The following is a 141154-nucleotide window of genomic DNA, read 5'->3' as shown; positions in this document are numbered from 1 at the left end:
TTTAAAAAGCAGGCAATAGTCAGGTGGTGCAGCCACTACAGAGTCAGGTATTTATTTGAACTAAGCTAGTAAACTATCTTAATAATCTACTAACTTTAAAATTTCAGCTTATAATAGGCTAATAATAAAGAACCATGTCTGGACATGCTATTCAAAATGAACCACAAGCTGTATTTGAATAATGTTTTTGATGGCCAATCCAGATTAATTTCAGTGTTGACTAGTGAATAATGAATGTGTGTAACACATGGAATCACAAGTCATTTTTTCCCCACACGCAAGTAGTACTTCTGCAGAAAACAAGACTGAAATCCCCATGCGTCATCTCCCCATTTAAAACTGGATGCTATGTTTTTTTTCATGTTGAATAGTGGTCAGGTCAGACCGTCTCTTACAAAGTGACGACTATAACTCAGTTTTGCATAGAAGGACTTTTTTAAATAAGCACAAGTGATATTCTGATATTCTGGTGGTGGTCAGAGGGCCCGGTGGTGCCAGTGTCCGGCAGCCTCGCCTCTGTCAGTGCGCCCCAGGGCAGCTGTGGCTACAATGTAGCTTGCCATCGCCAGTGTGTGAATTTGTGTGTGAATGGGTGAATGACTGAATGTAGTGTGAAGCGCTTTGGGGTCCTTAGGGACTAGAAAGGCGCTATATAAATGCAGGCCATTTACCATATGGTTAGTACATGCAGGCACTGGGTTTGGCAGAGACAGGACCAGGTGAGGCAGGACCAGGTGGTGCCCTGACGTCTGGTGGCATGGCAGCCACAGGCGGTGGAACTGGTGATGGTAAAGTAGGAGGTGGCTGAACAAACTCACTAGAGCCATCAGCGGACATGAGGATGTGCTGGAGCGGTTTTCCTGAACCTGAACTGAAACTGAAAGATGTGAACACACACTGGACATGCGCGTAACTACTCTGGGGATGGAAGTCTGTGATCAGACCTTGGAGTGTCCATCCTGAGTGGGTTTTGACCGCTGCAGGAGATCCATATGGACCATGTCTCACTGGAGTAGTAGAAATGATAAGGTGAGTATGATCAGAGCCTATAAGCAGTAGTGGAGCTACTTTATTAACAGATGGTAATGGGATACCTTGGACTGCTTGTATTTCCTTTGGAGCGAGAATATAGGGTAGGTGTGGTCTGAAAGTGCTAACTGACTTGTAGCGAAGGCATTATTAATTGTGAAAGTTTTCTCTGGGTGTGAAATGGGCGAGATCTTGAAACTTAAAGAACCTTGAATGCTTTCAACTTCTTGACAGACAGTTCTGAGTGATATGTTTTCAGCTTTCCCAGTTAGGTGGAGATGCTGCGCAGCTGATGTCAGAAGCATGGTACATTGACAATGTCCTCACTACAGGATTAACTTCAGTTCTAGGTCTCTGATTTACGTCACACAGGCTCTGTAGATGTCGTCCCATGCAGGTGGCAAAGTCTTTTCTCAGATCACACTTTGCAGCCTGATGAGTCCTAGCACAACCCCAACACCATTTGTTCCTCTTTATCCAGTTTATTCTCTCGTCCTTTGTTTTGTGAATAAACTCAGGATACTTGCTGATGTGGTGTTCAGGTGAGCAGCAATATGCGCATGTTGCCTTAGTCGTTATGATGGGCTGTGCTGGCTGTACCGGATCATCAGATGTATTTGATGTAGAATTGTTGTGAGTGGAGATGAATACTTACGGGCACATGGCTGGTTGAAGGATGAAACAGCACGGTCCTTTCTTGGTTGACACCTGCACTCCATTTGCAACCAGGATGAGAACAAAGGTAAGGTATATGTCATTTCTCCTTGTTTCCTATAAACATGCCGTTTAAAGCGACTAGAATGCTCTGCAGGCAGCTTTTCAAGCAGGCGATCAACATGGGACCCACAATGTAGTTCTGTCCTTGATCACCCATGGTGCTAAGCAAACCAACTAGAGCTTGTACACGAAGAGCGAAGTTATCCAGAGTCCGACCATCGCCTGCTCTGATAGGAGGAAGCTCTAGTGTATTCCGTAGTTCTTTCAATGCTAATTGTCTGGGTTGCCCGTAATGCTCATCGAGGGCTTTGATGGCTTGAGTATATGGGTCAGGAGCATAGGAAAAGGCAAGAGCTAATCGTTTAGCTTGGTGTACTTTCAGATGATCGAGAAGGACATGATATTTGAAGTGCTCTGTCTCGTGAGGGTCAAGAAGGTTGGTAAGAGCCATCCGTAACATACTGTATTGCATTTCATCTTCTCTGGTAAGGTCTGGGAAAGAAGGACCCTCAAGCTTATATACATGTGTTCTGGTAGTAACAGGGTGACTAGAACTAGCAGTAATGGGTACTGAAGGTTTCTGTGCATGCAAACCATAGATGTAGCTGGTTGCTGCTTTAAAGGCGGGTGCTGCTTTTATTCTGGAATGCAAATGAAAGGTTCATCTAATGGAACAGCAGGTTGAACACAGGGGATCTGGTAAGGATCCTGCAGCGGTGTGGCTGGGAAGTTAAAGGGAGTGTCATCTTGTGTAGGAAAAACTGGTCTAGGCAAACCACTTGAAGGAACTGCAGCATCTAATATTGATGAATTCTATGAAGGAGGGCTGGCAGCAGGAACTGTACCAGAATGACGACTGATCTGTGGGAGCTGAGAGGGTGATTTACAGGTTGCTGAATCAATCACTGGGAACTGCTCATGTTGCAGATGCGTTTGAGGAATGGAGGATTTGATTTCATCAGATGAGACAGTGCAAATTAAAGATCTGGAGGAACTGCAAGAACGGGGAGGAGATAAATGAATCATGAATTGCCTAATCTTCCTCATCGTAATCAGGAGTTCCTCATCACCTCATCTTGATTGGTGGGTAAAGGAGCAGGGTGTGTCTTGTGGGATTATAATATTATTTTATGCCATGTTAGACCCCTAATTAAAGATTGTGAATTATTATGTAGTTTTAGTTTGCATTATTCTCCTGAATTAGAATGTCACGGTTTGCCCTGTGGAGTTGGAGAAAGGACCCAAAAGGCGGCAGCTCTGGTGCAGGTGAGTATTTATTTACAGGAGTGGGTACAAACAGCAATGGTGGGTGAACATGAAACCGGAAACCTAAACTGGGGAAACTAACAACACAAACCAGAAACGAAGATACAGGGAGGTCCGAGGAAATACATACGGGGAGACGAGGGGAAACAACACAGACGAACCAGCCACTACTATGACAGAAGAGACAACTTAAATACACTCAGAGAACACAGGGAGATTATACACAGGTGGGGAACACAGCTGGGAGTGATTAACGTGACGAGACTAGGGAGGCAACTGAAAACACTCACATAAGACGCAGACCTTCACAATAAAACAGGAACTTACACATGAAAGGACACAACTAAGAAACGCGGACTAGATACAGGAACACACGGGCAGAACAGAATAAACACTAAACAGAGGAAGAACAGAACCAAAATCACAAGAAGAGAAAACACAAAACGCTGGGTCAAAAGGACCCAGGATCATGACATAGAAGAAGGTGATAACTATTACATTTGTTAAACGGATTTGCATTACATTAGACTGCTGATTTATTGTGAATGAATGATATTGTTTTATGACGCATTATACTGCTGAGTTATAAGAAATGCTGTTCGCAGAAAGTCATCGCCTTATTTGTCTGATTGGAAGAGAACAGAACATACTGGAGAGGTTTTCTGCCCTATCTCAGCAGGAGCAGATAAACAGGGAGCCATGGTCGTAGCTTGGGCGCTGTGTGAGAGAAAGAATGTGAATGTTTAGGCTTTTATGACTAAGTGGGGGCCACTAGAGGCTATAAGAGTTTGATCAATGCTCCACCATTTTGAGATCTGATGCTGTCTGCGTACGGTGTCCATCTCCCACGCGTGTGATCATTAAAATCATCGTTTGACTCAACCCTGCCGGACCAGTGTTGTTATTTTGGTTTTTCCTCTTGTATCCATCCCCAATATTTGAATCCGTAACAGTCTCTGTCTGGATATCTGCCTGTCCGTCAGGATCCTGCAGGCCATGTGTGTCTGTGTCAATATGCTGGCGTTCAGTTTGACACCCTGTCTCACATCTAGCACTTCTAGCTCCAGGATACTGAACTTCATACTGTTGTAGGTAGGCAGGGGGTTGCCGTTCACGACCAGAACATCTTAAATCTTCAGTTAATGGAAGCAAGATGCATCTGGTGAAGTGATTGTGTTGAAAGGTGAGTCTTTACAACACTAATAATAAAGAACCATGTCTGGACATGGTATTTAAAATTGACAAGAAACTGTACACGCACTAGTGTACAGTGCGTGTACAATTTTGTTCAGTTTTATTTTTCAAGACTTGGTAAATTGCCCTTTTTATTTTTTTATTTTTTATTTTTGTTTTGGCAATAGTGAGTAATTTTGGGTTCGAAAATATTTGATATAGTATAATTAAGGTAAATGTTGTTATTAATTGTTATGATCTGATAAGGAATATTTTATGTCATTTTTTTGTTGTTTTATTTTTCAGTTTACCCACTGAGAAAAAAATAATTACCAATAAATACCATCTTACTGTTCAGTGCGATTTATTCCAATTTTTTGCAGGACTGTTGCATATTATTATCATCATCATTATTATTATTATTATTATTATTATTATTATTATTATTATTATTATTATTATTATGGGATTGTGTGTGTATGTGTGGAGGGGGGATTAATCACCATTTTATCATCATCAGCCTTTGACGGAAACTCACACGGATCGTTTCATGTTCATGTTTCACGTTTCATGAATTTCGTGATCCGCAAATATTTACTTAACTTAAGGCCACCTACACACTCTAAAGCAGGGAGCCAAGGATAAGCTTGATAAGACGCCTACGAACTGGGATTTTAGGTTTTGTTTAGCAAGTTAATCCAAAGAAAGCTTGGCAGTTTTGAACTTCATTTGCCCCCCAGATAACTGGAACACTCCTGTTATGCTGAACTGACTGTGTACAGCACCTGGAAACAGGCACGTGCAGAGGGGGGGGGGGCTAGAGGGGCTTGAGCACCCGCCCCTTTCCTGATGGGTTCCCAAAGTGCCCCTTTGTTGAGGCAACTTTTTAAAAAACCAATTATTATTATTATTTTTTAATGTGTGTGTGCGTGCGGAGTCCTGTCTGTGCCCCTCAACAATAATATTTAACTATTAATCACAGTTTTGCTAAATAAAAGGATCTGGCTTGCATCAGTCACATGATCACATTTAACCAATGATCGCCCTCGACGGCAGAACGCGCTGGTTACGAGCCGGGAACGAGCTCACAAAGAGCACGCGCATTTTTAGCTGTCCGGAGCTGTAGGAGAAACACAAGTTAACTCAGAGACACAGACTGATGCGACAAAACCAGTAAGTAGGTGTACAGCGTACACTGTAGTGTGTAGCACCCAGGAGTATTAGCTTATTACGTACACGTTGGTAAGCTTTTTTTTTCGAACCTTATTTGAAATTATAAGCGAACAGTCAGACATTCCAGTTCAGTTCTCTTCACTTTAGCTCCTAAGAAGATTCGTGTTGAGTTTTGACGTGAGACGATATGAACGGAAAAATAAGCCTTCTCCTTCTTTTTCTCGTCTTCCTTACATCGACACCAGGTAAGACCTCTTCATGTTTTATGGGTGATTTTTATTTTATTTAGAACATAAATCTACAGTTCATAATCTAAAAAAACATTGCTCTTTTACATTTACAGTGAAACTTATTATTAAACACTGTTGGAAATGTCGAGTTTAAACTGAGTGGTTAACGGTGTTTTGAGCGTGAACAATAAAAAAAAAAAAAAAAAAAAACCCAAAAAGACCAAAATATGTTTATTCAAAAAATGAATTTGCAGTGTTGTTAAAGTATACCAAGCTACTAAAAATACACGCACAATATTAGGCACATGAGCTTGTGTCAATACTCATTCGCCTGGTTCCTTAGAGCCTTGTGAGTAATATAAATGTGATGCTGACAAGTGATGAGATTATTACATTAAAAAGTTATTTTTAAGCAATACTGGTGGAAGATAAGTGACTGACATTCCAAAGCTAACATCTATAAAAAAAATTAATTCAATCAGAACATCTCCTTCCAACTGACTTTTATCAATTACAAACAAAACAGTTTACAAAACTGATGAAAGTCTGTTGGAATGAAATGTGATTCAATAAAATGGTGACAAGCAAGACAGTTCGGGGAAGTTGTGTTTTTCCCTCATAGGCACCTGTTGTTTCTTCAGGTGTGCAGAGATTTTATTTTAAGGCAGTTTAAAGAAAGCTAAATACAGGCAATGTAAGGCATTTTCATCCTCAGTTTCGTTTTTACTTTGTTCCTCTCATTTCTTTCATTATGTGTGATTAAATTATTTTAGTCCCTTTACCCTCCCCTTACAAAACATTGCCCCTGCAGTGCCCCCACTTTATCCAAGCACTGCTCTTTGTGTTATGGTTTCATTATTATTCAAATGCGTATCTGACTTCCAGTAAGTTCAGTCTGTTATTTATTAATTCTGCTTCCTAACACCGTGTTTAACAATGTTATCAGTGACATCACGACCTGACCCAGCAGCAGTGTTGCTGGGTCAGGTCTGTTTGGTTGTTTGGTTGTTATTGATCCCTTTACCCCTAGTCCTAAAGTGTATATTTATTTTCTTACTCTTATATATATTGTTTGTTTACTTGCACTGCTGTAAAAGGAGCCTCGTCGTCTCGTCTCTCTATATACTGGAATGTATATAGAGAGATGACAATAAAGTTTACTTTGACTTCAGCAGCGAGCAGGCGCACACTTTTCGCGTATAGAATTTCGATAAAGCATTGGTGCAGATTATAAGTCTGTATTATAATGTCTGGTGTTTTCGTGTTTGTTGTTTTGTTTTATTTTGCGAGTTGGTTATTAGATGCCGCTCCAGCCACCAGTGAATCCCCCGCCGCCCCGCCCTCTCCTCCCTGTGCCACAAGCAGCAGGTGCACCTCGCATACGGAGGGCGCCCTTACTCCCAGGAAATGGGTGATAGAAAACCGATCGGTGCCTGTACCATTCCCAATATGCGCTGGCTGATGTCGGGGCAGCATGAGTACGAGCAATTTTTTATTTTATTTTGCCGATGCCCGTGATGCCGATGTACTGGCAAAAATTTACCAGGACATTTTCCGTTTTTCTACGGAATTTTTTTTTTTTTTACAGTGTAAGTCTACAGCTGCCTAAAGCATTCATGGTCCTGCAAATGTGTCCATCAGTGTACATGTGTACATTTGTTTTGTTTTGTATTCCAGTTTAGTTCTTTCTGGTGTCCAGCAATAAAGCTGCCCTTTTGAGTTTGTTTCATTTCCGTGTCTGAGTCTGCATTTCGGTCCTTTCCTGTCTGCCTGCACACAGATTATGACAGTTATGCGCCTCATAAGCCTTTTAAAACCCCAGAATGGCAGCCATTGCCTGAAGGAGCGCAGTATTCATCAAATTCCTTTTAGGTAGCAAGAGCAGGCGCCAACTGGAAGAAGCGTGGAGAGAATTCACAGAGCAGAACCTTCAAAATACGACAACACACAATAACCCTTTACATTATCTTTTACATTATTAGGGGAATCTACAACATTTTTACATTAAACATCATACTTATTTCTCTAATTCTGATTCTTTAGGGAGCCCCTCATTAATTCCTCTGTCTGCAACAAGTTATTATAGCCCCTGCACCAACCCCCCCCCCCAATTTTCTTATTACCCAGTTTCTGGAAGCCTGCTAAGGGGCACCAGGGCTGTACTGCCCTTCCTTTGTGGTAATGCTGTGGCATTTAAAGATATCGGTGACATTAGTTCAGGGTAAAAGTAGAATACTGCTAGTGACTGCACTGTGAAGCCCGAGTTTCATTAACCAGACAAATATGATCATTTTAGACTAAAGCAATGCTTTTTTTCACATGTCATTATGAATGTCATTGACAGGTGTGTGCCCACTGAGTTTCCAGGAAGTAAATGTCGAGGCAGGTGAGATGGCGGTACTGCAGTGCCCTTCTTACAGAGAGTACCGTGATGGAGATGCTGAGGTGTTCTGGACCAGTCACACCGTGGATGAAATGAAACTCTTCAACATGTCAACGTCAGCTGAGCAGAGGCAGATGGGTGTGCTGGTTCATGGAAGAATCCTTGTTATTCTCAGAGCTTCAGTAAACCATCAGGGGAATTACTCCTGCTCTTTTCGGTAAAATGAATGGTTTCCTTGTCTAAGACTGACATCAAACAAAAGTCGTGCCCACACACTGACATAAAGTACTATTTCCTATACGACAGGATAGCAGAGCAAGTTTAACTTGTATTATATTTTATTATAACATTTTAAGGTTGTTATTGAACATCACGGCACCAGAAAAGCACTTTTTATATTTGTACTAAACCAGGTTGCTTGTTGGCATTATGGTATGACAGTTTCCCTAAATGCTGGTAACATATATGTGAGGATCCTGTGTTTGCAAATAACAACCCGCCATCTGAAGTTAGCAAATCCTGAAACACAACTGAGGACGGCGGGTTGTTGTTAAGGTACAGAAAAACTGGAACAAAGCCATATTTTATTCAAACTAGAACATAGAAAACATTCATTTTTTTATAAACTTAGATGGTTTAACAACTAATGTACCATTTTAACTAAATTTTAAGAAAACAATCATTGTAATCATTCTTAATAATTTTCAATTAATAATTTTGAATTTGACCGCAGCCGCATGTCTCAAAAGGCAAGGCAAGGCAAGTTTATTTGTATAGCACAATTCAACAACAAGGTGATTCAAAGTGCTTTACAGTGCTTTAAAAGGTGGGACAGGGCCATGTTTAACACTGTGTAGCATCACCTCTTCTTTGAACAACAGTCTGTGAACATCGGGGAACTGGGTAGAGCAGCTGCTGGATATTTGGGAAAGGAATGTTGTCCCATTCTCAACAGTCACTCTTCATTGCCCTATTTTTTTTGTCCAGTGTTTTGATTGGTGAAAGGTCTAAACACCAGGCAGGCCAATTCAGCACCCAGACTCTTCTACTTCAAAGCCATGCTGTTGTAATGACAGCAGTATGCAGTTTAGCATTGTCTTGCTGAAATATGCAAGGCCTTCTCCGAAAGACATAGTCATAGAGTATATGTGGCTTTAAAACATGTATATACCTTTCAGCATCCATTATTACAAGCTGTGTAACACGTTGCCAAATAATCTTTCAAGTTTTGTTTCGCCTGACCTCAGGACAGTTTTTCGCTTTGCCTCAGTGAATCATAGAAGATGATTACGTTGTTCTTTGCATGGTGGTGCATTAGCCTACATTAGTGGATGGCACAAGTGTCCCTGAGCCCATGCTGTGATTTTCATGATAAATTAAATTTAAACCAGTGCTGCCTGCAGGCCTAAAGTTAAAATCATGATTTTCATGTGTAACACAAACACTTCCTTCTCAACCTTTTATTGGTTGAAAAGTGTTTTGTTGAATTTTGTTGAGACATGTCATCAAATTCAAAATGAGTGTTTTCCTGAAATGGTACGTCTCAGTCAAAACATTTGTTTTCTGAGTTCTGTTGTGAGTAAAATAAATAAATCAGGTAAAATAAAATCAGACAAAGGCACACAAGAAGCATGAGTGTATCACAGGTTATTAGGTTTCATCTTCTGTGGGTCAGAGAAGAGCCTCTCAGTAATCCAGCGTTAAAGGAATGGATTACTGAAGGCGAAGCTGAGAGGGATTTTTATACAGAATGCCAGATATGTTAGTTTAATTTCACTGTTTGCAGCACAAAACTTTCTCAGCTAATAATAAATCCTGATGGACAAATAGCCCGCTAAGTAGATGAACACCATTTTAAAACTAATCCTTTAAGTCTTCTCTTACTTTCCCATTTTTTTGTTTCATTTTGCTTGTTGCTCAGAATGAAAGTTAAAACTTCATGTTACTGTTTTCTTTCCTTGGTAGGAATTCCAGCAGACAGTCCTGGGTAAGCCTCAAAGTAAACACAGCTCAGTCCAGAGACTCTGAACAAATGAACCAGATCTCTAAAGAATGTTACACAGAGGAGTACTGCAAGTTGTATTGCCCTGAAATTTTTTTTCCCTTTAACACCCTGAATATCACCAGAAGCGGCGTCACATGGCACAAGGTAAACAGAGCAGATTATGTGAATGAGATCAAACTGTAAAGTACTGTTACAGGGTTTTAATGTTTTTCCAAATTTGACAGCTGACTACTTAAAAATCGAGCTTATATGTTGTAGGAGGGCGGGTCATCACCAAAAGACGGTTACTTCCCAAGTGTGAAAAAAGAGGACAGTGGCAACTATACCTGCACCCGGTCTTACCTGTATGATGGTCAAATATATAACATGACCTCTACGGTGAAACTTGATGTCCAACCAAGCAGTAAGAAAAACACATTTTGCAGATATTTATTTTGAATGATTTTAATATGTGCTTTTCAAAAGGTTTTTTTTATTTCCACAGAAATAACTAAGAAAGCAGTGATAATTTCACCAGAGGACAAGCAGGTATTTGAGGTAGATTTAGGTGAGTTATTGTCTATATTCATACACCTTCACACTCTTGGCTAAAGCTTAAATGTTAATCGTTTATAACAACCTGTGTTAACTCTGCTTTTTCTAGGTTCAACAGTGGTGATTGATTGTAAAGCAGTTATGATGTCAAAAATGGATGACTTGTTTTGGTTAAGTGGAAGTTCATTTGTGGATACAGACACTAGTCTACCAGTTTTCTATAATGATACACGGTAAATATTTCACACACAGGTCCTCTGTGGGTCACACTGATGTTATATGTAGTCACATCAGCTCAGATATGAATTCTGTTTTTAGATCTGCCTCAGTCATTTCCTTCTCTTCTCAGGGTCATCAGCACAGAGGAAATCAGAATGAGAACATCTCTAATCTTCAGAAAAGTGTCAGAGGACGATCTGTCAAAAATTTATACCTGTAAACTGCAATCTGCCTACCAAACAAGCTTTGTCACTATCACTCTAAAACAAAAAGGTATGGCCAGCTGAACATTTTGAGTACTTAATAATACTCTTTAATGTGTTTATTTATTAGATGAGCTAATTTAGAAAATCCCCATCACTCCCTACAGCTGCTCCTTCCTCTTACTTTGTGGCTTTATGGATTGTGGGCTTTGTGCTGATGGTGATGGTACTAACAGCAATTATTTATGCAAAGTTTAAAGTCGACATCACGCTTTTCCTTCGTCGAATTCTTGGCTGCCATCGAACCATCCCAGGTAGTTTTCATACATTTTGCTAATTCAAACATTGTCTGTGTTCACATTTTTGTCAGAGCGGCAAAATCTGCTTTTTTCTATCCACTTTTAAAACAACATTTTTATTTTTTTCCATTTAGATGGAAAAAGCTACAACGCCTGCTTGATGTATTACAAGAGTAGCACAGATCCAGGACTAAATGAAGATGACAGAAAAAGGCTGGAGAGTGAAATGAAGTACAGACTTGGTTATAGTCTCTGTCGCTACAGTCCTGATGTTGTACCAGAGAGAGGTGCTTACATTTTTCATATTTTTACAAAATTGTTATTCTAAATTTTGTCCTTACAAATTCAATCAAGGGGAAAACAACACACTCTGATCTGTGCTTGTCTGCTCCTGTAGGAGAGGCTGTGTTAGACTGCATAAAGCAGAGTCAGACAGTGGTTCTGGTCCCCTGCTCAGAAGATTCTGGTTCAGGAGTCGACCTGCTGAAAAGTATCCAAGCATCCCTCAAGAAGTTGCAGACTCACGTGGTTTTGATTAAAACTGAGACAGCCGGAGTCTTGAGCACAAGTTCATCTTTAGAGGCCTTACAACTCTGCAAAGCTGCAGACTGTGTCACCTGGAAGGGAAAAAGCTCGATGCTGCCCTCTTCTGCCTTCTGGAAGCTGCTACGTTATTACCTACCTGCCCCGCAGAGAGCACCCAGAGCTTTAATATGACTATACAGTATTTAGGATGTAAGACTGTATTTCCTCCACTGAACATACACACATGTAAAGGAAGCTCTTAAAACATGTGGTTATCCTATTTGGTCTTTCATCAAGTCAGCAAAGAGGCACAGAGAAGACGATCAGACAGAAACTAGGGAGGATCAGAAAGACTAACACAACATCCCAGTGTACTTCAGACCCAGCCACACAAAAACTGGTTCATCCGAAAGACAGAACTCCTAAACTCAAACTTAACAATGTGGTGTATGCTGTACAGTGTAGCGAGGAATGCCCAGACCCCTACATTGGAGAGACCAAACACCCACTTCATAAACGCATGGCACAACATAGAAGAGCCACCTCCACAGGACAAGACTCAGCAGTCCATCTGCATCTAGGACAAAGACACTCCTTCGAGGACACCAATGTTCACATTTAGGACAGAGAGCACAGATGGTTTGAAAGAGGAGTGAAGGAAGCCATCTATGTCCACTGTCAATGACAATCTATGAACAGAGGCGGTGGCTTACAACACCAACTGTCTGCCATCTATAACCCAGTTTTGAGATCCCTTCCCAGACGCCTTAACGACCACTCACATCCTGGGCCTTTTGACCTCAGGAAATCGCATGATAGGGTTAGGGCTAGGTTTCACTATGAGTACACCCGAAACCATGCATGATTGCTACCCACACCCGTTTTCACACCTTGGCTCATGTGATTAGGTAGAGGATCAATAGGGGGCCCATGTCCCTCTTGGTGGGTTACTCCCATAGAGCTTAAATCTGGGACTCTCCATCATTTGACCCTAGAACTGAAGAAGCTTTTCGGTTGAGAGGTGAAAAGTCTTCAAGCAACTTTAAGAAGTCCAGACGCTTTTCTTTCCAAGCTCCTTAGACTGCAAGCTGGAGAGGAAGCAGCATCTCACTAATCCAGAAGATCTTCATTTAGTCTGGATAAAAGCATAACATTTTAACTATTAGAGGAAATATTTATTTATAACTATCACACAAATGTATCATTATATACAGACACTTTTATTGCTACTGATATATTTATTTATATATATTTTTTGTCATGTTCTGTATAATATTGTACTTTTCTGTTAATAGTGTTATTTTGTATTTCCTTATGCTGATGGGTTTGTTTATTGTGTTATCTTCTGATATCTGGTATTGGTTCTTTTTTTTCCTTATTTGTGCCTCAAGTTTTTAGTTTGATTATACAGTTATGTTCAAAATAATAGCAGTGTGTTTTAAAATGTGAGTAAAGCTCAAAATCATCATAAACACGTATGCCAGCCAGGATGATTTGACAACCTTTCACAATTCCTCTGAATTTCTTGGTTTTGCCTCAGAAACAGCATTTTTGATGTCACCCAACAAGTTTTCTATTAGATTAAGGTGTGGGGATTGGGCTGGCCACTCCATAAGCTTCATTTTGTTGGCAGCATGACCTTATCAATTATTTTGATATAAGCAAATTGATCCATGATCCCTGGTGTGCGATAAATAGTTCCGACACCATAGTAAGAGAAACATCCCCATATCATGATGCTTGAACTACCATGCTTCACCGTCTTGAGAGTGTACTGTGGCTTGAATTCAGTGTTTGGAGGTCATCTAACAAACTGTCTGCGGTCCTTGGACCCAAAAAGAACAATCTTACTTTCATCAGTCCACAAAATGTTTCTCCATTTCTCTTTAGGCCAGTCGATATGTTCTTTGACAAATTGTATCGTCTTTAGCACGTCTTTTTTTTTTTTTTTTAGTAGCGTGAATTTGCGGGGGCTTCTTCCTGATAGATTAGCCTCACACAAGCATCTTCTAATTGTCACAGTACTCACAGGTAACTTCAGACTGCCTCTGATCTCCCTGGATGTGATTATTGGCTGAGTCTTTGCCATGCTGGCTATTGTTCAATCCATTCGAATGGTAGTCTCTCTGGTTTGGCTTTCCATTTTAAAGCATTGGAGATCATTTTAGCTGAGCAGCCCATGATTTTCTGCACTTCTTGATATGTTTCCCCCTATCCAATCAACGTTTTGATTAAAGCACGCTGTTCTTCTGAATAATGAATGACCTCACTGATTGGACTCCATATTCTCCGCTTGTACTTTGTTGTTGTCTCTCTAAGCCTTCTGGTTCTGTATCCATATGTTTAATGATTTCTGGAGACACGGGATTCCCAGGCTTTCATTTACATATTCTCTGGTTTTCTGGACTTTGTAACTTGACCCAGTATTTCATATTAAACCTTTGCGTTTGCGATGGCAGAAATGAAGCGTTTGAGAGATCAAATCATTTGGAACAGCTGTTTTGGAAAAAGATTTGATCTTTTGGAGAATTTGGAACACATTACTACAGCGACATCTGGTGGCCAAATAAATGTGATTTTAAATTATTGCACTGAATAAATGTGAATGTTTTCATGTGTCTTTTTCTTTTTGTCTGTCACCTTTTCTGTTGGTTTATAGTATTATTTGTATGGAAGGATATTTTGTTTGAATCAGTCAGTAATTGTAGGTTGTACTTCTGCACATAAAGACATCAATCAATATTTATAGGGTGTGTTTTTATGCATGTTTAATTATTTTTATTAAGAAAAACAACGTGTTCAACAGTACTGAGACAATTTTGTCTTTTGCACAAAATCTCCTGCTTTGAATGATATTCTCTCTTGGGAGACTGATGTGGTTGAAGTGGAAAGATTGGCTAGCTGGAATAGATGAGGGAATATGGTGGCATGTTGGTCCAGTAATCTAGAGGGTCATCTCCTCTTGGTACATATAGGGCTTAGAGAGTGTGACATTATCTGTGACACCCTATCCATGGTTGGTTCACCTACCCTGCTGTCAAAAACATCGCAGAGCTTGTACTTTAGTGGCTGATAATTTTAGGATGTGCACATCTTTCTTGAGGGTTGAGATGGATAAGCCCTTTTTGATGTCTTCAAGGCAGGCTGTGGCTTGGGCTACCATTATTTGCCTCCTGACATGATGTCACCCTGTCAATGATCCCACTTTACCTGTCGGTAGACATCACTCCTCGATCACGATTTTGAATTGATTACTCCACAAACACAAGCCACAGCTTTTCTGTCGCTGCAACTTATCATTGATCATGTTCTTCATTTAATTCTTAAATTAAATGTAGAATAGAATAGCCTTTATTGTCATTGTACAGAGTACAACGAAATTGGAGTGCCACTCCCTTGGTGCAAGTTTCAATAATAAATATAAATGTAAAATATAAAAAGTACAAAAAAAACAATCGTAAGTACTCAAACAATAGTATGTACAATATATACAGGATAGCAGCATTACTATAATGACAGTGACGGTATGGAATAGGTTCAATTGTTTTTGTGCTTATTTACTACGGTGATAGCTCTGGGAAAGAAGCTATCCCTGAATCTGTTTGTCCTGGTTTTATGTGACCTGTACCGTCGGCCTGACGGTAATAGTTCAAACAGTTGGTTGCTGGGGTGAGAGTGGTCCTTGATGATATTGCCAGCTCTGCTGAGGTACCGAGAGTTTGCAGTGACCTCCAGGCTGGGCAGAGAGCAGCCAGTGATCTTCTGGGCTGTGTTGATGACCCTCTGCAGTACTTTCCTGTCTGCAGCTGAGCACCCTGCATACCATGTTGTTATGCCGTACGTTAGGATGCTCTCTATGGTGGCTCTGTAAAATGTCACCAGCAGCCTCTCCTCCAGGTTGTTCCTCCTGAGCACTCTCAGAAAGTGGAGACGCTGCTGGGCCTTTTTAACCACCGCTGTAGTATTTGCAGTCCAGGAGAGGTCATCAGATATCTGCACGCCCAGAAACCTCATGGAGTGTACCCTCTCCACACAGCTCCCGTGAATGTAAAGTGGGGCCGGGTCTGCTCTGCCCTTCCTGAAGTCCAAGATAAGTTCTTTAGTTTTCGTGGTGTTCAGTTGGAGGTTGTTAACTGAACACCACTCAGTCAGTCTGTTGACCTCATCTCTGTAGTCCGACTCATCCCCCCTTGAGATGAGTCCAACCACTGTGGTGTCATCCGCGAACTTTATGATGGTGTTTGAGAGATGGGTAGGGGAGCAGTCGGATGTGTAGAGCGTAAACAGGAGGGGACTCAAAACACATCCTTGTGGAGACCCGGTGCTGAGTGTGATGGTGCTGGACCGGTGGGGGCCGAGTCTGACAGACTGTGGTCTATTTGTCAGGAAGTCCTTGATCCAGAGGCAGATGGGGGTGGAGAGTCCCAGGTGAGACAGTTTCTGGACCAGGATCTCCGGGATGATATGATTGAATGCTGAGCTGAAGTCCAGAAAGAGCATTCTCACATAGCTTCCTCGGTGCTCCAGGTGACTCAGCGCAGTGTGGAGCGCTATGGTGATAGCGTCCTCGGTGGAACGATTTGTCCTGTAGGCAAATTGGTGGGGGTCCAGAGTGGGAGGCAGACCGGCCCTGATGTGCTGACAGACCAGTCTCTCAAAGCACTTCATCACTACAGGCGTAAGTGCAACAGGCCTGTAGTCATTTGGGCTGGCCACAGCTGTCTTCTTGGCGATGGGGATGATGGTGGAGGTTTTGAGGCAGGGCGGGACGGTGTTTGATGACAAGGAAAGGTTGAAGATTTTAGTGAAGACTCCGGTCAGTTCGTCAGCACATGCTCTGAGAACCTTTCCATGTATTCCATCAGGACCTGCCGCCTTCCTGGGATTCACTGACCTTAGAACACACCTCACTTGGTGCTCCCTAAGTGTTAGTGTGCCAGTGCTGGGGGCGGGTGGAAGTGGTGTGGCAGCTGAGGGCTTGGTCGTCTCAAAGCGGGCGAAGAAACGGTTTAGATCCTCAGCCAGTGAGGCATCAGTCCTAGATGTTGCCTGGTTATTGCTTCTGTAATTGGTAATGTGATTGATCCCCTGCCACATTTTTCTGGGGTCGTTGTCAGCAAAGTGATCTTCAATCCTCCTCCTATAGGCAGCCTTAGCTTTCCTGATGCCTCTACTCAGGTCTGCCCTGGCCGCCCTATACGCAGCCCTGTCCCCTGACTTGAAGGCAGTGTTGCGGCTTTTTAGGAGGGATTGCACTTCGCTATTCATCCAGGGTTTTTGATTTGGAAACACCCTGACCCTTTTGTTGACGGTGACATTGTCAACACAGTTCCTGATGTACGAGAGTACAGTGTCCGTGTACTCCTGGAGGTTGTGGCTGGAGAATAAATCCCATACAGTTGTTGAGAAGCAGTCCTGCAGTTGAGAAAGGGCTCCTTCAGGCCAGGTTTTTATTGTCTTTGTCTGGGGCTTTGTTTTTCTCAGCAGGGGGGTGTAGGTGGGGGTGAGGGACATGCAGAGGTGGTCAGATCCAGCCAGGTGGGGGAGGGGTGTCGCTCTGAAAGCATGCCTGATGTTTGAATAGACATGGTCCAAAGTGTGTTCTCCTCTCGTAGCAAAGTCCACAAACTGGATAAATTTAGGAAGCACAGTCTTTAGGCACGCTTTGTTAAAGTCGCCGGCGACAATAAAAACCCCATCGGGGTGGGCAAGCTGTTGTTTGTTTATGGTGTTGAGCAAGAGGCTGAGAGCCGTGCTAAAGTTAGCATCCGGCGGTATATAAACAGCTATCACAATAACTACTGTAAACTCCCTCGGGATGTAAAAAGGTCTGCACGAGACTGCCAGAAACTCCAAATCAGGAGAACAGTGTGTGTGAATGATCCTGCTGTTACAACACCACTCGTTATGCACGTAAACACATAGCCCCCCTCCTCTGCTTTTACCTGAGTTGCTGTTTCTGTCATGCCGGTGTAGCGTGCGGCCTGCTAACTCGACTGCAGCGTCGGGAATCAGCGGGTGAAGCCACGTCTCCGTAATAAGAATAATGCTGCAGTTACGTGCAAAGCTTGTGTTGGCTATCTGTAGCTCCAATTCGTCAAGTTTGTGGGTGATGGATCTGGCGTTCGATAGGAAAAGGCTCAGAAGTGCTGGCCGGTGTGGATGTTTGCGTAGCCTAGCGTCTGAGCCCGACCGGCATCCCCTCTTCTGCTTTCTTTCCCTCCGTCGCCTTCTACGCTTGCTGGGCGGGCAGACCATCCACGGTGACCCTGGCGGTCTCGCTATCTCCACCAGGATGTTGTGTGTTCGCTGATAGTCGCCAGAAACAGACAAACTATATTTAAAACCTAGGTCAATTAGGTTCTGGCGACTGTAAGAGATGGCGGCGTTGCAAACATTCAAAAATATCCACATTAAAAGTAAAAACGAGCACCAAACTGGAGAGCTAAGAGCCGCTGCACCCGTGCGCGCCGCCAGTCATTTTAATTCTCCCCAAAGATACTGAGGCTGAGCTTGAGGGCCACCTAGAGGCTGTGGAGGCTCAATGTATCTACAAATTCACCACCCAACAAAATATGGGTCTTAGTAATGTGGAACCGGGTGAGCATAGGCAATGCGTCTGCATCAGAAGACAGAGGAGCTGAGTCACACAAAAGAAGTCAAAGGAACACTGCTTCATACAACATTGGAGAATTTTATTCACATTACTTTTGTAAAGTGGATATTTGATAATATAAATAGCATAAGATACACTATGTTTAATTCAAGGTTCCATTAGTTTTTCCCTAATGAAATGAATTTAAACAAGCACCTGTTTGGAAAAATCTGGATGTGGAAACCATGTTGTAGGTCTGGAATCTGTCCTTCATGACCATTGTCTCTCTCTCATTTAAGAAAAATCCCGCAAACCTGTTAACATCAACTAGGCATGTTTTGTTGTCTTATTGTTAGAAAGTAAATCATGAAAGTGGTTCTCAGAAGAGGAAGGAGAGCAGAGAGAGGATGAGTTTGCTGTCAGGACTTTGGATCTGAGCAATGCTGTCATTGACTTTGCTGTGAGCAAGGCTTGAAAGACGAAGTTCTGATGGGTGAGTTGTTTGCCTTTGTGTCTATGTGAAGGACTGAAACATTGCTACCAATTTATGTTAAAAATAATATGTTGCAATACATGTGTGAGTGCGTGCTACATCTAGAAGCTGGTCCACTGGAAAAGCTCATTGAGCGAGCAATTCTTTAAATGAGTGTGATTATTTGTCATGATGACCTCATCCAGTCTGCGAAGACCTGTTGTTCTCTCTTTTTTTCTGTGCTTGTAGAGATCACAGTTGTCTTTGTGTTACTTCAGCAAAGCTAAATCTCTTTGGGGGATTTTGGTAGTTTAGTTAAAAAATATGATGTGGGATTAGAGCATAAGCTTAGATATGTGTGTCCACTCACCTCACCTCCAGTGTTGGTCAAGTTACTTGAAAAAAGTAATCAGTAACTAATTACTGATAACGTCTCCAAAAAAGTAATCCCGTTACTTTACTGATTACTTATTTTCAAAAGTAATTAATTACTTAGTTACTTAGTTACTTTTTAAAAACACGATTTACAACCTGAAGAGGTGATAAAGCGATAGATCTTTCAGCCCAATTCTACTTTTTCTACATAATCCATCATACAAAATGTAATCAAATGGAAAAGTCTCTTTTTTTTAACTTGTTTTATTAGTTTTAATCTTTTAACTTTATGCATCAAGCAAAAATTTAATTATATGCAACATTCTCTGACTGGAAGATATTTGTTTAACATTTAAAATTATTTTCTGCACATTCTAGCACATAAATATTTTTTGTGTTTACACTCAGTCTTTCAAATAGATGCAAGTAAAACACAGCAGAAAATAAATAAAGTCAAAGACTAGCGGTCCTTTTGCTCTATTTTCACCTGTAAAGCAGGAGTTGGGTAGGCGGAGGTTTACCCTGGTGCAGGTGTGCCGCATCGGTCAGTGGAAGAATCCACGAGTTTCTCTGAGTTTCCCATTACGTTGTAGCACACTTGGTGCTCGCTTGGAAGTTTGGGGGGGGGGGGGGGTTCGCTGTAAAAAGAAGTTTTCTTCCCACGCACAACGGACACTAATGTTTTTGTCACTTTTTATGGAATCAAACTCAAAATAAGGTCAGTACTTCCACGCTTTAAACGCTGCACGCTCATACGCTCTCCCGCACTCGATATATGATCCACCGTTGATCTGCAGAGAGCTGTTGTCACCAACGTCTTATGTCGCTGTCATGAGACATTCTCGCAAAAAAAATCATGGTTTTAGTAATGCAGTAACGCAGCGTTCCTACGGGAAAGTAACGGTAATCTAATTACCGTTTTTGCAATAGTAATCCCTTTACTCGTTACCAGAAAAAAGTAATCAGATTACAGTAACGCGTTACTGCCCCTCTCTGCTCACCTCTGACTGCAGTTGTTGTCCATGATGCTGATCAAAAGCTGAAATTATACTATTGATTTTATTTATTATGCTACTGCTGTGTTTGCTCCAGAACAATATGAGCCCCAAAATATCTTCACTGGGACCTGTCATACAGTTGATATGCCCGTGGAAGTAAAATGAAGCGCAATGAATTCAGAAGCATGCTCACACATTTTGCTAAAAAAAACCAACAAAAACAAACCAAGACAAAAACAAAACAAGCAAGAACATCCCACTATTATCTCATAAAACACATGCTCATGTACTGATTTCTTGTGGTCTCATGCACAATTCTAGTGTATCCAGCATTAACACATCTTTGGACTTCATGCTCAGAATTCCAGGGTAAAGTAAACAAATGAAAGTTGAACTCCAAATCTTTTATCTGCTTGATTCACCGTGGAATAAAGAGGTAACAGGCTTCACCTGCACATGAAAATCAACCTAATTTGTAAGTTCACTAAGGAAGCTCTCATCTGTCTGCTTTCCCGGGTCTTCTTTCTGACAGCCTTCTTCTAGCCAGCCAGCCTCCATTCTTTGTGCAACCCACCTTTACCCAAACTCCATCTCATACAAGGATCTCACAGCTCCATCCAAGCCTCCATCTTTATCTTGACCACCACCAGCATCTAGATTCCAGGGTCTCCTGCCCTAATTCCTGTCACTGCTGGGATTCAGTCTCACTGTGCTGAGCCATATGAGTCCAATCACCAAATAGCTTTGAATTGAACTCTATATATTAGTAAATCGCGCTCAGTTCCTTCTTATGATACCTCCTTATAAACTGCCTTTAAAAATAGTTAGTTAGTTCGGGGACCAGACAAAGAGCGATTCATAAGACCCTTATGAAAAGGACACCGAGGGAACAGTTTACCCTGCCCGGGATAGGGTTACCGGGGCCCCGCCCTGGAGCCAGGCCCGGGGAGGGTGCCCGAGGGCGAGCGTCTGGTGGCCGGGCCTTAGTCCATGGGGCCCGGCCGGGCACAGCCCGAAGAGGAGACATGGGCCCATCCTCCCGCAGGCCCACCACCCGCAGGAGGCGCCATAGGGGTCGGGTGCATTGTGTGCCGGGTGGCGGCCAGGAGCGGAGGCCCTGGCGGACTGACCACCGGCTGCCAAGACTGGCAATAGGGACATGGAATGTCACCTCTCTGGTGGGGAAGGAGCCTGAGTTAGTGCGTGAGGTTGAGAGGTACCGGCTAGATATAGTCGGGCTCACCTCTATGCATGGCTTGGGCTCTGGAACCAGTCTCCTGGAGAGGGGCTGGACTCTGTCTCAGTCTGGAGTTGCCCCTGGTGAGAGGCGGCGGGCTGGGGTGGGTATCCTAATATCCCCTCGGCTTGCTGCCGGTACGTTGGGGTTTTTCCCGGTGGACGAGAGGGTTTGTTCCCTGCGCCTTAGGGTCGGGGAACGGGTCCTGGAGGGTGCTCCACCTGGAGACTCTGTTGTCCTGCTGGGAGACTTCAATGCTCACGTGGGTAACGACAGCGAGACCTGGAGGGGCATGATTGGGAGGAACGGCCTCCCTGATCTGAACCCGAGCGGTGCTCTGTTATTGGACTTCTGTGCTAATCACAGTTTGGCCATAACGAACACCCTGTTCGAACATAAGAGTGTCCATAAGTGCACGTGGCACCAGGACGCTCTAGGCCGTAGGTCGATGATCGATTTTGTAATCGTATCAGCAGACCTGCGACCATATGTTCTGGACACTCGGGTAAAGAGAGGGGCTGAGCTGTCAACTGATCACCACCTGGTGGTGAGTTGGATCAGGTGGCGGGGGAAGACGCTGGACAGACCTGGTGCACCTAAACGCGTAGTGAGGGTGTGCTGGGAACGTCTAGCAGAAGCCCCAGTCCGCGAGATCTTCAACGCACACCTCCGGCAGAGCTTCAACAGCATTCCGAGGGAGACTGGGGACATTGAGTCCGAATGGACCATGTTCAGCGTCTCCATTGCCGAAGCTGCTGCATTGAGCTGCGGCCGCAAGGTGGTTGGTGCCTGCCGTGGTGGTAATCCCCGAACCAAATGGTGGACACCAGAGGTGAAGGGAGCCACCAGGCTGAAGAAGGAGTCCTATCGGGCTTGGTTAGCCTGTGGGACTCCGGAGGCAGCCGACAGGTATCGACAGGCCAAGCAGAATGCGGCTCGGGCAGTGGCTGAAGCAAAAACTCGGGTGTGGGAGGAGTTCGGAGAGGCCATGGAAAAAGACTTTCGGACTGCCTCGAAGAGATTCTGGCAAACCGTCAGACGTCTCAGGAGGGGAAAGCGGTGCTGTACCTGCACTGTGTATAGTGCTGGCGGAGCGCTGCTGACGTCGACTGAGAAAATTGTCAGGCGGTGGAAGGAATACTTCGAGGACCTCCTTAATCCCACTGACACGTCTTCCGAGGAGGAAGCAGAGTCTGGGGATGAGGAGAATGACCCGCCAATTTCCGGGGGCGAGGTCACTGAGGCAGTTAAACAACTCCTTGGTGGCAGAGCCCCTGGTGTTGATGAGGTCCGCCCCGAGTTCCTGAAGGCTCTGGACGTTGTAGGGCTGTCCTGGTTGACACGCCTCTGCAATGTTGCGTGGAGATCAGGGGCAGTACCTGTGGACTGGCAGACCGGGGTGGTGGTCCCCATCTTTAAGAAAGGGGACCGGAGGGTGTGTTCCAACTACAGGGGGATCACACTCCTCAGCCTCCCTGGGAAAGTCTATGCCAGGGTGCTGGAAAGGAGAGTTCGTCCGTTAGTCGAACCTCGGATACAGGAGGAACAATGCGGTTTTCGTCCTGGTCGCGGAACACTGGACCAGCTCTTTATCCTCTCCAGGATACTTGAGGGTGCATGGGAGTTTGCCCAACCAGTCTACATGTGTTTTGTGGACTTGGAGAAGGCCTTCGACTGTGTCCCTCGGGGTGTCCTGTGGGAGGTGTTGCGGGAATATGGGTGTCTGGCCCATTGCTACGGGCCATTCGATCCCTATACAACCGTTGCAAGAGCTTGGTTCGCATTGCCGGCAATAAGTCGGACTCGTTCCCGGTGGGTGATGGGCTCCGCCAGGGCTGCCCTTTGTCTCCGGTTCTGTTCATAATTTTTATGGACAGGATTTCTAGGCGCAGCCAAGTGGCGGAGGGCTTTCGCTTTGGTGGCCTCAGAATCTCATCTCTGATTTTTGCAGATGATGTGGTTCTGTTGGCTTCATCGGGTGAGGGCCTCCAGCTCGCACTGGAACGGTTCGCAGCCGAGTGTGAAGCAGCGGGAATGAGGATCAGCACCTCCAAATCTGAGGCCATGGTTCTCAGCCGGAAAAGGGTGGAGTGCCCACTCCGGGTCGGGGATGAGTTCCTGCCCCAAGTGGAGGAGTTCAAGTATCTCGGGGTCTTGTTCGCGAGTGATGGGAGAAGGGAGCCGGAGATCGACAGACGGATTGGGGCTGCAGCTGCAGTAATGCGGACGCTGCACCGGTCCGTCGTGATGAAGAGGGAGCTGAGTGTAAAAGCGAAGCTCTCAATTTACCGGTCGATCTACGTCCCTACCCTCACCTATGGCCACGAGCTGTGGGTAGTGACCGAAAGAACGAGATCGCGGATACAAGCGGCAGAAATGAGCTTCCTCCGAAGGGTGGCTGGCCTCTCCCTTAGAGATAGGGTGAGAAGTTCGGCCATCCGGGAGGGGCTCAGAGTAGAGCAGCTGCTGCTCCACATCGAAAGGAGCCAGCTGAGGTGGTTCGGGCATCTGACAAGGATGCCCCCTGGGCGCCTCCTGGGTGAGGTGTTCCAGGCATGTCCCACCGGGAGGAGGCCCCGGGGCAGACCCAGGACACGCTGGAGAGATTATATCTCTCGGCTGGCCTGGGAACGCCTTGGTATTCCCCCGGATAAGCTGGAGGAGGTGGCTGGGGAGAGGGAGGTCTGGGCCTCTTTGCTTAGGCTGCTGCCCCCGCGACCCGGCCCCGGACAAAGCGGATGAAGATGGATGGATGGATAGTTAGTTCGTTCCACTTCTCACGTGTACACCACTCTGTATTGGTCTTTCACATAAAATTCCAATAAAATTGATTCATGTTTGTGGCTGTAATGTGACAAAATGTGGGAAGGTTCAAGGGGGCCTAATACTTTTGCAAGCCACTGTATCATGAATTCAACCTGTCCCAAGCTGCAGTTTCCAACTACTAATGGCTTTGACAAAATTACATAAAAAGCACATGCAACAATAAAAACATTATGATCCAGACACATGCTCTGTCAATCTGATCGGGCTGTTCATAGCACTTCCTACATTGGAATAAACAACATCACGTTGTCAGCACAAACAATCACATGTCTGTCATTACCTGCGAAAAAAGGAAGTGACATCATTTTCATGGGAAAGGTATTTTTTTTGTTGTTTGTCTTTTTTTCCTCTCCAGGAAATGAAAGTCATGTTTGACTTTCATTTCATTTGCTAATGAAAGTCATGTTTGACTTTGTGCCTCTTTCTGTATTGTTCCCGGGATGCTTAGGTTTGATTGCACTGTTGGAAATAGTTTATTTTGATGCACATGCTGTTTTTGCAAATTGTGCACAATAATATCCATTTTCATGTTTTGCTGCAGTTAATAAAAATTAGTGCATCTTAAAAATGAAATTTAAAGACACTGTGCATTTTTTTGCATTTGCAATTTTGAGTAGAAGAATGTGTAAAATCAAAAACAATTTTCAATTTCTTTGTAGTTTATTGCACTCTTTAGCAATTTATTTAGTTACTATGGACTTAATGCATACATATTATTAAGATTTAGGATATAACAGTTGTAATGATGCATAGAATCTTGAAATACTCAAAAAAAAAATGGCACTACAGCATGTAAAAATCTAAAGATGAGGTCTGGTGGTTCTATGTTGGGCTTAAAAGGGTTAAATGCCTGTAGTAAGGAGCCTGTTAACAGAGATAAATTGATCAAATTTTTAAAAAGAGTTATACCATTAATTAATGCTATGACTTCTTTGAGCAGTCTTGTAGGGATGGGGTTTAATAGACATGTTGATGGTTTGGAAGAAGTAATTATTGGAGTCAGCTCGGAAAAATCAAGTGCTCTCATTTTAAGCTGTGTTGGTAATTTTGTGGAGCCAGGAGTGTGAGCATAGCACGAGCCACTGGGTCCAAGTCCTCCACCACATCTGACACCAGTTCCACATACAATTCCAGGACAAGTCCCCATCCATCTGGTCTGACCTGTCAATCCTGTTGCTCCTGTTGAAGCTCTGCTGTCTTCATTCTTGTGCCACTTCTGCACATGCTGCCATCACCTCCCATCTTTTACAAAGAGTGAGCACATGTGATGATTTCTTTGATTAAGATGGGGTAGGACATAAAAAACCTTTCAAAATAAAAGCATGCAAAAATATATACAAACATGGTATAAGGAGCTTGGAAAGAAAAGCGTCTGGACTTCTTTAAGTTGTTTAAAGACTTTTCACCTCTCATCTGAGAAGCTTCTTCAGTTCTAAAGTGAAATGGTGGAGAGTCCCAGATTTAAGCTCTGTGGGAGTAACCCACCAAGAGGGACAAAGGTCCACCTAATGAACCTCTACCTAATCACACAAGCCAAGATGTGAGAACGAGTGTAGGTCACAATCAGCCAAGGTTTCGGGTGAACTCATTGTGAAACTTAGCCCCACCCTGTCATGTGATTTATGAGTTTTCCTAAACAGAAACTTAACAGCATAGTGTATGCTGTACAGCAAGCCTATTCAAATGGCGGCCCGCGGGCCAAATGCGGCCCAGAAGCAACTGGCCCTGCCTGTGGTCCTGGCAGAAACACAGAGAAAACGCAAAAAATTAATTCATTAATTAATTTTTTTTTTTAATTAAAAATTCCTACAGCGTAGTGTAGACTGTGAATGCAACACTCCTAGTAGCCTAGCAATATTTAACCCACAATGCACCGTGATGTAAACATATTAAACAATCATCGTAATATATGATGCGACAACAGCATGTCTTTCTCACTCCAAAAGCGCAAAATTGACAATGAAAACTGTCGGTTTAACCCTGCCTGGACTGACAAATACTTATTCATTTTACCGAGTTTAATAATCTTACAACCGGAGTTGTACTACCATGGTGAGGGTCCTGTACAGCCCAAGAGAGAGCTGCAGCATCTTCCCTTCGTGTATATATATATATATATATATATATATATATATAAAACACCTTTATCTACTTTACATAAAAATGTGTGTGTGTTTGTGGTTTTATTTTTATATATCCATCGATCGATCGATCGACAGATATGTATATATATATATATATATATATATATATATATATATATATATATATATATATATATATATACACAAATGTATATATATATACACAAATGTATATATATATATACACAAATGTATATATATATATATATATATATATATCAGAAAAGGTGCTTCTTTGAGAATAGGTGAATGGGGAATGCTGTATAAAGCTCTTTGAGTGCTCAGCTATGAAAGAACTATTCCAGGTTTATCCTGATATGCTGCATTTGGTTATGCCAAGCATCTCTACTATGGTCCTGCCTGTGCAAGGGACATTGCTCCAGACATCTTGTGGTTTGTTCAGATGCAGTTTTTCTAAATCTAAGCCATGTTGCCATGCTCTTCTTAGAGAGAACAGGCTTTCTCTTTGCAAGCCTGCCAAACAAGTCAGTCCTTTTCTAACTGTGCTATCGTGAACTTTAATATTTCACAAGGTAACTGAGCCCTGAGATGTAGCTTTTGTTTGCTTATTGTCCCAATCTCCCACCCAGCTTATTTCTAAGTGTTCCCATCTAAGCATAATTTTTTTTTTGTATCTTTAGTGATTTGTTAATCACAGATGATTTGAAAGGCATCCTTATCTGAATTTATTGCTCTTACTTGTGATGGTATTTTCATATTCTTTTGGTTTTCGAAGGAAAAAACCACCAAAAACCAGTTGGCAGAAGCAGGGATGTTACTGCAGAGGTCACTTTCACATCCTGAAAGTAAAAGGATATGAAAGCTGATGTCTTAGTTCTAAAGCTTATCAAATCACAAACACTGCAAAAAAAAAAGAAAGAAAAAGAATTACCTACAGGACTCTGCACTTCACACATATTAGGTGCTGCACATGTTCTAAAGCCCTTTATGGCCACTTTGTCCCAAGTAAAGCTCTCTCACTCTCTCTCTCTCTCTCTCTCACACACACACACACACACACACACACACACACAAACAACACACAATCCGGGCAAGCTGTGCTTACAAACAAAGAGATATGTGGGTGGAATCATATCTCTGTCTAACGTTTCGAACAAAACGCGCGCGCGCGCGTGCACGCGCACAGACACACAAATCATTCACCATAGGGACAATTGTCGGTATATCCACTGCTACACCGCAAATAATAACTGTTGATAATGAATTCTGCAAATTGTATTTTCATAAAAGGTGCACAAATACGGTTTAAAACAGGTTTTTGTTGCAGCCGGGGTGTGACAGGATTAAAGGAACTGACCTGAAATGGCCACCAAAGTGACCAACCACATTAGGACCTCTTCCTTTAGGCCTCGCCCTCCACACGGCTCAGTTGATTCGCGCGAAGCATTCTGCTCCCAGGCAGACACCTGACAGTGCCAAGCTCACAGTAGGCACTCTCGCGCCTGCGATCTCTTATTTGTGCACGCCCCTGAGTTTTACCCTCGAGGATCTCATTTTCACTCGTGATTATGGGTTTTTTTTTCCTCGGGTGGATATGTTTGTCACTATTTCTTTCTTGGGGAAGTGAAAAGTTTCACTTTCTCTATGTGTCTTCATAGGTGTTCCTCAGACTGACGATATGAAGGGAAAAATACTTCTGGTCCTTTTGTTATTCTGGCCAGGTAAGATTTAGACCTTCACATTTTATAGGTGAAGTGAACTTAAGCAAAGGGTATATAAATCTGTTCCTTTAATAGGCCAGTCATATAGCTAGAATTCCAGCACAGGAGGTCACATACTTGATGGTTTAATAGCTCAGCTAAGGTTTACTGTGTACTTTACCACCTAGCTTTAAAAGGACAATTAATAATTTTGCCTGAATATAAGCACTGGAATCATTTGGAAGACAGTGGTACAGAACTGTACACCAACATACTGAACTGAAGATTAAACTGATTGGTTCAACAGATATCTCTAAAATGCAGTAGACATAACACTCACTGAACACAAAAAAGAATTAAATAAAAAGAAAAACAGGGCAGATATTAAAATGACTTTCTTTATTCCTTCAAAACCTATAATGAATATGTTCCTGCTTCCACTAGAGGGAGACGAGTTCAAATATATCTAGCATAAAATGACTTGGCTTCGTTTGTGGCTAGCTAAGCTCTACCATGTAAAACTAAGCTGCAATGAAGCTGTAGCCTGTGTCTACCTGCTAGTAAGAACCTTCCTTATGTTTCTCCACCAAATCACAGTGATGCTCATATGACATCAAAAGGGGCTTATCCCTCTGGTGATGAACAAAAAAAATGAAAAGAAGAACAGTGAAACAGAAAAGTGCACAGGATAACGGTTAGTTGTACATTCACAAGGATGAGTCTGCAACTGCTTTATGATGTGTTTGTTAGCTGTGCTGCCTGCACTCTGTGGTTATGTGGCATTTAAAGATATCTGTGACATCAGCTCATGCTAAAAGTAGAATACTGGTAGTGACTGCACTGCGAAGCCGGAGTTAAATTAATCGGACAAATTTGATCCTTTTAGTCTACAACGGTGCTTTTTTTCATGTCATTACTAATGTCATTGACAGGTGTGTGCCCACTGAGTTTCCAGAAAGTACATGTCAAGTCAGGTGAGATGGCGGTACTGCAGTGCCCTTCTTACAGAGGGTACAGTGATGGAGATGCTGAGGTGTTCTGGACCAGTCACACCGTGGATGAAATGAAACTCTTCAACATGTCAACATCAGCTGAGCAGAGGCAGATGGGTGTGCTGGTTCATGGAAGAATCCTTGTCATTCTCAGAGCTTCAGTAAATCATCAGGGGAATTACTCCTGCTCTTTTCGGTAAAATTTAATACAATTCCCACATTAACGGTTTAATTATCTAAGACTGACATCAACCAAAGCCACAGGCCTCATTTATGAATAGATGTCGTGCCCACACTGATATAAAGTACTATTTCCTACACTACAGGATACCAGAGCAACTTTTATCTTGTGGTTATTTTTGAAAGCTTGTTATTGAACATCCTTCGGCACCAGAAAAGCGATTTTTATCTTTGTCCTGAACCAGGTTGCATTATGGTGTGAAACATCTATGTGACAATCATCTGAGGTTAGAAGAATCCAAAAGCACACCTGAGGATGCTAGGTTGTCGTCGTAAATGCTAACATCTGCAAAGCAAAGATGCAGGGAGTTGAGGTCATGAACTTGGATGAGTTTAAATAACTGGAGTTAACAATTCAGAGCTATAGACAATGCACAAGAGAGGGAAAGGAGAGAGCACAGGAAGGGTGGAGCGGGTGGAGACTAGTGTCAGGTGATGTGTGACAGAAGGAGAACAGCAAGAGTGAAGGGGAAGGTTTTACAAGATAGGAGTGAGGCCTGCTATGATGCTTGCTTTGGAGACTGTGGAGCTGGCAACAATAGAGCAGGTGGAGAGTCAAAGATGTGTATGTTTTCACTGGACATGACCAGCATGGCGAGGATCACTAAAGAATCGCACAAATCCAACATTGAACTGATGGATTCAAAAAGAGAAAGAAATGAAACACTTTATATATTTTTTATTTTCTCGACAGTAATTCCAGCAGGCGTTCCTGGATCAACCTCAGAGTATACACAGTGGAGTCCAAAGAGTCTGGAAAAATGATCCAGGACTCTAAAACATGTTACACAGATAAGTCCTGCACTTTATATTGCCATGATGAAAATATTCTCTTTGATACCTGGAATATCACCAGAAACAGCACTACATGTCACAAGGTAAACAGAGCAGATTATGTGAATGAGATCAAAGCAGTGTTTTACTGTTTTTCCATATACAACATATGTGCTATGTTGTAGGAGGGCGAGCCATCTCCAAAAGACGGCTACTTCTCGAGTGTGAAAAAAGAGGACAGTGGCATCTATACCTGCACCTGGTCTTACCTGTATGATGGTCAAATATATAACATGACCTCTATGGTGAAACTTGATGTCCAACCAAGCGGTAAGCAAAACACATTCTGTAAATTTTTATTTTCAAAGACTTTAATATGTGTTTTTCAAAATATCAGCCTTTTTTCTCTTCTTTTTTTTTAAAAATTTGTGCAGAAATAACTAAGAAAGCAGTGATAATTTCACCAGAGAACAGCCAAGAATTTGATGTAGATTTAGGTGAGTTATTGTCTATAGTCATACACCTTCACACTCTTGTCTAAAGCTTTAATGTTAATCATTAATAAAATCTGTGTTAACTCTGCTTTTTCTAGATTCAACAGTGGTGATTGATTGTAAAGCAGTAACGTCTTCGGACACTGATGACTTGTTCTGGTTAAGCGGCGATTCATTTGTGGAGACAAATAGCACTCTGCCCGTTTTCTATAATTATACATGGTAAATATCTCACACACATATTATGTAACTGTAGGGGCGACTGTGGGTTGGGAATCACATCTGTAACCGGAAGGTCGCCGGTTCGATCCCCGGGCTCTCTGTCCTGGTCGTTGTGTCCTTGGGCAAGACACTTTACCCTACCGCCTACTGGTGTTGGCCAGAGGGACCGATGGCGCGATATGGCAGCCTCGCTTCTGTCAGTCTGACCCAGGGCAGCTGTGGCTACAACTGTAGCTTACCTCCACCAGTGTATGAATGTGAGAGTGAATGAATAGTGGTATTGTAAAGCGCTTTGGGTGCCTTGAAAAGTGCTATATAAATCCAATCCATTATTATTAACTGATATGCTTTATACAAACGTCACAGCTATCAATTCTGCTTTTAGAGCTGCCTCAATCATGTTGTTCATCTCCGTTTCAGGGTCAACAGCACAGAGGAAATCAGCATGACAGCATCTCTAGTCTTCAGACAAGTGTCAGAGGAGGATCTGTCAAAAAATTATACCTGTAAACTGCAATCTGACTATGAAACAAGCTTTGTCACCATCACCCTAAAACAAAACGGTATGGCCAATTGAACACTTTGAGTCATTTTATAAATAAATATGTCGATGAAACTTTATGTCTAGCCAAGTGGTAATAAAACAAGTTTAGTGACATTTTATTTTCAAAAACTTTAACGTGTGCTTTTCAAAAGGTTTTAGATTTTGGCGTTTTTTTTTTTTTTTTTTGTTTCTTTTTTAATAGAAACTTTTATACCACCAATGATCATTTCACCAAAGAAAAACCAAGAATTTGATGTAGATTTAGGTGAGTTATTGTCTATAGTCATACACCTTCACACTCTTGGCTAAAGCTTTAATGTTAATCATTAATAAAATCTGTGTTAACTCTGCTTTTTCTAGATTCAACAGTGGTGATTGATTGTAAAGCAGTAACGTCTTCGGACACTGATGACTTGTTCTGGTTAAGCGGCGATTCATTTGTGGAGACAAATAGCACTCTGCCCGTTTTCTATAATTATACATGGTAAATATTTCACACACAGATTATATGTAACTGGTATGCTTTATGTATCCGTCACAACTATGAATTCTGCTTTTAGAGCTGCCTCAATCATCTTGTTCATCTCCGTTTCAGGGTCAACAGCACAGAGGAAATCAGCATGACAGCATCTCTAGTCTTCAGACAAGTGTCAGAGGAGGATCTGTCAAACAATTATACCTGTAAACTGCAATCTGACTATGAAACAAGCTTTGTCACCATCACCCTAAAGCAAAACGGTATGGCCAGTTGAACACTTTGAGTCTTTTTATGAATAAATATGTAGATGAAACTTGATGTACAGCCAAGTGGTAATAAAAACAAATTTTGTAACATTTTATTTTCAAACACTTTATTTGTTCTTTTTGAAAGGTTTTAGATTTTTTTTAATGTTTGTTCTTCTTTAATAGAACCGTTTATACCGCCAGTGATCATTTTACCAAAGAACAAACAAGAATTTGAGGTAGATTTAGGTGAGTTATTGTCTACATCCACATACTTTCACACTCTTGGCTAAAGCTTTAATGTTAATCAGTTATAAAATCTGTGTAAACTCTGCTTTTCTAGACTCTACAGTGGTGATTGATTGTAAAGCAGTCACGTCTTCAGACATTGATGACTTGTTCTGGTTAAGCGGCGATTCATTTGTGGAGACAAATAGCACTCTGCCCGTTTTCTATAATTATACATGGTAAATATTTCACACACAGTTTCTATATAACTGATATGTTTTGTATCTGTCACAGCTTTGAATTCTGCTTTTAGAGCTGCCTCGATGATGTTCATCTCATTTTCAGGGTCAACAGCCCAGAGGAAATCAACATGACAGCATCTCTAGTCTTCAGACAAGTGTCAGAGGAGGATCTGTCAAACAATTATACCTGTAAACTGCAATCTGACTACCAAACAAGCTTTGTCACCATCACCCTAAAGCAAAAAGGTATGAATCAGTAAACTCAGAATAATCGGTATTTTTTGTTTGTTTTTCAATAAAGGGTGTCACCGTCATTCTGACCAAATAAAAGTGTCTTAGTGTGTTGTTAATGTTCTGATTACTCTCCATTACTCCCTACAGCTGTTTCACATCTCGCCATGGGTTTATGCATTTTTCTCGCTGTGTTGGTGGTATTACCAGTAGCTATTTATACTATGTTTAACATCATTCTTTGGCTGCAAAAAAATCTTGGCTTCTACCACAGAGCCCCAGGTGGGATACTATTTTAAACATGTGTTACAGATTCATATTTTTTTGTCATTTTAACAATAGCATTTTACTGAAGTGAACTTCAGTGTGATTGTTTGTTTTTCTTTGTCATGCTAAGACAGGGAAACTGCATCGTTTGAAGACTCGCTTCTAAACAGAAACAGCAGGAGGCCTTGAGTACAGGTTCATCACCAGGGACTTACAGCTCTGCGAGGTTGTGTCACCTGAAATGGCTCCATGTTGCACTCCTCCTCCTTCTGAAAGAAGCTTCGTCATTACCTGCCCGTCCCACAGAGAGCACCCAGAGATTTAATATGAGTATACAGGTAGAGGTACATTCAGAGTTTATTTTAGACACCTGAACATTGCCAGGTGCCAGGCATCCGCCTAGCAACAAAAAAAAATTAAACATATGTCTCTCTTTGTGATATATGGGCCTGTACCAGCTCATATAATGTTTATGGACAGCACACATACTCACACATTGCGTGAGTATGTGTGCAATGCATCTGCAGACATCCACTCATGTGACAGCCTCAAAGCTGCATTTCCCTTTACTAAGGAAAATGTCACAATGTTTCCAGAAAATGTTTAATGTGGTATATTAACCCTGGAAGTTGCTCAACTCTAATTCTGTCATGTATTTAACATGACTTACTTGCTTTAATTTATTGCATCGTAAAGAGCAAAAAGGTTGAAGCTTGTATTGCTCTGAAGTCATTTTCATGCATTATTATGCACGAACGCTCCTGGAGGTAAATAACTGGTCAGTTTTGCAACTGTTAATAATGTTCATGTTATGGCGGCTTATCAAACATATTGACTCAGCTTACTTTATGTGCAGTCATTTGTAATTTTTTAATAGTTGATATCATATTTTACTTTATTAGCCTTTCTACTCCTTAGGTTATGACACTGGTATGATTAATTTCCTTATCTAAGAGTAAGGATTAAGCTTGAAACGAAGATTTTTATCATAATCGATTTTTTATTTTATTTTATTTTGTAGTGAATGTTATTACGGGTACATCGTTATTTAAAGGAGAAGTAAAACAAACAAGCAAAAAAAGCAATCATCGAGTCTTAGGAATGATATAAATGTTTCTTTAGCTTATTATATTTGTGTATTTTTATTATTTTCTTTTTTATAAAACATAAAACTGTGATGGTTGTCTTCAGGCTCTGATGACATCAACCACTGTGCCTTAAGACTCAAAATACAACATACATCAGGAGAAGCAATTGTAGAAAAGGGAAAAAAATAGTGGTGGTTTTACAGCAACACTAATATCCATTGATATTCGTTCTTGGGTTTATGGAGTTCATTATACAAGTCCAGGTGTGACTCTTTAATAATGGAAAGATTTACCTATACACTGACCTACCTAGTGTGTTTTTACTGATGAGCACAACTGCAGTAGGAGTAACAAATTAATCAATAAAATCAGATTTTGTAGAGAATAAAGATGTGTTGATTCCCAGCCAATTTGTTTATCCATTTATTATTGTCACAGTAAATGTCTCTCCTCTGTATGTGGAACCCCCAAAAAATAATCTCTGTGTGGCATCTTACTGCACCCTAAAAAATTATTCAGGGGCTTAGTAAATATCATTATAATTCTAAGTTAGATGACCTTGATTAAATCTTTGAAAATCACAAAAGTGTTATCTTGAGTTGAAAATACTGAAAAGAATGCTTAAATTTTCAACACCAGTTTTTGAGTTGAACTGAGCTCTTTCGTTCAAGTTTATTTAAAAGAAAAAATTCTGTATTTGAAACACAGGGTGCATTATTTAAATCTACTCAATATATCTCATAGAAAGTACTCATAATAACTGAGACACTGGTATTAATACTTATCATTGTCTTTAACTTTAATTATTAATGGTTCAAAAATCAATATAATTTTGTCCCCCAATACTAACTTAAAACTTTGAGTAAGACTAATGACCTTTGGCATGTACCGCACGCGAGGAGCATGGCCTCATGGGAGATTTTCTGCACGTTGAACGAGACGGACACACATCCACTGCAGACTTGGTAACGTTTTCAGGTAAGTGACCAATTCTTACATTAGCTGTCTTTATCCACACCGTTCTTTTATAACATGTTCTGAAGAAAGCGTTTGTCATGGTGGCTCACTTTTCGCAGCGTGTTTGTGCACGTTAATTTAAGTTTTCAACCCGTCTTCCAGTCAAGGCGGCGGGAAACCGCGCCCTTTTATCCTTTTACGTTCTGAGTCGCTATCTGCGTTCCGGGTAATTTGACCGGAATGTCCCGGTACCAGCGACCTGACCGTTTAATCGGGGGCATTTTAGGAACCACGTGAAAGCAGGTGTGCTCAGACATTTCTAGAAAATGGCCCTGTTGAGTCGCGGTGCGGGAGCTGCGGTAGTCACGCGGCCTGACTCACTCTGTCAGGTTGTTCAGGAGGAGATGAACAGACGTCATCAATGGCTTTGGTAACTAAGAAGACCTGCCCGCGGAACAGTTCATAGCAGCAACCATGCTGCTTAGCTTTCTTGTTCTATGTGGGGTCTTTCAGAGCATATAAGACGCTGCTTTCAGAATCAACACGATTCTGAATATGTGCGCCACTTCAGCGGTGTGTTCCTCTCGCATCGCTGCCTGGCAGACGATGGTTCAGAGGGCAACCTGGCTCCGCCTCTTCCCTCTAAGATTATACAATCTCACAGGGAAATAGTGCAAGCAATTCATAACATAAAATTTAGAAGCTTAGTGGAAGATAATACTTTATGTTGAGGGTTTAGTCTGCATACTGAACAACTCCACTTATATGGATTTATGTCTGGATGTGTAAATTAATCTTTTGCATGTTAGAAAATAAGGTCCAGGTTGCAAAAAATGGTAGATTTTTTTTTTTTTTTTTTTGATTGAATCAGAATTTTGGCCTTCAGATTTTTTGTCCTCTCCCATCCAGGTCAGTGCAGCGTTTCATAGGATCACGACCCTGAACCTTGAACCAAAGTTCATGTCATCGTTGGACTTGTATTCATCCAAACTCCTGTCCTTGTTTCAAGCCAAGAAAGGTGCTGCTGGACAACGCCACAGGGCACAGTTAAACCTTCTGCTTCAGGTAAGGAAGATTGCATTTTCTAACCACAAAAACGTTCCAACACAGCATTGAAGAGGCCCTTCCACTAAAAACGGCTTTTCTTAGGTTTCTGTTCAATATTTTAGCTCCACAGGTGTTCTTACCTTGATGGTGGGTGTGAAAACAGGTCAACAACAGAAAAAAAATAGTTATGTTTAAGCTAGAAATGGTAAGTCATGTTTTAAATGTGCAAATTTTGCCTCAGTTGAGACTTCCTGTTTTACAGAGTGGAAATTCCATCGAGAAAAAACGAGAAGTCATCATCAGATGTTTCATTGACCATCTGGGAGAGGATCCAAGTGCCTTAATCAAAACCTTTGAGGTTGGTGCAATAAATCTGTTTTAGGAATATTAGTACCGTATTTCCCGGACTACAAAGCGCACCTGAATATTAGCCGCACAAGCTAAAAGCAGGGGAAAATCCTGTTTTGTACATACATTAGCCGCACCTGACCAAAAGCCGCAGGTGTTTCAATGTTGACTTATCATATGTAAGAGAATATGCACAAAGCGAATTGTCAGGAAAGAGATGGCTGTTTGGAGACACACCCCTTTTATTAATATCTTGAAAAACAAGTTATGAGTACATATTTGCATAACTTTTTAGGTATATGTACAAGTAGCGGTAATTACAAGTAGGACACATGTACTGTGCTTCATAAATGAGTAACAAATGTAGTACATAACAATAACCTACAGCACACCAGAAAAATAGATTCAGACTACCTTTTAGGCTCAGGTGCAGCGACACGGCTTTAACAAGAAGAAAAGTCAGTCATTCACCACCATCTTTCTCTTCTTCCTGCGCACTGAAACCACCAAAGTCCTCTTCTCCAGTGTCGGAAACGAACAGGCTCAGGATGGCTTCGTCATCCACTCTCTGCTTCTCTCCTTCGTTGTCACTTTCAAAACCAAAGAAATCCTCATTGTCAGTGTCAGAGTCGAACACCCTCTGAAGGGCCGTGGCGGTGTCCTCCTCTCCATCATGCAACAGTCCAGCCCTTCAAATCCGTTGGTGATCGTGGATGTTTTCACACTTTTCCACGCTGTCAGAATCCACCGGTGGAATTGAGCATAACTTGCTTTTCGCAAGTTTATCACCGCTCGTCATCCACGCCTCCCGCTGAACGCGTAGCGCTACTTTGAAGTTTGTTTTTCGCGCTACTTGTACGGCACTGTGTTGCCTGGCGGATGGACATGTGACCAACATACCACTCTTGAACCCCGATACTGTGTGTCTGATCACATGCCCTTCCGCCAGGCAACAGCGGAACAAACAAAACAAATCTTACGATATGACAAAAATCATGGACAATCCAGAGAAAAGCCGCACCTGACTAAAAGCCGCAGGGTTCAAAGCTGGTGCAAAAAGTAGCGGCTTATAGCCCGACAATTACGGTAGTTTATTTTAGCTTGTGAGATCATAGAAAAGTTTTAAGATACTGTTCTAAAGAAGAAAAAAAAAAACACTTCAAAGCATACAAAAGAATAGCATTTGCATTTGCTATTGCTATAAGATTTTGGAGCACAGTGTCTACATATTATGAGTACCGGTGATGTCATACAAATGAAACCTTTTGTTTCAATGTTTGGAAATATGTGAGCTTAAAACAGTTGTTTCTCTTTTTAAAGGACGGTGCTGATGCTGTCTTTGTTGAAGAGGCTTTGGCTGAGGAGGTGATGAAGATTTACCTGCTGCAGAATCAAGACAGGTCAGGCGAACCTACTGATGTGGGTATTGTTATTGAAGGCGTTACTGTTCTGGGCAAACTTGGGAATCTGAGCAAAGCCTGTTGCTATCTTTTGGGACTGTGCTATGCTCTGGATCTGAAATACCCCAAGAATTTCAAATGCACATTTGAAGCATTTCGAAAAGTGTTCATGGAGCTGGATCCAGGAAACCTTTCTGTCAAGGTTCAAAGACTGAAAAATGACCTCTGTTCATTGTAGACAAAATTTCACAGGGCTGTTCTTAAAGTGTTAGACTTGTTAAGTGACATGTAATGCTCATCAAAAGGTTCAGTTGCGACATTACATTGTTTTGACATTCCTGTTCATAAATAATGTTTGTACCATAAACTGTGTTTTTGTATTAACTTTCCAGATTCACATTAAGGTGTAAATGGGAGAGTATCATTATGGATGTTTTTTGGTCACTCTTTAGTTATAATCTTCCCAATTTTTTGGAATCAAAATAAGATGTTCAAAAACTATGTCACAGTGCAAATGGTTTTTTTTTCAGGATTTATATCTTTTTGGGATCTTAATTTTATTTTTGTCATTTGACCTTTTCTGAAAAGGTAAAGCACTGCGTTCACTTGAGCCACTTTTATTCTTTGTATGGCAGGTACATTTTTCTTGTTGTTAGCATCAATATGCCAGTTTTACAGAGTTTTATCAAGCATGCCAATTTGGATGCAATTTTATTATATAAGGCTGTTGTGACTGAAATTTTATCCAAGTTTTATCCACTGAATGTAGAACAGATTTCAGCTCACTGTGTTCAGAGAAGGAATCTGCTAAATGTGTGATTCACAAAAAAGCTGTTTAAAATAAATCATTGTGAACAATGTTGAATTGACGTGGTTCTTTTTTCCTGTGTGTGTGTGTGTGTGTGTGTGTGTGTGTGTGTGTGTGTGTGTGTGTATAAATAAAATAAACACTTAATTGTAATTAACGTTTTTGCTTAAATTAACTTAAAAATATTAAGTAAATTGCACCATTATTTAAAAACAAATAATTGCAATGGTGTAGGTTAAATGTGCCAAGCATTTCAGCATTTCCTAATTAATATTTTATGTAGTTTGAACTTTTGGTTACTGTTGTTTTAACTTAGATTTTCAATTGTATTTACTCAATTTTGTATGTTACTGTAACATCTTTAATTGTTCATAACAACTTATTCCATTTTAGTTGGATTTACTCAATTAATAAGGTGTATTTAAGAGATGTGATTGTTTTTGCATTTACTCATTATTTTTGAGTGTAAAAGTGTTGCACCAAAATATTTAAGTAATTATCAGTTTTAGTTCTTAGAGTGTGGATGTCTAATTTCATGTTCGTGTTTCTTTGTATTTATACATTTTTGTTATTAAAGATGATAAACTCTGTGACCAAACTTTATGCCCTTCACCATCTGCCAATGTAACATGTACAATGTAACATATCTCATTGATGTTGATATCTGGACTCTCTCCTGCTCTGCTCACTTCAGGTGAGACAAACTAAGACTTGCGGAGAGGGACTGGGTGTGTGTTGTAACTTTATTGCAGTTTATTGTTTCATAACAGCATTTTGATTATTTTGTAAATGATTTAATTGCTAGCCACATGTTTAGTGAGAGCTGTTAATTATAGATTAAATTTTCTGTCAAAAAGAGCATTTAATACGTATTTTCATTAGATACTTCATAGAGATGGAAGTTACTCATGTTTAGCTAGGAAAAGAAAAGTTTTCAGGAAGCCATTATATGTTGCTCTGATGTCAGTTACTTTATGTGTTGTACACCCTTTTTTTGAAGTCCTATATAAAGACTATCGTTTCTATAACTGATGTCCGATCCATTTTTCGGGCTAAGTGGATTTGCCACAACAGTGTGCAACACCATACCATTATACCAAAAATACCAATACTTCCACCAGTAAACTGGGACAGCTCTGTTACTAAACTCAATCCCACTTGCAGTGTTGTCTTTCATCAACTACTTGGTATCAACTGCACTGCATGAAACACACATTCAGTAATCTGGGGGGGGGGGGGTCATACATATTGGCCAATCAATACATTTTACTACTTGCCAGCAACTTACAGTATCTAAACATTTCTTATTATACATGCAAAATTTAGAGAGCATCAAAGACCACTTTTAATATGAGAATCAAAAGAAAAACAAATGGCCGTAATTTTTCAGGATTTGGATGAATCTGTGCAGAGAGTATAAACATGCACACTGGACAGCTCATCCTGCTACTTTGTATCAGCAGTCACATCATCAGTAAAGACTAGTTACCTGGTTCCACTGACAATGGCACCAGGTAACATACCATAACATAATCTCCACAAGTCATGAGGCTGCAGAATGTGTGTGGAGGACAAAAATGCAGACATACGGGGCTGAATGGAACTGAAAACTGTTATTTGGCTGAAAGCGGTAATTCCAATAAAGCAAAACACAAAGTTCAAAAGCAAAAGTGAAAACAATAACTGTAAGGGGGCTGTAAGGGATGTAAGTGTGTAAGAATGCTGCAGAACACGATAAATTATTGTTGCATGGTTTGCTGTCGTTGCTGAAGTGTGTTTCCATTTATAACGATTCTCTCTTCCAGACTGCAACTGCAGGCCTACGTTTAATGTTTTTGACGTATGGTCTATTTATTTATTTAAAAATAAATAAACAATCATTTATTTATTCCTGTCTATGTGTATGTGATTTTCTGATTACAACTAGCATAGTGCGCTTGTTCTGTTGGTGAGTTACACGCAGCAGAATATCATCTCTTATTCTGCAACCTTGCTTCATACTGCATGGCTCTTAGCAGAATGGGCATTTATATTGAAATGAACTCTGTTTCGCAAACAATGCAACTTTTGCAAATCATCTGCAAAACTTACCACACTAACGTCCCGTTTTTTTAATAGTCAAATGGGACCACAAGGTGGCATTAAGTCACTGGATGAATGCAAATAAACCTTAGAAGATCATATAAAGGGCAGAATGCTGTTCTTCACATTGACAGTGTTTAAATTAATCTAATGATTGTTTATCTGTTTATAGCTATAATTGTTCAAGCTCATGGGCATTAATTTCTTCCACACAAACCCTCTCAGATATGCTGATTATCGCATTTAGTCTCATGTACAACATCAAGAAAAATGCTGTCATTTCCAACCTTCCCTGCAACAGATTAAAGACACAGTACAAAACAGTGCCGTTAAACATACTCTGTAAGAGTAAAAAAGGAAACTCAAATGCTTCAGAAGTGGGAGTTGGTGTGGTTCAACATGTTGTGGATACAGAGATGCTCTTCTGCATAACTTGGTTAACAGGAGGTAATTTGAGCCGTTGTTGCCTTCCTATAAGCTTGAAGGATTCTAGCCATCTGCCCTCCACACACCAATAAGCCATTTTAACCCAGGATTGCACCATTGACATCCAGGAGTCCGAGTTGCAAGAAAGGATTTTTATTTTATATTCGGTGTTATGGTACATGAAGGTTAGCTATGGCAGGGGTTTCTAAAAAAAAAGGGGGGGGGGGGGGGAAACCCATTACAATAAAAATAAGGACTAAAGGTCAAGGTAACTGGATTCAGACACATTACAATCCCATTAAGAAGGTGAATTATCCACATTTTGCTGTACAAAAAATGCAAATATATATTTTAAACAAGCATTAAGATGGTACTCCAACACAAAGAATGACAGTATCTCTACCTGGGCAGCCGGTCGGTAGTCAGATCTTCATCTTGTCTCTGTAGATCAGGAATATTGTTTCATCTCCACTTAACACTGGCACACAACACAGTGCATTAAACAAAAGTCACATTAAACACTGAAGTTGATTACTAAACCCTTTAATAAGGGGAGGAAACTATCAGGTAATTCTACAGGTAATTAGACTAATTAGTAAGTAAACTAAAAGTGTGAAAAAACTGAGTAATTAAACAATACAGTCAAACTCATGTTCAGATGATGTACACTAGGCTAAACAGGATGGACTAGTTCCCAACAGCTCTCTGCTTCTCCCTCTGCCTGAGAGCAAATCACACCAGCCTGTAAGTATAAATACACTGAGTAATGTAGTTGCAATAACAGGATTTTTTCTACAGCACTATTCAGAATCAGAATTTCAAATAAAAGAAAACTCTGGGTAACCATTGGAAATTTGAGCCGATCAAGGAAATTCCTCATGGGGTGGACCTGCAAGTCTGGTAAAACTGTTGCATCAAGTGTGCCTTGTCTAAGTGAACTTAGTCAGCTCTGTTAAAATGTCCCCAAATGGAAAGGTGTAACATCACATGGAACATCTGGGGCAATACCCAGTGGGCAAGAAATGGGAGAGGCCCACTCAAAAAACTGTCAAAGAGGCTCTTCCTCTATTGGATTTTTATATTCATAATTGGACACATAAAAGCTCCATTATATGTGTAAGTCATAGTTCTAAGTCATAAACCAAATTCTAATCCTTTTTATAAACTTTTAGCTGTTATTTTAACTCCACTGGTTATAACAGGAACCTGTTGTGAAACTTTTGATTGCAGAGGGGTATGCTGGGAAATAAATTGCATATACTTCCTGACCTTGTTCCCTGCCATCTATGCAACATGCCCGCAAACTGTGCAATAATTGTTTTGTTTTGTTTTGTTTTGTTTTGTTTTGTTTTGTTTTGGGGGGTGTTGTTAGGCATGTGTATCGTTTTAAATTATATATCGCGAAGAAAATCAATAAAGTGGCGCTAACATGGGGAAGAAGAACCCACCGGGGCTTTGGATCTGAGTGGTGCTGTCGTTGACTTTGCTGAGCGCAAGGACTGAAAGATGAAACTGTTGCAGGTGAGTAGTTTTCTGTGTTTTTGCGAAGGATTTAAACATGACTAATGCTAAATAATGCGCTGAAAATATGCGCTCATACGGAAATGCTATGTGTGTCATTAGAAACTAATACACTGGAAATGATCGTTGAATAAATGAGTATGCTTGTTTGTAAATGTGACCCCATACAGTCAGTCTGTGAGGAGCTGTGGTTAACGGGTTTTCCTCTTTTGTTCTTTCCTTGTAAAGATCACAGTTTTCTTTGTGTCACTAAATGTGTTTTGGGGCCTTTGGCAGATTAGTTGAAAACGATGATGTGCGGTTAGAGCATAAGCTTAGATGTGTCCACTCCACTGACCTGTGACTGCAATTGTTGTCCACGGTGCTGATGAAAAGAGTTATGCTATTTTTCCAGTGTGCGTGTGTGAGAACAGTACATAAACACATAACTGCTAGTTGAAAGAAACAGTTGGGGGGTTCACACCATGAGATTCATGTCACAGCGGTTACCACCTACCTGAAATGGTGTGAAAAAAACATCGTCCTAGCTTTCGCAATGACATAAAGGCTATGGGAAAAGGCACATGGTAGACTTGCGTTCTTGCAGTTTCTTGTAGTTTGGTGTAAACGGCTTTAGGGGACGCAGCAACACTTGTGGTGAAAAGATATCATACATCATAAAAGCAGTGAAGCTCGCGGGGCTGTTGCACCCGCAACTTGGGGCTTTTCCTTCAGTTTCTTTTTACCTCCCTCCCTTCTTTTCATCATTGCGCATTTTTGGTTTGGTTAATTCACATCTGGAGTACAGCAGAATTGCATCATCCGCTGTTTTCGACGCAGATAATGAGGGCTTGGAGTGCTCTGCCGAAGGATACCGCGATGATCCTGTCGTTGATCTTCATCACATTTTTATCAGGTAAGAGACCAATATCGCTAATTGTCATTCCCTCGGGACACGAGGATATAATATGCTAATTATGTAATGAGATGGAAATTACGTGTAACACAGCAGAGAAACTAAAACGATCAAATATCAGCGCCTTACTCTTACTTAACTGTAATAAACTAACAGATGGCTTTCATATCAGTCTGACCTAATCCTGATAAACTTGCGACAGTTTTAATTACAAAGTCATAAATAATGAGCCAATAAGGTTAGTTTTATTTACAAAACTCGTTTATAGGTCAGATTACAGTTTACGGATATAACTTTTTGACAGATCGTCCTCTGACACCTTCTGAAGATTAGAGATGTTGTTGTCCTTGAATTTGATCCTCTGCAGTGCTGTCCCTGACAAGAGAAGCAAAGGACTGAGACAGATCTAGAAGCAGACCTGTGCTGATTGTGGCCACATATAACATCAGTTTGACCAAAGTCCCAAAGAGGACCTGTGTGTGAAATATTTACTATGTATCATTATAAAAACAACTGGCAGACTGGTATCTGTCTCCACAAATTAATTTCCTCTTAACTAGAAAAAGTGATCAAAGTCTGACAGCATAGCTGCTTCACAATCAATCACCACTGTTGAGCTTAAAAAGCAATGTTTACACCGATCTGAATACCCATTAAAATTTAAGCTTTAGGTGTACGAATATAGACAATAACCCACCTAAATCTACCTCAAATAAATGGTTGTTCTTTGGTGAAATTATCACTGCTTTCTTAGTTATTTGTGTGCAAAAAAACCAAAAAAACAAAAACTATACCTATGGAAAAGCATATTTTCAAATGTTACAAAATAATCGGTTTTAGAATAACTGATTCATTGATTTGTGATAATTTAATGTGTGACAGTTTATCTTTGCAGCTGGAAGATTTAGAAGCAAATGTAAGTATTTCTTAAGCCACAAACTCCAATGTTTCCCTGTGACAACACATTATTCTTCATTTAGCTGTTGTTTTCATTATTAAGCATTAAGTAGTAACCTAATTACTGTGCTTAGAAAAATAGACATAGAGGGGAAAATGCAAAATATATTTTATCTAAATAATAATAATCTTAATATCGATATAACAGATAGAAGAAGCAGAGTATAGTACACCAGTATCACACCCTATCTAAGAAATAAGCATTTGAATGTGTTTTGCATCACTGGCTTGCTAATTACTTTATTTTCTTGCTCCATGCTCAGTTCCGTCAGCTGCAAGATGTTTGACTATTTTATTGCACGTGTCATTGCATTCTCCGTGACACTGCCAGTTATGGTTGGAGGGTTCTTATCTGGCATAGATCAACTTTCATCTTCAAATTTCAGACTCATAGCAAGCATGATTATGTTGTAGTGCCCTGTAACCACTAAAAAAGAGCATGCACGTACATACATAAAACAGCGGTTTAAGTCAAGGTTTGCCTTTGTGACTAATATCATTTTATAAATGAAAGTGATAACATTTACTAATATATATGAGTGACTGATGCTTCTCTATGGTATCGCTGCAATTACAGTTAATTAAACAACAAAATCTGTTAAGCTATATAATGACAAAAAACACGTTGAAACATGTTTTCTAGTAGAACATGTTAGAGTGTGAACACTGGGCTCATTCAAAGTAATATTTACTCAGTTTTTGCTCAGAGTAAAAAATGTCATCAATCGTTCAGGCTCTGCAGAGGACTAGGATCAACACCTAGACCAGATGCCCCTCGAGGGCCGGTGCCCTTCAGTTTTAGATGTGTACGTGATCCAACACAGCTGATTCAAATGGCTAAATGATCTCCTCAACATGTCTTGCAGTTCTCTAGAGGCCTGGTAATGAACTAATCATTTGATTCAGGTGTGTAGACCCAGAGTGAGATCTAAAACCTGCAGGACAGGTTGGGGGACCCCTGACCTAGACTGTAAACGATTCACTAAAGCATAGCCAATAAACTGCACAGCAAAACTAAATCTCTAAATCATGTTGTTCATTTTGTTCATAATGTCTGTTGATATGTTGGCTGATAGTGAGACAGAGCAATGAGTTTACGTGCAAGCTTTATCGATAGGCAGGAAGCACATGTTCCCCGGGACTTTAAAAAAAAGTTTTAAATCAGCCAGATTTCTGTCTGATATACTCAAACATTTTGTTCAAGCAGCCCTTGAGCTAGTTCATGTTATAATTTTAATCAATGACACGCTGAAATTATTTCACTTTGCAGGTGTCTGTCCCCAGAGTCCCAAAGAAATACGTGTCAAGGAAGGGGAAATTGTGGCAGAGTTCTTCAAGGAGTGTGATCATAATGAAACACTCTGGAGAAGTTTCACCAAGCAGGGGATGCATCTACACAACAACACGCCTGCAGCTGAGCACAGGCAGATGGGGGTGATGGTTCAACAGGGAATCCTTGTGATTCTCAGTGCCTCTGAGAAAAATGAGGGAAACTACTCATGCTCTCTCAAGTAAGATACAAGCACTCCTACAGTAATAACATAACTGACCTTACTTATCATATGTTAAACTTTCATATTTCAGTGTATTTTCTTAAGCACGTGCATTTTTAATCTATGAGTCATTCAGGCAGTGATTTGTTTGCAGCAGATATCTCATTCACAGTTTTTAAAGCAGTAGCAGTATTTCAGAAAACTGTGTTTCCTCTGCTACTGCTGTGTGTCAGCAAGTTCATGGATGTGAAATTACAAAGTGCAGACTGTATTTAAAGGATGGAATTAGCTTTAGGTTCTGAATATCTCTGTGATAACACTGACAGGAATTCCAGCAAGTAGATTAGCCTCAAAATACACACTGAGCAGACCCAGAGAGCATGAAAATGGAAGGTGGGTTGTTTGGTACATGCTGCTATCCTGACCTAGAACATCTGGCAGTAAGATGCAGACCATTCAAATAGGTTAGGGAGTTCTGCTCCATCCTGATCGTAGCTGCCTATATTCAATGGTGGGCTAATGCTAAATTAGCACTGGAGGATCTGTACTGCCTGATCAACAGGCACATGAATGCAACTCCGAAGGCGGCTGTGATTGTGGCTCGTGATTTCAACTATGTGGAACTAAAAGCAGTGTTTCCAAACGTCCAAATTGATAAACTTCCAAACAAGAGACAATAGTATTCCAGGTTTACTGTAACATCTCAGGTGCATACAAGGCAGTGGCAGTTCCACACTTAGGCAGGTCAGACCAAATCTCTGTGCAGCTGATCCCAACCTAAAAACCTCTGATCTGCAAAGCTCGAGATGCTACCTACAGGTCAGGTAACAGGCTGGCTTATAACAGGGATGGGAAGGAACTGAAAAAAACAAATCCAGCAAGCAAAGTTATGGTACAAACAGCGTATTGAAGAGATCTTAAAAAAATAGCAACCCACAATATATGTGCAGATGCATCAGGAGCATAACAGGCTGTAAACACAGTAACCAACAGGCCAGTCATCATCCAGCTCTCCCCGACACCTTGAACAGTCTCTTTGCATGCTTTGACTCATCCAGCAGCAAAGAGACTGTACATCTCCCCTGGAGGAGCAGCACCAGTCTTTCGTCCTGCAGCTACACCAGCATAATAAAATGCACCACCAGATTGAGAGACAACTTCTTCCCCAGAGCTGTGACGATCCAATTCAGAAAGCTCAGAAAAATGCACAACCGGATTTCCAAAAAAGCTGGGATAAAGCTATATTTTATTCAAAGTAGAACATAGAAAACATTTATTCATTTGTTAAAACTGAAATGGTGGTAGGATGTTGCAATCATATTCTGCCAAAAAGACTTTCAACTTTTGTTTCATCTGACCAAATAACAGTTTTTCACTTTGTCCCAGTGCATTGAAAAAGAGCTTTGAGTGAAAGAAGATTGTGGCGGCTCTCGATTATGTTCTTCTCTGCACGGTGTTGCTTTAACCTGCATTAGTGGAGCCCATGTAGTCGGTTCCATGGTTAATTCATTTTCAATCTTGATTTTCGTCCTTGTCCCTGGCACACAGAGATTCCTTCACATTCTTAGAAATGTTTGATGATATTATGTAGACGATGATACGTCTCTGCATTTTTAGGAGGGACATTCTTCTGAAAATTGCAGATGTAACACTAGAAACAATTCATTTTCAGCCTTTTATCGGCTCTCTCAATTTTGTTGAGACATGTCATCAAATTCAATTTTCCTGAAATGGTAGCTCTCACTCAAAATATTGGTTGTGTTTTCTGAGTTTTGTTGTGAGTAAAATAAATAAGGTAAAATAAAATCAAATAAAATAAGACAAAGATACATAAAATCACGAGTGTATCACAGGTCATCGGGTTTCTGTGGGTCAGAGAAGAGCCTCTCAGTAATCCAGCGTTAAAGGAATGGATTACTGAAGGCGAAGCTGAGAGGGATTTTTATACAGAATGCCAGATATGTTAGTTTCATTTCACTGTTTGCAGCACAAAACTTTCTCAGCTAATAATAAATCCTGATGGACAAATACCACACTTAGTAGATGAACATCATTTTTAAAATTATCCTTTAAATCTTTTCTTACTTTCAAATTAATTGTTTTTTGTTTGTTTGTTTGTTTTGCTTGTTGCTCAGAATGAAAGTTAAAACTTCATGTTACTGTTTTCTTTCCTTGGTAGGAATTCCAGCAAACAGTCCTGGATAAGCCTCAAAGTTTACACAGCACAGTCCAGAGACTCTGAGCAAATGAACCAGATCTCTAAAGAATGTTACACAGAGGAGCTCTGCAAGTTGTATTGCCCTGAAATTTTTTTTCCCTTTAACACCCTGAATATCACCAGAAGCGGCATCACATGGCACAAGGTAAACAGAGCAGATTATGTGAATGAGATCAAACTGTAAAGTACTGTTACAGGGTTTTAATGTTTTTCCAAATTTGACAGCTGACTACTTAAAAATCGAGCTTATATGTTGTAGGAGGGCGGGTCATCACCAAAAGACGGTAACTTCCCAAGTGTGAAAAAAGAGGACAGTGGCAACTATACCTGCACCCGGTCTTACCTGTATGATGGTCAAATATATAACATGACCTCTACGGTGAAACTTGATGTCCAACCAAACAGTAAGAAAAACACATTTTGCAGATATTTATTTTGAATGATTTTAATACGTGCTTTTCAAAAGGTTTTTTTTATTTCCACAGAAATAACTAAGAAAGCAGTGATAATTTCACCAGAGGACAAGCAGGTATTTGAGGTAGATTTAGGTGAGTTATTGTCTATATTCATACACCTTCACACTCTTGGCTAAAGCTTAAATGTTAATCGTTTATAACAACCTGTGTTAACTCTGCTTTTTCTAGGTTCAACAGTGGTGATTGATTGTAAAGCAGTTATGTCAAAAATGGATGACTTGTTTTGGTTAAGTGGAAGTTCATTTGTGGATACAGACACTAGTCTACCAGTTTTCTATAATGATACACGGTAAATATTTCACACACAGGTCCTCTGTGGGTCACACTGATGTTATATGTAGTCACATCAGCTCAGATATGAATTCTGCGTTTAGATCTGCCTCAGTCATTTCCTTCTCTTCTCAGGGTCATCAGCACAGAGGAAATCAGAATGAGAACATCTCTAATCTTCAGAAAAGTGTCAGAGGACGATCTGTCAAAAAATTATACCTGTAAACTGCAATCTCAATACCAAACAAGCTTAGTCACTATCACTCTAAAACAAAAAGGTATGGCCAGCTGAACATTTGAGTATTTTTTTTAAACAATTTAAAATATAAGTTATATTATATATAAGCATGATTAGGACAGATTGAAAAGGCATCTTTCACGTTATTACAATTAAATAAGAGTTAAGTAGCTGATATTTGATCATTTTAACCTCCCCATTATTTCCCTGCAGCTTCCCGTTCGTACACGTCTCTTGGTGTCTGCTTTGTCATCATTGTTGTGGTGACATTTGTGACTGTAGTTATCTATGTGAAGTTTAAGATTGACATCACTCTTTTCCTAAGAGACACTCTTAAGTGGTCTGGTGGCATTTCAGGTGAGAGAAATGCTTTTTGTTTCTTTTTACCTGACAACACATGTTTAAGCATTTGTGCTTTTTGTGTGGGCTGCAGACAAAGCAACAACAGTGACGGAGTTTATTGTCCTTTGCTCAGATGGAAAATGCTATGATGCCTTTTTAATGTGTTACAAATGCGACGCGGCTGGAGGATTAAATCCTAGCGACAAAAGATGGCTGGAGAGTGTTTTGGAAGATAAATTTGGTTACAGTCTCTGTCTTTATGATCGTGACATCTTACCAGGGAAAGGTATGGATTGAGAAGGATCCTCTGCAGAACATTTACTTACATAAATAAAGATAGAAATTCATGAATTGATTTGCATTCTGAAATCTGGTTGTTTGCAGCAATCGCAGACGCTGTGCTAGACTGCGTAGAGCAGAGCCGGGCGGTAGTTTTGGTTCCCGTCTCTCCAGACCCTGATCCAGAATCTGGCCTGCTGAGTGCGATCCACGAAGCCCTAGTGGAGCGGCAGACTCGCTTGGTTTTCATCACCACTGAGACATCAATGGCTTCAAAATCGGATTCCTTTCCAGAGGCTTTACAGCTTCTTAGTAAGGCTGGGAACTGCGTCACCTGGAAGGGCATAAGCTCCATGCTGACTTCCTCCTCCTTCTGGAAGCAGCTACGATATTACCTTCCTGCACCACAGCAGGCGCCAACAGTAAAGCTTTTACCACACACAATCCAGGATATTACTTCATGATAAAATGTTTAGCCAAGTCAGAATTAATAACTTCTATCTGGTCTTAACATATGAGTAAGTTTACACACGTCACCAAGAGCTTATATTTTGAGTTTAAGACAAATTAATATTTATGGGGTTTTTTTTTAATTCGGCATTGTTATTTTATTCTATTTAATCAATTTTATTCCTGTTTTTGCAAACATTTCTTCTGTACAGTATGACAATACCAGCAACTGTTTTAGTAAGCTACAGAGAATTTAAATGTATGAAGTTTATGTGTAAAATTGCTTCATCTTGTTGTGTTATTAGGCATCTTTAAATCAGCCTTTAGGCTGTTCCTCCTGATGAGTTCAGTCCAAGTACTGTTTTCATAATGTTTCAGTGAATGTAACTCCTAGTTTTCATCATACCATACTTGAACTTTTCTCATTTATTATTACCAATGCCATATCATCCTACTCTTTGTCCAGTTTTTATCTTCCTCGCTTGTACATACTGCTTGCACTTACTGAAACATAGTGCCTTTTGGCCAAATATGTTCAAAGCACATTTCATCTTATATATTAATAAAATTAAAATAAATGTATTTTTATCCTACCTTATGTATGTTAGGATGCCTGGGTCGTTGACCCAGGGTTTTTGAGTTTATTATATTATTTATAATTTTTAGTCTTTGGGTTTTTGTTAGAGTTATGTCTTATGGTTTGTCCCTGTGTAACCCTTAGTTGCTGTCTCCCCTGTCCGCTATATCCCCGTGTCCAGTCAGTGTCTGTGTCTGCCCTGGTCCCACGTCTCTGTTCCCTCTGTTGTAGTGCCTGCATGTGAGTCTGTGTCTTTTGTTCAGTCTGTGTTATGTGTTTCCTGTTTTACTTTGAAGGTCTCTGTCTTATCTCAGTGAGTTCAGTTTACGCTTCCTTGTCTCGTCAGTTCTGATTTGCCGCAGCTGTGTTTCCCTCCTGTTGTCCATTCCCTGATTGCTCCCTCTATGTATTTAAGCCCTGTGTTTCAGTTTGTCATTGTTGTGATCTACTGTCATCTTGCTGTGTTGGTGTATTTTGTATTCTTAGTTTTTGTTACCTTTTTGAGTTCAGCATTAAAGCTGTTTTGAGTTACTTTCTGTCTCCGGAGTCTGCACTTTGGGTCCTTCTCCTGCCGTCACATAACAACGTATGTATAGTCAGTATAATTCCAATAGTGCTGTCAGCGTTAATCTTGTTAAAATGAGGTTAACGCCATAACTGCATTAATGCAGCAATTTTACGTTAGCGAGTTAGCACGGCTCACCCCGTGCGTGGGGCTGCATGGCACTAATGCGTTAACGAGCTAACCACACTAACCTGGTGACGCCCTGCAGCCCCACCCACGAGGCGATCCGCGCTAACTCACTAACGGAGATTTGCCGCGTTAATGTGGTTATGGCATTAACGAGATTAACGCTGACAGCACAAAATTCCAATTAAAGGACTGAATAAAAACACACAAAAACCTCTACTGCTCCCCTGTTTCTTTTAATAACACAATAATCTTATTGTCAGGTTGAGGTCTACAAAGGTGGTCATAAAATACTCTGAATACAGCCAGTGTCCATGAATTAGACCATTTTAAATTTTCTTACTGAGAACGTGGCATGTGGAGATTAGGGTAAATACTATCCACAATAAGCATCTAGTTAGATAACATGTTTTTAGGGCTGGGTACAATAACCTCAGTTTTGTCTGAATTTAAAAGCAAGAAATTAAAGGTGATTGAGGTCTTTGTGGGGTGGCTGTAGCTCAGCAGGTCATCTACTGATCAAAAGGTTGGTGGTTTGATTCCTGCATGCCAAATATCCTTGGCCAAGATACTAGCCCCAAGTTGCTCTTTGATGCATCCATTGGAGTATGAATGTGTGTGAATGTTAGATAGAAAGCACTTACGTAGAAAAAAGTGTTTGCATGAATGGGTGAATGACGCAAGTTATATAAAGTGCTTTAAGTGCTCAAATAAAGTAATGGTTTAACTACTGTCAGCCTGAAGACCTGTGGTACAGAATAGAGAATGGCTGATCATATTTAAGATTGAAGCTTTAATTAATGGTAAGACGTCTTTGAGCAGTTTTGTAGGATTGGGGTTTAAAAGACACATTGATGGTTTGGAGGAAATAATTACTACAATTGTTGTCGCACATAATGCAAGGATAATTTTAGTTTCGAAGTTTGTACAAGGTTCACAGTAACAGTCAAATTTACAGTCAAATTTCTTGAATGTGTATTTCAGGTAGAAATGTGAAAAAAAAAGAATTCCCGTTTTAACCACAGATCTTACCTAAATCTCTGTGGCAAGTAGATATTGGCTGCGGCTTGCCTTTTAGCAGCGAACGGTTTCCAGCGCTTTCAAGAATCCATGCACACATAACAGAAAAGTCCTTTTGGATGTGATTCTTGTCATCTAGGTTTTCCCTAAAGCTTCAAGGTTATCCTTATCCCTGACACATATATCTCCACTATGATGCCCAATAAATATGCATGCCACCACACAGCAGATACCATCATAAACTTGTATGTGCATGTAGCAGCGCAACAACAATGAGACTGGATCACACCATTTTGCCGTTTTCAACAGATGATGTGTAGTTCTTAACACATCTGTTCTAAAAGATCATACAGTGGTAATTATATATATATAATTGTGTTTGGGGTTTGCTTTATTTATGTATTTATTTATTTTTTGCACTAAATCCTGAAAGGGTCCCCTACCTCTGTCAAACAGGGTTTCCCTTAAAACACAAGTAAAATATAAGCCTACAGACAAATGTTGTTCTGCTGTTCACACAGGAAGTGGCTAAGAAGTAGCAGGAACTCAAATATTAGAGTGAGTTCCAGTGAAATGATGTTCGGGTGTAACTAAACAGGAAATTGTATGACACCACATGCTGCAACATATGTCCTGTGAATTGCTTCAACCGCAAGATTTTCCACCAAAGAAGAAGAAAGAACATGAAACGTAGGAAATACTAAGAACTCCATCACTGCGACGCCTGACACCAACAACCGGCTTTCTCAGATTCGAAGACGCAGCATGGAAACTGCATATTTCCTGTTTTTTCTACACCTTTCCTTGAAGGGATACTGTGAAGCAAATCATCAAACAAACAAATCAGGTATTTATCATAATACAAATTGTAAATCATACATTACAGCAGAAGTGTTTTAAAATGTTGTATTTTTTTTAGAGGAAGTGTGAAGAGTGACTATTTTAGATTGAAATATGACAACAACACGACTCATCTGTGTGTCCAGATCTTCAGAAGCACTACAAAGCTGCGGAGGGACAAAACTTTACGATGCCATACTGTAACTGTTCAAAGATGGTGGATATGAAGAGTACAAGTTCCAGTGCTGAAGGAGGAGGAAATGAAGAGCAATTCCTAGACTGTGGAAAACTGTTTATAGCTGAAGCTAAGCATTCTGGAAATTATTCATGTTTCACAAAGTAAATAATGCTAAGTTCAAGTACTGATATGTTGTATACAGTGATATATTGTTCCTATTTTAGGTATGTTTAAAGACACTGCACCCCGGAACAGTTTTTTGTTTTTTGCTGCTGTAATTGTTTCTCTTGCCCATAGAGACCCTAACGAGGACTCAGATAAAAATAGCACAAAATGCCAAATGTTACTAAAAATCACTGTTTAATCAAGGAATCCCTTCCCTGACCCACCAGGGCATGGATTCCTCTAAACCCCTGAAGGTGGGTTGTGGTATCTGGCAGTGTTGTCTGACATTTGGTTTATTTTACTAACTTTATTTTTAAGTCATAATTTAGAAATCTAAACTATGACTCCCTCTGAGTGGATCACACTGCAAATCATCCCACCTTTCTGCACAACTTAATTAATGGATCTTGTCTTGTCATTCTCTTTTTAGTCACAGTCTTTATATAAGTCCTGTAAGTTATGAGGTAAGGCCTACAATGATTGGACTGTTTTTTTTCAAGCACATCCCACAGATGGTAAATGGCCTGCATTTGTATAGCGCTTTTCTAGTCCATAGGACCCCAAAGCGCTTTACACTACATTCAGTCATTCACCCATTCACACACTGGCGATAGCAAGCTACATTGTAGCCACAGCTGCCCTGGGGCGCGCTGACAGAGGCGAGGCTGCCGGACACAGGCGCCACCGGGCCCTCTGACCACCACCAGTAGGCAAACACGGGGTTAGTATCTTGCCCAAGGATATTTGGCATGCAGCCAGGAGGCAGCCTGGGATCGAACCACCGACCTTCTGATTAGTGGCTGACCTGCTCTGCCACCTGAGCTACAGCCACCCCAGATGGGTGTACATGGTCTGCAACACTGCTTAGTTAGGTGGTACGTGTCAAAATAACATCCACATGGATGACAGGATCCAATGTTTCCCAGCAAAACATATCCAAATCCATCACACTGCCTCTGTTGACTCGACTTCTTCTGACCAGGACCCTGTCGCTGGTTTTACCAGTGATTCCACATGAGCTGCAGGTTGGGAGATGCTCTAACCCAGTCGTCTAGCCATCACACTTTGGCTCTTGCCAGACTCACTCAAATCCTTACTCTTGACCATTTTTCCTGCTTTTAACATCAATTTTGAGGACAAACTGTTGCTCCCTAACATATCCCACCCACTAACAGATGAAGTGATAATCAGTGTTATTCACTTTTCCTGTCAGTGGTCATCTTATGTCAGATTGAAGTTTATTAGCATAGAAAGATGTCTGTGGGTTTCACCCTCATCATTTTCACCGTAGGTGTTTCAGCAAGACACCTCTTCTCAGCCACTAACAGATATACACATGAGAATGCGAAACCTGTTTTCACTTTAAAAGTGTCAAAGTGTGAATCACACCTCTGAGATGTTTAAATGTTATCATTAGTCAATGAAACTTCACATTTATAGTACCTTTCACAAATCTGAATGCGGCCCAGTTCATTGAGTGCAGTAATTTAATCAAAACTTGTTTAAAACCTTTTTTTAAATCTATCTTCAAATGCAAAATAAATTGTTTTCAATGAGTGTAAATGACTTGCTGCTTCACAAATTTCTGTTACATGTTCGTGTCGCTGCTATCCAGTGGCAACAAGCTGTTCTTCCGTCTGCAAGTGGAGAAAATGAGATGCCTTTGGCGTAATGAAAGCATTAAAATCCTGGTTGTGTGTGCTGGTGGTCAAATCTCCTGCCCAGGCTTCGGCTGTAGTAACAACACAAATGTCACTTGGTACAAGGTGAGTTCCATACAAGATAGTAGTAACCACTTCACAATCTAAACATTGAAATCACAGCAAAACAAGTGTGCTTTCTTACAGAATAAAAAGAAGGTTTCAGACCAACACAGGCCGTCCCGGGAAGTCAGAGAGGTGTTATATCTCGAACCAGTCCATGAAAAGGATGATGGAGTATTTTTCTGTCACACACAAATAATTGAGGGAGGAGTGACATGGACTTTGAGGACGGGGGTTGAGGTCATAGTTATACGTAAGTGCTGTCTTCATGTTCTCATATGTATGTGTATTTTTGTTTTCTTATATGATCAAGATATTATCACTATGGTTAAAAGTTCATGATATATATACAGGGAGTGCAGAATTATTAGGCAAATGAGTATTTTGTCCACATCATCCTCTTCATGCATGTTGTCTTACTCCAAGCTGTATAGGCTCGAAAGCCTACTACCAATTAAGCATATTAGGTGATGTGCATCTCTGTAATGAGAAGGGGTGTGGTCTAATGACATCAACACCCTATATCAGGTGTGCATAATTATTTGGCAATGTCCTTTCCTTTGGCAAAATGGGTCAAAAGAAGGACTTGACAGGCTCAGAAAAGTCAAAAATAGTGAGATATCTTGCAGAGGGATGCAGCAGTCTCAAAATTGCAAAGCTTCTGAAGCGTGATCATCGAACAATCAAGCGTTTCATTCAAAATAGTCAACAGGGTCGCAAGAAGCGTGTGGAAAAACCAAGGCGCAAAATAACTGCCCATGAACTGAGAAAAGTCAAGCGTGCAGCTGCCAAGATGCCACTTGCCACCAGTTTGGCCATATTTCAGAGCTGCAACATCACTGGAGTGCCCAAAAGCACAAGGTGTGCAATACTCAGAGACATGGCCAAGGTAAGAAAGGCTGAAAGACGACCACCACTGATCAAGACACACAAGCTGAAACGTCAAGACTGGGCCAAGAAATATCTCAAGACTGGTTTTTCTAAGGTTTTATGGACTGATGAAATGAGAGTGAGTCTTGATGGGCCAGATGGATGGGCCCGTGGCTGGATTGGTAAAGGGCAGAGAGCTCCAGTCCGACTCAGACGCCAGCAAGGTGGAGGTGGAGTACTGGTTTGGGCTGGTATCATCAAAGATGAGCTTGTGGGGCCTTTTCGGGTTGAGGATGGAGTCAAGCTCAACTCCCAGTGCTACTGCCAGTTTCTGGAAGACACCTTCTTCAAGCAGTGGTACAGGAAGAAGTCTGCATCCTTCAAGAAAAACATGATTTTCATGCAGGACAATGCTCCATCACACGCGTCCAAGTACTCCACAGCGTGGCTGGCAAGAAAGGGTATAAAAGAAGAAAAACTAATGACATGGCCTCCTTGTTCACCTGATCTGAACCCCATTGAGAACCTGTGGTCCATCATCAAATGTGAGATTTACAAGGAGGGAAAACAGTACACCTCTCTGAACAGTGTCTGGGAGGCTGTGGTTGCTGCTGCACGCAATGTTGATGGTGAACAGGTCAAAACACTGACAGAATCCATGGATGGCAGGCTTTTGAGTGTCCTTGCAAAGAAAGGTGGCTATATTGGTCGCTGATTTGTTTTTGTTTTGTTTTTGAATGTCAGAAATGTATATTTGTGAATGTGGAGATGTTATATTGGTTTCACTGGTGAAAATAAATAATTGAAATGGGTATATATTTGTTTTTTTGATAAGTAGCCTAATAATTATGCACAGTAATAGTCACCTGCACACACAGATATCCCCCTAAAATAGCTAAAACTAAAAACAAACTAAAAACTACTTCCAAAAACATTCAGCTTTGATATTAATGAGTTTTTTGGGTTCATTGAGAACATGGTTGTTGTTCAATAATAAAATTATTCCTCAAAAATACAACTTGCCTAATAATTCTGCACTCCCTGTAAGTACCACCAATTTTGAGCAAACACAGTAGCATACAGTTAGGACCATAATTGTTTGGGATGATGACAAATTTGTGTCATTTTTCTTTGTGCTACCACAGTGGATTTTAAAATCAATCAAGATGAAACTGAAATACAGACCTTCAGCTTTAATTCAAGGGGCTTAATAATCAATATTTTTAGATTAGCTGTAAATTACAGCATAACCCCCTATTTAAAGAGGATCAAAACTAACTGGGCACCCAAACAGAATTTTAAATACAATGATGATTTTAAAAAATATGGAAGAAAATCCTTTGCAATCATTGTGTAGCCCACCCGTACTTACCGTGCCAGGTAAGCACCTTGGGTTCTTTAAACCAAACAACTTTAATCCAATAAGAGTATGTCAAATATTACTTAGTGTCTTGAGTGTTGTTAGATGAACTTTAAAATACTAGGATACCTATTTAAAACTATCAAATGCAGGTATTGTAAAAGTAACAAATTTAGTACACTTACAAATCGCTAATGTAACACTTAGTCATCAAATGCCCCAACCTTAGTAACTAAGGAAATAAAATGACTCGGACCAGTTTCAGAAACAATTGAGTTGAATTAAATTATCTTGAAAACTAAAACAGAGAATTGTGTAAAATGCCGGGTTACAATTACTTTAAAATGTCTCATTATGTTTGGTATGGTCATTTGGATAACTCAAATTCAACTTCAGTAACACAAAGGGGGGTCCACACTCTCTCTGTGCACACACTCAAGCCAGCATATGTTAAAATAAAATAACACCAACAGAAATGAAAACTTGTTGCAGGCCTGAAGTGATGCTTGGGAGCAGTGTGGCCCAAAACGTGATGGTCACTTCACTCAAAGACGAAAAAATACATAAAATATTGTACCCTATAATGCCGAACTTGCAGTCTTTATGCTCTTGGAAGAGCATGATGAGGAAAAGAACTCGCTGTTGGAAGATATCTGGCAGTAAAAGTCTCTGCACCTCTAGCTTCTAGTCTCTCAGTCAGTTCAAGGAATGAAGAGTGATCGGCAGACATCCAAAGATGGTGCGGGCTCCGTATTAGTATCACATGCACTCTAGGTTGTCTTGGCATCTCTTAACTAACTGATGAATATTCACAGTTTCTACATATTTAGCCACTCAGCTAATGAGCTGACACCCGTGTGTGCAGTGATGCTAACTTAAAGCTAATGCAAACATGAGCAGCTGCACTGTGTTTTTTAGGAGAAATGTCTCCAGCTTCTCACAGGCAGTTTGTAGAATGTGCATATCCACAAAGACTGTTGATAGTCCAATTCATACATACACTTTCTGCACTTAGTCCAATCACTTCCGCCCAAGATTACGTCCACTTAAAATCATGAGCTCTTCGCAACAAACAGGATGCTTGTAAATATGAATATAATAATATTTGGGTGCTGCTCGTTTGGGGTCTCTCTCTTCAGTTACTACAAAGCATGCTCTGTTGGGATTACAGATCAGCTGACTGACTTAAATAGTATCCCATCTCTGTTTTTGCACTATGCTTTCCATCATTATCCATTTGCACTGTAATGTGGAGTTTAATCAGTTTTGTATCATTTGGCTTAACCTGAGCAGAGTACAGAGAAAGAGTATAGCCCTGTACACTTCATCCTGCTACTTCTACGAGCAGTCACATGATCAGTAAACACTAATTACCTTTTCTACTCACAGCCATACATGCCCGTAACCATTTGCACCACCTTTTCTGACACATAATGCAGTATGCTTTGGATCATGAAGTTTTCTGCCTGTCTAATTTGGCCTTCCTGTTCTTAAATGCAATCGGTGGATTGCGACTTTTTGTAATCTCTTTGTACGCACATTCATGAGGCAATTTCTTGAATGTAGATGTCAGTGATATGCCTACCTTCTTGACAAAGTTCTTAATTTAGCTGGATGTTGCGAAAGTTTTTTTTTATTTTTTGTTTGTTTGTCTTAACCAAGTTAAAACTTCTGTGATCAAGAACTTTAGTTGTCTTCAATGGTCTTTAGGATGTTTTGGTGTTGCTGAACTGGCCAGTGCATTCATTTTTATTTATTTTTTTTTACAATCTACCATACTGGTTTTTGGCACATGATTAAGACTCAACATGATGGCCTCCTTCATTTGCACCTCTTTGGACTGCACACTAAGAGTTCCAGTGAACAGCATCCAAATATGAGAAAAAACAGTATGGGAATATGTATAACAATGGCTGTAATTCCGAAACAGTTTGTGTAACACATTTGTCAAAGTCCTTAAATTAAAGCTGAAACTGCACTTCAATAGCATTTTGGCTGTTTGATTTTAAAATCCACTGTAATAGTGAACAGCAGGCAAAAAAACAAGCAAAACTACAAAAAGTTGTGTGGTATTGACCTAACTGTAACTCTAGGGTTGTTAATCTTCACCTAACTGCTGGGCATTTAAAATTACATAGTCCAATTCATACATACACAGTTGCACAGACTTCTCGTCCTTTCTGCGCATCTCAGTGCAGCTACCAATCACAACATTCATTTTCGCCCATAATTCTTCCGCTTAAAATCATGAGCCTCAACACCAGCATCTTTAAGCTTTCATTTATTCACTAAAACATTTCTGCACTGAAACACTGATTGGCACAGCATCAATAGCTGCCAGATGTTTTATCTGGTTAATGCTCTATACATAGTCTAGCTATTAACATTCAGCGACTGCACTATTCCATTCCTGCTATTGCTATGTGATCCATAGCTATTAACAGGGGTGCACATAAGTGGTCCACAGGTGCGCATTCGCTGTCAAAATACAAGACACACACCAGATAAGAAGTTGCAACGCGCGTTTGCGTACATAAGATTTTCTGGAGGAGGACAGACATTTGTTTAGAATTCTTAAAGATGTCGAAGAAGCAAGCTCCTTTAAGCAATTACTTTGGTGTTCCTCCACCTCCAAATAAATGTAAGAAGGAGCACGTATTCTCGGAAAAGTGGTTGCAGGAGGTGAGCTGGCTTCAAATAAAAGATGAACGCACAGAGATATGGTGCAGAATAATCCCACTCTAGCAGACAAAAACAGTGGCTTTTATATGTACGCAAATGCGCGTTGCAACTTCTTATCTGGTGCACGTCTTTTATTTTGGTGGCGAATGCGTGTTGTTTCCCAACAGTGTCTTGTCTTATCTTGTTGTACTCTTGCTATTGCACACTTGAGTGTCCACATTGATCTCTTATAGTGCACTTGCAAAACAGCAGACATCACACACAGAGCTTATCTTATCGCCCTGCTCAGTTTAATGTCACAGTTTCCATCCTTCCAGCTTCCCAGTTTAATTGCTAAACTGTGAAGTTAAACTCATAACCAGTTGCACCAATTGTTTTATTCACAACAGTTTTTTTTTCTGAAAGCTCCAATACCATGCTTCATGTCAGCTGCAGCACCACTCTTAAAGGTTATTAAAAAGGGAATTTTAATATAATGCTTTATTATAATCCTTACATAATGTAACTCAGTGGAAGAAAACACATTGGTTACACAACTTGCATCTTTCTGTTTTGTTTTGTTAGGTTATTTATTGCAGTCGTCTTGCAAAAGATTGTGCCACTAAAGGCTAGCAAACAAAAAAAATGCAAAAAGATTTACATATATATATATATATATATATACACACATGTATGTATGTATATAAGACCAAGTTATGTGCGTCCTCTTACTTGCTTTTAATAGATAGTTTGGCCAATTAGAAATCTGATACTACAGTCTAATAAGATAAAAAAGTAATACTAAAGTAGGCCAGCGCATACTACCGGATAAAACAGCATGGCCATATCTTGCAAGATCTAATGTCTGTACGTACTCATTTACACATTTGCACGTCAAACAGATGTCCCAAATTTAAGCATCCATTTTAACACACTTTTGAAAAGTCAGATTCTATAAATTGCAATAATATTTTTTTTCTAGGCCAGGTCAGACAAATTTGTTCTTTCACCAGTATGTCATTAGTGTATTCATTTACACTGATGCAATGGCATTTCATCCATATTCCAATCCAATTTCAAGAAATATACAATTACACAAGGGACACCTGAATGCCACTGCCCTATAAGAAAACCATTTACATCCCAGACTCAATTTGTACATTACACACTCTACCAAAAAATATTATTTGGTTCATATGCTGCTCAGAAACTGAATACCACAGGGCCTAACCCACAGTAGGTGGTTAAGTGGTTAACTGTTTGTGTGGTTGTTGCTATCATTGCTTTCCTGTGTAAGAACAACTTAGAATGCATGCAAATACATATGGTGATAGTACATTTCATTTATCTGTAGATTTGTCTTATAAAAGAGCTCTGGGTATGCAGCTAGCTATAAGTTAGTGCTGTTACAGTTAAAACATACTGTGCTCTGAGCCCCTCTGTAGCTTGCTGACAAGTGTTGTGATGCAAAAATCAGCCTGACAGAGCTGCCTGCATCTTGGCTTATTTCTGCTTGTTTCTTGCTGAATTTTAAGGTGTCGGTATGTCTTGATATACACAGATTGCAAGGAGTCATTTGAATTGTTGTAGTGGCTGTTTCAAAGTAGAGCTCAGATCTATATGTGTATGACTGTTTCTGTAGTAAATTAGGTACACATTTCTGACTTTATTTCCAATCGCCTTCACAGCACCGCCATCACGCAGTCCTCCCAGGATTCCTGTTGATAATGAGCCAAAGGAAGTGGAAATTGGTGATTAGTTACATCATTCTGAAAAACTTATTTTAAAGAAAAACATGTACAGGAAGTGAACACACAAAATCAAGCAGCCCATTAGTTGTTTGTGTCACTTCTAGTGACCTGCTTTTAATGGCTTTTTTTCTCCTCCACTCAATTTAGGCCAGCCTTACACATTCTTATGTAAGGCACTTTTTCCTTTTGAACTAAATTTTTCACCAAAGATAGAGTGGTACATGAATAATGATGGTAACATGACTCTACTAGACAGTAAGTAAGTCGCATCAGTCCCTTACTACTAATGTTATAAAATCCATTCATGTAGCATGCAAAGCTCTCAACATCATTTCTGTAATGCAGACAGAAGTCTTTGAAAAAGTACACGCAAGAGTACGAGGTCATACAGGTAGCTACGATAAATGAGGTGACACCACATCACTTGACGTACACGTACACCTGCATCGCCAGTAATACATTTGGAAACATCAGCGCCACAATCAAGCTGAAAAGGAAAATTAAAGGTAATAATGTTCTTATTGTTACTTCATGTGTTCATGTTTTAGTCAGAATATATGTGTAATAACACTGTTATACCACTGTGCTTTAGTCACTGTTGTGGTCTGCTGCAATAGACAATATTTTTGCAAAAAAAAAACAAAAAAACTAATCACCAAACAAGCAAAAAATGTGATGAAATCCAATCTAAAGCTAAAGAGAAAGCTATTTAACTCATATTCATCACAAACAAAATTCTTAAAGCACGCGAGGGTTGCTCTGTGTCTGCTTAATGTGTAGTTAAACTGTTTCAGTTTTGTCTTCCAGCTTCTACCCATCCAGCTTCCCATGTCGGTCACTCCTGCTTTGAAGACGTAATACAATCTAAAAGTTGTTCTTTTGTTGTTGCTTTTTTCTTCTTGCAGTGCAATGGCCATCACTGGTTGGGTATCTAGTTACAGCCTTCCTGCCGGTGGGTGGGCTGATAATCATCGTGCGTGTAAAATGGCTGGAGATACAGCTCATCTACAGATGCTACTTTAAAAATGGAAAACACAATGGAGGTTAATGCAGATGCACATAGACTGGCACACCTGTCTCTCCTCTTTATAGGACATGGCATTACTTCAGGATGGGCATTAAATCCATAGGCTAACTGAAACGCTGTGTCAATGCTTTAAAATAGTCACTTTTTGTAGTAGTGGCAGTCAATATATTGTTTTGTCTCCACAAAGAAAGACTGTTATCATATGTATTTTTTTTCTCACGCTGTCTTTCGCAACTTGACACCTCTACCAGATGAGAAAGAGTTTGATGTGTTTCTGTCGTATGTGTGGAGCCCTGCATCAGAAGAAGTGTTGGGAGGTGAGATCATTTCCTCCAGATCACCTCTTAATGATGAGGAAGGTAAGCCAAAGCAAGGATTCTTTTTTCACCCTATTACATTTTTAAAAAACATAAAGTAACAGTTTCTTTTGTTGACAGGAGACCTGTGTATCACCGACCTACTTAACGAGGAAGTTAAAGCTACCAAAAAGCCACTAGAGGTGCTGCTGCCCCAAGTGTTAGAGGACCAGTGGGGGTATCGCCTCTGTCTACTGGAGAGGGATGTGATTCCTGGAGGAGGTTAAAAGATCATATATCTGTGTCTGTGTGAGAGATGTTTCCCAAAAGGGTTCCTAATTTCTTTTTTCTCTACAGCATACACAAATGACGTGGTTCTTGCAATAAAGAAAAGCCAAATGCTTATCTGTGTCCTGTCAGATGACTACTTCACCAACAGTAATGCTGTGTTTGAACTGGAATCAGGAGTTCAGGTAGGATTACATACTCACAAAGCAGAACTTTTTCTTGTTTTGTATAGTTTCTGTAGTAATTAGAGATGGCACGATATCACCTTTTTTTTTCCAATACCGATTCCGATATCATAAATTTGGATATCTGCCAATACCGATATGAATCCGATACAGCGCATTTTGTAATCAATAAAACAGTTTTTAATAAATATCTTGCTGCATTTTGCAGAAGTTCATACTCAAGTTTTAAAAAAACAAGGGACTAAAGCTATTCTGTTATACCTGTATGCAAAAAATACACTCCACCCAAAACATTTTATAGTTCAGCAATACTGATCAATCTAATAAATTTAAACCTACACCATCCTCCCTATTCTGGTATTTTATAGAGTACTTACCTACCTAACTAATAGGGTTGCCAACTCCCAGCAAAAATATTAGGGAACCACCCCCCGCTCTTAATCGATGTAATCAACTTTAATTTAATGCATGTGTAAAACAAATGCACAGAAATCAATTATTTTTCTACAATATTTAAAGAGATTCAACATCTTTCTTCAACAGAATTGCAGACTGCACAGATGGTACCTTCCCAAAGGAAAACGTACTATAGCTTACTAGGGTGTATATTACACTTATTAGTTACTATATACAATAATGGATTTCTATACATTTAATCAGATGACCACTTTTGTTGTAAGATTCAGATAATTATTTGTTCAAAGTTTTTAAATGACATAACAAAGAAAAATATTTCTTTGTGCCCCCCTTCCCCTGTTAATGCCCTACCTGGCCCCCTGGCAACACTTTGCTAGACCCGCCCCTGCACAGTTACCAGCCGTCAGCTACCTAAAAAAGGATCCTGGTGTTATCTCTCAGAAACAGTTCATAACTTCCCTTCAACTCATTCATGTCACCTAAAAGGTAAACCTGTTTCTCCATCACCTGTTCAGCTCTGATGATTCAGTAAAGACATCTCCTGGTTTCATCTTCATGTTTCCCTCTCACCACATATCCAAACGGATATCATGACCAGCAGCTTTTACAGCCGTGGCTCCAGCAAACCTCAGCTGATACTAGAAAGTGATATTAAATACATTCTAACAACAGCTGATCAAGCTGAAAGACGGGACTTGCTGCAGAAAAGCCGATCAGCTGATCATTGATCAGTTTCATGTTTGAAGTAATAACAGGAGAGGAAGGGGGAGTGAATGAGAGAAGTAGATGCAACTGCACAGCAAAGACAGAATAACTCCAGCTTTGTGTCTATTTTTTAATTCTAGCTGAAGTATGGGACAAATCGCTTCCTTTTCACCTCAATATGGAACTCCGATGGCCAGTCCAGCTGTGGATCCATATATCAGTTGTTAAGCTTAACGTGGAAATACTATGCAAACATTCAGGGGTGAACTTACACACTTGCTTTACTTCTCTGGGATAGTTTTCGCCAAGATGAAATGCCGCGGTTAGGAAGCATGTAGCGAGGCTCCAAATGCTCCAACAGACCACCGACAGGTCTGGCAGACAACAGCCGCTCTATCACGTGACACATACTGCTCCGATGCGCAGAGCTGGGTTACGCCAATCAGCGCGTTTTGTGAGGTGATTTTGTGATACTTCGGATCGGATTACATTTTTAATTTCTCTCCGATATCCGATCCAGTAATTTAAGTCAGTATCGGACCGATACCGATACGTAATATCGGATCGGTCCATCTCTAGTAGTAATCAGACCAGATGGACTGTTACATGTAAGACAGGTTAAAATTCATTGATTACTGATCCCCCCGGGATAACCTGTGGCAAAAACGACTCTCACAATCACACTTCTAGGTCACAGTTTTAAATCTCTTCTGCAATCGCATACAAAAATTGGCCACCTTACTTGCTTCAACAGCTTTGTAGATATTTGAAGTTTACACAGCTACGTTCTCCCCTGAAAATATGTTAAAAGTTTATTTTGTGACCCAGAAAGAGTAATAAGAGTAATATTAAAAACTTAGTAGCGGCCGCTATTGTTGAAAACTGGAATTGGCTGATCCACGCTATGAATTCTGCGATATGGTGGGCCATAAAGGACACACCCGACCCATCCTTAAAATTCGTGGAAAAGGAGGACGCATTTGTCTGCATTCGGAGGAGTCTACGAATTTGGGCAGCCTTTGTCGCATCGCTGTGGCGTAATCGGCCTACAAATGCAGCCCATGAATTTGGACACCCCCAACGGTACCTTTTCTCTCAGGGGTGATCAGCCCGTCCACGGAACCGTTGTTCAGCGATCACACGGACCATCCTGTTTGTGACATCATCTTATTGCGGAAGTTTTCCATTAAATAAAGCCTGCAGACAAGTGGTGAGCGGTAGCTAACATTCTTTAATCAAATCAAAGAACAGAAAACTAAGCTTGGTGGAGAGGATGCATGACCGTGGGGCAGACGGTCAGCAGAGTCCCTCTCTGAGCCTTGCATGGCTCTCAGTTAAATACCTTCTCTAGGAACAAAAGGCAGTACACAGCTGTTTCACACCTTAAGGTTCACACTCCCTTGCTACCTCCCAGAGTCCTCGAAGACACAAAAGACTCTTCCTGTGGAGTTGTCTGCTTCCCCCCAACTTCCTTACCAGACCCCCACCATCTGTCTAACTGCTTGAGTGTGAGACATGCTAAAATCCAGTGGCACTAAGGCATTATACAATAAAATAATGTGAATAATACATAAATAAAAGACATTCTTATACACATCATATCACGGTACCGCACTGGAGTTCACTGAGCTCCAGATTCCATTCAATTCAATTCAAAATTTATTTGTATAGCACATTTAAAAACAACTAACCCTTTGGTTAACTAACAGTTAATCAAAGTGCTTCACAATCAGTTAAGAACAAGAGAAAGCAATAGGAAACAAATATAGATAAATTAGAAACAAATACTGATAAATGAGAAGACAATGAATTAACATTAAAAACATAAAACAGGTACTCAAACTGAACTCGAATTAAAAGCCAAAGTAAAAAAGTGAGTTTTAAGACGCGACTTAAAAGACTGAAGACTCTGAAGTACGAATCTCCACTGGCAGATTATTCCAGAGTCTGGGTGCTGCTGCTACGAAGGCCCGATCTCCTCTATGCTTCAATCAAGGCCTCGGTTGTGCTAAGAGCATCTGGTTAGGTGATCTCAGCCCTCTTTTGGGGTCATACATGTTGAGGAGTTTGTTTAAATAACTGGGCGCCATATTATTTAAAACTTTAAAAGTAAGTAAAAGAATCTTAAAATCAATACGATACTTTACAGGAAGCCAGTGTAAATTTGCTAAAACTGGAATGATGTGTTCATGCATTCTAACACCTGTTAAAAGAAGTGCAGCATCATTTTGGACTAACTGCAAGCGATGGAGAGATGAGTGTTAAGGACCCAAATAGAGTGAATTGCAGTAGTCCAGTCTAGAGGTGATTAAGGCATGAATAAGTGTTTCTAGGTCTCTTGGAGGAAGATGAAGCGGTCTCCATGCCTAGATGCTTGGTTTTATACACCTGTGGCTGTGGACTTCATTTTAACAAATGTTTTGATGGTAATTGAATACTTTTGGCAGTTAAGTGTACCTTCTAAAGCTTTATTTTTTCCCTGGACACATTATGAAAACATGCAATTTTCCTTCCAAACTTCACACTTATGTTTAGCAAATAATGACTATGTAGAAGTTGCCAGTGGAAAACTTTCATTTTGCAAGAAGCACAACCCGAATACAATCCTGTAAGTTTCATTTAATCACTTCAGTGACTTAAATTGAAACCAATAGCTGTGTGAATCTTCTTTTACGATGAAGGTGCAATTTTTTTAAACAAGAAAATATTTATAATTTCTTAACAATTAGATTGTTATCGTTTATTTATCATTATTGTTTTGTTTTGGGGTTTTTTACACATTTTTAGGCTTTGCTGCAAAACTCTGTCCTAAAACTCCTGCTTTTATGGACCACTAAAGCCTCGCCATCTCTTATCCAGCCTGATCCCCCCCTGCCCACACTTGTGCAAAGGGCCTTGGGAGTGCTACCCAGCCTGGATTGGAGGTCAGGGGAACCTTCCCACAGCAACTTCTGGAGATCTTTAAGGAAGACCATGCCCAAAAACAAAGTGAAGCTAGTTTCAGTGAGGTAGCATTACTGATTTTTTTTTTGGTGTTGGAAGAAACTATAGAATTTATAAGGTTACTCTTCTTTTCTTACTGTACATTATATTTATTTACTGTGTACTGTAAAGGTGAAAGTTCTCTTAATATAGTTTTCATTAAAATGTTGCAAGCACTTTCAGCAAAAGCCATTCAACCACAATTAACCACAGAACGTCAACGGAAATCATCATAAAAAAAAACAGAAATCCTTATGATACCTGAAATATTTTCATGTGTATACTGTGCATAGTATTTTTTTTACTTTGAAATACTGTTTAACACCTTGGTTTTGCTTTGTACTTATTTTTCTTATATAGAGCTCACAGTTTATCATTCATATTTATTTTCTGAGCGTCTGCAATAAAAAAATAAATTCTTCCTGGCTTTAATAATGTATTTTGATTCTCAAGGTCAGAACAAAAACACACGTTAAGGAAATTTCCATGACACAGATGTAGATTCATAGCTATCATTTTAACATTTTGGGAGGGAAAAAAGGGTGAGTCACCTCCTATACTATAGGGCTGGGTATCGCCCCTATTTCTAGAATCAATTCGATTCTTTTTCATAATCTCACGATTCGATTCGATTCAGTCAATTTTGACTAAGTCAGAAATATTATAAGTCTGATCAATTGTCAGTACTGACACCTATAAGACTTTATCAGAGGTGTGAGCATCACAGCAGATGCCTTTGTGTCAAAGTAACTGAGGATAAAACACAGAAAAACATGAAGGAGATTTTCCTGGCCTGGCTTTAAAGCAGATAACCTTAAAAATATTCTGCAGTAGAACAAAAACCGAAAAAAAAAAACATGAATCAGCATACGATCATTACCTAATGCTGCTGAAGTGAAGCAGAGCAATGTTAGAGGTTTTATTAGAGACACAGCTAAGCGTTTTGCAATTTGGCATAATTTAAAAAAATTTACATTTCTTTGGTATTGAACATAAAAAAATGAGGCTTTCTTGTTGGATGTCTCTTTTTTTTTTTTTTAAACCAGTCTACCGCTGTAAACGACAGTAGACTGGTGGGTAATAAGCAAACGAATGCAGAAAAAAAAGAGATTTGAGATGAGAAACTGTTCTTGAAAAACACAGAGAGAGAAAGCTGTGTAGGAAGTGTGATTTTATTGTGGTAGAAGCCAAAAAAAGCAAAAGAAAGAGGAAATTCACAATGATGTTTATGTGAAGCGAAATGTGAAGCATAGTTTGGATCTTCTTTTGCTGCTGGTTCAGTCAATTTTGGATGGAGAGTGACACAATCTGCAGCATCAGGATCTGTGAGCTGTCAGCTTTCAGCCCCAACGGCGTGTACGTGCCATCGGGTGAGAAATGAATCGATGTCGCTTTATTCAAGGTGAAATTGATTTTAATTGGAAAATCGATTATCGAAACTCAGCCCTACTATACTATAGTCACCTCCTATACTGACTTTATTAGTGTCCGTGAGTATGTACCTGGTTTCACATGTTACAAAGACTGACTTATAAATACACACTTTAAAAAAGGAAATATTTAATGGAAACAGATTTCAGCATAACGTTGATTGAATTTATTAGGGGACGTTAACAGAACACTCAACCCACAGAAATTCAAAGTTCATATTTCTCATTAAGATGGATTTCCCCCAGACTGTAAAGCACAATGTATATCAGTGAGGTGCAACTTAAAATGGGCCTGATTAACATATCAACAGCACTGTTACCCGCACCCTGGTATCCACATCATGCCGCATTCAGTCTGGGTTTCACACAGAGGTCAACTACAGACATATTAGTTTTGGACATAAAAATGAAATCAGACATATTTCTACAGTAATTAGCCTGAATGGGTAAAAGAAAGCAAGCATAACATAAACACTGAGGTGGCACAGCCGGTGAAAACCAAGGATCTGGAACTGACAAACTCATGCCATGTCTAGTGTACTTCACACTCAAGACAGCATAGGTCTCACACTCTGATTTGTGGCATTTTAAAAATAAAACACTGTGGCACTCCTATTTACATTTTTACACAGAAATTAAGCAAGCAGCACACTTGCTCACCAGCTTTGGAGAGGAGCAAAGGAAAATGTGGGGCGTAAGGTGAGAGTTTTGTTTTTTTCATTAACCTGAAAAAGCAAATACAATTGTAGCCATCATACTGGGGAATTTCTTTTCATCACCAGTTCACACCTTTTACACAGAGGTCAACCAGTATTTCAAAGTGGAAACAAATTCAGTCACAATCAAAGCAGGCTTAAAGTATTCATCATCACAGACCCACAGAGAAGTTGGAAAAACTAGGACTCTAATGACTAATTATCTGAGCCTTCACTGATATTTAACATGGTTAACCTATACAAAATTAGCTAGTAGTGACAAAATTTGCTGTAGTTATTTACAAGTTTTCTGCTTGGGACTTGAGCTTCCTTTCCCAAAGCTTTTGATGATCGGAAAATCCCTGTTTGCCCTTGTTGAAGGAATTAGGTCCTGCAGATGTTGGCGTTTCCCTAAAAAGGTGACAGAAGTAAAGAAATTAAAGATTTCAAAGCTGACCACAGAAGCCAAGTGCAAAATTGTAAAGTACAGTCTGTACCTCCCAATGTTCTTCATCCTCATCTTTGCTTCTGGAGGCATCTCCTCAGGTTCACTCTACATGACAAAAGAAAGTTAATATCAGCCTCTGAACATCTACTGTTCAAGCATTTTTTGTGATCGTGACATGCCTGCATGCACAGACACTTACATCATCATCTTCGTTAAAAACAGACGCTAGGCCCAGCTTTTTTGCAGGAAGTGATGGCGCAGTCTCTTTGGGCTTCTAAAAACAGGTTGGGGGACATGACAATTAGGAAAACAAAATAAAACACCACAACTTAGCATCAAGCATCACACCTCCATGCTCAGAAATCACAATCCTTCCTTCAGCTTCTGAATTATAGCAGTGAATAAAGAAGTTTATGTAACAACACAGAAGGTCAACGTGAAACTGACCTCTGATATTTTGGATATTACCAACACCAACATGCATATGAACACATTCATAAAATGGAGAAAATAGGGATGAAATGTGTTTTGTGAGGCAACCGTCATAGTGATGGCTGATCATCCAAAACTAGTCATTTGATTCTTATGGTCTATTGACTGTTAATGACAATTTTGAAGAACTTCACTCAAGGTAATAAATTGCGATTACAGTCACAGTGTCTTTTGGAAGCATAAACACAGCAACATGCAAATCTTGGATGAGGTAAATTCCTTATTCTTTCAACACCTTTCACACTGGTGGCCAGATTCAAATGACATGTCTTTTTAAAACTTTTAAAAACTTCACTACTACTTTTTAAAAACTCTTTAGGACTTTTCTGAGCAGTGTGCCATGATCATTTACAATCCCATGCTCTAACTTTTATGCTATTCAGAGACTGTGTACAACAATTTCATGGGTGTTACAACACCCATTATATTAATAGGGTACAGATTTTTAAATAACAGCGTTGCACAGTGTTAGTCTACAGTCTCACATACTCACCGGTGCTCCCAGTTTAATAGATATGGGGTTTGTTTTCTTCCCCAATTGACTGCTCATGCTGAAGCCTATTTTGGAGACTTTGGTTGGTGCTGGTGGGTCTGCTGAAGACTCGTCTTCATCTTCGTGGGTGAGATGCTGGGATGTGCGTTTGACTGCGGTCCCTTCTCCCCCCACAGTGCTACAAGAGACAGGCTTAGTTTTCACTCTGCCTCCCTCCTCCTGCGGCCCTGCTTGAGGCAAGACAACTCACCAAGGTGAACAACTGTTTCCTGGGCGTTATTAAATCCATCATCTTTACCTGTATGGCTAGCCATTAATGAAGCAACGAAACATAAGTACCACTCTACCATTTAATTTGGTGCTTTATCAATCCACGTGACGACTGTGTGCGTAGTAAGTCGCAACCTTATCAGAATTTGGTGTTTGAAGCACTCTACATGATGTATAAGACCAGGTAACCCCAAGCTAAGATGCCAGCGCTAACTAGCATTAGTTAGCTAATAGCACACCAGCTATTCCGGCGAGTTATGAAGCTAAAAACAAAACAGTGGACTGTAGTAAAGAGTGATGCCTTTGGCTTATCAACTGTTAATTAATAGTACATCTGACACGCACCTAAATAGGTTAACGTCAACACAATATTAACTGCTAACTTGTCATTAGCAAGCTTATCTACTTAGCATGAAGTTGTCTTAAGACACCTTCTGCTAACGTCTCTTCTTAGTTTTAATAAACAGGGGGCATATCAAGCTAACACTGACTACTTTATATTTTTCAACCATATTATACACTATAAAACAGCACACATATCACCTCTGTCGTCGGTGTTACCCCTCCTTTTACGCTCGTTATCCGCCATTTTTTTCTCCACTCAATTTCACCGCTAGTCGTCTTCTGGCGCTGTTAGCAGTACAACCCTCCCACTCTGATAATAGAAGAAGAGGAAAATGGACGTAGCAATATGACAGCGAGCTAACCTGGTAAACAGAAACTGGTAAGAATAAGGAACTTAACGAGTTTAATCGCATAGCGTGTTATTTATAGCTTGTAGGTATTTAGGTAAAGCTACAGGTCGACTTGAGTTAATATTAAAAGTTGACCCTAATGTGAAATATTACCTGTTGTAGCTTTGCTATCCTCAGCTATGCTACGTGTTAATGTAATGCTGTGTTGGCTAACATTTATGTTACAGTTCATTAGCGCTGTAAGACCCAGTGTGTTTTATATACACGGCCGATATCTTTTAGATTACTTCCAGTAACGGTTATTTTACATAGTTAACACAATTGATAGACTTTATGCATTTCTGTCACCCTTGGATAACTTTCTGTCTTTTGTTGTTTGTTTGTTTTTTAAATTCCCAGTCCCTTTAAAAGCTTGCCCTAAGACAATGTACCAGTCAAGATGGGACAGACAATGTGCGTATGCTCCCGTGCCTCCATCACCATTGATAACAAAAAGTATTATTTTGTCCAGAAGCTCGACGAAGGGTAAGAAAACATTTTCACACTGTATGACTTTAACTACGCAGAAGTATATCATAAGATTTTATATTTGTCACCAAATCCTAAATTAGAAAAAGAAACAAATGAATAATTAATCCTCTAAGAGTTATCCCGATGTAGCTCATTACTGTGACCTTCATTCATGAGTCTCATAGCTGCACTTGGTGACCGCATCTCAACTTACTGGGAACATGGGCACTGGTTGTTAGTTTGTAAACAGATCCTATACACTCTCTTCGTTATTTTATTTTATTAACAGGGACGAATCAAGTTTATAACCTCAGATATGCTGGGAAATCATAAGGCAATGAAAGATGGATTAATGCATTGTTGATTATTAAAACTTTTTGGCTCCAGTTTCTTCTTTTACCTGTTCCCTTTTAGGATAACAGTGGTTATCTCCCTTTGTCTCACCTTAGCCATAGTCTTCCTCTGTCACACAAACCCTTTGTATATCCTCCTTCACTACATCCATGAGTCTTCTCTGTGGCCTTCCTCTTTTCCTGCTGTCTGACACATATCTACTATCCCTCCTCTGTGCATGTCCAAACAATCTTTGTTTTCTACCTGTGTTTCCAAAGCCGTCCCTCTGATCTACTTATTTCTAATCCTGTCTAATCAGGTCACTCCCAGTGAAAATCTTAGCATCTTCAACTCTGCCCACTCTTTGTTTTTATTTTGTTTCTTTTTGTGGGTGTTTTTTTTTGGGGGGGGGGCAGTATCACAGGCTCCAAGCCATACATCATAGCAGGTTTCACTACCATCTTGCAAACCTTAACTTTGATTAATTTGCTATCCTTTTGTCATAAATCCCCCTGATAGTTGTCTCAACAAACTCCAACCCACTACATGCACACTTTTCTTCACCTCCTTTGTTCAAACCAAAGCAAGTATGTATGGCATGTCACTGTTCCTTTCCTTTTAAGTCAGTTTTGCATTGATAAACCTTTTTCTCTTTTCAGTGGGTTCAGTTTCGTTGATCTGGTTGAAGGGGTAAAGGATGGGCACTTCTATGCCCTGAAGAGAATCCTATGTCATGACCGTGAGGGTCGCCAGGAGGCTCAGACAGAGGTGGAGATGCACCAGATGTTTAACCATCCCAACGTCTTGAGCCTGGTTGCACATTCCTTTGTTGATCATGGAGGCAAGACTGAAGCCCGGCTACTTCTGCCATATATGAGAGTAAGTTTTTGCAGCAGTTATCATTAGCATAATCTTGAGAGAAATGATCTTGGTCTGATATGCTTGCGTGCTTATGCAAACAGAAAGGCAGTCTGTGGTCTGTTCTGGAGAAGCTGAGAGACAAGGGGAGCTCAATGCCTGAAAAACAAATTTTGCAAATCTTTCGTGGTATCTGCTCTGGACTCAAGGCCATTCACGACAAAGGCTATGCACACAGGTAATCCCTAACCATCTGAGATGTTGAATGAGAAACTATATGAAAAAAAGAATAAACATCATTGTGCTGTTATGCATTATTTGATTAAAACTTTAATCTTACTTCCGATCTGTTTATTTTTGACTTGGGGTATGCAGTTTTTCAGCAGCAGTGCATGGTGGTGCAGAAATGACAAGCGAGTGCACTACATGCATATCATGTTTCACACATTTCAAAAGAAATACCAGATTATTTTGCCATATTCAGATTCATTACTCCCATAAAGGGGGGAAATCCATAATTTTTATCTTTTAGAAAGCTCCACAATACTTATGCATTTAGAAACAAAAACATTATTTCACCACTTAAATAAGTTGAACCAGTTGTGTGTCTTGCAGCTCATTGCCATATTGTCTTTATTGATGGTCAGCTGCAAATAGCTTGACCACATTCCAACAAACATATGGGACAAACACAGTGTTTGTGTGGGTCAAAGTGGGACACGTTTACAATGCTGGGACGTGTTCAAATGCAATATATTTGAACGTAACCTTTTAAACTTTCTTGCCAACTTACTAAATAGTTGTCAGTAGCATCTGTATATCTCATATCTGACAATTTTAGTAATTTTTAACAAGTTATGGCACATGCACACAGACGATGTCACTTCACAGAATAATTGTTCTTGTGCAAAATGTAAAAATAACTTTAGAAAAACAAATTTCTCACTATATACTACCTTTTCATTTTCTGTGTTGTAGTTTCTATCATTTTCACAAAAATTTGCAAAGCTTCTTACTTTTTGGTTATTTGGAACTTTAGCCTGACTAATGTTATACCCAATGTGACTATGCTAAAAATACTTCCCTTCATACACATTGACTAAAAGCCAGGCTTTAGAAAAGTGCATGTATTGAAGAACCAGTCAAAATGTAGCACATTGTCTCAAGATTATTTGTCTAAATAGTTGTACTTCTTTTGAAAAACAAACTAAAGGTAGTTTGGTTATCATCAAAATGGCAATTTCAGCTCGAGTGACCAGATGTTCCTCTTTATGTGGGACTGCACAGCATTTTTACTTCTTGTCCAACGTCCCACAGCTTACCCGAGTGACTGGTTGTTGCCAGATGGTCAGCAACAGGCCTCCAGGCATGAGTGACTGATGCAACAGTCAACCTGCTTTTGTGTTTTTTGTTTTTAACCCGACAGAGTTGTCTACATCTAAATGCCTGCTGTGTGCTATAATTTGACAGAGACATAAAGCCCACAAATGTGCTTCTTGATGAGGATGACAGGCCAGTTCTGATGGACCTTGGCTCAATGAACCGTGCCAGGATTGAGGTAAAATCCAGGGTCTAAGAAGGATTTTTAAGATTTGTGACTTTATGGGTTTTTTTGTGGAAAAAAAGACTTAGTTAGTTTAACTGAAGCCTGAGGTGAGACTGGTCACCACAGCATTTTTGTGCTCTGAATGTGTAAGAACAAAGTGCCGTCCTCACTACTTTTTTTGTGTTTGTTTATACTGAAAAGTAATTTTCAGGCTTTTATTTAATTGAATTCAATTCAATTTTATTGAATTTAAATGTTGCTGAGCTCCACCACTAGATGGCAGAGTAGTGAAGCTCATATTTAGGTTATACAGCTAAATGTCTGGGTTTTGTCTTTAGTTTCTCAGGACACAGCTGTTTTCTTTCTAGATTTTCTTTTTTTTTTTCTTTTTAAACATAATTGACTGTGTAATGAGCAATGTCACATGTGACTTTTAACATTTCCATAGCTTTTATTGTTAGATTTGCTTTTTGTATGTCTCTGAAACTACTTTGTGGTTCTTTAACACATCCATCCAACGTCTTACCGCTAGAGCCCCTAAACTACTTAACCCACAATGGATTTAATAAAAATGACTTCATTGCAGGTAAAAGGATCCAGAGAAGCCATGACCATACAGGACTGGGCCGCCCAGCGGTGCACCATTTCGTACAGGGCTCCTGAACTCTTCAATGTTGAGAGCCACTGCATTATAGATGAGCGCACTGATATCTGGGTAAAGCTGTGTAGACCTTTTTCCTCTTGGCTTGTCTGTGTTGCATATGTTTGTTCTCAGTAAATGTCACTCACAGATGAAACCTCTTTCTTGTGCTTTGCTGTCCCCACCGTTCCAGTCACTTGGCTGTGTGCTTTACTGTATGATGATGTTGGAAGGGCCGTACGATCTGATATTTCAGAAGGGAGACAGTGTTGCTCTGGCTGTCCAGAATCCAGTATCCATCCCTCCCTCTTGCAGGTCAGTCTTCAGGCTGTAGCTTGAAAGTTTCCTATTTATTTAAATGTTTGTGTTACTGCTTTGCAGAGTAGTAGGAAAAAACAGTTGTTTTGAATTGAGAAGCCCTGGAGAATAAAAGCATGTTCCAGTTCAAATGGCGTGCAACTGATTTTAGGACCGATAGTAACAGGAATAGGTACCTTACCAAGATTTTTGTATGCTTGAATTTTCTTTGGTACTGTTCAGTTAAGCTAACACAGCACTGACCTTTCAAATGTAGTACAAAAAAACTAAGTTTAGTTTCTCTTTCATTTTTAAAAAAAAAAGCTATGTGGCTGTGAGCCTGGCTACACCCTGGAAACCTTTTCACTGTTAATAAAAATTGTGCATGCTTAACACCGCACATGCTTTACAGTGCGGTGTAGAAGTCTTAAGCTACCCCTCCTTTCATCATATTTTCATAGGAAGGAAAAGGTATTGCAGTTCTTTGAAGTTCTTTCAAAAGTCTGAAAGTCAAGATTTGGTATCACCACCTTTTATTCTTCAACACAGCTTGAACTCTCTTAGACAAGCTTTCTGTCATTTTTTTAAAAGTAGTCTTCAGGAATAGTTTTTCAGTAATGTTGAAGTTTGAGCTTTAGGATCATTTACATGCTGAAAAATGAAGCAGTTGCCAACCAGATGCTTTCCTCATGGCACTGTATGGTGTATCTAACCTCACTTTTCTGTGTTGATAATTTCACAAATGTTGTTCTCCAACACCACTGGTTGAAATGCAGCCCCGAATCATGATAGAGCCTCCACCATGCGTCATAGATTGGTGTGGACACTCTATTGTACCTCTCACCTGTACTTCTCCAAACACACTGACTAAGATTTGAACCACAGTTATCAAATCTGGATTAATCACCCAATAAGACCTGTTCCTACTGATTTTCAGTCCAGTTCTTGTGTAATTTGGTCACCCTGAACATTTTCTCCATGTTTATTCCCTTCTTTAACAATGGCTTCTTGACAGCCATCCTTCCCCAAAGACCGTTTCTGATTAGGCTTCAGTGAACACTTTTTTTTTTTTTTTTTTGAAGTTTGAACTAAAGTTGTGACATGCTGCTCTTAACAAAGTGCCTAAAATAACCATTTAGAATGGGTTCTGTGCTGAGTTGTCTGTTATCTATAGACACTAGTTCATCCTTTGAGTTAGGTGCCTTTTTCTGCTTGAATCATTCATATGTCAGTGTGAAGTTGCTTAACAAACAAAAAAGATTCCTCTGAAAATGCTCGGTACAAGGACTGGACTGAAAATGAGTGAAAAAAGCTTACAAGAAATTCTGACTCCTTGGAACCAAAATCTAAAGAAGCGAGGGGGTAACTCAAGACCTTTGACAGCACTGTATCAAACCTAAAGTTGGTATTTGTCTTGTACCCAGATACTCAGAGGGTCTGCAGATGCTGCTGAGCTCCATAATGGTGTCAAATCCTCAGGAGAGACCGAACATCAACTGGGTTCTTGATCAAGTACAGGACCTGCAGAGTCGCAGCCCAAACACCCAAACCAACATGGTCTGATCCTGCACAGTGAACCAAATGTGTGGTCATGTAGACCTTTGAAAGGAACATCTTAGTTCCAGGTTAAAATTCTTTGATTTATTTATTGACTCTAATATACCAATTTTCACTCATCTTGGGGAGCTTGGCATGAGTTTAGTTTGAATGTTCCAGTTCAGTTTGGGTATCACAAAACATTTGTATAGTCCTCCTAAAGCTCTGAAGAATCAGAGAAGCCTTACATGTAATTACACCCAGAAGCCAATTATGGCTGAGGCTATGTGCATCTGATAATGAAGTGGGTCTGTTTTGTAATCTCAACGTTCTTCCAAGAGTAGAATAAAGAGGACACCACTCTGTCAATTCAGTTTGAGGCTGGAACTAGCAGGGTGGAATTTTAGTTTGGGACTATGATGAGGGCAACAGGCTAGCTTTATTACTCTATATGAAGGTTAAAATCGGTGTACATTAACTTAAAATTCAGTTATGAAGAAAAGCTGCCTAGCTACTGGCTGTGGCCTTACAAAATAAGCATATTTCTATAATAATACTTTAAGATATTCAACTTTTTGTTTTCTCAGTTATAGTGTGGTTGTTTTTTGTTTTCTTAATGACAATGGTGTAAAGATAAAAGATAAACATAAAAGCTTTGCCAAAATTTCCTGTGAGTGAAAGCTGCCCCAGATGACATTCCCTAGCAAGAAGGAATATGTTCCACTTTCTTTCTTTCTTTTTCCCCCTTTAATTCCTTATTATTCCTTATTATGTGTAACACTTAGTTACACGTGTGTACCGTAATCGTCAGCTTTCTCGTTTTAGCAGAGATGGAGAAAAGAGGCAGGAGTCTCCTCGTCTGCATTTCTCCACATATTCAATTACTTGCACACACAAAAAAGAAAAGAGAATGTTACAACGGTAAATTCAAATTTTAATGACACTGAGGAATCACTTCATGGCATGCTTGTCATCAAAATTGCAATTTTATGTGACCTTATAGGGTTGGTTTTTGTTTTGTTTTTATTAAACTTCACTTTTCACTGTATTGTGTTTTAACAGTTAAATATTTTCCATTCCAGCTATGTTTGTGTTGAATCCTGCGTTTTCACTCATGAGTGATTAGTTTGACACTTTTGTTTTCTCAGGGTACGCAAACATCCCAAAGGGTCTGATGGTGTTTCTCATTAGACCCTAATGATACTTTTTAAATGGTTACTAGACACAGTAAATTTTTAGGCGTTTTAAATTTCATTTTTGGCTGTCCTGCAGTGATGAAGTACATTATAATAAAACTAAGAAGTCCAGTTAATTGTTGGTATGTACTGGAACAGTAATTAACACAGCATTTAACTGTATCACCACCTCCTACTAAGCCTGTCTATGTAAACTGACTATGAACTTCTGTGTGGCTGTTAATGGCGCACAAACTGGCTTGATGCCTGCAGTAAGAAATCTCTCCTGTATTACAGACACAGTGGTGAAGATCACAGATGAGTGTGTTATTTGATTTTGTAAAATCCTTTTGAAGTTGTGTTTATTCACTGTCAAGTAAAAGGATAAATGTGGTAAATATGTACTGTAGCACTATGTACACAGTTTTTAATATACTTGTGAAATAAAATGGCATCGTGGCATTTTAAAAGTAGTCTGTCAAATAAATTATGTGAATCTGTGTTTAAGTATAGTTACCGCTACGACACATCGCCCAATTTAAAAAAACAAACAAAAAAAGCATTCTGAAAGCATTAATTAGTTGGTTAAACTTCATAAATTCAACCTAGGGGATCATCAGATATTTGCATTTCAATTGTTTTGATAACCTGATGTTTTGTGATGCAGCATCAATTTGCAGCCTATAAAATTTTATTTGTAAATGTGATATTATGGTGGATGATCAATCACAATTCGCAGATAATAGTAATTTATGATGTACAGAAAGCAAGTTATCAATTTCCGTGTCATTAGTTGGCTCTACAAATTAATGAGAATTAAAATTAGTTTGCTTACAAACAGTCTCCTCCAGTAAAAGGTTAATCTCGTTCACCACCAAATTAAAGTGTGTGTGAGTTTAGGAGTGTTATGTGATCATGTGGTCAGTAGTAACCATGGACACAAAAAGCATGAAAATACATGAATGTATCAGCATGTCATAGCATTGATTACATATTACTGATGAAAGCCCCAACCCTGCCTAATTAATGTGAGAGTCAACCACTCCCTCCATGATCATCACCACCTAACACGACACCAGTGGTATGCACTGTGTGGCAAAGCAATATTTTAAGTTCTTCCTTTATCATTTTTGCATGCGTAATTTTATCAGCAGTATGTTAACGTCTTTGCTAAATGGTTTGAATCTCATTTTGATACATCAGGAGTGAGAATCTGATGAGCTTGTAGTAGGAAGGGATGTTATGCTATGAAATGGAAAAGTGCCCAAAAAACAACAAATAGGACCTTGAGCACAATTTTGGTAATGATGCATTAGGTGTCATTGTGTCCAGTACTGTAGGGGTCTTGTGAACTGTGGGCAGTTGGACAGATGCCTTACCATGAGCCCATCAGTGTTTTAGCCAAATGAGCTAATGACGAATAAAACCTAATTTCTACATTTGAGGTTACATCTTACCTATATTGGTTATCAAGCTACAGAAATCACTGAGGTATCACATGACAGTGCCCAAATTAACTGTGTATGTGGCGTAGCACAGAATATCCGGGTTATGAAAATCGCTAAAATTGTCAGATATAGCTTAAAAAAAGGGGTAAGGGTAACAATCTTTGGACACACCTAAAGTGAAGGGCAAAATTTGTTACGGGACAGAAGAGCAGCTGAGATAACACCAAAATATAATCAAAATATTTAGACTACAACATTGTGTCCCATTTGTCCCACAGGAACACATTTGTCTACCTCACATTTAGTTTTCTGGGGGATCTGGCCAGCATACTTCTGTGGTGAATCCATGTAGTGACTACAATGCATCAATGATTAAAGTGGCCAACGGCACTACCAAGTATTTATACCAGTGTTTTTGATGGTGGTGTAGTCGTGGTTACTATATACCTATATGTAGATTTAATGCAGAAGCATAAATCTCCCGTAAGCATCATATTCACTGCAGAAGTATAAATTAAGTAGTGGCTGAACAGAAGGAAATGCCTGCTGCCTGGCTCCAAAACCCGGCCTTTAAAAGATTAATCTGCGGTGTTATGTGGTTTTCAAATACGTTTTTGGTTTTTTGCGCACACTTTTAAATTAAAAGAATTCTATATTTCAATCAAGCTGTCTCAGTCTCCGTTAAATTGTATCCAGTGGCTGACAATCACAGCCTTCATTTGATGGCACCGAGCGCTGGTGGCCGTTCTCTGCATCTTTCCTCCTGCGCTTATGTTCGCAAACAAATATCCAATCGCACATGTAGCTGAATTTACAGCCTTAACACCCACTCAGATCACTGAGGTGTCACACTTCACGGCTGCCCCAATTACTTTCAGAGGTAATGTCTACCTCCGCGGGCGCAAACACACAAATATGACCAGCCGTAAAGTTCACCCGCCTCGCATATTTACAGTGCGTATGCCCTCTTATACACAAACACCCTAAGGAATCATTACACTTGAATTAATAATATTCCATCTAATTTTTCCTCAGGCCCACCTACAAATCCCAGCCTCCCCTGAGTGGGGGTGCTGGGTTCAGGACAGAGCTGTTTTTATGGGTTCAACAGGGATACAGACACACTCTGGGCCTACCTTTTATATTCACGATCATGTCCATGTGAGGGGCTGAATGATGTCATACAACACAAGTGCAAGGTCAACAGAGCGGCCGCCTGCGTTTTAGCACAGTTTCACATGCTTTTGGTTATCACTCATTAAGTGGACCCACACCGCTGGTTCGGATGCTGTGTGTGCCTGAGTGATCTGCATTCCTCCCTCCAAGACTTGAATCACAAGCACACTTTAGCTCTCACACCATAAACCATCTGCAGGCTTTATTGATTTGGCGATGAATCAATTAGTGAATTATTTAATTAGCAAAACATTATGGGTCAGTGCAGGGCTGCTCCCACCCCGCAGTGCTCCTGGGTCTCTTTAAATCATTTTGCACATATGTTTGGGACCCGTGTGCGTATGTGCACGTCATCATATCTCTGCAAAAATGACCACACAGAAGTCACGTGGTCTTTGTTTTGGACCTTGAATTCAGACACGATCCCGGGGAGACCTTGTAAAGTCGCCCAGTAAGTTCCTGTTGCCACTTGCCAGATGAGGGCCCGTGTTTCTTTAAAGCTTTATGTGTACAGACTGAAAACTTTTGCTGTCACTCAAGTCCAGATTAGTCTTGGCTGCGGCTGAAAGAGGGAGAAATATGGACATTACGTCTCCCTCGTAGAGTGGATGAGTTACAGCCCGGGCTTGTGATCGGGGCGTCCTTTTGAAGAAGGAGCTTTCTGTGCGCTCATTAATTCATGGGAGTGTTTGGGTTAAAATGCATAATGAGTTCATTAAGGGGGATTGGCGTAATCAAGAAAGGTATTGGCTTAATTACTGGCACAGAGCCAGACCTATCCCTTCTCCCTGAGACCGGCAACCCACCCTGTCCACAGAGCTCACTAATTTAATTAAGTGTACAAAACGGTACACCCTAACGTCGCCCTTGGGGGCAATTATGGCACCAGAGATTGAAAGATCTCCGCCGGGGGTATTTTACTTACTGGCAGGAGATTGCCTGTGTCAGTTAGCTGATTGCATTGATTATATTGATTTGTAACAGCTTTTCGGGTAATTTCATCTGCAAAGGTGAGAGCAACACGTTGGCCCGGGGACTTTTTTATTTATTCTTTTTTTATCTAGACACTGGACTCTTTTGCCAAGTGATTAGATGAAATGGAGCTCCACAATAAGTCTTTTAAAGTGGGAGTTGGGGGAGGTGGATCGATAGTTTTTATTTGCTGTATAAGGTCAACACAGGTCGGATGTTATGAATTATTTTAAAGGCATCACAACTCCTTCACCGGCAGCGTGGCCACCTTGTTGTGGTTGTGCTGAATCTGCAAGAGAGTGGCTTAAATGGGCAGCTATAGGACTGATCTTCAGCTCATAACAGAGACATGTGGGGCAGGTTAGGCTACCCGAGTCAAGCAAACCAGGACACAGAGCTAGGTTGACTCTTTTTAAAGTGCTGGAGAGATACCCCTTACAAGTGCGCATGCTACTTTTTCTTCCTCTTTTTTTCAAGCAAACTCACTGTAGCTTAGCGGACCCTAAATGTAGGAACTTTTAGTTTTAGCCCTCACAACGTGGTTCCAATCTAAAGGGATGACATCTAGAATCACTGCTAAAGCCATATTATTTGATTTACATGCATTGTACAGTTTGCATTTCCATCAAAATTAAGCATGTTCCCACCTCAACATGCAAAGGCCACACAGATAAAGGGCTTAAATTTAGTTTCTGATGTCTTTAAATAAGATAAGAGAAGATAACCTTTATTAGTCCCACACGTGGGAAATTTGTTTATGAGGAGCTGTGTTTGCTCAGTTTTTAGGCAGACATACACAACCTCAGACACACAATGACATCATCTTCACAACTATGTTCTCCAAACTGGGGGATGTCTTGGCTGTTGTAGAAATGCTTCCTTTTCTGTCAATTAAAGAGAAGAATGTGCTCTGACATATTAGTTTTAATTGCAGGCCTATAACCTTTGCTAAGTGTGGCAAAGGTACAAAGAGGCTAACAGTTTGATGAGCAGTTCATCAGCGAGAATTAAGAGGATAGGATGACAAGATAATCCAGAGGTGGCATGGTCATTAAAGGTGGCCAGAGGAGAGCAAATTAGCTGATTAAACAACTTCCCACCCAGCCTGTGTCATGCAAGCAGAAAGGAAGGCCTTCACAGTGATGGACGAGGGGGCGTGGAGGAGGCGTTCATGTCGCTTGCTGGTAGAGTTGTCATCGAGTGAGTGAAGTGTCTTCATCAATTTGGAGCCATTATCATGTCAAAAGGAGAGGGTGGCACTTGCTGGAGGGGAACAGATTGGGGGAGGAGAGACACTGAAAGCCCATCTGCATACTATAAGCTTATTCATTTTCTCTCTCGCACACACACATACTCTCCTTGCTCCTCCAGCCCCTCCTCCCAAGGCAGGCCAGTTTACCGTAAGGCCGTTTAATTTTCCTGAAATAGGGCTGTGACAGCTGTGTCATGCTGATGAGAAGGTGCTGAGAAGAGTGGCAGCCTGTCACATCTCATCTATCTCAGCTCACACTCTGCTGAACTTTTGCTGCCTTCACCTCTCCTCGTTTCGCTTTACTTCTTCTGGGATGTCACACTTTTTTTCTTCTAATGAATGCAGACATGTCAGTCTGTTAAATCTGCTGTTGTGCAAGGGAAGGCTGATTGGTGATTGGCACAGGAAGAGTACAAAAGTAATAAGTGGGAGCTGCTTTTTATTTTACTTGCATAGATTGTTATGGGTCCCTTTATCATCTGACCTGGCTCAATTATGCCAATTGGATATCACAGAGACACAGAGAGGTTGTGGGGACAGCCAAATGAAACGCAGAGAGTGTGTGTGTGCGTGTGTGTATGAAACATGGAGTAAAGACATAGGGAATGAGAGTAGAAAATAGCTTGTTGGTGGAATATGCATCACTTAGCGTGTATTACTTTGCAGAGAGAAGGACAACAATTTAAATGTTAGTGATGTCATTTCCACCCGTCAGTCATGTCAGCGGCGATAAATGTGGAGCCATTACATAAATGAGATGTTGGCGTGACCCTTTCTATGCATGCATGCAGATACACTCACCCGTGTCGCTTTAGTTTTATGTCAATAGTAAACGAGCCTAGAATAGAAAAAAAAAACATCTCTTTTGTTATAAAAGTTGTTTTGCTTTGTTTGTTTGTTTTAAGTGTAAGTCCTAAACCAAAATTGGGTTAGTGGCCGAGATTATCGTCTTGTGTAGTTTTTGGCTATTTGTAAAGTATTTTCAGAGAAAAGCTTATAATACAAAAGAATGTATACTAATACAAAAGTTAGAGGTTTACAAGCAGCAAATATATTTAGAGTTAGGACCAAAAGTTTTTAGGCAATGGCACTTTTTCTTATACTTCTGTCCATCACTACATCATTGCATTTTAAATCAACCAATCAAGATGTGCAGACTTTTAGCTTTCATTTAAAGGGGTTTTGCAAAACGTTTGCATAACTGTGTGGGAGTTACACCCTCGAGCACCACAGGGGATGCACATTGAAAGAGGAGGTATTTGTAACATGGTGGTGGACTAATGTTGCCAATGTTGCCTGTATCAATTAATCTCCATGTTTATTGTGTGAAGTGGGAGTGGTTTTGTGTGTCACATTTGCTGTTTCCCTATGGCTGTGATGGGTTGGACTAATTGAAGGCAGGTGTATTTGATTGCACTGATACTCTAGTCTACTTATAGCCCACACTGCAGACACTGCTGTGATATTGTCTCTCTGTGCAGGTATGTGATATGACCTGGTGTGTTTATGATGGATAGCTTGTTACTCTGTAACTTGTATGATGAAACTGGGTGATATTGTCTCTCTGTGCAGGCCAGGACCTACTACATGCCACAGCCTAAAGGCAGAGTTGAGTTGCTGAGGCACAGTGATTACTGGCATTCTTCTTACAGGGTGGTGGGTCTTGGAAGACAATTGCTGATCCCTGTTAAAGCAGTCAACATGTGAAGTGCAACTGGCTTGTGACATAGCTTGCTCTGGCCTTGAACTGTGTGTTTTATTCTGTACTCAAGTGGGACACTGGACTGTTTTATCCTTCATTTTTGAGTCATTGTATTAATAAATGATCTCTTAGAATTTTGACTGTCATCTTTTGCCTGCGACTGAGACCGTTGGTCAGACCTAAAATCTCTGTGTTGCATACAAACAGCATCAAAGTCACAAAGTTCCCCAACATTCAGTATCCAACAAGTGCAGTGAAGAAAGGTCTTATAAATCCAGTTTTTAGACAATCATGAGCAGTTTCTCTCCTTCTCCATGCTTTCTTTTTTCACATCCCATCATCTGGTCCAAGTTGATCTTGGTTTCATCAGTCTGTTTTGATGGAAAGTCTAATATCGACATACCGTTGTTGAGGGTAACCAGAAGTTTACACGTTGCCTCCTCTAGAGCTTTCTTTGATTTGGTTTTTCTTAAACAAAGAAAGATTTTTACAATCAGCAACTTGAAATATCTTCCAGGTCTTTGTGGCAGAGGTGACCCGTGCATTCCTCCTTTTTACAATATACCAGGTCGTTCATTTGGCCACCCCTTAGGTTTTTGTTTGTTTGTTTTTTATAGTCTTAGCTGTATTAGGTTTTTTTTTTTTGTTGTTTTTTTTGTTTTTTGTTTTTTAAGGTTAATAATGGGCTCCCTCACTTTCATCAACATCTCTTGGGACTTCAAACACAGCTGGAATGTTTGATTTAAAAATGCACTGTGGTTGTGTACAGACACAAAAGCTAGTTACTAGTTAGCTCGTACACGGGCACAAGCTGATCAAACGGTGCACATCCGTTTGAAAGCAGCTTTTGCAATAATTTACAGTAACATGGATAAGTAATTTAATAAGGGTCATCTCCATCAGTCTTCCAATGTGTAGTTAAAACAGCTGAGGCTGCAGTTGTTCTGCTAACCTGTGCTTATTTCTGTGCATATTCAAATACCAGTACCTGTGCCTACATGCGGACACGCAGGTTCAGCCTTCACAAACAGTCGAGTGGAGCCGTTGCGGCTACGCCTCAGCCCGGGACTGTCACTGTTAGTGATCCCAGCCTCTTTGATGCTGTCAGCCAGACAGATTACCCTGCTTTTAACCATCTTTTGAACTAAGCATGCCACACAAAAGCCTGCAGTACACCATCATGCCAGTGCAAACACTTATTCACATTAATGCCATTTTATTCGCTGTCGTTACTTCACAAGTGGAGGAAGGACACATTTGTTCTGAGTCATTATTTAGATATGTCACTCACACTGAAAGCAGGCTGAATTAGAAAAGGTCAACAGTTCAGTGAAAGTATCCATAGCTGAAAGGAGAAAACCATCATCATCATATGTTGATTAGCCAAACACACCTGGGAAAGTATGTTTATTACATCAACAAAAAAACTCCCTTGCTTACAGATCATAATAAGGATAATAATATCATTTTATTCTAAGAGTTGCCAGCTCATCCATCTGCCTTACACTCCACATGCCTTTATAAGACACAACTGCATGTCATCAACAATGCTTTTGTCCTCTCTGTCACTGCACGTTTCTGCAGATGTCTGTGGATGGGAGTTTCATGTTTATGAGCTGCAGGTAGTGGCCTGACCAACCTGCTCAGTGTTTGTTGTCTTTTGTATTTCAGAGGTTTGCTTTTTTCTCTCCTTCCCCTAATCACTTCAACCACTCGAGGCAAATGGTTGTCCTCCATGACCCTGGTTCGACCACCGGGTTTGTTCTTGCTAAAAGTGGTTCTTTTTTCATTTGTTTCATTCAGATTAGTTGTTTATAATGGTTTTTTTTTTCCTTTTTTTGTTTTTTGCAAGAGTAAGAGACATGAAGTTAGAGATACAAACACTTCTTTAGAACATAAAACCATTTTTGTGTCACTTTGCAGTTTTCAGCGCTGAGGTAGGAGGGAAGGGAAGGCAGGGTTGGAAGGTCAGTGTCTCCGCTGCCGGCGGAAGGGAAGCAGTCAGCATAGGTTCGAGTGGGTAAGAAAGGGGGAATTTAATTAGAGCAAGTGCCTGCATCCCCCTCTGGTGTCCTCCTCCGAATTACTATTTGCTGCCAAGGGTTAACTGGCCTGATAAATGGGATCAGTCACACTTGTACACACACATACAAATACAAACACCTGTGCTGTGGAGAGGAGAGGACTAAGGCCTGTATGATACAAACAGAATGAGTGATGATACAAATATCAAAATAGCATGTAGTTCAAACACTGCGTTCACCTAAGCAATGACCTGTTTTGTGTTTGGATCCTATTGAAACCAGATTTTAAATTTCAATCTATCTTTATGCTTAAGGTTAATACGTTAAGCCTTTTATCTTAGTGCATTACTGAAGGCTTGGTCAGTGGTAATCCCAGTTTGTATGCCTGCTGGATTTGAAGACACTTAAGTGGATTTACTAAATGTTAATCAGCCAGCAAATTTTTTACAAGCCTGGATGCTCTTTAAAGCTACTTAATGTTCTTCTGATGGATTTCCAGAACCTTTAGAGTGCCCTCGAACCCTCCGGATCGGGGATGGCTTCCTTCTGTTTATCTAATGAGTTATTTGGACTCAGACTCGAAACCTAATTCTAATCTTGTTAACAACTTCACAAAAAAATTTGCCCATAACCTAAGCGTGGATAGGTCAATGATGACAAATTTCAACATTATCTTGAAGAATTAAGAATTAAGGTCCAGACTTCCTGAGCGGGGCAAAACAGCGCGCGCGTACAATTCCCAAATGCTCATAGGCTTGGACCGTTTTATGGGGATCCTATCCTATGTTTTCCTTTTGTCAATCCCCAAACCTGTTCATTTCAATATCGAGCACTAAAAAAAATTCCTCCCTAAATGTCTGTGCAGTTAGCACTAAGTTGTGTGTCACAAATGTTAGGAAATTAGTTTGCACACATGATTTAAAAATTCTCTTCTCTATATTTTGCACTTTGAGAAAGGATTTCCCAAAAACACATATGCAACAGGGTCAGTCGCAAGATCCCTCGTCTTACAACGTCAGAACCCAGTTTAGGCTAAATCTGGCTGGTAATACCCAAAAGGTCAGAGGCAAGTTTCTACCTCTAGGTCTTTGTCTCTTAACCGTTTCATGTGGCTCTAAGATGTTTGCATCTTCTCCTCCAGGGTCTTCTCTGTGTTATTGTAGGATCTTTACTTTACACTATAAAGCATATTGTTGTGATTTGGTGCTGCATAATTAAAACTAAACTGAAATTGAATTGAAATAATTGAACTTGAGACTTCTGGCCATCATTGAGATTTCATCAGGTGTTTCACTGAGTAAAAAACATCAATTTGAAAAGTGTCCTTGACACTACCTGTCAAAGGTTTGGTGACATTCTTAAACTCAACACACCTCAGTGAATAAATAGGATAGTGTGAAAGGCTGCATTGTGTTTTTTTTTTTTTTTATTCAAAGCAAATATTGTGTCCAATAATAGCTTAGCGTGGTTCCCCTGATAGCAGAACACAAAGTACCTAATGGAAGAATTTATTTCAATACAGCTGTGTTGTAGGGTCAAGCCTGTGGGAGGCAGAGGAGATAGGGGTTAGTGCAGGAAAGGGAGTTATTGCAAGAATATAGGAAGATAGTGAAGGACATTAAAAACAGTTCTGAAAAGATTAGTAAGTGTATCCGTACGTTTATACAATGGATTCATATTTCTACTCAGTCTTAAGTCAATGCAAAAGTTGAATGTTTGGCCACAAGACTGTTTCTATTTCAAAGTGGAAATGCTTTTGTATGTCAGAAGGAACAAAAAAATAAAAAATAAAAATGATACGAGCATTTAGTTGGAAGAAGATTAATGAAATTATCATGTCATTAATCTTTAAAACCTGAAACCTGAAATAGTGAAAGGGGAGCCATATGACAAATTCTGAAAAATTAAAACAAAAGAAAATTAAATTAAATCTTAAATATGCATATATGAAGTTTAATTTATCATATTTGCTACATCTGGCATTTTTTTAGCCAGCAATTTATTCCCAAACACATATTGTGCAATTTATTTAGGTTTTTCAGAGAGAAAAAAATCAGGCTGATGATGTAGGAGTCTCAAAAACTGTATGTATATCATATAAATATGATACACTAGGGGTTAAGGAGATAAACCCTTCATTGGCTTTCCCCAGAAGCCATTTAGCCTAGTTCAGCATGAAATATGAAGTCATGTAAAAGTTAGCCTGGTTCTCTCAAAATCTTTGACATACACAACTGACCAAAACCTCCCAAATGAAGAATTTTATTGATGTGCTCGAACATCTTTACTAAGTCATAATTCAATAAATATTGCAATTTGTATAGTGATTTAAAAATAAATTAGAATACAGGTATATCATGTTCATGTCGGTGCTCTGCAAGTGCTAATATGAAAGCAGGGCTACCATAGCTTAGCATAAAGCTTGCCATAAAGGCTAATAATATACACCTAAATAAATAAATTAATGATGTTAGAACTTTATTTAGTTGTCACTGTCAAGTTGCTGTTGTGTGCATTGCAGCCCACTGCCGCAATGACCCAGCAAAGCTTTAATGACACTTTAAAGGTATGTGTAGAGTGTGGTGTGAGCCTCAGAGTGAGACACAACAAATCCTTTAATTGTAGACTAACCTTTGCTTCGAGACACAGTGTGAGACGAAGCAGAAGACAAATTTCATTCTCTCATCAGGTCAGAACCTCTAACAGACCGGGCAGTTACTATTTCGGTTAGTTCACACACTGAGCGAGTCCCACCATGGCACATTTCCCGAGTCGCAACACGTCAGTACACCAAGAGCAAACAGAATATAACAAACGGCACTAATCTCATAAGACTATTTGTACAAAACCAAATGCCAACAAACATGAGATATTGAAATGTAAATATGGTACATTTTCATTTCCCAGAATCATTTTTAGAATATAAACAGATCAGCACACAAACAGCTGGATTTAAAATTTACACCACACGTCACTAAAATACAACTTACATGAGATAGAATCATAAAGAGTGAAACACAGGATACAATATGAAAGTATACAAGTAAGTTAACCATATAATCTGTTCTAAAATTTAACCAGCAACCAGTGGGACAGTTAGATCAATCATTTGTTGGGAAAAAAGTAAATGTTGGAATTTTGCCTCCAAACAACCACAGTGAAGTTTTTTCAGTCAAACAATCAAGATGTGATTGAAGTGCAGACTTTCAGCTTTAATTCAGGGGGATTATGAAAAGTTCATTAACTGTTTAGGAGTCACAGCAATTTTGGTGCAGGTCTCCTTTTTCTGAGGCTCAAAAGTAAATGGACAGTTCACTGACAAGCAATTTATCATGTCATTACTGGGTTTAGTTCTGATAGCTGCTAGTATGTATCTGTAAAGTCCTCCAAAATTATAGATGAAAATCAGGTGCATCTTCTGGCAATGCCGTGTCTTAACAAAGCTAATCCAGACGCACCCTGGAGTCTAGTCTGGTTGTTCTTCGGGCCTCTCCACAAACTTTCCTAAAATTTGGCCTCTATAGTATGTTGACCTTGCCATGGCAGTGGAAAAATGTCATGCTAAATTCTAACTATCCTACACATTGACTCAAAAGCACAGAGTCTCCAGTTATTTGTGACAGGCTGTGTAAAAGTGATTTAGCCCACCTTAAATATTGAGCATGTGTAATTTACTGAGAGGACGGGCCACCTATTCACCTCTCTAACCTTTGGGCAGTAAATACAACAAATTTGAAGTACAAAGAGTGAAGGCGAGATGAGTCAATGAGGTGCACACACACACACACACACAGATGTTTGTATTTAAACCACTTTACTTGCTCCCTCAAAACGGGTATTGTGTTTGTCAAGAATAAAACTTGAGATTAACCAGGAGAGTGTTTGGTTTGAATGAAAATTTACTTAAAGTCAAAAAGGGCCAAAGCTAAGGTAGATATTTCTGATTTCAATTTTTTATCTAATCTTGTATTTCCAGCTGAATTTATAGAGATCTGTCAAGTGGGAATTTATGGGAGTATTTTGACTGCCAATTCATCAGGCCTGTGCTATTGACCATTCTTTGTCACACCTCTGATAACATTTTGATCAATTCAGAGCCGTTAAAATATACCTTGCTGCTGTGATTTACCTCTACTCCAATTTCAAAGATTGGTCAATCTTGATAGTGACCTGTTAGCCAATTGACAACGTCAATAGACTAAACAGGTCTATTGAACAGTCAAAAGTGACCGATCAATTCATTTCACTTTTTGAAATATTAACTTTGTCCTCACAGAAATCATGTGTTGGGAGGTGACTCTCCTAGTATTAGTCAACAGAAACGCATTTACTTAAAACTTTACCCTCATGCAGGGTCTAATTTGTTGTCCGGGTTACACAGAGTATTCAAAAACTTAGTATGCATGCTTATGAAATAGCAAAACTTACACCTGGCCTCTATTTCCTTTAAGGCCGTCTCCATGTGGACCTCTGCACCACAATGCTTAATTTAGATCACTCTGTGGGGCATGCCATTCTGCCAGTTGCATATGGGATTTTAACATAGGTCTTCATGTTGAGCATCATTATTAGTAATGGCCTGAATCTGGCATGACCCACCTCTCAAAACTGGAAGAGTTCGTCGTCCATAGCCAAAGCCCTGAGGTCTGTATCGTGTCAAATGTGGTGCAAAAAAAACAACAACAACAAGGAGGAGGGTGGTGTGGCCTCAACAACAGCAAGAAGGTCCTGGGTTCAAATCTAGTCTTGGGCCCTGCCTTTAGTTTTTCTGTGTGGAGCATTTTCTCTCCATATCTGTGGGGTTTACTCCAACTTCCTCCCAGGCTGCATGTGGTTAGGTGATTCTAAACTGACTGTGAATGCAAATGTGTGTCTCTGTGAGTTGGCCCTGCAACAGACTGGTGATCTTTCCAGGATGTACTTTGTCTTTTATACTATGACTGTTGAGATAACCTCCAGCCCTCCTGTAACCCTGAATGGGAGTAGAGGATGGATGGACAGTCTATTTGTTTGACAAAAGGCAGCCTGTATCCTTTCATCCATTCTCTTTTTCTTGTCCTTATCAGGGTCACAGGGGCACTGGAGCCTTTCCCTGCGAGATGCAGGTACACCCTGCACAGGTCACAAATCTGACAATAACACATAATGACAAACAACCATTCACACTCTCACCCACAGACAATTTAAAAATCACCAATTAACCTAACCCCACTAATTACATGTCCTTGGACCGTGGGAGGAAGGTACCTGGAAAGAACTCACATATACACAGGCAGAACATGTAAACTCCACAGAGAAAGGCATGACGGTGGAGTCTATCTCTGGAGTTTTGTGCTGTGAGGCAACACTGCGAGCCATCACACCATTGTGCTGCCTGCAGGCCACATCCTTTGAAAGGAAAAAAAAAAATGTCAAAGTTGATTATTCAAGCTCATAAATTGATCTAAAAAGAGGGTTGACTTTATCTTTATGGCACTTAAAAGGTGACAGTAATTTATGTTTGTTCATTTTCATTTGAATTCTGTTCTTCTATATGCAAACCAGAAAAAAATCGGTTTGGGTCTTGTGAAGTTTCTTTTGAAACAGACTTCTCACACATACAACCTCTTTCCAAAGTGCTTTTAATGTCAGTGTGGAATTCGAATGTAAAGAGTCTGAATTGGGGATTTCCAATCCTATGGCCAACTGACTGAGAAAATAGCACCTCCTCTGTCAAACATGGTGTAGGGTCGCTTATGGCTGTTGGTGGTTTATGGGACGCTGGCATTTACAAATGGTTTAACAGCTGAGAGGGGAACAGCAGAATTACTGCTTAATATTCATAATATCTAAACCGAAAAAAAGAGCATGATGGAAAAAAAAAAGAGTCAACTTAATATTTTTAGCATATTTCAAATACATTTTCTGCAAATGAAAAAACCTTCAGTATCCGGTATGTTGCTCTCATATCTCCAGCTGCTCTTCTGCGGTTCGCCTTCAATAACCTTTGGTTACAGTTAACATGCAAATTGGGCAATAAGAAGCTATTACCTGATTGTTAATGGCAGCAGGCGGCTTCCTCACAGCGGAAAGAATGGCAGAAGAATTGCTATCAGGAGCAATGAGCTGCATCTCTAAAAGTGCAATTAGATGTAGATTTATATGTCACTTTCGACAACAGAGAATTGCTTACAGTGGTGGTAAAGACACAAAAATTTATAACATAGTTGAAACTGAATTGATCTGTAGAGGCGGAAAACCAAAAGCACAAACCGCCAGCTGGCGGAGATCTTCAAAGCTGAATATCCTCATAAGTGGCCTGATAATGCACGGCGGAGAGGGCTGGTGAGATAGCAGGGTGAAAGTAATGATGTCTTGTTGTGGCTGATAAGGTGACTTTATCTCCTATCTCCCATATCTATGCACAATGGGGCCCTTGTATGGGTGATAGTAAAACATGGGGCTGTTAGATGGAACAACCCATTAAATGGCCATAAAAGTCGCACTGGACTGGATAATGTGAAAGGAAGCTTTGTTTTCCATTGTGGAATAATGAAACAGGTGAGCAGGGAAACAGACTGAAGAGTCATAAGGTTGGAATTCCCCGAATCAGACTCTTCATGAATTAAGCCTCTGAAGCCGATGTCTCTTGTTGTTTTATCAGATATCTCCGCATTTCAAGCCATTAATCGCCTAAGATCAAACTGGAATGGTGCAAAGGGGCTATTCAGATCAGGCTGTAATTATTATTATCTATTTTTGGAGATCTTTATGTTGCACATTTTGCATATGTGGTGCTCAAAAGGTGTTACCTAACCTAAAAGCCAGATAATGGTGTTAGAGCTATCACATGTCAAATCATATTAATCTGTGGTCCATGTATTTAAGGCCTCTTGTAGACTGATTATATCTAAATATGGAGAGTTTTCATTATCCAGGTCCAGATGGGTGGTAGTTTCTAACAGTGGATTGAATGTGATTGCATTCACACTTTTCTTAACCTGATAGTGCTGGGATTGGTCAGCTGTGAAGTGGTGAGAGCAGAGCCAATAATTGCACTGTGATTCATCCCAAATCAGTCTAAATGTTGCCCACTGGAAAACATTGACCTGTGGAAAAATTTTGGTATAAACTAGTTTTGATCATAACCCAGACCTCAGGCCTTAAAGCAATGGATCAGTTTAGAAAAAGCAGGGGTTTAAAATAAGTATTTTTCTAGGGAACAGTTATGGTGATGGCATACTGTCGTCTGGTAACATGAAACAAAGCTTGGCTTCCAGCGCAGCCTCCTACTTATGCAGACTTTGTTGATCACTTTCATCCTTTGCGCCTGTCATAGTTAATGCAGATCTTTCTTCTCAGTGGGAGCTTAACAGCATCCTCTGACGCTGAACATTTTAAGAAAATGTGAAAGTGCTAAAAGATGCAGTTCTGCTAATGGCTACTTGAGGATCTCCAAAATCAGGCCAACACCGAATAACTGTGTTAAAAATGCACAAATATACAGTAGAAAAATATATGACCTTACAACTCCCTGGGTCAAATTATATTAGGGTGTAAGGTCAGCATTTTAAGCCATTAGTTGTCCAGAGTTCTTAATCTCACCTTATATAACCTCTGAACTGTGGTATTGGTACCATTAAGAGCATTTTATTGCACTTATCAGAGAGATAATAGGGCTCAAAGCAAACCCGTACATGCTGTCACATTAAATATTTTGGGTCTGTTTGTGTGATGAATGAAACTGACCAAGTTAGCTTTAGTCAGGAGCAGAGATGGGCACTGTAATCTGATTACTTTTTTCAAGTAACTAGTAAAGGGATTACTATTGCAAAAACGGTAATTAGATTACCGTTACTTTCCCGTAGGAACGCTGCGTTACTGCGTTACTAAAACCGTGATTTTTTTGCGAGAATGTCTCATGACAGTGATGTAAGCGAGTGAGCTGTTAGTGACAGCAGCTGTGTGCAGATCAACAATGCATCACATATCGATTGTGGGAGAGAGTATGAGCGTGCAGCGTTTAAAGCGTGGAAGTACTGACCTTACTTTGAGTTTGATTCCATAAAAAGTGACAAAAACATTAGCGTCCATCGTGCGTGGGAAGAAAACTTCTTTTTACAGCGAAAAAAACCCTAAACAAGCACCAAGTGCGCAACGACTTAATGGGAAATTCACAGAGAAACTCGCGGATTCTTCAACTGACCGCGGCACACCTGCACCAGGGTAAACCTCCGCCTACCCTGCTCCTGCTTTACAGGTGAAAATAGAGCAAAAGGACCGCTAGTCTTTGACTTTATTTATTTTCTGCTGTGTTTTACTTGCATCTATTTGAAAGAGTGAGTGTAAACACAAAAAATATTTTATTTTATGTGCTGGAATGTGCAGAAAATAGGTTTAAATGTTAAACTAATTTATTCAAGTCAGAGAATGGTGCATATAATTAAATTTTTGCTTCATGCATAAAGTTAAAAGATTAAAACTGATAAAACAAGTTAAAAAAAAGAGACTTTTCCATTTGATTACATTTTGTATGATGGATTATGCAGAAAAAGTAGAATTGGGCTGAAAGATCTATCACTTTATCACTTCTTCAGGTTGTAAATCTTGTTTTTAAAAAGTAACTAAGTAATTCATTACTTTTGAAAATAAGTAATCAGTAAAGTAACGGGATTACTTTTTTGTGGAAGTAATCAGTAATTAGTTACTGATTACTTTTTTCAAGTAACTTGACCAACACTGGTCAGGAGTTTGGCTAGCAAACCAACATGAGTAATGTAAATTTGGCTAACAGCAAACCTAGCTTGATAATAAAGACTTTATATTGTATAAATTAATAAAGAAAATACTTGAATTGGTTACCATTTCAAGAGGTTTAGGTTATTGTAAGCCTTTTGGTTGTCAAACATTTGCAGAATTGGGGAAATTTCCTGGTTTCCCGAGCAGGAAGTACCTCACACACACTCGCCCTGCTAACTTTCCAATTACGGTCAGTTTGCACCTTCTGTACCAGCCGAGGATGTGATCGTCTTTTCATTTGGCTTCTTTTACTCTTGTCTTAATGGTATATAAAGTGTACGCTAGTTTGCATAAAAACAAAGCTTTCACACAGAAACATCCAAAAGTTCAAAGTTTTTTTTATCATTGCAGTGCATTCCAGCTTTGGCAAACACCTGTGTTATCTCTCTGCTAGACGCTCATAAACATGCTAATGCACAATGAAAGCGAGAGAGAGAGAGAGGAGAGCGAAGGGGCCAAAGTAGCAAAGACAGACAACGAAAGATTCACATCCAGCAGGCTAGATGTCATATGGCAAAGCTCAATATTGGTTAATAAATGAAGGGGGACAGGATACAGAGACAAGGAGGAGAAGTAAAAGTAATAAATTACTTTTATCTCCTTAATGAGACAACATTAATTTTGGTCTCAAGGTCTGGCAGAAAAGTGAGTTGATTTATCATCTGTCTTTAACGCTGTGGGAATTAGTCTAATTACCAGAGCTATGGAGAGCTGATTTTCACTTCACAGTAAGCCCATTGTGCACCACAACCATTTATCACAGCAGCAGTCTGGTCGTTGTACTCCAGGCCTGGTGGGAAAGGTGGTGTTGGTCAACAGCGTCCCTGAAACCTTTGTGTGTCACAACATGCCTGAAGAGAGGGCAGATCCAGGAATGTGCACACACAATCAAAGTAAACTGGATTAGGATTAATCACAGTGCCTAGGTATTGTATCAATGACAGCGAATCAAAGAAAATATATCTTTCAATGTCCGTTACATTGCTTTGTTGATGTTTTTCCATGTTCTGTGTTGTTCTGACGAACTATAGAAGCGCCTGAACTTTCTGCTCTATCAGCAGCAGGAAAGATCTTATCAATACCTCAAACCGCCAAGAATCACTGACCCAGTGGAGGTGAAAAACATAATGACTGGTCCAACATGCAGATAGAACAAGAGCACACCTGACTTAGTTTAAGGACAGGGTGAGCTGTCTCAGAGCTGTGGTAATGATTGAAAAATATGCCTGTAATTGCTGATAAGCTCTTTAATGTTTCAGTAAACTCCTGTTAGCTGCTAGGTTTACTGACGCATAACTCGTCGATAAACTCTGGCTTTGTAGTCAAGGGCTCGCGGCTCCTTTGAACCAATTGTCCTCTCACAGAGAGAAGGGTGTGCACTGCTTTTGGAGAGTTTCACTAAAGGTTCAAGGGGGCATGTGCATGTGAGGACATGTGTCACAAGGAAAGAAGGGAAAGGAAGTAATGATAGTTTAGATCTGAAAACATTTATTATTAAGCCTTCCACCACATTAAAATAAGACACTTTCAGCTACACCTGCTGTCAGATATTTCACCTGCAAACTGCAGCCTGGAGTAATGTTTGCTCTTACTGACTCATTTTTAACAACAGTGTAATTAAGCTATCATGCTATTCCCATTGTCCTGCATTTTACCTAGTTTTGACCTCTGAGAGGTTTGCCCATAACTAATCACAAGACAGATCGCATTACTATATCTGCTGTTTATAGTTTCAAAGTAAACAAAGAAGAAGAAGCCATCAGCTTTACAAGAAGCCATGTGACTATATTCAGCACTGTAAGCTAGATGGTAAAATCTGCAACCAAGAATTTGTGCTTGAAATCAGTGCTCGAAATTGCAAGAAAGAGCTACATTTCAAACTCTACAAACCTCAGTTAGCAAAGTTGCACATGAACAAACCACATGACTTCTGGAACAATGTCCTTTGGACAGACAAGAACAAAATGAAGATGTTAGGCTATTATTCAAAGTAGTATATTTGGTGAACACAAATTACCTCATACAACCGTCTAACACGGAGGTGGAGGGATGACGATTGGGGCTTATTTTGAAGCCATGAGCCACAGCAGCAAATCTACAACAGATTGCCCAAAAAAGAAAAGAATCAAAGTTTTGTAATGGCCTGGTCAAAGTCCGGGCCAAAGACCTCGACCTGATTGAAACCCTGTGGCAGGACCTTAAGAGGGCTGCGTATGAACAAATGCCTGGAAACCTCAATGAATCACTAGAGTTTCTTTTGATTTATTCTACTATTAAATTCATGAGCATCTTGCAAAAATAAAAAATAAAAATCATAGCATTCTCTCCAACAACATTCAAATTTATATCATCAAACAGGCACTTAAGAAATTGCTGAGCTAACCTCAACAGCTTCTTCTTCTAAACTATTAAAGCTCTTTAGACCCCATCTCAATTACACCAGCTCCACCTGTTCTGTCTGTAGACATTTATATTAATCAGTCTTCTCTTCATTAATAAGATTTGTATTATAAGTTCTTAAAGCTTCTGATCCAGCTGTTATATTCAATTATTAACTTATTTAGGATTAGCAGGACTTATGTACATATAGCAGCAAAATTTCATCTTTTAGGAGGAAAAGACCATCCATCGTCAGAAGAATGCACCAGACACTGGAAGCAGGCGCTGATTTAATTTAATTCGTGGACCTCTGTTGGCAGACTCAAGTGACAGGTTTAGCGGTGGCCTGGCTATTTAAATACTTTCAAATAATAAAGGCAAAAGAAAAGAGGGGAGAGGTTGCGAGAAACAGGCAGAAGGTAGCACTGATTACCCAGGAGCAAATTACCTCTATATCAGCCCCGGAGACAGACACCAATCTGCCTGATAGAGAGAGAGAGAGCTGAGGATGAGAGACACCGCAGTAACACGGTAAAGGAGAAAGAGAGAGTGAGAAATGGGCGGACTAGCAATTTCCTGGAGGTCAACTGCACCGCACATACACACGTGTGCGCACAATTTTACAGATTTAAGAAGGGGGTGTCCTCAAACAGGTGGCGTTTTTGTTCACATCAGCAGAACGAAGCACACAAAGGCCCACGTGTGCTTTTATGTGGAAAATGTAATATTGTGACATGAGGAAAAGATGACTATTTGTTAGTGAAGGTGTTAGAGCCTAAAACATATTCTTGGGAACACATAAAACAAATAAATATAAATATTAGATTGTTAGTATTACACAAGCCACAACTGCACAGGAAAAAATCACATTATTTATAGTTATTGTTGGGTTGGATAGAGATCTGTAATGTCGCATTATCAAAAGATGGAGTTTTCCTTCTGGTGCAGCAACATGCAGATTCCACTTATTATTCTGTGACTTATAATTTTTGATAAACTGTACCATGTCTGAGAGACGAAGAGAGACGGATGTACGCCGCCTTTCTCCAGTCTTAAAACTGCATTAGTTCACATTAAGCAGAGGGCCAATTAACTTATAGCCTCTTCTGCCAAGTCATTACACTTTTATACGGTTTGTGTGCAATTCCTGATCGTAAACTTTAATAGCATCGGTATGGCCTTGGTATAGGAATGAAACAAACCATTAATACTAATGATTTAAATACCGTACACAACGTCTCTAACGTCACACCAATCAGAGGTAACCAATAACATTAGTGTGGAAAACAGGCCAGTATTTGGCTCTAAGGTGTGGAGGATATTAGCAGCACTAATAATTAGTCTGGACAATGAAAGCAGCGTATAATTCTTTGTTTATGGCAGCCAGGTAGCCGCAATCTGTGGAGAGTACGATGAGCTGGCAGTAAGATAGATACTGAAAATACAATTGCCCAATCTTCTAATGTACTTCGGTGCTTTGATGCAGTTGAAGGTGTTTGCAGGCGGGACAAGGGTTGGACATTACCTCACTCTGAATGCTTTCTGGGGGGAGAAACGAGCGAGTAATTAGCTGATTAGAGGCCCGTCAGAGCAGCTCGAGCTCCAGCCAATCCCCAGCTGGCAGAGGCCTCCAGGGGTGGAGAAGGACGGCTGATGTAGAGGGAAACATACCTCTGTGGGTTAGTTTTCCAAGAGACTCGATGGTGCGGACTGACATAAAGGCGCAATTTAAAGAAACCGGTGCACGCGCGCACACGCGGGTGTCAGTTAGAGTGGCATTTAGCTGAAACAAGTACAACGAGGGAAAAACCTGCCAATGTGTTTTTTAAACGAATATACAGGTTTCGGGTTATTTTTCTTTATAAAAGGGGGAAAGGAGAGCTTATGATTTTGTGACTGAAGAGCACGGCACAGGTGCGCACCTGGAGAGAGCTCGACTTGTTTTTTCTAAAGACTCCTCAGTCCCGCTCTCTCTCGCTCTCTCTCTGCTGCTGCTGAAGCCATCATGGAGAAATCGAAAAACTTTCGAATCGACGCTCTTCTCGCCGATGAGACCAATCGGTGTGGTCGAGACCTCTCACCCGGTCTGAGCAGTGACAGCCCGGCCGGCAGCCCGGTCTCATGCCGCCGTGGGGACACTCCGTCCCCGCGAGGAGCGCACCTTCAGACCGGAATAATCCCCAAGCAGAGTGTCCTCAATCTGCCCCATCCGGGGCTTGCATCGCTGCCTCAGGGAGCGATTCCCGGCATGTATCCTGCACCCATGTACCCACTGTCGGCGTTGGGTGGACAACACCCTGCGTTCGCCTACACTGGCTTCACGCACCTATCGCAGACCTACCCAGAGCACCTGAAGGTGGCTACCATGGCTGGATCTCTGCCCCTGGAGCACTGGATCCGCGCTGGGCTCATGGTGCCACGACTGCCGGATTACAGCTGTAAGTGTGATGACATTAGATAAGCAGAGGTCCAGAATAATCTAACTTTAAAATAAATAAATATATAAATAAAAATAAATTAATTTCACAGGAGAATTTATCTGTTAATTTATTTTATTTTCAGACAGCTGTGTGTTACACTAAAAGAGAAAGAGTTTAGGCGGAACTGGTCAAGTTAATCTTATTATTATTATTATTATTATTATTATTATTATTATTATTATTATTATTATGCTTAATTAATAACTAAATAGTTGTCATTTCGGGGTTTTTATGTTTGCTTATTTTTTCATGATATCAAGCACACAGCACAGATTTATTGTTTAAATCACAAACCGGACTAACGATTCTGACATAGATTTTTTTCTATTCTCCAAAGTTTTATTACATTTAAAAACCTTAATATTTAATAATAATCTGAGAAAGAAACGGGCAGCATTTTGATTTGTTTATTTATTATTCATAAATACATTTCACTGGCAGCGTAATTTAAAGCCTTCGGTTAGCTTTGCTTTGTGCGCCTTCTGTTGTTTTTGTTGTTGTTGTTGTTGTTGTTTTTTTATCTAAGTCCTGTATGTCGCGTTAATGGCAGTCATACATCGTCCCTCACAGTACAGTGGCACCTGTTTTACTGCGTCTCTGTCATATTTTAATTTTGCCCCATTTATTTCTCTATAAACGCCAGCCCGATGAAAACTGTCTTTGTGTGACGAAGAAACTATAAACAAACACCTAAAACGTTCTGTAGTTCATCAATAAAATCCCAAAAGCCTTCATTGAATTTTCATTAAGTTAATGGCATGCCTGTGTTTTTATGGCCCCTGCGCCCGCTTCTGCCGTGTCCCGCCCGTCAACAATAAACTGGAGTAAAGCTATTATAGTTAATGATGGCCGGAGAGTGCCGGCATATGTGCGTCTGTTCCCACCCACAACATTACCATGAACTTCTGATGTCCTTGATGTTACAGTATATAAATAAGAGTGGTGGCAGCCAGTGAGCAAATATTCCTGGATAGAGCCTTAAATGAATCCAAATAATTAGGAAATAACTTTATAATATTAATATTAATATGCACATATTCATCCTGTTTTTAGGTGATTTAGGTTTTTAAAATATACACTTATAGTCATCTTGCATGGGACCACACACAAACTGATAACTTTGCTGTTCCTCTTCCAGCGGGTGCTCAGTCAGGCCTGTTGGGGAAATGCAGGAGGCCCCGCACCGCCTTCACCAGCCAGCAACTCCTGGAGCTGGAGAACCAGTTCAAGCTTAACAAATACCTGTCCAGGCCCAAGCGCTTCGAGGTGGCCACTTCACTCATGCTGACCGAAACACAGGTGAGCCAGACCAGAGACTGCAGAGCTCCTCTTTACATCTCCAGATCACGGCGCTCAACAGATGCCAGCACACTGTATGTGTGTAGTTGCAGTTATAACATTTATATCTATTTTTTATTTTCTTAATAAGAATAACTCGGTAGAGTTAAAGGAGTGTGAAACCCATCACCTAATAACACTAAATGAGCCACAATATCAAAATAGGGAGAAAATAAAAAGAAAACAACCAATCAACAGATTTCATCTTCCTTTTTCTTTTTTATTGTAGCCTTAAATAAGACCAAACCATTTTTATACCATGAAAACAGCCAGCAGCACTCTATTAGATCAGCTTTAAATGTTACACTTTACTAAAGTATCTTCATTCTTGTTGCAGTTAGCTGATCAGCAAACTGCTTCTCATGTCCACAGATGTTGTGTTGTCAATCATCTGTGGCAGTTTTCAGTGTTCATTGTTTACCTATCTTCATATATTCATGTGTGTAAGACTCACATGTCTTATGTTTCTGTTAATATTTATTTGTCGCTGATTGTTTCAGTGTTATGAATGCTAATACCTCTGGTAGGAGGAGGAGGGATAAAAAATTTGTGATAATAAAGAGTGATGTCGTTAATGATGACCACAGCATGAACCCCAAAATAACACTTTTTATCCTCCCCAACACTGACATGCAATATGAAACATATCACCTTAAAAATGAAGGTAAAATAGAATAAACAATTTATAAAGCAGCTTTTATCTAACAAAGAAAAAAGAAATAGGAAAGAGAGAGCTTCTGGAGCTGTGACTAAATTTGTCTTTGTTTCTGTTCAGACAAACCCCAGGTTGCGTTTCTTCTTTTAAACATGCGTTCTTCTTCTACTATGATCACTTCACAGGTGAAGATCTGGTTCCAAAATCGGAGGATGAAGTGGAAGCGCAGTCGGAAGGCAAAGGAGCAGGCCACTGCCTCCACCCAGTCTGAGGCAGAGAGACTACGCAGCTCGGGAAAGACAGGCTCCGACAAATCCAGTGAGAGCAGACGAGCTTTGAACCCGGACAACCGAAGGATAGCTCTCGAATTGGAGGATGGAGAAGAGGAAGAAGATGGAGAGGATGAGGAGGAAGAAGTAGCGGAGGCGCCCCAGCGTGGCTTTCCTCTTTCTGCGGGTAACCTAGTTGGGATCCAGCAAACCACGGACTTCTTGCAGCGTAACAATGAAGCTGGCTACAGCTCCCACAGCCCTTTCTCTGATGATGAGCTGGATGGGGTGGAAGTGGGTGGGGGTGACAGGAAAATTGGGGCAGGACTGTGAATACACACCCAGAAAAAGGTTTTAAAAACACATGAGAATTACCTGAGTGTTTCAGCAAAGTCACAACAGGAAAGTCTGTGTTTGTGAGAGAGGACAAACCTAAAGATCTTCACCTCGTATGCTCTGAGAAGGTTTTTCCAATCAAGACATTTGTTGGACTCATTCACACAATCACACATAAACAAATGCAGGATTATGACGCGTGTATAGTGCTTAAACTATTTGTGAATAGAATTATCACTAAGTAATTTACATTGCTGCAGCATGCTGGAAAAAACTGCTTCTTTCTTTCCCTAATTTTGCTCTTTTTTAATGCGCCAGTGGTCCTCTGTGGCAAACTTGTTTCCTCCATCCACTCACAGCCTGAGCTCCACTCAGTGAACACATTTTTTAGGAATTAAATGTTAAGAGGAGTGAACTACAACACATTCAAACAGTTTGATGAGGTTCAGGAGGCGCACGAGCCGTGTGACCATTGATAGAACGGACAAAGGCTCAGAAACAGCTGCAGTTCCAGATGTTTTTGCTCCCAGACTTTGCACAACATCCCATGTAGCGCATTTCCATTTGTGCATTTAATGTGAATATTCAGATTTTTTTTTCAATAATATTTATGACTTGGTTGTCGTCACTTACATGTAAATAAATGAACTTAATTTATTTGAATGATTGAAGGATGAATCGTACGTGTATTTATCTCAAACTTGTGTGGTGTAAATGTGAAATAAAGAAAATGGCAACAAAAGAAGTGAATTATTTCCATTTGATGTGATAGAAATGTATATATATATATATATATATATATATATATATATATATGGACAAATACATTTGATTTCAATTGTTTTTTAAAATACATAAAAGAACTCACACAGGGATGGTGCTGAGCGTTGAAGGAGCTGCTTACCTGCTGCCTCGTGATTAAATTACCAGCTGAAGTCTACAAAGCAACGTCTGCTAACAGCTGCTGTGGATGGATAAGATATACTTCTATTTATTCTATTATTTAATTCAATTTCAATTTTTGTCACAGGGCTAATACACAGAGAGAGAGACAACCTGTTGTGCTCACATTCACACCTAAGACCTATTGATAATCAGTCTAACAAGCAAGTCTCTAGACTGTGGGAAGAAGCTGGAGTACCCAGAGAGAGACTATGGAATTCTTTCTGAAAAATCAGGGAATCATTTGCACAACTAAAATTAATCCAGAAAGCAAGAAGAATGTAATTATGATGTGTTTTTCAGTCTGGACCAAAGTGCTGGATAACCACTCTGAGAGTTGTTGTGCAAAAGAAAGGAAAAAAACACAAACAGCTTTATCTCACTCCCGTGAAAATGCTCCTTGGCTACAAAAGCAATTCACTGTTCATGTTTGCGTCTTTTTCAGTTCCCACCCATTAGCTCACATCCCTGCTGCCTCTGGTAGTAAACCAAAGCACAAGTACGCCTCATTTCACAGTTTTAATTTACTGCAGAGGCTCTCAGATATTAATTACTTGGTGAGGTTTACTGATGGCCAAATAATTAAGCTAATGAATAGGAAGTAAAGCAATCAAAAGCCTGATGGGGAGCGGTCACATAGGCCCATTTTAATTTCCAAGAGCAACGGCATGATGAGTTTGTGCAACCGCAAGAGGCTTTTTATTGGACCCCTATGTAAGGGCTGTGATTAAGGAGCAGACTGGAGGACATGCAGTGTGGTGAAACTTAACCCTCTCGCAGACCACGGTCGCATATTTATATAGTGATTAAATGCATTCTTAACTGGTGGCAGTGATTTAGCAGTGCTTTTAGCACCCTTATGAGGCTCTTGGCTGTTCTGTCTTATATATATAAGAAACTTAAGAGACCCTTAAGAGCATCACTTGTTAAAAAATATACTTTTAATATGAAAATCATGTATATGTTTGCGTAGGATAAATAACAGAATAATTACAGCTGACATCAAGTACAAAGAATCACCTTGACATCAAACTTTATCGAAACAAATCTGATAACATATTCATAAAACTGTGTTATGAGACCTCTGCTGAAATATTCCAGTGCAAATACATAAGCACTGGGAATATTTCCCAGTGCTTATGTATACATAAGCATTCATGCCATTTGTGCAAGTTTTATTTTAAGTGACAGTAAAGGATCAATTTCATGAAAAAAAAAAAAAAAAGACCTCCAGAGCTTCTGAGGTGAGGCTGTGGTAAACTATGAGGACCTTCTTAGTGGCAATACAGCGGAAATCTCTGCTCAGAGAGACCTCACAGAAGATCAAAGGTTTTATAACGAAAGGGATCAAATAAAGAAAGGTGGAAGCACACAAGGATACGAGTTTTAACACGTGGTCAGGGCTTTAACAAATCTGGTTAAGATCGAAATGATGATTAACCTGAAGCAGCATCAAATCCGCTTTTTTATTTATTTATTTAGCCAGTGTTTAACTCCAAAGAAGTTTTCGTTTAACTTTGACTTGATTTAATAGGAGTGAACGTAACACGCCTGCAGAGTGAGCCTCTATCAAACCGCAGCTTTTAATTTGGCTGATGAAAAATCTCACGAATCAATAGGAGCTCATTTAGTTGTGTGACTTGTCAGCTCTATGACGAATGCCATTTGGCCCATTTTATGACAGAGGGCCCTCTGACACAGGACGCGCGCGCACACACACAAAATCACAGCTAATTGATAAGGCAGCGGAGGAATATATGGAGGTCATTGATTCTGTTTCTCCTCTAATTTAATCTGAATACACTGTGCGTGTTGATTAAAAAATTTCCCCCCTCGCGTAAATTACACTCACCGCTGATAACGCTGTCACTTTCCGGCAACAAAAAGTGCTGACGGGCTCCTGCCTCTCTCTGTTTTTCCCCAATAATGCGCAGAGAGCCCGCGTCTTTCTATAAAAATCTTTCACTGTCTATTGAATCACTCAAGTCAGCCCGTGAGACGTCAAGAACGGTTTACCAGAAACCCCCATTTTCATGGTTAGACAAATAAATTGGCCTCCTTCTTCTTCTTTTTTTTCTTTTTTTTGCTTTGTCGGATTATAAATCAGCGTGCCCTTAAAATATTTACACCCTGTAGTTTAATCAATCAGCAAAATGCCGGACTCATTACGTAAATATGAACAGATTGTGCGATCTTTTAACGTAATCACACGTACCGCCGCAGGTTTCCCTGGGCCCTGTCCTGTCACTTAACTAATGGACAAGTAAGGCTGCAGTGAGCGACGGGGTCCCATAAATCCACATCTGTCCGACTTAAAACGCTGTTCTAAAGCACGAAAAAGGGCACTTTTTTTCTTTTTTCTTTGCCAGTAAAGTTTATTGAAGAGGCGTTTTAGGGGTGAATGTATTCATGGGCGTCATTTATTATTGCAGGAAAAGTAGGGTGAATTAAGGCTGATTGGGACAGTTTTTTTGAATTTCCGTCCCGTGTAAATGTTCGTGTCATAAATTTACTGAATAAAAAAATAAATAAAAATCATGATGGATTTCTGCAACAATGGAGAGGCCGTCCATCTGTGTGAGGAGGAATGAAGGTTATCTCACTTTTCAAGGAGACGTAAACTGACACCAGGCCTGTTTTCTCTTTAAGTGTTTGGATCTTCTGGATGATTGTGACAACCTTTATCATTAGTGAGGAAAAGTTTTTTTCTTTTGTTTTTTAATTATAATACAATCTAATTTTTCGGGCATATTAATTTGCTTTCCTGCTCATCATAATTTTTCTGATTAACTTTATTAAATTATAAAGCCACACTCTCACAACACAGTGACAGCTGGATGCTCTGATGTCAAAGCTTCCAGTCATGCCAATCCAGAAAAGGGCCGTGCAGAGGTCCAGTCTGAACTGTAGAAGCATGGGTTATGATAACATGGCTGTGGTTAAGGTCAGCAATGTCTTGCTTGAAAAATTCAGCTGATTCAGGAATATTTTCTGCATACAAGTGAAGTAAGGCCTGTTCCACTCTGGTGTAGACAGGAAACAAAATGTAGGTGGAGTGAGCTTGCAGAGCTGACACGGTTAATATTGTCACTGGTGTGACCATCATGGACAGGATTAGAAATGAGTCTATCACAGGGACAGTCGTAGAAATAGAGGCAAGGCTGGGATAGTTCAGACATGTTCAAGGATTAGTGAAAAAATTGGACAAAGGATGTTGGAGATGGCGCTGCCAGGCAGGAGGAAAAGACGAAGACCACAGTTTGCCATGCAGTTCATGGGTGTAATGACACCCACTTCAGATGTTATCAGTCCAGAAAATGGGTGTTATTAGCAGAAATCAGCCCCATATTTATGGGCCAATAGGGGGCCATCTCCACCTGCTAGTTTGTTCCGAATGTTGTTATCATCCATTCAGATGGAGCATCGCTAACAGAAGCATGGGAAGACTCCACATCTACTCTCGCTGGAATCCAAGGAGGACACTCGGAGGGGTGGTGTGACAGAGGAGGATGCTGGGACAAGGTTAGATGGAGGGGATGATGATCTGCTGCCGTGACCTCTAAGGATTGTATCTGCATGAAGAGCATATGCAGAATATATGCGTCTTTTATATTTTTGTTCACTGATAAAGCAATTTAGTTTTTTCCCAATACTAGAAACATCACATTAACACATATTTACTGGTTTTGTTGCAGTAGAACATCACACTCATGTTTCTATCAGTGTTTTGTGGAATATATAAACTACAACAACTTAACTTAAACTGAATCATGATGCCTTCGCGAACAACTTCCTGGTTGACACCCACCTGTCACAACAAGGAATTTTTACTTCATGTTTTTACAGATGATCTTGGTAAAATAAATTAAGAAGAAGAATTTTTAATTTTCTGTCATCAGGTAAGAAATAAAGCCTGTTTAGGTACTGTTTCATTCAGTCACTTCTCCCAACCACTCTTTAATTTATATACTCTGTAGCTTAAACTAAAATTCATGCTGGTCAGGAATATACTAATAATAATATGTTGTGTTTTAATGTTATTAAAAAACAACATATTATTATTAGTATTTTTTAATTAAATCTATAAATCAAGGATAAACTTATTATTAGGAGAAAGCGCTCTTCGTGTCACCAGGTGTATGATGTCAGTGAACTTTGCCAAGCTTCGGATTATTTGTTAATAAAATATATGAAATGCAAAAAACAGAAACACGCTGACACGTGTACGAAGAAGGACCAAGTCTGCCCTCTTGTGGCAAAACCAAGAATGACACCTCGTCTGGGTGGCCTTACTAGCTGCAGCCCCTCCCCGGCTTATGATTGTAATTTTGCTGGTAAATCCTCAAATTAACTCAAAATTGATGATCACACGTTTACAAATCCAGTATTACACTTTCATATAAAATAAGCAAGAGTAATTTTGAAATGACATCAAGACAACATAGCTAGTTACTGCTGTACTGATGATATGAATGTGAAATTCATAATTTACACAGTCTCACATTTCAAGACATAAATCTAAAGGTAATTGGAAATACTGCTGTCTATCAGTGAGTGTGTGTGGTCATTCTTATTATTTGCAGTAGTACTTATTGTTGTTGTTGTAGTAATATTTTGTGTTAATTGCGTTTTTCTAATGTAAATGCGCATTTTCTGCGCCGTTTTGCTCTTTTGGGTGCGCTTGTGTGCGAGGGGCGGGCCGGCTTCAGAAGGGCGGGCGTTCGTAGTTTTGAAGCGCATGATGAAGCCGTGAACAGCCTGCAGCTTTGCCTCAGCCTCCTCTGCATCGTTTGCTAATTGTGAAACTGGGAGAAGCGTGAGCAGAGAGCCAGCCGACGCTCAGACAGACAGACTGCCCACTGTGAACACTGTGACCGTGAACATGGCTTCCTCGGAGCTTGGTGAGTTTCTCTGAGCATGAAACAAACTTTCTGAGTTTTGGTGTTGCGACATGCAGGCTGCTAGCTGACTGGCTAACATTAGCCAACGTGGTTAGCTCCACTTCACTAAAAACGGGCATTTATTCTTCGTTTGCGTTTGTAAAATGACAACAAGTCCTGGGTTAAAGCTCTGCTCATCTGTCTTTGCAGCACTTCTGAGTGTTTCTGACAAAACTGGACTGTTGGACTTCGCTAAGAGGCTGGTGGGTGTGGGGCTGTCTCTGGTGGCCTCAGGGGGCACAGCCAAAGCCCTGCGGGATGCTGGACTGGCCGTCAGGTGGGTGCTCCACTAGCCCTTAAAGTCAAAGCCATAGGCGTCCACATGTACTACTGCAGTACTGTAGATACCTGCAGCATGTGAGGCCTTCTCTAAGTTCTCAGAGTCTCTGCTTTGTGTCAGGGATGTGTCTGAACTGACTGGACATCCAGAGATGCTGGGCGGCAGAGTGAAGACCCTGCATCCTGCAGTGCATGGAGGTATCCTGGCCAGAAAAACACCCAGTGACACCGCTGACATGGAGAAGCTGGGCTACAGCCTGGTAAGGTGAGACAAACACAGCAAACAGAAATGGGCAAAAGCTTTCTCAAGCATGTAAAATACTCTGATGTGTACAGTATGCTGGATGTTTGTGTGTACTTGCAGTAGAAAGAAAAGGTTGAGTGGAAATGAAACCCTTGTGCACATGTGACCCATGTGGAGTGCAGGCACGTGCTTTTTAATCAAGAAGCATGTCGAGTTGATTTGGCTGCTGGATAATTGGAAACCTGCTGCCCGTGCATGCTCATCCTGTGACTCCTGTTCATTGGAAGAATGATTCGATTTCACTGTGTCCTCAGTGGAAGATTAAACGACACGTGATTGAAGTTTAGCAGATGACTGTTTCTTAACAACTTTTTTTTTCTTTTAAAGACAAGAAAATCAGTGGATCCTGTTGTCGGTGTGCAATACTTGCTTTTTTTCTTTTTTTTGTCGGATTTTTTAAAATGTTTGGCAACATATGAAAAAATGCTGAAACTGCAGTAAAGTTAATGGATTTAATGATTTCATTTACTGACTGTTTACACAAGTACTCATAAGACACGCTCGAGCAAAGCTTGTCTTGCTTTGTACTTTCTTTGGTAGTGGTCTCAAATGAAGAAGCGCAAAAATGTATTGCATGGACACACGATTAACCCCATTCAGTTTGTAACACCGTGCTGCAAAACACGATTTTGATCATTACAGGTTGAACATTAGAGCTTTTCAAACAGCAGGTGACCCTGCTTACTAATACCTACCACGAAAAATGCTCGGTGCCCACCAAAGATGTTTTATCCAGAACCAAAGGGAAGCACCAGCACGTTGATAAAACGATCTGTTTAACCAGTTGTGGTAATTTCATTCACATAAGTACCGGTATGTCAGACACTTCTGCTCAACAGAATCCGAGGAAATACGTGGATTTCTCTCAGACAAGTTGCAATAAGTTCGAGTTTATTATGCCTAAATGCATAGACTGAAAACACTATGCATGTATAAGAGAATTAACTGTGAACAGCTTGTTTTGAGCATGTGGATTCCCATGAACACCTTAGGTCTATGTAGGATCTCCCACTGAACTGATCTCCATCTTTAACTTATCTGAAGCTGGCAGAACTGCTGTGTAGTGTGCCTGCACAGCTGGATCAGTAAGAAGCAGCTGTTTAGCTAGAAAAATGCACCTGTATTTAAAATGTGAGGGCCATCAGTTCATTATTGTACTCCAGTGTTTGAAAGTTTTTAAGTATGAAAAGATTTTCCTTTGTTTGCCCTTTTCAAGAGTGGTGGTGTGCAACCTGTACCCATTCATAAAGACCGTCTCTAACCCGGATGTCACGGTGGAGGATGCCGTAGAGCAGATTGATATCGGTAATGCATAGAAGTGCACTCTTTGCTTGCCTGTCTTACTAATGATGAAACACTTATTTATTTGTGTACTCTGCGTGTATTGATAAAAACTGTTCTTTCTTCTCAGGTGGTGTAACTCTGCTCAGAGCAGCAGCCAAAAACCACGCTCGGGTCACCATTGTGTGCGATCCTGCCGACTATTTGCTGGTTGCCAAGGAGATGGAGAATTCGGCGGACAAAGACACGACCCTGGAAACTCGCCGGACTCTGGCCCTGAAAGTGAGTCTGTTTTGTTGCAAGCGTGTGACCTGATTTTTCTGAGAAAGGAATTTTAGGAAAATACAAACTTGTAGACTTTTTGAGGTGGGCTTTTAGATTTAAGGGTTTTAAGGTTATAATGCAGTTTTGGGGGGGGGGCGGGGTTAAGGTGAGGGTTGGTTTTGGATTATGTTTTGAAAATGGGGTAAAAGGGCACAAGCTGTCACCTCTCCAAACGCATAATTTCTTTATGCGTTTCTGCTTTATCATACCTGTCAGAGGGAGGCCATTTAAAGTTTGTCATTCAATCCAATTTTATTTATATAGCGCCAGATAAGACTAGACAAGATAAAAACCCTACAGTAATACAGAGAAAATCCCAATAATTGAACAACCCACTGTGAGCGCACACTTGGTGACAGTGGGAAGGAAAAACTCCCTTTTAACAGGAAGAAACCTCCAGTAGAGCCAGGCTCATGGAGGGGCGGCTATCAGCCGTGACCAGGTGATCACATGAAGTCACATGTTTGCGTGTTGGTTGGCATACTGCAGTTTCAGAAATTCACATATCACGTTTTATATTTTATAAATTGCTATTTATCACAATATATTTGAAAATTTGCGATAAAGATATAACGGACGATATAATTGGCGCGAGACAAAATAAATACCTTACAATTCCACAACTTTATTAGTGCAAAAAAAGCCCCATCAATGTATTTTCACTTAAACAAGCAGCTGTTTTTTATGTGCATTAAAGTTATATAAAAATGTAACAGTGCAAATGCAAATTCCTTGCTGACAGTTTAACCAAAAGGCATTTCCAGTGGAAATTGGCCGACATATCCTCAGCATAACCATGTATAATATCCACAAAACTTAAAAGAGGTTATACACACACAATACGGTAATATTATGTTGAAGCACAGTACGTATCACTCCGCCAGGCTCCTGCCTGCGGTTGCCGTAATGCTCCGACAGTCCATCAAGCGGTGCGGGTTCGTAGCTTAGCAAAGTCGTACTAAAACATTTTTTGACAGATTTTCGAGCGCCGTGTAGCACATAAAATCGGTTCGAGGTCAGTAAACACAACCAGAATTCATACATAAGGCACACGGGATTATAAGGAGCACACAAAGGATTGATTTTAAGTGCGTCTTATTTTCCGAAAAACACGGTAATAACGACGGCCCGCTAGCATGCTCTACCAAAAATTGTCCTTTGGTGTGTATCTGACTTGCAAAAGCCAAACTAGTTCCACACCACTGAAGTTGCAGCATTTTTACAAACCAATTCTGGTTCATCTGTTTCATTCAACGATCCTCATTCTCCGTCACCGCCATGCTTTTTCTGCCATCTGCGTATGAAAACAAAGCATGTGCGTTTTCCCCATATTCTATCGCCATATTTCATTTTCTTATCATTGCCTAACATTAAACCGGTATTACAGTGAACGGTATGATATGACCCAGCCCTATTTGGGGGGGGGTGTCTTTAATGCCTGATCATGTATTGAAGGAGCCATATGTTGAATGTGTGCGTGAATGGGTGGATGACTGGATATGTAAAGCGCTTTGGGATCCTTAGGGACTAGTAAGGCGCTATATAAATGCAGGTCATTTACCATATGTTACAGCTAGTTGCCTTCAAAACGATGTTGCTTAAACTTAAATTTTAATAACCAGTTGAGTCAAAGACCGTTTCCTGAAGGGGTTAGTCATAATCCTGCGTGGAGAATTTTAAAAGTGCCGTTTCAGAGTTGATCACATGAGCCTCGAGCATCCATCCATTCTGTTCAGACTTGTTCCACTTTAAGCTCCATGCTGAAAAGAGACTTTTTGTTTGGAGTAAGAGGGGAAATCAAGCCTCCGGCTCTTTTTTTTATAAGGTATCGTTGCCAAAATAGCTGCTGCTGCTGTTGGAGTCTTGATGTGTGGGGACTTCAGGGAGTTTGCTTTCTTTTGATCAATCCTTTATAATCACAACATTGTATTACCCAGTGCTATTTTAAGCTGGCTTATGATTAAAAATAAAAAAAACAAAAGCTTGAGGGTGATCATTAAGGAGTTGCTACTCCCCCCGTGACTATTTGTTCTGGTTTTGCTATTTGCTCAGAGATGAGGGTCAGCGAGTCGAAGTCCAGGCTGTTTATCACAGAGTGATGAAATGTGTTTAACATTTGAGGAGCAGTGAACTCTAACCTCACAGTCTGACTGCACTGAGCTTTGAGTTAAATACTGATAACTGTCCCACTTTGCCTGCAGCCCTTTTTTCTTGTGGAGAGATGGTTCCTTTCCTAAAACATCAGAAAGTGATGTAAGCAGTTTTTTTGTTTTTTTTCTTCCTAACCTTTCTCTACTCGTTCTGCTTCCTGTGCAGGCCTTCACACACACAGCACAGTATGATGAGGCTATATCCGACTACTTCCGCGGGCAGTACAGCCGCGGCGTGTCCCAGCTGCCTCTGCGATACGGCATGAACCCCCACCAAGCACCCGCTCAAATCTACACTCTGCGCGCGGCTCTGCCGCTCACAGGTACCCTCACACCACGCCATGCCACGCCGCAATCTGTCCTTTAATGTCACCCATCCCCTTTTAACGTTCCCTCTCTTAGTGGTCAACGGTGCTCCTGGCTTTATCAACCTGTGCGACGCTCTGAACGCGTGGCAGCTCGTTAGGGAGCTGAAGAGAGCCCTCAGCATGGCTGCAGCGACTTCCTTCAAACACGTCAGCCCTGCTGGTAAGAAAGAAAGACCCCATTCAGACGCACTCTTACAGTTAACAGTGTCCACATAGATCTGACAATGAAAGCTGTCACCTTGTTTCTGAAGGAGCCGCAGTAGGAGTTCCTCTGACCGAGGAAGAGGCCAAAGTGTGCATGGTGCACGACATGCTGAAGGACCTCAGCCCACTCGCCACCGCCTACGCAAGGGCAAGAGGTTAAAAAGTCACCTGTATAGCTGATGCCCTGAAAATGATTGTGTGCTGGGCGCTCTCTCTTTTTTTCTTTTTTTTAATATGTTATACATTTACTCTGTGCCTCCAGGTTCAGACAGGATGTCTTCATTTGGAGATTTCATTGCTCTGTCAGATGTGTGTGACGTTCCCACTGCTAAGATCATATCAAGAGAGGTAAATAAGAGAGCAAGCTTTTTATTTTTTTTAATCATTAAAATTATAAAGATAATAATAATAGTATTTTTTGTGATGTAACATTCTTAGGTCTCAGACGGTATCATTGCTCCTGGTTATGATGAGGAGGCACTCAAAATCCTTTCCAAAAAGAAGAATGGCAACTACTGTGTGCTTCAGGTGAGGGCGCTGTTTCCCCACGTCTGTATTTGTCTCTGGTTTTGGAAGCATGTCTTTGGACGTACTGATTAGCTTAAAAACCTCATAATTCTCAGACACATGCAGATTGAATAACCTGCTCTTTTTTTTTTTTTTTTTTTCTAGGCAGATAATGTAACTGAAGTAGTTGCAAGTCATACTGAAGATAAAAATGTGTACAGTACATGCATGCTATGTAAACTGGGTTATGGGTTATGTCCGTGCTTGTGTCTCAGATGGATCCTGACTACGAGCCCGATGACACCGAGGTGAGAGTGTTGTTTGGTCTCTATCTCAAACAAAAGAGGAATGGAGGACGTATCAATAAGGACTTCTTCAGCAACGTTGTTTCCAAAGGCTCGGTAAGACACTGAAGTGTGTTAACGTTTTACTGACTCGATCCAATCTGACAGATTCTTCTCTTGTGTCCTAAAGCTCTCTGAGGAAGCTGTGCGTGACCTCACCGTGGCAACCATCGCCGTCAAGTACACGCAGTCTAACTCTGTGTGCTATGCTAAAGACGGACAGGTAAGAGGTGGCGCATAAATGAGGAAGGAATCCAGAGGAGCCTCAGTTGTTCCCCAATCTTTCTTCACCTGTGTTTTCCAGGTTATCGGTATTGGTGCAGGGCAGCAGTCTCGTATCCACTGCACTCGGCTGGCGGGTGACAAAGCTGACAACTGGTGGCTCAGGCACCACCCTCGAGTCCTGAGCATGAAGTTTCGCAGTGGTGTGAAGAGAGCAGAGATGGCCAACGCAATCGACCAGTATGTGAGCGACACCATTGGAGAGGTGAGGGAGTAACATTTGGAGACGTGCACTGTAGTTACCAGTGAGGAAAAAGTACAACTGTGTTTTTATTTTGTTTGGATGTAAACATTTCAAGACTGCATTTGTGTTTATGTGAATATTTAAAATGCGTACATGCAACCCTTTGTGTCTTAAATGCAAAGAGGAACTCAGCTTCTGACATGGACACAAATAAATATGCAGTTTTAAGAGTGTTTTGTACAATAGATGAAGAATTACTGTATTTTGCGAGATGTAAACACATCCAATGTTCCTGTGCATATTGAGGACTGAGGCACAAAGCAGCAGATTATTTTATTACGTTAATAGATTCTGACTTTTTGTATACAAAAGATTTAAGATGTTCCCACCTCTGATGTTCAATGTCATGTCTAATCCAACAGCATGCCAAGTTTGAGACTGTGTGAGTAAATGAAAACCTGTGTCCTGTGTATATTCTGTCCTGTGCCGGCAGGGCCCAGACTTGGAAGTTTGGAAGTCGATGTATGAAGAGGTCCCTGAGCTACTGTCAGAGACTGAAAAGAAGAACTGGATCAGCTCACTGCAGGCTGTGGCTGTCAGCTCTGACGCCTTCTTCCCTTTCAGAGATAACATAGATCGGGCCAAAAGGGTAAGTGCCTTGCACGAAGAACGTGTACATGCTGCACACACCTTGTCAATCTCACTGCAACTTAAACCCTGGTCTTCCTGTCATAACTCACATTTCCTTCCTGTGTGTGTCTGTCTCCAGAGCGGCGTTCAATACATCGCAGCTCCAGCGGGCTCTGCTGCTGATGAGGTTGTGATCAATGCCTGTAATGAGCAAGGCATTACTCTGGTGCACACCAGCCTGCGACTCTTCCACCACTGAGTTCACTAAGCGTTGAGTTCGCTCTCAGTTTTGTGTCTTTACAAAGACGAAATAAACATGTGCAACATTGCTGATCTTCAGACATTCCTACATTTAGCTGAACTGTAGAAACAGACGCACAATTTTGTAACACACTAAATACATTCCTGACTTGTGATCAAAATGTTCAAGAGTGTAATACTGTAACTGCAGCTGATCCTTGTAGGTCAGTCTTGCAACACTATGAAATAAACTTGGAGTTTGACTATTTTGTCTCTTTCATTGTGCTAACTGCGTGACACTGTTAGTCCATTGCATTAATCCAGACTCAAGGTCACAGTGCTTCATTGGGATTGCAGTGAGTCGTTCAGCAAAATTGAACTAGCGTGAAAAAGTGGTTAGTTAAATCACGATTCAGCAAAGGGAGCAATACATTTTTCACATGGGGCCAACCAGATTTGGATAAATGAATAAATGCAAAATATGAATAATCAAAAACCTGAAAATGTAAGTGTGACAAATATGCAGAAAACAGGAAGAGGGCAAATATTTTTTCTTGCCATTGTAAGCTTATTGTTGGCACCTTAACCCACCCCCCAACCCTAATAAGAAAACACAACACCGTGGTAATGTTTAAGAATCTCTCCAGCTTTATTAAAATAAGGGACTTCTATTTGTCATCGGTAGAAACACTTTGGCACAAAGTACAAAAATAGAACGGTTCACATCCTTGTTCAACACATTCACACGATGAGATCAAAGGGATAAATTACCAGAACTTCAGAATGTGTCAATCACACACAGTGCGACCCCTCTGTAATGGAAGAGGGGCTACAGAAAAGAGAAGCACATTGAGGACAGTTTCAGCAACACTGGTAACAACTACATTTTTTAGCACAGTGCGTACTTTATGGGTTTTGGTCAGGATATAATTGGAAAAGAAAAAAAAATTAAATGGGAAACAAATGCCAACTTGACAGATGTGTAAATCTGACTGGACAAGTTCTAAATAACTTTAGAAAGTTGGGGGTTTCTGTTTCTAATACATCACAAGCCTGGAAGTCGACAGTGAATAGACTCAAGTGAAGATTAATGATGAGGGCAGCAGGGCAATGTGTCAGCAATGTGATAAGGCACTTAGTTTGTTTCATTGCAGACAGCGTGGCTTCTACAAGGTGAGACAGTGCAGCAACTTGACGGTAAGGGAGCAAAGCAGATGTCAGATGACCAGCTCATCATTCCCGAGGATTGTGAGGAGCGTGTGCATCTGCCAGCAGTTCAGGCCGGAGGCACTCGATGGGGCAGTGAATGTTCTGGAGGATGAACAGTGGCACAGTTTTAAACTTTGACACGTGCAGACTGTTACACAACAGATTACTCCAATTTGAAAACTGATATTTACAGTTTGTATTATGTCTCCTGATTTTCAATACATTTCACTTACTTTGCGCAGTGTGTTGTCTCCATATCTGATTGGCTGCAGCAGACCGACATCGACATCGCCACCTGGTCTCCTGCAGTTCTCGCATCGCCAGCCCTAATAAAGGCAAGAAAAGCATTTAACCACGCCCTCTTCTGGATGATCCCGTATGATGTAATGAGAACACGAGGAAGGCTCACGTGTCTTACCTGTTGTCCTCCAAAGCACGTGCAGGTGCAAATAGAACCCAGGTACTCCTTCTGCCACTGGTTGCCCACCCGGTAAGTTTTGCCATCATCGTAACACGTGGACTCATCTGCGTGAATAGATATTTGGGTTAAAAATGACACGCAGCTCATTCACTTTGTAACAGCCACAGAACATTTCAATTAAAAAGTTAAAGAGGCCTTACGCGGTTCACACTTAAACTCTCCTTTGCCGTTTCCTAAACAAGTGCAGCTCATTAAGTTCCCGTTCTCTGAGCGACGGTCCCATTTCTCTCCAATTCTGTAGTTGTTGCCATTGTCGTGGCACCACTCTGAGAAGAACATACAGTAACCGAGTGAAACTTATTCAATTTCCATCCATGTACACGTATTGGGGAAAGATACCCTAAAAACCTACTTGATGAATCACATCTGAAGTGGCCGCTGCCCAGGCCCAGACACCTGCACGACAGCTTGAAGCCTGTCTCAGACATCCGCTCCCATTCAGCACCGACGTCGTGATGGGTGGCAGTAAAGGCATCATAGCACGTGTCTTTATTTGAGGAATCTCCCTCTGTAACTGAAGGAAGAAGAAAGTGGGGGAAAAATTAACCACGATGGGCTTCATTCAGTTTCCTTTAATAATCAGATACATCACAGCTGGAAGCTTACTTGTGTTTCCAGCAGTCACTGTCTGCTCCAGAATCTTGTGTTTTAGGGCCCCCAGGAGTGCCTCCACAATAACGTTATAGTCTGCTCCAGGAGTGAGTCCTAGCAGGGTAGCAGTAGTGGCTGTGCCTGGCAGGCGGACCTGGGTAGAGAGGAAGAAATCATAGCTTATTCTCATAAATGGGAATAATGAGAATAATTGAATAATGGACTGGCCCCTTACCTGGAACATCTTCTCATTTAGCTGTGTGATGGGATGACAGGACACCAGGTAGGCATTGCTCTGCCTATAAGGCTTCCAGGAGACGGTGGTCTGAGTTTGGGCCTCCAGCGGCACACTTGTCTCGTTAAAGAGTATGGGTCCAATGGGCATGTTTAGCTTCACAATGGGCTTTCTGCGGCCTTCTGCATCAGGAAGGGGCACAAACACCAGGGGCTCACGAACTTGGCCATAGGGAGAAAGTGGATTCCGATTATATCCGTTGTCTCCATTGTTGTTGTACTCTGTGTACTCCACATGCTGGCTCTGATCACCAAACCCATCCTGGCTATTGGTGCCCACTAACTGGACGTTGTTGTCCAGAGATTCAGGCACATCCAGCCTGCCATTTCCAGGGCGGTTAGGCTGGGGCAGAGGCAAAGGAAGCAAGGGGTCTTGAGCTGGCGGGAGAGACGAGGTTACGGAAGCAAGCAGGTTAGACGAGGGGGAGTTAAAGCAGAGCAGCTCTAACACATCTCAGCCAAAAGGGATGACGGATACGTAGCAATGCAACTCACTGCAAAGTGTGTCATAATGCACTATTACAAACACACAAGATATTTTGAATGACATTTGCGAGGACATTCAAAATAACAAAGTGGGTATTATCGTTTTAGATTTTGGAAACACACTTGAGCTAAAGCTTCATACAGCTCCAGCTGAGCAGATGAAAGCTGCCGTTTCACCCCTTAATCTTACCAGTAACTGACTCGAACTCTGAATGGATCCTTTTTACTTCACATTTGTCACCATACAGAGAAAAAAGTATCAGTATAAGTACTCACGAGTCCTGCTCCTGCCCACCAGAGGTGTGCTTCTCTGCGTGTTTTGGATGGCGATGATCTTGATGATGTACTCCGTGTCTGGTCTTAGATCTGAGCAAAGAAAAGGAAAACTGTTGTTTTTCCACACGTAATTGGTGTGTCAGGATAATCCTGCGTGAAGCTTTAAATGTCAAATAAAAGTACGTACCATCGATGGTGGCGTAGTTTTGGCCAGCGTGGGGTCTTGGGAAAAGCTCCTGTGGTCTTCCTCCTGACTCTTCATAGGTGACATAGTATCCTGTGATTTGCGTGGCAGGTGGCTGCCAGGTGAAGGAGATGGAGTAGGGGGTGACGGACGTAAACTGCAGGTTGGTGGGCGCCTGGACCAGCGGGTCAACTGTAAGGACAAATACGGCTGTTAAACTGCCCGAATGCTATTTTTTTTCTCTGTGTGTGCAAACTAGGATGTGACTTGTGTGAGGCTGAAGCTGCATTTGTTGTCACTTAACCCATTATCAAGATGTAAGATCATACAAGCAGCCTGGATTTATTTTGTAATTTTGGCTGTAAAATTACAAATTATTTCTCACTTTAACGCTGTAATGCCAGAAGTATCATATCTGATACATGCATTTCTGTGACCTCTACATCACGAGTGTGATTTTTTAATCTTTGAAAAACTGATGTACGCAATCAGATTAAAAATGCAAAACTGCCAGAGATTTAGGTGACCTCAAGCTGCTAGCCCCAAACAGGTCAGGAAACCTCGCATGCTTCTGCCTCTTCTAGTTGCAGTTGTCTCTTGAATTACATAACTTAAGGAAACCTGGCAGCAAACTGTGATGTGCAGATCAGTGTACTGTAACATTATGTAATGACAGAAATCAAAAACCAGAATATTACACTGAAATTAACATTTGTTTTAAAAAAAAAAAGAAGCAGTTTTTAAACCTGGATTTTTGCATTACCTGTTTGAATTCTGAGAGTGAATGGGTCGCTCCTTGTGTTCCCACTCAGAGTGTACATGTTAACATTGTAAACAGTGTTGGGCCGCAAACCTACAACACAAAAACACACTTTAAAGCAAGACTGAAGCTCCAAAATCACTCTTTAAGACCTTAAATGCGTTAAAGTGTGGCGTACCGGTGAGGGTGTAGGTGTAAGCTTCACTTGGGATGGTCTTGGTGATGGTGGGATACGATCCACTCTGGGGAATGGCTTCAATAAGGAAACCAGTGAAAGGTTCCAGCTTGGAACGCCAGGTCAGTGTGAAAGAACTATCCGTTACTTTGATGACGCGCACGCGGCGAGGAGCACTCAAAGCTGCGTTGAGGTGAAACAGAAGCAATTTTAAAAGGATCAGTTACACCACGAGTGAGGTCTGCAGATGTGTCCATTTATGGCGCAGCACGTTACCTTGCAGCGTGGTGGCTTCTGCCTCCGCTGGTCTGCTTGTGACTGTGTTCTTCAGAGCGTAAACCTGCACCTGGTATGTGGTTGCCACCTACACAGTACACAGTTCATATTTACTCACTGACCCATTGTGGATCCATGTAAAGATTCACACATGAACTCTGCTTACCATGAGCCCTGGCACCACAACACGAGTGGTGTCCGGAGCAACGTTCATTTCTCTGTGAGGGCTGTTGATGTTCTTGGGGCTCACGACTACACGGTAGCCGGTCAGGCGCGCGTCTGGAGCTCGCCATGACACAGTGAAGGAGGAAGGACTGACCTCAGAGATCGCCAAGTTGGTGGGAGCAGGGATTACTGAAGCACAAAGACACAGTGTCAAGGCCAAAGTTTTAAGACGGGGATATCAAATGGAGACAAATGCTTTGGTGTATTTCTGCTTAGCGCTACCTGTGGCCTGAGTTCCCACCAACGGTGAGCTGGGTGCTCGGTCATGGAGGGCGATGACCTTAACAGTATACTCTGTTCCAGGGCGAAGGTTTCTCAGCACCACACTGTCCTGGTCCCCTCTGGGTGCTGGGCGCAGCTCTCTCTCACCTTCCTCTGCACTGGTGTACAAGACACGGTATGACGTTACTGCGCCGTCTGGGCTGTCCCAGGAGATGCGCATGGAGGTGGAGTCGATGTCAGAGAAGGTGAGCTCCTTCGGACGGTCCATAGCTGCAGAAAAAGAGGAACAGGAAGATTCCTCAGTGCTAAATAGATTTTTCCTGTTGGCTTTGGAGGAAATCTACCTGAATTTCCTGTAGCAAAACTGCCGAGTATAGCTCTAACATAGTGCAAGGGAATCCGGACAAATAAAGTTAGAGCTGAAAGAGAAGTGAATTAAGTGAGACTAACCAGTGACTGCATTTTCTATTAGCGGGGAAGACGGCTGTCCATTATTTCCCAGGGCATAGACACTCACAAGATACTCAGCAGTGGGCATCAGACCCGTGAAAGTCACCTCGGTCTGATCTGTAACAGGAGAGCAGAAAAGGAGCCAATAAGATGATGAGTGTTGTGTGTGAAAAATTAAATCATCATGGCAATCTGATTGTGAGCATCTGGCATTCCTTGCAGGCCTTACCAGGAGCCAAATCCTCCGAGTACGAGGGTCCCACGCCATTTTTGGGAATACTTGTGACTCTGTAGCCTCTGATTGGTCCCCGAGCAGGAGACCAACGTACTGTGATGGCATTGTCACTTATATCAGCCACCCGCATGTCAGGGGGGGCCTCGATATCTAAAGGAACAATGGATAAAGCTTTAGATTTACCATAAACACTCAACATTAAGTTGCTTTTCCAAAAATTTTCCCGTATTTCTGTACCAGTCCTGTGTGTTATGTAGACGGGAACACTGGTGGCGGGGTTATCGCCTCGTCCGCTAATTGCATAGACTGTGATGGTGTATTCAGTGCCGGGATTCAGTCCGGTGATGGTGGCAGTGGTCTGAGTGCCTGGGACATTAATCTCCCGAGGAGTCTCGCCACCTGAGAGGGCAGTAAAGAAGGCCCAAGTGTTAAACTTGTGTGGCTGACGTTAGAGGAAACCAAGAATTCAAAAATAAAATGTACAGACTTGTTCCTGCATAGGTGATCCTGTAGTTTCTCACTGAGATAGAGGGAGCATCCCAGCGTATGGTGACGGCGGTTGGGGTGGATCTTGTTACCACTAGGTCAGTGGGCGAATCAGAGACTGAAAAACATTAAATAACAGAATAGAGAAAATCACAGAGGATAATTATGGAGGAAAAAAAAAACATTAAAACAGATGAGGAATGATCACGCCCACTAACTAAAAGAATAGGTGGGACTCACTTGTTGCCTGTGTGCCAGTCAGAGGCTGACTCTCCTGGCTGCTGCTCACAGCATACACATATATCATGTACTCGGTTTCAGGTGACAGTCCAGTCAAAGTGTAGTGGGTTCTGGTTGGGGGGAGCCTCTCATCCTTGGCATGTCCACCACTGGTCTTCTGATAGCGGATTCGGTAGCCCGTGATTCTAGCCTGTGGAGCTTGCCAGTGAACTGTAAAGGAGTCGGTCCGAATGTCGGAGAAGTCCAAGCCAGTCGGGGAATCCAGCGCTGGAAGAAAAATGTAGTGAAAAACTGAGATACATTTTCAGTTATATACAAAGATAATGCCAAATACAGTCTTTCTAGTAGAAATAAGCAAACGTTAATGTAAAATATGTGAAATGGTATTATGATATTAATAAAAATCAAACAAAAAGTCACCAAATGCAGGCAAGCTTTAAACAGATTAGGTAACTCTGGAATAAGAGACCAAATATTTATTGTTGATATTATTTATAGTAGCATTGTAGTTATTCTGTTGTAGTTTATTCTGCAGGATATTACGCACTCGTACATCTTGTCAATCACACTGTATTCACACTCTCGTTTAACACCCTTTTTACCCTAATGAACATCACATCAAGAAACTAGTGACTGAGATAATAAACTAATACCAGTGAAGTGAGAATTGGGATCTTTATAGACTCGTATGCTTCTTTTAAGTTTTCCCCCGCCCATCATTAGAAAAATGATGGACATTTCAGACTCGGGGGCTACAGCCATCTTTTATTTGCAACACCCTTGGTTCTTCTGTGAGGCCACCTGTGTAGATACTCACTGGTTTTTTGAGTCCCTGTGGCTGGTCTACTTTCTCGTTCACCATACACACACACCACACTGATACGATAGTCAGTGTTGGGCTGCAGGTCTGTGAAGATGATTGGTACAATTAGTATTGTTCGAGATGGAGCACAAGTCATTTTGCCTTTTCAAGCCTCTGAGTTCTTCTTACTTTGCAGCAAGTAGGTGTTGGTAGCTCCTCCAACATTGACCTCCTTGATGTCATTATCAGTGGATACAGGGTGATAACGGATAACGAACCGAGAGATGTCGTTTGGTGTGGCAATTCTGGGGACTGACCAAGTCACCCTAATGTGGTCAGGGCCCACTCCTCCAAACTGCAGGTTGGTGGGAGCTGGAATGGCTGTAAAAATGAGGAGTTATAAGCTATAGCTATCACTGGTAACGCAATGAGTTTAAGAAAATAACGGACGACTTCCAGTGGCACAAAGAAAATATCAGAGAAATGATTAAATTCAGATATTTACTGCAGTGTGGCACACTTAAAAAAGAATAAAGCTGCCTCAGATCAAGACCCAACCCCTCCCCAGTGATGGACTGAAAGAATAAATCACCAGCATGCGTTTGCTTTGTGTGTGTGGCCGGCTCGCTGTCCCCCTCTTCTGTAACAGTGAAGATACTGATGTCATAGTCCACACCGGGCTCCAAACCACGAATCGTGTAATAACCAGCAGATGCTTCCACCATATCTTGAAAAATTGGCAAGCTCTGGCCTGAAGCTACTACCACTATCCGGTAACCAATAATGGTAGTACTGTTCAGAGGGATCCAGCGTAGCCCAATGGTGGTGTCAGTAACGTCGACAAAGTCAATTTGACTTGGAGCGGGGATGTCTGAAAGGGTTAGGCATGTTGCAAAGCGCAAGCAAAATTAGACAGACAGAAAAGCCCCAATTATTTCATTGGTTATATCAAGAACATTCATTTAATTCCCGATAAAGCGTTCAGAGAACCTGGGTATAACAGTAACCATGCAAGACAATTACACATAACTGGATTGGAAAACATTCAGAATTAAAATTATTATTAAAGGTAAATATAAGGCAGTAATAATACTACTAATGGACGTGCAAAAAAATCCCAAAAATATTCACCCTACCAAGTGATAAACACGATTTCCATGCAAATGGTCAGTTAGCCAATAATCATGCTAGCAGTAAAAAAAAGCTGCATTAGACATTTGAACCAAAACTGAGCTTAAAGAACACTGACATTTAGATTTAAATTGGTTGCCAAATAGTGAGCTCCAGCACACAGTCCCATGGCTACCAAATGTGAAAATGGGTAATCTTTTCGCTAACTTCAAAATGTAAGTGTATTTTTGTACATAATGACATTATTCTTCTATCTAGTGGGTAAAAATTAACTAATGCAGCTTTAGTTTCTTCTGAAACTAGGCCAAGCTCTGTGGGGATGGGAGTAGCAGGGTCCATTTTCATTGAATGGGAAAATTATGTCATTTGTTCCTCACGATGAACCAGACACACTAGTCTTTGTGGCTTTCTACCACGTGTAAATGACTTCCTCTGGCTCCTACCTGTTGTGACAATAGTGGACACTGGACTGCTTTCCACATTGTCCTTGGTAGCGAACACGCTGATGTTGTACTCCATACCCAGAGTCAAGTGCTCTAGAACAACTGAGGTCTGATCAACTGCAACAATCTCTTCAAGGGAGTATCCTCTCTGGCCATTGGTTGGTCTGCTTGTCACTCGGTAGCTTGTAATACCTGCAGAGAGACGGGAAATATAACAAATTAATGAATTAATATTAGAAATCAAAAGGAAATACCAGGAACAGCTTTTTGTTCTAGTGAAAAGAAAAAAAACTATTTGAAGGCCAAGGTCTAGAGACCTTCTGTGATGTCAGTGCGTGGGGAGCAAAGTCAATATTTACCTGGTGTTTTGGAGGCTACCCAGTAGGCTGTGAGAACTCCTGTGTTCGGGTTGGACTCAAGTCTGAGGTCAGTGGGAGGAGATAGAGCTGCAACAAGAAACAGCAGACCATGACGCATTGAAAAAAAAACTTCAGCGCAGCAAAAAATATCTGGCACAAAATCACGCCAAATGGTTTTAACGGCACTCTGTCAGCTCAGAGCAGACCGGATGATCGGTCACACAACTGGTTTTACAGTTGGTTTTGTTCAGCAGTCACCACAGTGCCTGGCTTTTTATTTGTGAAATTAAAACAGATACGCACAAGTGACAACATTGCGGGTGATGGGATTTCCGCGGTTCTGTCCATTGTAGATGGGCTGAACGCTGTAGGTGTACTGAGTTCCTGGAGTCAGACCATCTACATAAACACGTCCAGAGGAAGAGGTTTCTTCTCTGGGAGACTCGCCTTCCTCGCTGGGCAGCACAGACAGCTGGGGAAATAAAACGGACATGAGAAAAACTGGAGAATACGCTTAAAAGAAAAAAAATTAGAAACAATTAGCAATGGCCTAAAATCTGCCCACAGCAGAGAGTAAATATTAGACTCTTTGGATCTTTACGGTTCCGCTATGTTCACCAGTTAGCTTCTAAATGTGCTTGGGCACTGCTTGGAGATAAGTAGTTAGTGAACAGCTCCAGTGATTCCTTTAATGTAATGAGCTAACCTTGTAGCTGAACCTGTGGACGGGTATCCAGGTGACGATGATCGAGGTGTCGGTAACCTCAGTACTGAAAGTGGGAGCATTTCCCATCTGGGGAGCTGTAAGAAAGGGAAGAAAGGGAAGGGGGGGGGACAATATTTTAAAATGATTGGAGCAATTTATTCCCATCTTTACTTGTGTTCGGTTTCTCCAAATACCGACCGGTGGTAAAGTATGTGGTGACGCCCTCGCTGAGCTCATTTTCGAGATCAGAGTAAAGGGTGGCAGTGTACTCCGTATCTGGACGTAGATTCCTCAGTAGGTACTGGGTGACCCTGCCTGGGATCCTCTTTTCAATGGGACTTGAGCCTTCGATGCTCAGGTAAAGGCGGAAACCACTGACAATGGCACGAGGAGCCTCCCAGACAATCAGTGCGCTGTCAGGGCCGATCTCAGTGAAGCGTACATCGGTGGGTGCATCAGGTTCTGGAGGAGGCAGAAAGCATAACACATGTAAGGCAAAAAAGATCTGTTGTGTTTTGGATAAAATCCCTGCGTTTATGTATTTGGGCTTTTTTCCAAAGTGGCACTTACTAGTAGCCTTTTCTCCTACAAGAGGCTCACTCTCCACTCCGCCGTTGATGGCATAGACGTAGAAGCGGTAAAGCGTGCCTGGCTGCAAGTGGGTGATCTCAGAGTATGCACTGGTGGAGACAGGCAGCCCCAGGGGCCTTACGTCAGTGCCATCAGACCCAACGGGGGAGAAAGTGACTCTGTAACCTGACACCTCATTGGGTGGACCGGTCCAGGTGATGGTGACCTTCGTATCCGAAACCTCGTAGAACTGCAGGTCTGTGGGGGCTTGGACCACCTCTGTGGAGAGGAGAGTGCTAGTTGACTAACAAGGGTCACAGTCAAACCTTAGAGTCTCCTCAGGAGTTTTTTTACTATGTCATTGGTTATGTTTGGAGACAGATGTGAACTTAATATTTATTTTACATTTATTAGGCCCCATAGGTAAAAACATAACCTTTAAAAAAAAATAAAACTCATACCTAAGTTATATATAATAAGTATACAGAGCTAAATATGCATTATTGGGTGCAAATATTACTGCTGCTTTTTAAAAATCTTTAATTTAATTGTACTTGGCTTAGATAAAATAGATGCTGTTAGCTTAGAGTCTAAAATGGAAATCCATTTAAAAATATTCTCAAAGATATTAGAATGATTTATGAATGATTTATGAATGCATCCTTGCTTTTCTAAGTGTTTTAAACTAAGTTTAAAGAGGTCACTGTTTTGCGGCCAAGTCTGATTTAAAAGAAGTCTGAGGTCCATAATATTTAAGGAGACAGGAAGAAAAATGTTACAATGGAACGGCTATAACCATAAAAGCACATTTTGACAAAGCCATGTTTTGACAAGCCCTCTTAACTGAGCAGTGAAAAGCCCTTTCTAAGGCCCTACAAGGAATCTCCAGCTGCAAGTATAAACTGAATCTGTTCAGCCTTCACAGACAGCCGAAAGGCTAAGAATCAACTAAAAAGAATCCTGAGCGATCTAAAGAACAGCATATTGTTCAAATCTTTCACAAAAAGAAAAATTAAGTTTTACAGTGCTAACTCGTGAATTGATTCTGTTTAAAAGGCATATTATGTCTACCTTGCTTAGGAGATCCAGCAGTGTTGACCTGTACAAAAACAGGCTCACTCTCCTGGTCCTCTTCCACGGCATAGATGCTGATGTTGTAAAGCAGACCGGGGCGAAGGTCAACCAGGGTCACGGACGTCTCTGACTCTGGGAGGGTCAGCTCTGTGCTGCTGCCTTCCACTGATGGTGTGTAAACCACACGGTAGCCTGCAGGCACAAGTATACAGTTATACACAAAGCCAGGATAAGAAAAAGGATTTATATCTCAAACAAATACAAAATAAATGGTTTGTTACCAGTAATAGGAGCCTGAGGTCTGGACCAGCTGATTTGGATGGAGGTTTCTCCCACTTCATTGACAACATGCCTAGTAGGTGCGTCAGGAGCTGCCCAAAGGATGAGAGGATCATTCTTTCAAACGCACTTGGTGACTATGAGTGTAACATCACGACAGTGGAGAAGAGAGCTTCTCCTACCTGTGGTCTGTGAGGTAGTGAGGATGAGGTTGGGCTGCCCCCGACTTGGGACCTCGAAGACGCTGACGTTGTATCTGCGTCCAGGCAGGAGATTACTGATGGTGACAGAGGTGGATGTGCGAGGAACATCTGGAACACAGTCAAAAGTCAGAACTCTGTATAATAATGGCAGAGCCTCCCAGAGCCATTAACAACCAGAAGAGTCTGTTCAGTGACAGGTTGCTTCTCCCAAAGACAAGAACTAACAGACTTAAAAACTCCTTTGTCCCACACGCCATCAGACTGTTTAACTCCTCCCTGGAGGGGAGAGGGAGGGGAGACAGGAGGACAAAGGAGGGGGGAACAACTAAGCTGTAGTGCCTCTTCACCTCACTGTGCAATACTTTTGTAAATAGTCAACGGTGCAATAGACTCAATACTTGAAATGTGCAATTCACTTGTATTTTTATTTTTATTCCTATTTATTCTATTTATCCCCTTCGTATATTTTATTTATATTGTCTCTGTATATATATATATATATATATATATATATATATATATATATATATATATATATATATATATATATATATATATATATATATAATATTCTGTAACTCTGTAACTTCTGTCGGTGCTGTGCTTTTTTTGGAAATCGAATTTCCCAGAGGAACCCACCCGAGGGATTAATAAAGGTCTATCTAATCTAATCTAATCTAATAAAAACTGAATTGATCTGCAGGAAATATGGAGGCATTACGGAGGTTTCAGGGATGGTCAAAGGCTCTCACCTAGAACTTTAGGCTGGGACCCCTCCTCACTGAGCTCATACTCCACCCTGAAGCCAGAGATGGTTGTATCAGCTGATGTCCAGGATACAACAAAGCTGTTTGAGGTGATTTCTGTCACAGACTCGGAGGTGTCCAACACAGGTGGAGGTGCAGTCGTCTCTCCCTCATATGTCTCCACTTTTGAAATTAAGGAGCATGGCGTTATTTTAAATATTTCTTTAGATGTGCTGCTTTGGTGTAGCCATGTAGCTGTACAGCATACTCACAGGAGCCAAGGTTAGTAGTGAAATCAAAGCGCGTGACCTCACGGCGTCCATAGTTCTGAATGCTGATGAGCTGACCCTCATAAGTGATGCCTGGACGCAGCCCGCTAATGGTGTAGGAGTTGATGTTGCCTGGGATGGTGACCTCTCTCCAGGGAGAACGGGTGTTTTTCTGCAGATTAGCGATAACGAGAGGTTGACAAGTTTAAACCTTTTAATCTGTGAAGATAAAGAAGAGGTACACAACAAGAACTTTTCAAAAGCGCTTAGGGAAAAAATAGAGATTTAAACATCTATATTTACTTTATAATGAGGTAAAATCCACCTGTGGGCAAAGACAGTTATGACTAAATAAATCAAAAGGGTGTGCAGTGGAGTCATTAATTAGCTCTGGGAAATAAACCTGTGGTCTGTATATATTGGAGACTGGGCAGCCATTCAGTGTCAGCTCTTCCATTAGGAGTATGTCAACTGGCTTTGAACTGTTAGAAAAATATAAACTTTTCAAGCAGGTTTTAGACTTTGAGTGGCTTTGCTGTCCAAGAAATACAGTCCAAACCCATAAAGCGGAAGCAAGTTTGACTTCAGTTGAAGTTCATTAACATCTCAACCTGCCTCAAGACGTCTTTGAGGTCTTCAAAGAGAAAAAACAACAACACTGGATGTTTATCTGGGAATCTGCTAAAAACCGGTGTCTGCGTGTACAGACTGCAAAGGCAAGTAAGTTTACCCTCTAATCACTTTGTTTGTTCAACCTTCAGACTTCACCAGAGGCACTCACCCTCAAACACAAATGTATCCGCCTTTACTAAATGCTACTATTCAGCAAAATTAAAGCCCAATTTTGAGCAAAGAAATACGACTCGCTTTCATTTCTGGAGGCAATTTGTAACCGAGGGAAGCGAAAGTGAGACTCACAACTCTCCATTTCAGGATGTACTGGGTGATCTGAACAGATGAAGGGGCATTCCACTGAATAGGGCGAGAGTCGGACTGTTTCCCAGCCTCTGTGATGATCACCTGGATTGGTCTGCGGCCATCTAAGGAGAAAAAAAAAAGATTTAGGAGAAGACATCAGGAGTAAAGGAAAGGGTGGAAGTGAGAAGATTTTTTTTCACATAACTTAACAGCATTGTGTGTAGGGAGTGTGGGTGAAAGTTGGCTACTTTTCGGTGAGTTCTGTCAGAGGGCGTCATTGCTCGGGGACAGAATCAAACCACCAGACGATGCTAAACCAGCTCAAACACCCACAGACATTTTCAAGTCAGATATAACGTCTGCATACTATATTCATCATGGTTTATCTCGTCTCTGTTCCCTAGAGAACACACACACACCCATAAATAGATAGACAGACAGACAGACAGACAGACAGACAGACAGGTAGGTAGGTAGGTAGGTAGGTAGGTAGGTAGGTAGGTAGGTAGGTAGGTAGGTAGATAGATAGATAGATAGATAGATAGATAGATAGATAGATAGATAGATAGATAGATAGATAGATAGATAGATAGATAGATAGATAGATAGATAGATAGATAGATAGATAGATAGATAGATAGATAGATATAGGACTTCCTGATTGCGTGAGATTCATTTAGCAAGGTCAGTGTTGTTTGATTCAAGGCTCACAAAGCAGTACAAATTCCCCCAGGCAGGAAGTGACTGCCTTCTAAGCCCCTCTCCCTTGTTCAGCAATTCACCTTGTTCCAGCTTAGCAAGTCAACAAAACATCATTCAGCATCAGACAGACAGGGTGCCTCCAGCTTGCCAAAATTTCAACATTCGGCAGACTTTAAAGTTACGCAATAAAAAGAAACCCACAAACTCCCACTTCCCTCCACCTGTCTGGCAAGGTTAGGATTAAGTGGGAGGAAGTCAATAATTAATGGGAGTTGGTTTAGTACAGCAAACATTAACTGAGCACCAAAATCCATATAGGTCGGTGGAAAAGCTAAAAGAAAGGACATTCAGACCAATGGTTACAAATGAGAAAAGCTTTAGGTTTAGGATGTTCTTCAGGCTAAATTTTCTACCTGTTTGTTTACATTCTGGCTCATTTTTGACCACAGAAGTCCCTTAGATGCTGAAGAAACTATTTTGAATAAGTCGATCTGGCCACGGTGGAACACCTAAAATGCCAAAACTAAGCATTCAGAATGGCAGTCCAAAAAATCAAAGGGTATCAAAAGTAGCTACTCCCATCTTTCATGTACTCTCTATGACTCAGAACATGTGGACTTTTAAAACAGAGCTGTGCATTTTTACCTTGGTAGGTCTGCTGGGGCTCGCATCTCATTTCTCCAATCCCATTGCCATAACAATAACAGCGGTAGTAGATGCCATGGATGGCTTTGTCCCACGTCTCGCCGATCTGATAGAACGTCCTGGTTTGTGGTTCTTGACACTGATCTATTGCAGAAAACACAAGGAGACAAAAGAGTGGAGCAGATGGGACAGACGACAGCGGGGTTGTTTTTCTGAAGCTGCAGCAGTTCTCAGTATTTAGTCCCCAAAAAGCCAATCAGTAACGAGCCGTGAACGTACCAATAGCGTCACACTTCCAGTATCCACGTCCTTGTCCGAAGCAGGTGCAGTTCATCATGTAGCCTTGGTCGTGGCGCTTGGTGAATTCCTGGTTAACTTCATAGGTCAAACCATCAACTATACACTGATCTGGATGCACAGAGAAAAGACAGGAAGATGAATTATTTAAACTTTCACATTATTCGCAAAGTATTTGAAGACAAAATATAAAAGGTTTTGTTAGATTTAGCCCTCTGACCTAAAAGCTGTGAGTAAGCAATACAGTTCCACTCCCCACGGCCGTTTCCCAGGCATGTGCACTGCATCATGTGACCCAAGACGTCATGGCGTTTGTCCCACTTGTCGCCCACACGGCGCATCACTCCATCACTGGTGGTGCATACCTCTTCATGAGCTAATTACAGAAGGAAACATAAAAAAGCTATCAGTGTGTTGGTACATGTATACATTCACATGGTGCTGCGTATGTCCAGACACAGAGTTTTTCTTGGTCCACTTCAACCCAGAATTTGTATGTTACTGTTACGTAACAGCCTTAATAGCATCATCACTCTCCCATGACCTCTTTAAGTGCCAATTATTTACTCCCCAATTGTCTACAAGTGAACCTTGCAACCAAATCATCATTATAGTCTGTGAGAAACGACTTGATGAGAAGAAGACAAAAAGCATTTTGTGCAATCGGAACAAAAATGGCAAAAGTATTTAAATGCCCAGCTGTGTTATATAACAATATACCAGTTCAGTACCTTCAAATGAGAAAAACAGCAAACACACTCACCAGCCATGGGACAGAATCCAAAACGCTGTTCTGAATCATAGTCGTAGGTGGTGCCACACCATCTCATGTTGTCACGGCGCCCATCGGTGGTGCAATCGGTGTAGTTGCGACCGCTGTAGAGGAAGGGAAAGTGGCACAGGGCCCCATTGGAGTTCCCACCCCGTGTTGTCACAATTGCTGGATTCAAGAAAGTACACATACAAGTTAATGCATGCTTAATTGGCTCTAACCACACAATTATTCACACAATCTTTATTATGTGAGTGGATAAACTAAAGATGCTAGACAACAGTAACTGCACATCAATTTTTGGGACAAAGTTGCCGTTTACATCTATGTTCCTGAGTCTCACCATTCTTTTCAGTGCAGAAAGAGTACTGCTGGTCTCTCTGATAGTCTGAGGTTGTAGAGCACCACAGCTGCCCATCTGAACGTCCATCTGAGGTGCAAGAGTAGTAGGTCTTCCCCATGAAGACAAAGGGGAATACACAGGGTTGGCCATCAGAGTTCCCACCGTACACCTGGTTCCTGGCCTCTGTGGGAAAAGGGGAGGGAGGGTGGGAAAAATGACTTCAGTATACCATTCAAAGAGCAACATGCAGAGCTGAATGGAACCAACAGAAAATTACAAAAGACTGCAATTTCTCTGGGATTGACTCCAAGAGCCACTTGAGCCAGCCTCAAGACTTCTGTATTAAAATACCCAATTTTATTTGCTTCTGGTACACACCCCATTCTTGACAGCTGACTCCATTGCCCAAACAGGTACAGAGCATCTGTTTGCTGCCCTGGTTTTTGATCCAGCGCTGTCCATCGTAGTAGTAGGCTCCAGAGTCGGTGCGACAGGTTCTCTCAGCGGGAAGCTCAAGCTGCCGGACTGGGGTCAACACAACTCTGGCTGTAAACACATTTTAAAAAACAACCAACGTCAGGTCTGTTAACAGCGACAAGCTCAGAGCTCTTGTTGAGCACTGGTTTCTGATTTACAAGTCTCACCTCTTCCTGAGCTGTGTCTTTCACACTTTGATTCTCCTCTGCCGTTTCCTAGGCACACACACTGCAGGCGATGTCCGCTTGTGTCAGTCCTCGTCCATGTGTCTCCAATACGGTAGGACCTCCTTGTATCCTGGTCATTGCAGCGGTCTGGTTGGTGTACAACAGTGGTTAGTAGCTGCCCCTGAAGAAAAGCTTGCATTTGTGCTTGTGTATGTTTGGATTCTGCTTACTTCTTGAGGTGCATGTGATGCGTCCATTCCCCTCGCCCATACAGGTGCAATCCAGCATCATCCAGCCTTGGTATGGCTTCTCCCAGGTGTCTCCTACAGCATACGTGGCAGCTAAGCTATTGTCATAGCACCTTTCCCCTGCAGAAAAATAAACAAATTTTGATTTACTGAATATGCAGAATCTAAATCACACTGGGCAATTTGTATTAGACATAAACCAAACAAAAATCAATAGCTGGAGTGAAAGATGAGCAAATCAGAGGACATGCTGTCTCACTCGCTTATCTTGTTTGACTGGACTCATGTCAAATATTTGCAGTGGTATCAAAGAGTTACGCTTCTGGGAAATGTGTGTGTGTGCATCCATGTTTGTGTGTATGATGACTATATAAACTTTGATCTTTTGCAATATTTTACATTTGTCTGCTTTTCATAGTTCATTTGTGAAATTTTCTTTTCTGCCCTGCTCACCGAGAGGTTTGCATGTCCACTCTCCTTTGCCATTTCCAAGACACACACACTCCAACATGTAGGCACCGGTGTCATGAGGCCTCTGCCAAGTGTCCCCGATTTTATAAGACCTCCCACCATCGTGGCATCGATCTGTGAATGACAAAATGTGAACTTGCTGATTTCAAAGACCTCTTGTATATGCGAGATGGCACACATATACAAATTCTGGTTCAATAATTAAAACTTAATTTCAGGAATAAACTGAACCATGCAGAGGTATTGCCATGTGTGTCATGCACTTTGACAAAGAAAAAACTACCATGCTAAGACATACCACTCCAGCACATTATGCTGTTTCAACAAGGTTAGTATTTGGTATTCTAGGAACTCACGCGCTATTGTGCAGCTGATCTTGCCGGAACCAATGCAGGTGCAGTCCCAAGTCATCCTCTCATGTAATCTCTCATAGGTTTCACCCACCTGGTATGTCCGGTCATTGTACTTATCATAACAGGATTCCTCCACTGAGAGGAAAAAACAAACAGCACAAAGTTAAAGAGGCTCTTACCGAGAAGCTGTTCTGGAGTCTTCTCTTGCTGCGTAAAAACGCACAACATCTGTGCCTTTCTCCGTGTATTCGTTGCTTTTTGTGTGTGTTTTGTTTTTCACTTGTCGGGATCAACACAAGAGTCGTGAAACAAGTGATAGTGCACTACAAAGACGCACTAACCTTCAGGCTTAGTTTTACACTTGATGCCTGCTGCTCCACTGCAGGTGCACACCAACGTGCTACCAAGGTAAGGTTTCTCCCACTGTTCGTTCACTCTGTATGAGCGACCGTTTTCCTCACAGCCGACTACAAATAATATATTATTAAACATTTTAACAGTAGAATGAACATTAATCTTTTTGTTTGCTTTGGCTCACATGGAAAGAAACATATCGAAATCACGTGTTTCTTTGTTGTTGTTGTTTTCATTTAACACAAAACGCACTAGAAATACCTTTCTAATGCATGAAGTTACACAGTCAGGCCCCCTGAATTCAAGAATAAGTTCTTGTACCAACCTGGATTAATAGCCGATGTATCGTGAAGCTCGGGATACACCTGATACTGGCCAGTTTGTCTTTTGTTCTTCTTTGGCAAGCCGTGAACTGCGCTGCTTACGCACAGCGCAAGCAGTAACCCTGTGAGCGGGCTACCCTTCATCTTATGGAACGGATATTTCAATGAAAAGCAGAAAAAACTTAGATGATGGGAAAAAAAGCAATAGCAAAAAGTAAAAAAAAGCAAGTGAAGTATTAAAGGGCTTGGAGAGAGCTGGTTCCTGCCCCTTATTCTCAGCTACCTCGGCTGCTCCTTCTCGGCAGTTCACTTGGCCGAATCGCAGCTGGTGCGCCAGACCTAGCAGAGGGCTGCGCGCTGGTTATATACTGGGACCGCCACAGCAGCAGAGGAGGGGTTTAACGGGAGACTGGAAGACCCGCCCGACAAAGTGTGAGCAATACTTATAATCCTCATTTTGAAGAAAAAACATCAAGCAATGAAGATAAATAAGCTTCTGTAATCTGTTCATCTGCACACGTGCTGCCCTGTGTAGGGTTGGGAAGTCACGTTGAGGCGCAACAATTCAGTGCGAGTCTTACATAACCGCAAAAAAAAGAAGAAGGAGAAAGAAATGCCCATAACATTTGTTATACTGTAATCCCAGAATTACACAGTAATGGCCTCATGCTATAGTTTCTATAATTCCCACACCACTCTCCTACATGGATTTGTGCAGCTATTGGGACCTATGGATCTAAACTACGGATTGAACATATTTTACATAAAATTATAATTTAAAAAAAAAATAAAACTGCAGTATGTGAATTTTACCCAGCTTGGCACAGAGTCGATAAGTAACAAAAAGTGGAACTTTATGCCTCCACCATGTCTGCTCACGGAGTTCACAGATGTATATTTTTTGTCCATGCTATAACATCTGGTATAATCATCATTTTTTCTTTAATGTTACGTGATTTTGTTTTAATCTTATCTTTATTCCTAAAACTGATGCTTCTTTTCGAAAATACTTAAAAGTAAGTAACTTTAAAATACCCGAATTCTTTAAGGATTAAATGGATATGCCTACTGCTATTTTTCTTTTCTTTTTTAAAAAAAAAAAAAATTATGTTCTTCTAAATGTTAAGAAGTACATTCATCATTGGATGCACATGTGGTGTTTTATAACCACATTCTTTTACCTAATGAAATCATGTTAACCCAAATGTTACCAAATTACCTCAAATCTGGTGTGATCCTGGGGAATCAAAACACACTTATCTTTACTTTATATATATATATATATATATATATTAGTTAATTTCCATGACATGAAATAAAATATATATATTCATATTAAATATCTCAAAAATGAAGTGAAATAACATTTCCAAGGTGGGCGGAAACAGTAAACCAGAGCACATTGTGCTGTTTTGGACATGTCCTGCTGCATGAGCTGTTACTCATGGGTCTGGTCAGGAGAGCAGCTACTGTGTGCGCGACTGCGGGCTGTAATAATTCCTGCCTCAGGTTCAAGGAACAAGTTATACCAGAGGACTGAAGAATTAAACAGCAAGCAGATGTTTTTTGGGAAACAGAGGAAGAAAAACAGCAAAAGCCAAAAGCACAGTGAGTGCAACTGAGTCACCAATCTCCCCTGTTTGAAAAAAGCCTCTGAATTCTTTCCACGTGTGCAACAGCGCCAAAGCGTGGAGACTTGAAACACCAGAGAGTTTCAAGCGGCGAGCCTTAAAGTGTTACTTAACATCAACTTCCATATTCACTGCTGTGCAACAGGTTTCCTGAATGTGCACTCATGCATTTTCGGGAGGATGATCCTGGTGTAAAAGAACGCATAAATATTTGAAAGAGAGAAACATTTACTCCATAGAGTGGTGCATTTTGGGTATGACTTAATTTCTTGGGTTGTTATATCTCTGTCAGATTTATGAGCTGTCTCTGTCAAAGCCCCTGGAAGGCTGCCTGGCTTATATCATCTCTTCTTTGCTCACTGTCTCTGTTTTCCATACATAAGATCTATTTTGCAGCAAAGATTTATCCCTCACACTGGTTGTTTTCATAACGATTTCTTTGTTCCCAGAATGATTTGTATTTGAAAGCTTAGTTGGATACCTCATAATCTCTGAAAGCTGGAACTGCTGCAACTGTTTTCTAAAGTATGATTGGTTTAATTTAGTGTCTGTCATCTTTTTCCACTGATATCAAAACAACACTTTCTTACACAAAGGAATACAGTTGAAAGCAAGACAGAGGGATGTGGAACATCTTCATTGCATTATATCCTAACAAACCTGTAGTTATCAAAAAAGCCCACAGATTTAGATCACCTAAACAAGTATGTACGCCTTGATGTATGCACTGCACAATATTGTAAAATATAAAATGTTGAGCTTTCCTAAACAGTGTTTGCAGTTTTTTCACTTGTATTTTTATTCCCAAGAGTTTGTGAGAAGACGTGGGAATTTGTTTCTCTTTCATGGTAGAAAATTGTTCACTATCTGCCCCAAGTCATTGTTGGAGTGATATGTTTCATCCTTATAGCCACATTTACCGAAAGTTGATCAATATTGGAATTACTGGAATACTTTTTAGCTTTACTCAAGTTAAGCCAGCATTCGTTAAAATATGTTCAACACTATTCGTTAATGTTCGTTGGTCTTAGAAGATGGTTACATTGTAGTTGAAAAGGGAAAGACATGGTCAGCAACAATACTCAGGTAGGCTGTGGTGTTTAAACAATGCTCAGCTGGTACTAACGGGCCAAAAGTGCACCAAGAAGATATCTCCCACACCATTAAACCACCAGCCTGAAAGTTGATACAGAGCAGGATAAATCTGTATTTCATGTCGTTTATGCCATTGTGGACTTGCTTTCCTGATCTTAGCTGACATAAGTATCACCTGGTGTGGTCTTCTGCTGCTAAAGCCCATTTGCTTCAAGGTTCAATGCGCCACGCATTCTAAGATGCTCTTCTGCATTAGTTTAAAGGAGTCGCTATTTTTGAGTTACTGTTGCCTTCCTTTTAGCTTTAAGCAGTCTGGCCATTTTCCCCTGATCTCTGGCATCAACAAGCCATTTTCACCCAGAGAAATGCCACTTGGTGGATATTTTCTCTTTTTCAGACCATTCTCTCTAAACCCTAGAGATAGTTGCACAACAGTCCCAACAAATCACCAGTTTCTGAAATACTCAGAGCAGTCCATCTGGCGCAAAAATCTATTTCAAAGTCACTTGAACCACCTTTTTCCCCTATTCTAATGCTCAGTTTGAATTTCACCAGGTTGTCGTGACCATGTCTGCATGTCTAAATGCATTGAGTTACTGCATTAATTGAAGGGGGCAGTGATTGTTAAAGGTCCACAGTGCAGAGTTGGTCAAATCTGTCCTGAAGGTTTATGACAAATATATACAAAATCCAAAGGGTAGAAACAACAGCTTGTGAACTATTTGTTGCTAAGCTTATCAGTTAATTGCTCTGTAGCCTTAGGTTAAGTAGACAAAGCTGGTGTTAATTTCATTATTAATTTCCTCATCTAATTATTTTCTGGTGAACTACTCAAACTAAAAGGTATAAAATGTGAAATTAAGTGTTTTGTGTGGAGTTTCCTCCTCCAAATCTGGAAGGCAAATTTGTTTTAAGGTGTGCCAATCGGTAACATATGTACAGCCTTCTAGTTTGTAATGCGGGGTTCTCCATCCTGGCTTCACCAAACTGTGTACAGCCAGTTTGGAGAAAGAGAGCCAAACGGCCACAGCTGGATGGAAAAACTGGAGAGATGAAATACATAGGGGTGTGTGTGAAATGATAGAGAAAGATGGAAACGAAAATGGAAAGTGTTTGGAAAGAGAAAGCTGGAGGGTAATATGTCTGGCTTATAGACTGGAAGAGTGAAGGAGGAGATGAGCAGCAACCATGACTGACTGACTGACTGTCACACCCACTTATGGCTGTTCTTCCACTGTTTGCCTTCAGCTCTCTGCCTGGAATAGAAATGCAATGAAAATCTGAACATGAAGAAGGCGCCGCTCTTCTAGAGGAATATAAGAAACATAGAAAACAAAGTTGTTATGCAGAAGTTCATGCTGCAGACAGTCAGTGGATGAAGACAGTTGAGCAACATAATCTAAGGTTGTCAGCATTCTCAATGATCCTCGTCATTGCTCACGTCTGAATCAGTCAGAATTTTCTGCACAGGATGCGAAGAGCTGCTGCACTGCTGGGAACAAATGTTAGAGGTCGGTGAGGAGGGATGGTGGTTGTGAATGCAAACTGTGACGAAGCACTTACCAAAGATTCCACAACACACTGCTACAAAGCAAAGTTACTGTGGAAACCAGATTGGGTTGGGTCATTTAAAGAGTGACAGTGAGGGTTGGATTTGACATGTGAGGGGTACTAATAACTTCGCTTCATTGCCTGAATTATATGTTGAGTCACACAAGAAAGTCACACGCCCGTGAAATGAGCTAACTTCATGGTCAGGAGTCCAGAGGAGCAAAGAGACCAGGCAAAATGTTGGACACATCACAAAAAGCAACTGAGTTTATAAGCAAATGACAACTTAAATGCAATTTTGTCAGCCTTCTGGATGCTACAATGGCTTTTTTTTCTA

At 40.8% G+C, this 141154-nt stretch overlaps 8 protein-coding genes, 1 long non-coding RNA gene and 1 pseudogene across 18 annotated transcripts; 7 read left to right on the top strand and 3 right to left on the bottom strand.

Annotated features, from left to right (window-relative positions):
- Positions 1–248: 248 nt before the first annotated feature.
- LOC146718909 (interleukin-1 receptor accessory protein-like) lies at positions 249–14370 on the top strand. 3 transcript variants are annotated; one of them, XM_085457473.1, is made up of 10 exons: positions 249–4195; positions 7933–8188; positions 9937–10120; positions 10235–10379; positions 10461–10523; positions 10620–10743; positions 10860–11002; positions 11100–11246; positions 11366–11518; positions 11629–14370. In XM_085457473.1, the coding sequence occupies exons 2-10, from the start codon at positions 7980–7982 to the stop codon at positions 11946–11948; spliced, it is 1488 nt and encodes a 495-aa protein (XP_085313599.1). In that variant the 5' UTR covers positions 249–4195; positions 7933–7979; the 3' UTR covers positions 11949–14370. The 3 variants fall into 3 exon arrangements, with proteins under 3 accessions (XP_085313599.1, XP_085313591.1, XP_085313608.1); XM_085457465.1 differs by lacking the exon at positions 249–4195 and adding an exon at positions 4216–5603; XM_085457482.1 differs by lacking the exon at positions 249–4195 and adding an exon at positions 4217–5358.
- A 10546-nt stretch (positions 14371–24916) lies between these two features.
- LOC146718908 (uncharacterized) lies at positions 24917–27973 on the bottom strand. Of its 2 annotated transcripts, none has more exons than XR_014920536.1 (3): positions 27722–27973; positions 27103–27203; positions 24917–25996 (listed from the first exon to the last, which is right to left on the bottom strand). It is a non-coding gene; the product is annotated as an uncharacterized LOC146718908 (long non-coding RNA). The 2 variants fall into 2 exon arrangements; XR_014920537.1 differs by having other exon boundaries at positions 24917–25501.
- A 9-nt stretch (positions 27974–27982) lies between these two features.
- Positions 27983–51425, top strand: LOC146718906 (uncharacterized; annotated as a pseudogene). Its single transcript, XR_014920605.1, has 22 exons — positions 27983–28085; positions 28997–29252; positions 29991–30174; positions 30256–30567; positions 30663–30786; positions 31207–31349; positions 31533–31595; positions 31691–31814; positions 31926–32068; positions 32240–32302; positions 32397–32520; positions 32627–32769; positions 32905–33036; positions 33152–33208; positions 45644–46061; positions 48223–48406; positions 48521–48809; positions 48906–49026; positions 49143–49285; positions 49459–49602; positions 49721–49873; positions 49972–51425. The product of XR_014920605.1 is annotated as an uncharacterized LOC146718906 (transcript).
- Positions 34948–38726, top strand: LOC146718907 (uncharacterized). 2 transcript variants are annotated; one of them, XM_085457423.1, is made up of 4 exons: positions 34948–35087; positions 35976–36131; positions 36376–36471; positions 37782–38726. In XM_085457423.1, the coding sequence occupies exons 2-4, from the start codon at positions 36027–36029 to the stop codon at positions 38097–38099; spliced, it is 519 nt and encodes a 172-aa protein (XP_085313549.1). In that variant the 5' UTR covers positions 34948–35087; positions 35976–36026; the 3' UTR covers positions 38100–38726. The 2 variants fall into 2 exon arrangements, with proteins under 2 accessions (XP_085313549.1, XP_085313558.1); XM_085457432.1 differs by lacking the exon at positions 34948–35087 and having other exon boundaries at positions 35934–36131.
- Positions 51426–53207: 1782 nt separating the features above from the next.
- Positions 53208–68513, top strand: LOC146718905 (interleukin-18 receptor accessory protein-like). Of its 2 annotated transcripts, none has more exons than XM_085457409.1 (12): positions 53208–53451; positions 53591–53783; positions 55403–55553; positions 55635–55803; positions 62130–62192; positions 62340–62451; positions 62538–62698; positions 63098–63235; positions 63471–63578; positions 63657–63797; positions 63873–63988; positions 67970–68513. In XM_085457409.1, the coding sequence occupies exons 1-12, from the start codon at positions 53370–53372 to the stop codon at positions 68120–68122; spliced, it is 1587 nt and encodes a 528-aa protein (XP_085313535.1). In that variant the 5' UTR covers positions 53208–53369; the 3' UTR covers positions 68123–68513. The 2 variants fall into 2 exon arrangements, with proteins under 2 accessions (XP_085313535.1, XP_085313525.1); XM_085457399.1 differs by having other exon boundaries at positions 67898–68513.
- A 1117-nt stretch (positions 68514–69630) lies between these two features.
- pcnp (PEST proteolytic signal containing nuclear protein) lies at positions 69631–72528 on the bottom strand. Of its 2 annotated transcripts, none has more exons than XM_085457386.1 (5): positions 72464–72528; positions 71651–71877; positions 70865–70939; positions 70715–70770; positions 69631–70628 (listed from the first exon to the last, which is right to left on the bottom strand). In XM_085457386.1, exons 1-5 carry the CDS (start codon positions 72507–72509, stop codon positions 70517–70519), a joined length of 516 nt encoding a protein of 171 aa, XP_085313512.1. In that variant the 5' UTR covers positions 72510–72528; the 3' UTR covers positions 69631–70516. The 2 variants fall into 2 exon arrangements, with proteins under 2 accessions (XP_085313512.1, XP_085313504.1); XM_085457378.1 differs by having other exon boundaries at positions 71651–71880; positions 72464–72519.
- A 51-nt stretch (positions 72529–72579) lies between these two features.
- Positions 72580–79980, top strand: stk16 (serine/threonine kinase 16). The gene is made up of 8 exons (XM_085457365.1): positions 72580–72644; positions 73015–73140; positions 74118–74337; positions 74421–74554; positions 75787–75874; positions 76449–76577; positions 76696–76817; positions 78224–79980. The coding sequence occupies exons 2-8, from the start codon at positions 73055–73057 to the stop codon at positions 78360–78362; spliced, it is 918 nt and encodes a 305-aa protein (XP_085313491.1). The 5' UTR covers positions 72580–72644; positions 73015–73054; the 3' UTR covers positions 78363–79980.
- A 21143-nt stretch (positions 79981–101123) lies between these two features.
- On the top strand, positions 101124–104921 carry mnx2b (motor neuron and pancreas homeobox 2b). The gene is made up of 3 exons (XM_085452853.1): positions 101124–101679; positions 102860–103020; positions 103900–104921. Exons 1-3 carry the CDS (start codon positions 101247–101249, stop codon positions 104314–104316), a joined length of 1011 nt encoding a protein of 336 aa, XP_085308979.1. The 5' UTR covers positions 101124–101246; the 3' UTR covers positions 104317–104921.
- Positions 104922–109980: 5059 nt separating this feature from the next.
- Positions 109981–117564, top strand: atic (5-aminoimidazole-4-carboxamide ribonucleotide formyltransferase/IMP cyclohydrolase). The gene is made up of 15 exons (XM_085457358.1): positions 109981–110162; positions 110352–110478; positions 110602–110745; positions 112001–112089; positions 112196–112347; positions 114706–114862; positions 114942–115067; positions 115159–115266; positions 115374–115459; positions 115550–115639; positions 115894–116019; positions 116093–116185; positions 116267–116449; positions 116922–117077; positions 117198–117564. Exons 1-15 carry the CDS (start codon positions 110144–110146, stop codon positions 117315–117317), a joined length of 1776 nt encoding a protein of 591 aa, XP_085313484.1. The 5' UTR covers positions 109981–110143; the 3' UTR covers positions 117318–117564.
- Positions 117565–117923: 359 nt separating this feature from the next.
- Positions 117924–136894, bottom strand: fn1b (fibronectin 1b). Of its 3 annotated transcripts, XM_085457346.1 has the most exons (46): positions 136543–136894; positions 136205–136330; positions 135867–135998; positions 135493–135624; positions 135022–135159; positions 134792–134938; positions 134526–134693; positions 134148–134330; positions 133796–133972; positions 133253–133408; positions 133015–133143; positions 132736–132879; positions 131389–131510; positions 130474–130642; positions 130208–130384; positions 129435–129563; positions 129255–129344; positions 128971–129165; positions 127900–128178; positions 127528–127791; positions 127330–127424; positions 126927–127095; positions 126624–126710; positions 126265–126456; positions 125283–125561; positions 124880–125071; positions 124706–124795; positions 123889–124155; positions 123650–123766; positions 123400–123561; positions 123157–123312; positions 122928–123044; positions 122478–122747; positions 122197–122384; positions 122031–122118; positions 121758–121937; positions 121583–121672; positions 120823–121011; positions 120636–120725; positions 119815–120251; positions 119595–119733; positions 119341–119502; positions 119129–119254; positions 118926–119032; positions 118741–118833; positions 117924–118609 (listed from the first exon to the last, which is right to left on the bottom strand). In XM_085457346.1, the coding sequence occupies exons 1-46, from the start codon at positions 136682–136684 to the stop codon at positions 118532–118534; spliced, it is 7359 nt and encodes a 2452-aa protein (XP_085313472.1). In that variant the 5' UTR covers positions 136685–136894; the 3' UTR covers positions 117924–118531. The 3 variants fall into 3 exon arrangements, with proteins under 3 accessions (XP_085313472.1, XP_085313454.1, XP_085313462.1); XM_085457328.1 differs by lacking the exon at positions 125283–125561; XM_085457336.1 differs by lacking the exons at positions 125283–125561; positions 136205–136330.
- Between the last annotated feature and the right edge of the window lie 4260 nt (positions 136895–141154).

This window comes from Copadichromis virginalis, linkage group LG1 (genome assembly GCF_057382275.1).
Source record: "Copadichromis virginalis isolate Kocher_CV1m ecotype Utaka linkage group LG1, C_Virginalis_male_GT1.1, whole genome shotgun sequence".
In the NCBI taxonomy this organism is placed as follows: Eukaryota; Metazoa; Chordata; class Actinopteri; order Cichliformes; family Cichlidae; genus Copadichromis; species Copadichromis virginalis.
This window is presented reverse-complemented; position numbering and strand designations above follow the sequence as displayed.

Bases quoted from the DNA above. Each gene is read 5' to 3' on its own strand.
- LOC146718909 (XM_085457465.1), top strand. From the start codon at position 5,546: ATGAACGGAAAAATAAGCCTTCTCCTTCTTTTTCTCGTCTTCCTTACA. The intron at 5,604-7,932 runs GTAAGACCTCTT...TGTCATTGACAG, and splicing joins CTTCCTTACATCGACACCAG to GTGTGTGCCCACTGAGTTTC. The intron at 11,003-11,099 runs GTATGGCCAGCT...CACTCCCTACAG, and splicing joins TATCACTCTAAAACAAAAAG to CTGCTCCTTCCTCTTACTTT.
- LOC146718907 (XM_085457423.1), top strand. From the start codon at position 36,027: ATGTCATCGTTGGACTTGTATTCATCCAAACTCCTGTCCTTGTTTCAA. The intron at 36,132-36,375 runs GTAAGGAAGATT...CCTGTTTTACAG, and splicing joins AGTTAAACCTTCTGCTTCAG to AGTGGAAATTCCATCGAGAA. The intron at 36,472-37,781 runs GTTGGTGCAATA...CTCTTTTTAAAG, and splicing joins CCTTAATCAAAACCTTTGAG to GACGGTGCTGATGCTGTCTT.
- LOC146718905 (XM_085457399.1), top strand. From the start codon at position 53,370: ATGGAAACTGCATATTTCCTGTTTTTTCTACACCTTTCCTTGAAGGGA. The intron at 55,554-55,634 runs GTGAGTTCCATA...GCTTTCTTACAG, and splicing joins CAAATGTCACTTGGTACAAG to AATAAAAAGAAGGTTTCAGA. The intron at 63,579-63,656 runs GTAAGCCAAAGC...TTTTGTTGACAG, and splicing joins ACCTCTTAATGATGAGGAAG to GAGACCTGTGTATCACCGAC.
- pcnp (XM_085457378.1), bottom strand. From the start codon at position 72,509: ATGGCGGATAACGAGCGTAAAAGGAGGGGTAACACCGACGACAGAG. The intron at 70,940-71,650 runs GTGAGTATGTGA...ACCTGTTTTTAG, and splicing joins CTATTAAACTGGGAGCACCG to AAGCCCAAAGAGACTGCGCC. The intron at 70,771-70,864 runs GTAAGTGTCTGT...TTTGTCATGTAG, and splicing joins TTTTTAACGAAGATGATGAT to AGTGAACCTGAGGAGATGCC.
- stk16 (XM_085457365.1), top strand. From the start codon at position 73,055: ATGGGACAGACAATGTGCGTATGCTCCCGTGCCTCCATCACCATTGAT. The intron at 74,555-75,786 runs GTAATCCCTAAC...ATAATTTGACAG, and splicing joins GACAAAGGCTATGCACACAG to AGACATAAAGCCCACAAATG. The intron at 75,875-76,448 runs GTAAAATCCAGG...ACTTCATTGCAG, and splicing joins TGAACCGTGCCAGGATTGAG to GTAAAAGGATCCAGAGAAGC.
- mnx2b (XM_085452853.1), top strand. From the start codon at position 101,247: ATGGAGAAATCGAAAAACTTTCGAATCGACGCTCTTCTCGCCGATGAG. The intron at 101,680-102,859 runs GTAAGTGTGATG...TTCCTCTTCCAG, and splicing joins ACGACTGCCGGATTACAGCT to CGGGTGCTCAGTCAGGCCTG. The intron at 103,021-103,899 runs GTGAGCCAGACC...ATCACTTCACAG, and splicing joins TCATGCTGACCGAAACACAG to GTGAAGATCTGGTTCCAAAA.
- atic (XM_085457358.1), top strand. The intron at 112,348-114,705 runs GTGAGTCTGTTT...CTTCCTGTGCAG, and splicing joins GCCGGACTCTGGCCCTGAAA to GCCTTCACACACACAGCACA. The intron at 115,640-115,893 runs GTGAGGGCGCTG...CTTGTGTCTCAG, and splicing joins GCAACTACTGTGTGCTTCAG to ATGGATCCTGACTACGAGCC.
- fn1b (XM_085457346.1), bottom strand. From the start codon at position 136,684: ATGAAGGGTAGCCCGCTCACAGGGTTACTGCTTGCGCTGTGCGTAAGC. The intron at 123,767-123,888 runs GTGAGTCCCACC...AATGTTTTTCAG, and splicing joins GACTGGCACACAGGCAACAA to TCTCTGATTCGCCCACTGAC. The intron at 123,045-123,156 runs GTAAGGCCTGCA...CTCCTGTTACAG, and splicing joins CTCGGAGGATTTGGCTCCTG to ATCAGACCGAGGTGACTTTC.